The 119442-nt window shown below is 48.2% G+C and overlaps 5 protein-coding genes across 7 annotated transcripts; 3 read left to right on the top strand and 2 right to left on the bottom strand.

Annotated features, from left to right (window-relative positions):
- Positions 1-6950: 6950 nt before the first annotated feature.
- Positions 6951-7219, bottom strand: LOC128097362 (60S ribosomal protein L38-like). Its single transcript, XM_052717803.1, has one exon. It carries the CDS (start codon positions 7208-7210, stop codon positions 6998-7000), a length of 213 nt encoding a protein of 70 aa, XP_052573763.1. The 5' UTR covers positions 7211-7219; the 3' UTR covers positions 6951-6997.
- Positions 7220-9664: 2445 nt separating this feature from the next.
- Positions 9665-45363, top strand: LOC128097249 (blood group Rh(D) polypeptide-like). 3 transcript variants are annotated; one of them, XM_052717620.1, is made up of 11 exons: positions 9665-9818; positions 18953-19136; positions 21821-21832; positions 24790-24940; positions 31014-31176; positions 32302-32465; positions 35604-35741; positions 39240-39376; positions 40703-40779; positions 43154-43227; positions 45149-45363. In XM_052717620.1, exons 1-11 carry the CDS (start codon positions 9674-9676, stop codon positions 45173-45175), a joined length of 1272 nt encoding a protein of 423 aa, XP_052573580.1. In that variant the 5' UTR covers positions 9665-9673; the 3' UTR covers positions 45176-45363. The 3 variants fall into 3 exon arrangements, with proteins under 3 accessions (XP_052573580.1, XP_052573579.1, XP_052573581.1); XM_052717619.1 differs by lacking the exon at positions 21821-21832; XM_052717621.1 differs by lacking the exons at positions 21821-21832; positions 39240-39376; positions 40703-40779; positions 43154-43227.
- Positions 45364-47745: 2382 nt separating this feature from the next.
- On the bottom strand, positions 47746-63414 carry Tmem50a (transmembrane protein 50A). Its single transcript, XM_052717622.1, has 7 exons — positions 63281-63414; positions 61354-61458; positions 58208-58320; positions 54481-54548; positions 52798-52890; positions 50181-50241; positions 47746-48188 (listed from the first exon to the last, which is right to left on the bottom strand). Exons 2-7 carry the CDS (start codon positions 61444-61446, stop codon positions 48143-48145), a joined length of 474 nt encoding a protein of 157 aa, XP_052573582.1. The 5' UTR covers positions 61447-61458; positions 63281-63414; the 3' UTR covers positions 47746-48142.
- A 5959-nt stretch (positions 63415-69373) lies between these two features.
- Positions 69374-73470, top strand: Rsrp1 (arginine and serine rich protein 1). The gene is made up of 5 exons (XM_052717726.1): positions 69374-69550; positions 69662-70272; positions 71153-71298; positions 72820-72903; positions 73028-73470. Exons 2-5 carry the CDS (start codon positions 69714-69716, stop codon positions 73142-73144), a joined length of 906 nt encoding a protein of 301 aa, XP_052573686.1. The 5' UTR covers positions 69374-69550; positions 69662-69713; the 3' UTR covers positions 73145-73470.
- A 5191-nt stretch (positions 73471-78661) lies between these two features.
- Positions 78662-86055, top strand: Syf2 (SYF2 pre-mRNA splicing factor). Its single transcript, XM_052717688.1, has 7 exons — positions 78662-78793; positions 78943-79047; positions 80779-80904; positions 81640-81757; positions 82234-82324; positions 83784-83882; positions 85362-86055. Exons 1-7 carry the CDS (start codon positions 78770-78772, stop codon positions 85525-85527), a joined length of 729 nt encoding a protein of 242 aa, XP_052573648.1. The 5' UTR covers positions 78662-78769; the 3' UTR covers positions 85528-86055.
- The last annotated feature ends 33387 nt before the right edge of the window (positions 86056-119442 follow it).

The following is a 119442-nucleotide window of genomic DNA, read 5'->3' as shown; positions in this document are numbered from 1 at the left end:
ACAAGGTCTCACTATATAACCCAGGCTGGCCTCTGAACTGCTAAGTTCCTGCCTCAGCCTCCTAAGTGCTGGCATTATAGGTGGGCACCTCCGTGCCTAGCGCAAGTAACTGCACACGGGGATTACATCTCTTCACCTCAATTCCAACTTATTGACAAAGTGATGTGGGATGACCAGGATAAGAAACTCTGGGCTCAGAGTTTTGCCCAGGTTTGCCCATCATTAAGAAAGGAAAGAAGGCCAGGAGGTGGTGGCGCACGCCTTTAATCCCAGCACTCGGGAGGCAGAGCCAGACGGATCTCTGTGAGTTCGAGGCCAGCCTGGGCTACCAAGTGAGTTCCAGGACAGGCGCAAAGCTACACAGAGAAATCCTGTCTCAAAAAACCAAAAAAAAAAAAAAAAGAAAGAAAGGAAAGAAACAGAAAGTCTGGAGTAGCCAAGGCTTCAGCTGCAGACTTGGTTCACAAAGGAAGTCCAGGCACTTGGAGACTTGAATACATTGGTGAGAACAGATGCCTGCTTAGGTCCTGGCTCTAGACTCTATGGTCACTCCAAACCCGAACATCCTTCCTCCCTATAACTAAAAAGTTCTGGATTTGGGGGCCCAGAACCTGCACTCCCTCCTGCCCAGCTCATCTTTCTAGGACTGCACTGTGGTACACTGCAGAGGGGACAGGTGAGCGATTCAGAACTACGGCATGGCACAGGGGACACATGCCAGTTCCCCATCCCTCACAGTCCAGTCTGTCACAGGTTCCCAACAAGGGCTTTCTGTAAGGTGCCGGGAAAAGTGTGCTGTTGCTAGGGGAAGTAGGAGGGTATGGCAAGAGTTACTGTTGAGTTCTCCAGTCAAGCAGAAGGAGAGAAGAAAGGTCGGCGGGACTCTCAGGGTGATGGCTGAGAGGCAGCGGTCAGATGGTCTGGAGGCATGAGCAACCGGCCTGGCCTAAATGAGGGGTTTTTCAAGACAGGGTTTCTCTGTGTAGTTTTGGTGCCTGTCCTGGATCTCGCTCTGTAGACCAGGTTGGCCTCAAACTCACAGAGATCCTCCTGCCTCTGCCACTAAAGTGCTGGGATTAAAGGCACCCAGCCTGAGTGAGGATTCTGAAGGGATCTTGTGGATGCTTGTGTCTTTCCTTTATCCATCAGACTACTGGAGCAGAGGACCCCAAGAAACTGAAATCCCTTGCTGGGCAGTGGTGGCACTTGCCTTTAAACTTGGGAGGCAGAGACAGGTGGAGCTCTGTGAGTTCGAGGCCAGCCTGGTCTACAGAGCTAGTTCAGGAAAGCCAGGACTACACAGAGAAAACCTGTCTCTAAAAATTAAAAAAAAAAAAAAAAAAGCAAAAAGAAAGAAAGAAACTGGAATCCCACAGAAACATCAGGCTGAGAGAAAACTAGCCCGAGGCCTGGGCAGCCAGAGCAAGAACTTCTTTTGTCTTTTTATGTGTGTATGTGTGTGTCTCTCTATATATAATTTATTCATTTTTAGGGCACTGGTGTTTTTTGCCTACATGTATGTCTGTATGAGGGTGTTAGGTCTCCTGGAACTGGAGTTATAGACAGTTGTGAACTGCCATGTGAGTGCTGGTAATTAAACCCTGGTCCTCTGAAGTACAACCATTGCTCTTAATTTCTGAGCCATCTCTCCAGCCCCAGAGCAGGAATTGAGAGGAAGTTGTACAACTTCTCAGAGCACCTTGCAGGAGAGCCTGGGGCTAAGACAATCCTGGGTCAATGGCAGGCATGACCACATCTGTCCTACACACTCATGTCCTACACACCTCTGGCTCTTTCTGTGGATCTTGCCTTCCTGTTAGGACTGAATTGGAGCTTGTGGAGGGGTGGAGGGCCACCGGATAGCTTTGTCCCTTTCCTCAGTGTGGCCAGAAAATAAAGCTTCTTTTTTCTGATTTTCTCTATTAATGTGTCTGCCTAGTTGGTTTATCGAGGACAGGTGGGTGGCTCAACTAGCTTATTGAGGTTATGAGGGCCCAGGTTCTGAACTCCAGTGACACTTGTGATTCAGATGACAAGCCAGTGTCCTTGAGTCAGATGTCTGCCCTGTGCGGGAATCCACCCTGGAGCCACTTCTAGCCCGGTGTCTAAAGGCTGGTCGGGTTTTTTGTTTGTTATTTTGTTTTGTTTTTCAAGACAGTGTTCCTCTGTGTAGCCCTAACTGTCCTGGAACTCGCTCTGTAGACCAGGCTGACCTCAGATTCAAACATCTGCCTGCCTTTGCCTCCCAAGTGCTGGGATTAAAGGTGGGCTCCATTTTAAAGAATGAGGCGTCTGACCCTCCTAGCTTGTAGAGTAGAGCAGTTACCTGAGCCTGCCACGGCTGCTGGCAGCAGAATCGGTGCTGTGTGTCTGGGGTGAGAAGATAAGAATGGTATTTTATCTATTACATATTATTGATTGGGGAGGGAGCTGTGCACACGCATGTGTGGAAGTCAGAGAGCAACTTGGAAGTGGTTCTCTCCTTCCACCATATGAGTTACAGTCATCAAAACCAAGTTGTCGGCTCGGTGGCAAGTGCCTTTACCCACGGAGCACTCTTGTCAACCCAAGAGAATGGTGGAGCACTCTTTTCAACCCAAGAGAATGGTGGAGCACTCTTGTCAACCCAAGAGAATGGTGTTCTTGCCATGAGCCCAGGGACAGGCCAGAATAGGACTGCCTCTTCCAGGTCCTTCCTTATGCCCCTCAGACCAGCAGGCACTGAATCTCTTGGGCTCCAGCCAAGTGCCTCCTTTTCCCCCAAGCCCTGAGATAGCCCTAGAGGTCCAGAGGATACAGAAGTAAGCTGATCTAGGCAGCCTTTTTCCAGAACACACCCCAGCCCTACTCCTTTGCTTCACCACCATCTGGGAACAGGGGATCAGCAGTGGCTGATCACAGGTAACTAACAAAAGGGAGGTGATCTGCGCTCAGTTAGAAGGTTCAACAGGTAGAGGGTTTGCCTGGCACGTCCCAAGCCCTGGGTTCCATCACTGCCATCTCATTAATCAGGCATTCTGGTGTATGCTTATTATGGCAGCCGTGGGACTGGAAGTAGGAGGGTTGCAAGTTCAAGGGCATCCTGGGCTGCAAGTTCAAGGGCATCCTGGGCTACATAATGGGTGGAGTCCCAGGCAGAATAATAGGAGAAGGTGAGTGGACAGTATCCATCTCTCTCTGCCTCTTGACTGTGGATGCTATGTGATCAGCTACCTCAAACTCCTGATGCCAAGGCATCTCTACCTTGATGGACTATACCACAAACTGCCAGCCCTCCCTCCCTCCTCCCTCCTCCTCTGTCCTTCCTCCTCTCTCCTCGTCCCCTCCCCTCCTTCTTCATCCCCTCCCTTCTCCCTCTTTCCCCTCCTCCCTTCTTCCCTCCCCTCCTCCCTCTTCTCTTACCTCCTCCTCCCTCCCTCCTCTCCTCCCTCCTGCTTGCCTTCATCCTTCCTTCAGCCCGCTTTTGTTGGGTGTTTTGTTGCCACAACAACTAGAGAAGTAACTAACACACCTGTCTAAAATCAAAACAGAGGTGTCCCACGTGGTGGTGGTGCAGGCCTTTAATTCCAGCTCTTGGGAGACAGAGGCAGGCAGATCTCTGAGTTCGAGACCAGCCTAGTCTACAAAGTGAGTTCCAAAGATAGCCAGGGCTCCACAGAGGACCGCTGTCAGGAGATGGGGGTTGGGAGACACAGAAGTGCAAGGCCAGGTGGGAAGTCAGGCCTGTCCTGTCCTTCCTGGCCGTGATGACAAGATACTGGGATTTGCATTTGGGCCTCAGCTGAGCTCAGAGCAGAGCTGGAATGATCCTGTTTCACAAATTAGGAAGAGGCCTCACCACCTCCTCCTGCAGCTGCCAACCTCGCTGGGAGTGCTGGCCCAGCTGCCTTGAGCCTTGTGTCCCAAGGAAGCCTAGCTGCTGGGCTGGGATGGCTGACTTCCATGCCTCCCTTAATCCCCAGAGAACCTATGAAGGAAGGAAGCTCTCTGAGGTGTTCAGAATAGGACAGTGTGGAAGGATGGTGGCTCAAGCCTGGAATCCCAGCACTTGAGAGGTGGAGGCAGGAAGAGCAACTCAAGATCATCCTTAACGACAGAGAATCTGAGGTCAGTCTGAGTTGGATGAGATCCTGTCTGGTGGGAAGTGGGAACGGAACTGAGCCTGGAAGCGGCCCCAACGTCCACAGAGCAAGCTGGTTGAATGGACCACCACACATTCCTCCTGGGAAGTCTGTGTAGCATGGAGTATGGTCATACCCAGCACTTAGGTTTTTTGTTTTGTTTTGTTTTTTAAATTACACTTATTTACTTAGAATTGGGTGTGTGTGGACGTCAGAGGACAAGTTCAAGGAGTTGCTTCTCTCCTTCTGCCATATGGGTCCTGGAGTGTCAAACTTGGGTCATCACGCTCAGTGGCAAACAACTTAACCTGCTGAGCCGCCATCTTGTTGGCCCAAGCGCTTACTACTCAAGCGTGTATCATACACATTCTGTTCTAATTCTCACCACAGTGTGGGGGAGGGGAAATCATTACTTACACTGTGATGTAGATTAGAAGATGGCGGCACAGAGAGGTGAAGTCACTTAGCTGAGGTCACACAGTGTGTGAAAGAGTTGAGATTCAAACCCATGCAACGCTTCCACAGCCTGGACCCTTAGTCACCATGCTAAAATGCTCTAGAAAGACCTTTCTGCTTGAAACTGCTTTGACAAACTGTTGATGGAAAAAAAGCAAGGCGCCCAATTGTGTGCTGTATAATTTTGTCTTTATGGAGGGTGGGGAAGAGTGGGAATAGGAAGACATCTGAAAGGACACATACACAAAACACTTGTGTCATTTATATTTTTAATTGTGTGGTGTTGAGTCTCAAACCTTACACATGCTAGGCGAACACGAGACACACACACACACACACACACACACACACACACACACACCCCTCACCTCATTTGATCTTCACATCAATTTTATGTGATTGATACTTTACAAAGAGGAAAACAGAGGGACTTACTATCTTGCCCAAGGCCACACAGCAAATAAATTGCAGAGTCAGGATTTGAACCCAGACTTTCCAGCTCCAAAGCTCATTAGGTGTTGAATGAATGACTACACCTAGTGCCTAGAACAAGCTCACATCTTTGGTGTAGACAATCTTCCAGAGAAAGAATGGAGGCCCTACCTACCTCACAGTCACAACCTCAACTGTTACCAGTCAAGGGAAAAACTTGAAGGAAGAATTGTTACTTTGGTTCCTGGGTTTATAGGTTTTTACCCCACAGTTGTTGAATGCTGACTCTGGGTCTGTGGTGATGGTGAGCCTCACCACACCGGGAGCAGGTGGCAGGGCTGCTCACCTTGTGATAGGTAGGAAGCAGAGAAAGAAAATATAGGAAAGAACTGGGTGGCGGCAGCAGAGGCAGTGACGGACACCTTTAATCCCAGCACTTGGGAGGCAGAGGCAGGTGGATCTCAGTGAGTTCAAGGCCAGTCTGGTCTATAGAGCAAGATCCAGGACAGCCAAGGCTACATAGAGAAACCCTGTGTTATGCACAGGAAAGAGCCATTGCAAGACACAACCCCCAAGGACATACCCCCACTGGCGGGCTTTCTCCAGGAGTCTCCACTTCCTATCTCCTCCTACCTTTTACCACTTCCCTACAATGCCATTCTAGAACAGATCTGTCACAGGATGAATCACTGACTGGGTCTGTATCAGTTCTGTTCCTATTGCTGGGGCAAAACACCCAACAGAGCCACTTATGGAAAGAGGTTGGTTTTGCCTTACAGTTTGGGGTCCAACAAGGTAAGGCAGAAGGAAGTCAGGCTGCTGCTCACACTTCCAATCACGAAAGGAAAGGGCTGGGTTCCATGTTCTCCTGACTTAGGGCTTAGTTCCCAGCACCCACATGGAGGCTTACAAGCATCCCTGACTCCAGTTCCAGGGGATCCCAATACCCTCTTCTAACCTCCTTGGGCACCAGATACAGAAGTATACCTGTGGGCAAAACACTCACACACATGAGAGAAATAAACCCTGAAGAAGATGGATGCTGGTGTTCATCTCACTTTCCATTAAGTTGAGAATCTCAGCCCACAGAATGGTGAGGCTCACATTTAGGGTTGGTCTTCCCAGCTCTATTAGCCTGGTCTACAAGCTCCCTCAAACACACCGGAAGCCTGTTTCCATGGTGATTCTAAATCCTATCCAGTTGACAATCAAGAGTGACCATCACAAAGTCCCAGGCACTAGGATTCAGCCATTTCCCAAAAGGCTCATGAGCAAACATCTAAGTCCCCAGTACATGAGCCTTTTGGGGACATCTCACATTCAAGCCAGGACACCGGCCATGCTGTGGTATGGAAAATGTGTTGTGTGTTCTCACAGAACCCTGAGTTTACAGAAATACATGACTACATGTGAAGACTTGGGGCTCTTGCTTCCACATTCCCGGGGAATGCCTGGCCACTAGAACAGGATGCCATAGTCACAGTACATATGCCCATCCTCCCGTCTATAAGCAACATCAGGCATGCTTGAGTGCCTTCAGATTCCTAAGAATCGTGGCAGCAGGGCAGAGCGGACTACCTTATTTGGCTCCTAAAGGAATGGAGAGAGAGGTTTAGTAACTTAGGAGGGAGAAATTCGAAGTTCACAGCTCTTGTCTGCTGTCAGGTACCTGGAGTTGCCCAGCCCTGTTATGTATTAGCTGTGTGACTTTGGTAGTGACGTCACCTCTCTGAGCAGCAGTTTTTTCATCAGTAAAGCAGAGGGGATGATGTCTGTACTCAGAGGCTTGCAGGAAAGACTAAATGAAAATGTGTAAAATGCTCTGTCCATAGTAGCATTGCAGAAGTGGCAGCTTTAGTCATTCAACACACGTTTTATTGAGCATCTACTAGGGACGAAGCACTAAGGACTGAAGACACAACATGGCTCTTTTTTTTTTTTTTTTTAACTTTTCAGGGGTTTTAATGGTCAAAACAGAAAGGACTGGTTCATTTCAGCTCCTTCACTGCCAAACCAGGGGGCAGGGACTGTTTCAGCTTCTCAGCCTTCTCCTTGTCTGTGATGACCAGGGTGTAAAGGTACCCGCTGCAGCGAACCTTGAACTTCACATTATCCTTGTTTTTCTTGATCTTGACAGATTTGGCACCCTTCCGCCAGGCTGTGAGCAGAAAGTCCTTGATTTCCTCAATTTTCCAAGGCATGACAACGGACACTCGATGCTGGAGACCGCACCCAAAATACTCACAGCCCACAGCATGGCTCTTACTGGGCATGGTGACACACGCCTTTAATCCCAGAGGCTGAGGCAGGAGGATCTCTGTGAGTTCAAGGCTACCCTTGTTTACGTAGCCAGTTCCAGGATAGCCTCAGCTACATGTGAACCAAAACAAACCTTTCCTCCATTAGGCATTAGGTTGCTTTTTTTTTTTTTTTTTGGTCAGGAACTTGGTCACAGCCACGAGACAAGTAATTAAGATAAAAAGCCTCCCAAGTCCCGTGGGGTTCCACTGTGAATTAGGGATACTGAGGCAGGTGGACTTCCTTAGAGGTATTGGTACTCAAGTGCAGCCAGAGTCCTGTGCTTCTCTGTGAGGAGATGACCAGGGGTAGGGGCAACTCTGGGCTAGGGCTGGCTAGAAGAGGACCCTTCTAGTTTTTCCCTACAGCCAACTTCAAGCCTCCTTTCTCTTCCTCTACCTAGCACTAGAATGCTTAGAAAAATTGTTGGGCAGTGGTGGCACACACCTTTAATGCCAGCACACGAGAGGCAGAGACAGGTGGATTTCTGAGTTTGAGGCCAGCCTGGTCTACAGAGTGAGTTCCAGGACAGCCAGCGCTACACAGAGAAACCCTGTCTCAAAAAAACAAAACAAAAACAACAACAACAAAGCAAACCAATGCTCATGAAAGCAAGCGTTTAACTGCAGGTTCACTGTAATTTAGCAGGTGGAGCTGTGTGGCTCCCATCTGATTCCCCCAGCAAGGCTGAGCATCCTGCTTTGCTTTGTTCCATTCATTTAGAGTGTGCCTCACAAGAAGCTCCTGGCTGCCCCCTCTGATTTACGAGGTAAGGCTTATTTATCTGTTCATCTGTGCGTGGCATATGCATAAAATATGTGAATATGTGCAAGTACACATACCCAGTGCCCATGTGCGGAGGGCAGAGAAGAATGTCGGTTGTCCGGCTCTGTCTCCAGCTCTCTCACTCTTTGCATTCTTCCCTTGAGACAGGGTCTCTCAGTGAGCCTGGGACTGGCCGCGCTAGCAGCCAGCAAACCCCGGGGATTCTCCTGTCTCCATTCCCCTCAGCACTGCTGTTATCATGCCTGACTTTCCGTGTGGATGGTAGGGATTTGAACTCTGGTCTTCATGCCCACAGAGCCATCTCCCCAGCCCACAGTGGGGTAAATTTTAAAGATAAGTTTTTCAAATCTAAAGTCACTTCCATGCCTCAGTTTCCCATTTTTGAGAAATCAGGACGTTGATCCATTGCCTCCTGTGATGGCGTTGTCAACTTGACAAAATCTACAATTGCTTGAGTGAGCGAATCTTGCCTGCGGGGCTTATCTTCATCACGTAACTTGACGTGAGAAAACACATCTTAATTGTGGGTGGGCTGGGCTGTGTAAGTGAAGAAAGTGAGCTGAACACTAGCCAGCATTCATCACTCTCTTCTAACTGCGGACATCATGTGACCAGCTGCTTCAAGCTCCCATTGCCTTGGCTTCCCCATCATGATGGACCAAACCTTGAACTCTGAGCCGAAATTCCCTCTCTCCTCTAAGTTGCTTTTGGCAGAGGTCTTTACCACAGCAACAGTAAAAGAAACCAGGACACCTTCCCTTTTGTCGAAACAGTTCCTGGGACCTGAACCCTGGGCCTGGTTCCTGCTCTGCCACAGAACATCAACATCAGCTCTAACCCCCGACAGGCTCTGCCCAAAGGAACAAGTATAAAGAACGGGTGGACGTCAAGCGAACAGACTGCTCTCCTTCAAATTACACACAAAGACGCTGTGGTGGAGCTTACCTAGAATCCTAGCACTCAGGAGGCAGAAGCAGGAGGATTACTGCAAGTCCCAGGTCAGTCTAGTCTATGTAGTGAGTTCCAAGCCAGGGCTCCAGAGCAATACCCTGTGTCCGAAAACACCAATAACATAAAATAAATTAGGGGGCTGGAGAGATGGCTCAGCAGTTAAGAACACGGACTGCTCTTCCAGAGGTTCAATTCTCTACTCAGAGTCCAACCTCCTCCAGAGGTTCAATTGAACCCGGGTTCAATTCTCAGCACCCATATGGCAGCTCACAGCTGTCTGTAACTCCAGTTGCAGATCAGACACTCTCACACAGTCATACAAGCAGGCAAAACACCAATGTACACAAAATGAAAACAAAGAAGTCATTTTAATAAAGAAATGAAACTGAGCACAGTAGGAGCTCCCAAAGGAATCCAGCCAGGACTGTCTGAATGAACAACCCTGTTGAATAAATGCATTGCCTCTTCCTCCCGTGAAGTCCCTCTGCTGTCTTTAGGCCAGCCCAGCCAGCTTTGCCTCCTGAGATAAGACCTTTGGCGGGCGTCTCTCCTATCAGTCCTTCAAGTGGGTGTGGGGGGCACAAGCGAGCCCTGGTGCTGGCAGAAGCCGGGCACAGCGACGGGCGAAGATGGGCTCTAAGTATCCGCCGTCCCTCCGATGCTGCCTGCCCCTGTGGGCCATCATGCTGCAGGTGGCTTTCGCTCTTCTCTTCTGTTTTTTCATCTCCTATGACAATTTCCCAGTGGATCAGAAGCTCCTGGTGACCTATCAAGGTGAGGAGCCTGGGGAGATGGTCAGATGGGCCAGGGGTAGGGGATGTCTGGGGCTCCCCAATGGCACAAGTGCTCCTTTTTACCGCATTCCCCAAAAGGGGGTTCCAGCCCTTACACTGATTGCACCGAGGCCAGCCAACAGTGTGGACTGGGCTTTCGGAGTGGTCCAGGCTTTGTCTCTTCCAGGAGCCCCAACCTGGATTTGTGGGCACAGAGCAGGGGACCTGTTTGTCCACTGTCCTGAATTCCCTGTGCAAATGGTGTTTATAATGTTCTACTTTTCTGCCCCCTTCTCTCTCCTTTCCTTTGTGGCAATGACTGTCATGTTGTGTTGTGTTGTGGAGTCTCTCCCTTACTCATCTCTTAAAAATTATTTTTATTATTTTTAATTGGGCGTATGTGTCTGTGTGGGGGTATGTGCTTATGAATGTAGATGCTCATGGGAGCCAGAGGCATCGAATCCCCTGGGATCTGGAGTTACAATAGTTGTGAGTCACCCAGTATGGGGTGCTGGGATCTAAACACTGATCCTTTACCAGAAACAGCCCCAGCACCGCCTCCCCAGCGCCCCCCTTGCTGGCTCTCTTCTATACTCCATTTCCCCTTTCCCTGCCTCCTCTCCAGGGCTGGGAAGCCTGCTTTAGTGGGAATCCAGAGCCAGGAAGAATGGCTGAAGGAGGAGGATGGTTATTTTATGTTTTGCTCTAGTGAGAGCAACCAAAAACAAGGCACATGTCCACAGTGGTGTGTGTTTGCCTCTGTACAAAACATCCTGAAATGTCTGAAACCTCTCCTGGGCTGCTCCCGGTAAACAGATGGGCCTCTTGAAGGGTGTCCTAGAGACAGAGCTACAGCCCACACCTGGCAGAGTGGGGGCTTGGACCTCCCTGATGTGAAAATGACCCATTAGCTCAAAGCAGAGGAGTACACCCAAAGGCTCCAGGTACAGTTCTAATCCCTTGTCATTCGGTTCTTTTAAAGCCAACCCAATGTTAGCCAGGTGGTGCTGGCATGTGCTTTTCATCCCAGCACTCCGGAGGCAGGAGCAGGTGGATCTCTGTAAACTGGAGGCCAGCCTGGTCTACAGAGCGAGATCCAGGACAGCCAGGGCTCTACAGAGAAACCCTGTCTCAAACAAAAACAAAAAAATCCAACCTAATGTTTATTTTAATTCTGTTCATTCCTGCTTCTCCACTAAGTCAATTTCGTGTCACATCTAGCGAGGGGTCTGGACACATGGAGCACGCAGTTGGTTTTCACTGAGCACTTGCTGTCCTACCAGGCACTATTCAAGCAGCTTCCCATTGGCCCTCACAACAACCCAAATGAGGCAGGCCGCTGTGTCTTCCATTTCTCCCTAAAGAACTAGGTACTTGATGTTTAGTCATTGGCCCAGGGTCACCTGGCAGGCATTGGCACAGCAGGTTGACAGTCTGCCATGCTGGTTTTAGTTTCATGCACCTGACCATTGTATCTCACGATCCTTGTCACAGTAGGACTGGGCCACATGTCCCCAGTCAGTAGGTGTGGGAGCCACTCAAACAAACTGATGCCTTCAAGCCGACCTCTAACTTCTACATGTCCCAAATTAAAAAAAAAAAAAAATGTAATTCTTAAAAGTTCTGTAATGAAACAGAAATTTAAAAAAACAAATAAATAGGACTAGAGAGATGAGGAAGTGGTTAAAAGCCAGAGGACCCAAGTTCAGTTCCCACCAGGCATATTTGTAACTCCAGCTCTGGGGCATCCGATGCCCACTTCTGGGTTCCTTGTTAACCTATACACAGCATACATTCACACACACACACACAATCTTTAAATGAGTAAATAAAAAGGACTGAAAGCAGCACTCAGGAGGCAAAAGCAGGTGGATCTCTGTGAGTTCGAGGCCAGCCTGGTCTACATAGTGAGTTCCAGGACAGCCAGGGCTACAGAGAAATCTTGTCTCAAAGGACAATATAGAAAGAATAACATGTATAGATAGATAAATACCATCAGCTTTTCTTACTAATCAGCTTCAATTTCTTATGTTTTAGATGAAAAATAAACCCAGAAGTGCTAATGGTTTCTTCCAGAAACCTCTAAGGACTGTCTTGGGCATCTTCCAAGGCACATGCTCCTTGCTCTGATGACCATGTCTGGATGACCTGTAATGGAGCCAAATAGGCAAGAGATGAGAGAGCAGAGTCAAGGAGTCAGATTCAAGACCCATGTAGGCGATAGAAATCACTACACTTGGTGAAAAGGGGGGTGGGGCAGGAATGCTCCAGACGGGATTGGATGATAGCTGTGTGTATTAGTTTTTATTACTTTTCTATTACTGTGATGAGACACCATGATGAAGGCAACTTTTTTGTTTTGTTTTATTTTGTTTTGTTTTTCAAGACAGGGTTTCTCCGTGTAGCTTTGGTGCCTGTCCTGGAGCTCACTCTGTAGACCAGGCTGGCCTGGAACTCACAGAGATCTTCCTGGCTCTGCCTCCCAAGTGCTGGGACTAAAGGCATGCACCACCACCGCCCAGCGACGAAGGCAACTTTTAAAGGAAAGCATTTACTTAGGCGTATGGTTCAGAGGGTTAGAGTCCATATTGGGGGCATGAAGACGTGGCAGCAGGAACAGCTGAGAGCTCACCTCTCAAACCTCAAGCAGGGGGCCGAGAGTACAGTAGGGGATGGCAGGAAGCATTTGAAGCCTCAGAGCCTGACCTTGTAACACACCTTCTCCAACAAGGCCACACCTCCCAATCCTTCTCAGACAGATCCACCAATGAAGGACCAATTTTTAAACAGACAAGCACGTGGAGGCTGTTCTCCTTCAAACCGCCACACCGTGCCAGTTCTTAAGATGAGAAACGCAAACACAGACATGGTGTAAATGAACAATGATGCGTTCATTCTGGACTAGAGGTTGAGATGTCCGTGAAAAGCTTAAGGGAGGCAGAATGTATCAGTCGTCTACAGCTTTGTAACAACCATCCCTAACTTTAGTGCCTTAAAATAGCAGCCATGTCGTTTACCCACCACCATGATTCTGTGGCTCAGCGAGTGGGTATGGTTCAGCTGGCAGTCACTTAGGGTCACTCAGTTATTCAAAATCTGGAAGTTTTACTGGGGCAAGATGGCTCCACCTGGCCTCATTTCCCCACGACAGGCACTTGGTACCAGTTGGGAGCATCAGGCCAGCCCAGACTTCACATGGCCGCAGAGGAGTTCCAGAACCTAGTGAGAACAGAGTGGAGGTGTTTGTCAAATGCCTACTGAGACCCCATTGTCTAAAGCTAATTACAAGGTCAAACTCATGTGGGAGCAGCCTATATCCAGAGGCATGCTTCCCTGGGGGCCGTTACTGGAACAGTTTTCCACAGACAGCCCATCCCAGGGCTGCCAAACTGAAGCTATCTCTTGGGCCTGTTGCTTTGTAAACCACACATTGTCCGCCTGCTCTCCTCAGGGGCAGGGAAAAGGGCTGTGGGAAAGCAAGAGGGATTTCCCAGTGGTGAGTCCTCCACACCCTGCATCTCAGGGACGCTGCTCGGTTTCTCTTCCCCTCCTGCTGGGGTGGTGGTGGGGGATGGGAAGGAGCAGAGACTCTGCGGGAGGAGATGGCACAGAGGCTGTCTGTGGAGTTCCCTTAGGCTAGCAGGAGGGCCAAGAGTGGGTGGGCAGGACCAGAAAGGGAAAGGAGAGGGCTCGGGGTGGACAAATCCAAGGGCCGACCTGCAGTTATCCCAATGCATGGGCACAGAGAAGCAATTGTCATCCAAAGTAATGCATGTCATGTGTGGCAGGCATGGGTGCTCCGGTCACGGCACAAAACCTTGTAGAAGCCGGCGGCGAGCAGGTGCCGCTACCCATTTTACAGATTAGGAAGCTGTGACGCACGCACGCACGCACGCACGCACGCACGCACGGAGAGAAGCAGGCCTTAGTCCTGCCGCGCAAACTCAGACGCCACACTGCATGGGTAGGAAGAGGCAAGGGGGTGTGGATTCGAATCTCTTTGTCACCACTTCCCAGCTGTGTGACCTGTGCTAGTCACAGCCGCCCTCCGTGCCTCTCGTCGTCTTCCATCTGTAAAACAGAAAAGGCAAATGGAGATTATCACCGACTGAGGTTGAGAAGGGGGGCCGGTCGTGAGGAGGCTGGGGACTGCCTCCCAGAAGGCCTGCCTCAGGCAGTGAAATTCCTCCTGCCGCCCAGTCCTCTCAGCTCCTTATCATGCCAAACACCTTGCAATCCACTAGTTTATCAGCCCTGGTGCAGAGTTGCTCTGAGAGGCCAAGGCTGACGCCCATGGAGGGGCCCCAGCCTCTGAGTGAGACTCAGCCCTGGGGTGGGGGTGGGAAGGGGCGGGAGTGAGCCCTGAGAAGAGTGAGTGTGAGCCTGGAGCCTCAGGATGCTGGAGAGGAAGTGGGAAGAAGGGCGGGGTAGGGGGGTTGGCGGTGGGAAGTCAGATGTTCTAGCTGAAGATAAAGAGCTGAACCGCACAGGTTCCCGAAACAGGGAAACCGGAAACTGCCACACTAAGTCTCTTCCAGCCTAAGGCATTAGTTCCTTCCTCAGGGACCCTAAGAGGCCCAGGGGAGGAAGGCCACGAGCCCCTATACCTGCAATGAGTGCAGCTGGGCCAGGAAATGCCTCACCCCGCCCCATCCTCTCGTTTTCTGACCTTCAGGCTCAACTCTACCCTCTTCCTCTTTAACCGCCCCCAGCTCCTTCAGAATGCCCCAGGGCTATAAGGGCACAGAGACTATCAAGCCCAATGTTATGGTTTCTAGAGAGGGAAACTGAGGCTTAGAAAGAGCAAAACACTTGCCTGAGATCCTTTAGCACGATGAGGTGAAAACCAGAGAGACAGCCTCCCTGGCAGAAAGGCACTCTGGACCAGCTCAGAGCTGAGTCCACCACAGGTGTGCTGTGTGGCCCTGAGAAGGCTCCCTCCATCAGTCCCCTCCCAACCTGCAGCGACTCTGCCTCCTGTGCATAGGGCATGCTGCAAAGTGACAGACAGGTGCGTTTAAGAGCAGTGTGCAACAGAAGGCTGAGCTGTGACATTTCCAGGGAACGTGGTTTTCACTTGGCCACGGCTCTCATTCCCCAATGTGCACTCTACCTTCATACACATATCTCCTGCCTGGCACTGAGGAACTTGAACCATCCCAAGAGGATGTGCAAAGGATGCCATGTTCCTCCCCTCACCCTGCAGTATTGCCAAGAAGATGGACGGAGAGAAGGAAACCCACCGCTGCATCTCTCCTCCCACGGCAGGGGAGAGGCTGCAGTCTCCTGAAGGCTAACACTTCAGGCACCAGATCCTAGGGCGGTCCTTGATCCTTGGCCACCTCCTGCACCCTAGGGGTGTCATCACCCACTGAAGGCCTATGCCAGACACTGGGGGCGGGTGCTTTCCAATGGAAGTGAGTTTGTTTCACTGTCCTCTGACACCAAGAAACGTTGCAGTAATGAGAGTGTCCACCTTGTATGAGGAGCCAGGACTGAGAGCTGAGGCAGGTGATTGCCTCCTGTGGTGATTGATGGTAAATAACTCTCTCCACATGCCAGGCCCTGGACAGAAGCAGCTTCAATAGTGCCTTCCCCATCACATTGGCCCGAATCACCCCAGAGATCATTTGGAACCATCTCACTGTGCACAGAAGGTGGGAAATATGTCTCACCAGAAATCCCATTCTCTGCCACTCTGTTGGCTGGGATTTGGGAAGGAAACTGCCAAAAGTGCAATTAAGCAGGTTGTCACGTGGCCGAGTCCTCTAGGGCTCTACTCTGCCTGTGATCGTGGTCGGTCGTGCAGACAGAAGGCTGGAGTGGCCAGCACACCATTGATACGACCACGAGGTGAGGTGATTCCATAGTAGATGGTCTGTGAGGAAAACGAGAACATGACCAATCCAAGGCACAGTTGAGAAGGTTTCGACTGTAGATCTGAGGGAGGGTACCGACAGAGGCGTCAGCAGGGGTCCAGACTGAACCAGGCCATGAAAGAAGGAGGAAGAGGTGAGAGAGGAAGGGGGGGACAGTGGGGGAAGGGAAGGGAAGCTCCTGGGCTGGAGAGGTGTAGAGTATGGATGAGGGGATGGGTAGAGCAGAGAGGAGCTACAGGTACTGAGTGAGCCTGGCGGCCAGCCTATGCTTTGGTATGCTAATAGGCACCTCAGTGAGCTATTTGTCCGGGTTTCTTTGGCACCTGACAGTTTGGATCCTGGGGGGCTTGCCTCCTTAGCTCCTGCCCTCAGTGTGATTGGAGACTGGCTCCCGGCACTACCCAAGAAGATAGAGGAAGAGGTGGGAGTATTCAGATCACACAAGCTGGGGTCTGGACAGCAGATGCCACCGCCAAGTTCAAAGACACCAGGGGCCCAATATGGAGATGTCTGATGAGTTCTAGCATGCCATGAACGGGAAGCTCTCTGCAGAGCTGGCTGAGAACCATTGCCAGGCGCTGACTCCCTGTGGAACTGTGAGGGAACTACCCGGCTAGCAAGAGTCGCATCCTGCTCCCTCCCTGAAGACAGAAAGGCCTGACCCACTGCACTAGGGACGAGACAGTGTGGCAAAGAATATTCTTTAGGAAGACTCTTAGGTGTAGCCATTAGGGAGGGCCTCTCTATGATCTTTGTGACTGTCCTGGGTGACATTTTGAAGACTGTGCATGAGGTCAAAGGTAAAGGCACACATACACTGCCATCCAGGGACTTTGGAATTCTGAGCCAGCCCACCACAGAGGCTGGTGAGATATTCACATTATAAGCAGAGGGACAAATGAGCAACATCTGATGGCTTTTGTCCTCAAGGTGCCCCCCTCCTTCCTAGTATGCCAAGGCCTCAGAGTGGTTTGGAGTTGTTTTTGGTGATAATTGTGTGTGGGGGGGGTTAAATTTTTTAATTTTATGTGTGTGAGTGTTTTGCCTACTGTGTGTCTATGTACCATGTGCATGCAGTGCCTGCAGAGGCCAGAAGTAGACATCAAATCCACTGAAACTGGAGTTACAGATGCTGTGAGCCACCATGCAGATGCTGGGAACTGAACCTGGGTCTTCTGCAAGAGCCGAAAATGCTCTTAACCACTAAACCATCTTTCCAGCCCCCCAAGTGTATCCCAGGCTGGCTTTAAACTTCTGATCCTCCTGCCTCTGGCTCTTCAATCACCAGTCTGCACCACCACGGCAGGCAAACTATTTTAAAATAATAAAAGGGCGCGAGCTGTTTTATGGTGGGGAACTGAGTTGCCCCTAGAGGCCATTTCAAAGTGTTGGCATGAACTCATACTGATGAAAAGAAGAGATCAAGACAAAGAGGTATGAGTATCTGCTCATAAGCCTCACAGCTGACAAGGTGGGAAAAATCTGTGCAGGCATCATCCATGTGGAAAACAGTCAATGCCTGCTGGTAAAACAGCCTTTCTATGTATGCATCATCCCATTTCATCGCAGGGCTCTGATGAGGGGGTGGAACACTGGTGAGAACCGGAGAACCAGAAGAGGGAGGTGTGGAAGCTGGGGGGATGGCTCTGGTTGCTTGGCTCCTCCTTGTGGTAGGTTCCACTGAAAGGGCGAATGTGGGAGGACAGGAGACAGTTTATGTTTACGTAAGGCAATCCACTTTGGTTGGGTTGGACTCTTTCGTTGTTCTGCCCAATACTTAGAAGGAACAGTTTAAAGGGGGAAAGATCACTTTTGAGTTTGTGGGCAGCTGACTTCTGTTGTTTTCTAGGCTGTGGCAGGACAGAAAGAACATCATGGGGGAAGGCACAATGGAGCAGGGCTGCTCACCTCATAGCAGCTAGGAAGCTGAGAAGAGCAGAGGAGGGGAAGGGTGGGGCAGGGGGACAGGAGCCAAGACACTGTTAACTGTCCAGAGATACTTTGCTGATCTCCTGGACATCTCTCAGTCCAGTCACGTTGCTGGTCAAGATTAGCGTCCTGGCTGTTAGCGCGCCTTTAGCATAGGTTCCTCTAAAGCGCTGAGAGGCTGAATTCTAGATCAGACCAGATCCAAAAAGTGCCCAGTCTACCCAAACCCTCGGCAATACATGTTCTAATTCTTTTTTAAAACCAGAATCACATTAAAGTATCCCCCTCATCCTTCTGCAGGGGCCTCAAGAGTGACTTTTGCATTAACCTGTCTCAGCAGCTCCTGCTCAGGCCCTGAGGCAGGGAAGCCATTTTCTACTGGCCCACCAGATCCCTCACAAGAACTGGGAAAGAGCCAACTACTTCTCTCTCTTTCTTTTCCTTCCTTCCTTCCTTCCTTCCTTCCTTCCTTCCTTCCTTCCTTTCTTTCTTCCTTTCTTTTTTAACTTTCATCACGGGCAGTAGTGGTACACGCCTTTAATCCCAGCACTTGGGAGGCAGGTGGATCTCTGAGTTTGAGGCCAGCCTGGTCTACAGAGTGAGTTCCAGGACAGCCAGGGCTACACAGAGAGATCCTGTCTCAAAAAACCAAACCAAACAAACAACAACAAAAAACCTTTCATTATTTGTATGTGTGTGTATGTGCCTGTTGAATGTGTGCGCACATGTGCTGGTGTGGAGGTCAGGACCCAGCCTTCAGGAGGTCATATACCCCTTCCACCATGGATTCAGATCAAAGTCAGGTCCTCAGGCTTGTGGGACAAGTATCTTTTCCCACTGATCCATCTCACCAGCACTGCCTGCTTCTTAGGAAGATGGGCTGGTTTGTGCATCAGGAACTCTGAGGCTACCTCTGCCTTCTCTTTTTCCGGCTCACTTGGACTGCTCAGCTGCTGAGGCTATGTGTACAACCAGGGTGGAAGCCTGCCCACAACCCCAGAACAATTATCTTCATGGAAGGCCAATGATGAGCCAAGCAGGAACCCCGAAGCTGCCCTTGTCCATGTTATTGTGTCTGTTCCTCATAACCGTTGACTGTTTCCTGTGCTCTCGAATCTGCCTGAAGCGCTTTACCAGCTACCTGCTACCTTAGCCCTGTCTGTGTTCAGTAGTCATGGCCCCATTTCTCAGATGAGAAAGTTGAGCCACAAAGAAGAGAGGCAGTCTAACCAGGTTCCCGTAAATGCTCTCTGATGTCTCTTCCGGTGGCCGTTCTGTCCATCTCTCATCCTTCCCTCTTTCTTCACCATTCCTCCTTCCCTTTCAGTCATCCAGGATTTGACCCTCATGGCAGCCTTGGGCTTTGGCTTCCTTTCCTCATCTTTTCGGAGACACAGCTGGAGCAGTGTGGCCTTCAACCTCTTCATGCTGGCCCTCGGGGTGCAGGGGTCAGTCTTGCTGGACCGCTTCCTGAGCTGGACCTCCCAAAAGAATGTGCTCAATCTGCTCAGGTAACTGGGTTATTTTGGGTGCTTTGAATGCAGAGAGGGAAGGTTCTAGAAGATCAGGGCATCTCTTTTTCTAGCTCTGACATCATGAAATACTTAGGACATACTTTTTTTCTAGACGATTTTCATTGTTTATACAAAAATCTAATTTAACTGGGCTCTACTGGGCATTCCAACTCTGGTACCCCAGGCACCTGGATCTACAGCCTTCTCCAGATTCTCCCTATTGTGTTATTAATGATTCTGATTGTATAAAATCATACAATGAACACAAGTTAGTAGAAAAGGTGAGAAAAAGACCAGACATGAAACAAAAGAAAACACAGCACTGTGGTCCGGAGAGGCAGTTTCTCCAAGAGAGAGAAGGGTGGACTGACGGCATGGCTCCGAGGGGGAGCAGTGGACTAGCATGGGCAATGCCTTGGGTTCCATGCCCAGCCTGCAAGGAGAAAAAAAAAAAGGAGGAAGAGGCAGACGGGGAGAGAAGGAGGGGAGGGGGGACGAGGAAGAGGAAGAGGGAGGAGGGAAGGAGGGGAGGGGGGACGAGGAAGAGGAAGAGGGAGGAGGGAAGGAGGGAGACTCAGTCCTGAGATGCCAGTAGACAGGAAATAATCACACTTCTGTTTTCTTTAAACTAACATCGATCCAGGTAGACATATTTAAATGAGGTCATACAAACTGGCAAAGCTAACTTGAGATGCTAGACATCGAAGTGAGCAGTGGTTACCCAGGGAACAGGGGAGTATGCATTAGGAAGGATCACCGCATAACCTGTGGGCTCAGTGAACACTCTCTGTGTTAACCTGGATGATGTTTACATAGGGGAAAATCAGATTGATAACTGACAGATGATTAATAGAGACGAGATGATTAATAGATACAGATTAGTCTGGGTTCTCTAGAGGAACAGAACCAATAGGATGGATATATGTATATGTGTATGTATATATATGTATGTATATATATATATATGTATGGAACATATATAGGAATTTATTGAATTAGGTTACATTAAAATAATAGTAACAGAGCTGAGAAGTAGTGCCACACATCTTTAATTCCAGCACTAGGGAGGCAGAGGCAGACGAATCTCTGGGTTCAAGGCCAGCTGGTCTACAGAATGAGTTCCAGGACAGCCAAGGCTACCCAGAGAAACCCTGTCTTGAAAACAACAACAATAACAACAGGTCTCTCACACCTGAGGGGCAGAGAATATGGTAGTTATTTGATCCTTGAGACTGGGTGCCCCAGCAGTTAGTGGTGTAGTCCCACCACAGTGGCTGTCACACTCCAATGACAGACCACCCAGTACTTACTCAGTCCTGGACAGTGGCTGGTCCTTCGTCCACAGTGGAAGCCTGGAAATGCTGGTTCTTTTATCAGCAAAGGAATCAGCAGCAGCAGCGGGGGAGGGGGGGGGCTGGGTGAGCAAGAGGCAAATAAGCTTCCTCCTGCCTGTCTCTTGTCTCTGAGTTAATACCAGCAGGTGCCTCCCACACTCAGAGGTGGGTCTCCCCACATCAACCAGCAATTAAGAAAATGACCCTAGGCGGGTGGTGGCAATGCAAGCCTTTAATCCGAACACTTGGGAGGTATAGGCAGGCCAATCTCAGTGAGTTCGAGGCCAGCCTGGTCTACAAATCGAGTTCCAGGACTACACAGAAAAGTCCTGTCTCTAAAAACCAAAAAAAAAGAAGCAAAGAAAGAAAATGCCCCTTATGGAGATAATTCCTCAATTGAGGATCCCCTCTTACAAGATGATTCTAAACTAACCATCACGGATCGATGATGGAGTATTCATGTGGGGCTCTACACTACTTTAAAAGGGCACTAAATACTTGATAGAAAGAACCAGGTGACATTTTCCTTAACAATGTTTTGTTGGCTTGATGTGGAGGTGCACACTTTTGATCCCAGCACTCGGGGGACAGAGGCAGGCAGATATCTGTGAGTTCAAGGCCAGCCTGGTCTACATAGAGAGTTTCAGGCCTGCCAAGACTACATGGTGAGACCCTGTCTCAACTCCCCTCACTCCCCCTCAAAAAGAAAGTTTTGTTGTTGTTTTAGCCAACCCTGAATCATATGATTCAGAGTCACATCTTGGGACTTTCTCAGGCCCTGTCAAGGCCTGCTTTCCCTCTTAGGCCCTTGCTCAGCCTTCTGGGACTTGTCCTTGGACAATGAACTCTGTGACCCCAAACACTGTGCCAGACACTTCACCAATATTCTGTGTAGCACATCTAGGGTCAAGGTTCAAACTCATATACAGGTAAGGAAGTAAAGGCTCAGAGAGGATAAGACACGTGGCTGGGGTCACCGAATTTTAGCTTCCTTCTTCCAGCCTTCCCATGCACTCGAGAGCAGTCACGGTGTGAAATGGTTCATTCCCTTTTCAATATTTTAGAGGGCTGAGAGGCTGCAGCTGAGTTAGCAGGGCACCTGCCTAACATGCATAAAGCCCGAAAGCGCTGGGTTCTATTCCCAACCAACACTGCAAAAAACCGGACTTGACGGCACACTCTGTGATCCCAGCACTTCCGAGGTGGAGGCAGGAAGATCAGGAGTTCAAGGTCACCCTCAGCGACATAGTGAGTCTGAGGCCAGCTAAAGACATAGCTACTGCCTGTGGGGACTGGATACCCCCTGGGTTATGTCAAAGGACATCCTGGGGGTTCTTAGAGTGGCAGCCCTGGGCTGAGGTTTCTGCTACCTTGGTTTAAGGTCACAGGGACATTAGCCTTGGCACCAAAGCAAACTGGAACAGGGGCATTTCAGGATTGCTCCCCTGTGATGTCCACAGGGACCTGCTACCCAGATACCATCCTACCAAAAGCCGTTTGGATCCATCCTCCCCGCTGAGACTCAGCTGGCACTGGCTTTGCGGGTTTGAACAGTGGTACCCACCCGCCTGTCAGGCCAGGAGGGGCTAGTGGGCTTTGCCTGCCCTGCTCCCTGCATTAGGGACAGAGACCCCTTTCTCCCCCTGGCCTGATTCAAACATGGACTACTTGGCTTGATACCAAATGGGTTCCAAATGAGTCCTTGTAGGGCAGAGGCCTTGGGAATCTTTCACACAGTAAGAACTTGGTAAATGCTCATTGGGATAAAAATGAAAACAAAGGGCCAGTGAGTGATTTCCACAACCCCACACACCTGGTGTTGGGGATCAAACCAGGACCTTGCAAATGCTAGACAAACCTGCTACTGAGCCCCATCCCCCACCATTTTTTTTTTTTTTCTGGGACATAGGTTCACATAACACAGACAGGTCTCAAATTCACTATGTAGCTGAGGCTGGCCTTGAACTTCCAAATCCTCCTGCCTCAACCTTCTGAGTGCTAAGGTTACAGGGGTGCACTATCACACCTAATTTATATATGTAGTACTTGGGGGTCAGACTCAGGGCTTTGTGCCAACTGAGCCACACACCAGGTTCCATGGGTGTAGTTATTTTAAGCATTATTTATTACTTGTATTTTATGTACATTTGGTATTTTGCCTCCAAGTATGTCTGTGTGAGGGTGTCAGATCCCCTGGAACTGGAGTTACGGACAGGTGTGAGTCGCCATGTGGGTGCTGGAAACTGAACCCTGGTCCTCTGGAAGAACAGCTAGTGCTCTTAACCACTGAGCCATCTCTCCAGCCCCCCTGGGTATACTTTTAATATACCCTGAATAGTTCTAGAAGATTCTCCCTAGAAGGTCCTGGCAATGACCAACTTCCTTGTTGCATCTGACATGTGTTCATGAATTCTGCTCTTAGTGGAACTTCCCAGGTGTTGCCTCTACCCTACACCCGAAGTCACCGAGGCACAGAGCGAGTGCATCCCAGGTCCCACCGTCAGGACTTGGCTGAGTCAAGCCTTTTAACCGCCTTATTCAGGATCTTGCCGCCTGGTTCCTGCTGCCGCTTGTCACAGGTCTGAAATGCCATGGCTGGCCCACTAATTTTTGAATTGAGCATGTCCATGCATTGAGCACTCACCTACCAAGCATAGCCTGTCTAGACGCAACGACACACCGAGTTCCCCCATGTATCATCACTCCTGGTCCATTTCCCCATGTCCTTCTCTTTTTTTTTTTTTTTGTTTTTTTTTTGTTTTTTTTGTTTTTTTTCGAGACAGGGTTTCTCTGTGTAGCTTTGCGCACCTTTCCTGGAACTCACTTGGTAGCCCAGGCTGGCCTCGAATCACAGAGATCCGCCTGGCTCTGCCTCCCAAGTGCTGGGATTAAAGGCGTGCGCCACCACCGCCCGGCCCCATGTTCTTCTCTTAACGTTCCCTCACATCCTTCTGCCTCAGGAACAGCAACAGTGAAGACCGGGGAGGTTGTGTCCAGCTGGAGGACATGGCCTTCCATCTGGGCCAGCGAGGCTTGAACCTCATGTTTGTTACCAGGAGGTAGTAGTGGCCATCCTTCCAGCTCTCTTGTACATGATGAGGGACATTGTGGTGACCTAGCACTACCCGTTGGAGGACTGACCTTTAACCTCGGGCATCTTATCAGCATCTGGATCTCAGCTTGGTTAAATCCTAGGGAGAAGAGGCTTCAGGGGAAAGGAAAAGGCCCAACTCAGTGCCACCTCCCCCAGGAAGCCCTCCATGATAAGTCCAGTTGGCACAGCTGTCTCAGGAAACCCTGTCTCTCTCCAGCCAAACCAGAAGCACTTTGAAGAGAAATGGTTTTCTCAGCTGGGCATGATGGCGCACACCTTTGATCCCAGCACTCGGGAGGCAGAGCCAGGCGGATCTCTGTGAGTTCGAGGCCAACCTGGTCTATAGAGTGAGATCCAGGACAGGCACCAAACTACATGGAGAAACCCTGTCTTGAAAAACAAAACAAAACAAAAGGTTTTCTCTACCCAAATCCCCACACTGAGCCAGCACATTTGTCCAGGGGAGGAAGGATTTGACAGTCTTCATGACGCCAGCCTCTACTCATGAATTCCCTCTTCAAGTGCCTACCAGTCTTTGTGTTTAGCAGATACACTTACGCAGACTTCCTTCTAACCCCTCCCCGGGGAAACAAATATGGTCATCCAAATTTTACAGGTGGATGCTTTGTGGGATGAAGTAGCTGCTTGGGTGGTAGAGCTGGGACGGGAAGCCAGGCTTATTCTACTTCCAAACTTCCAAACCCAGGCTCCACCCAGAGGAGAGAAAGGAGAATCGTGGCGGGCCGGCAGGCATAGCATCTGAGGGTGCTGACAGAGGAAAAGAAGTCTAGGGTCGGGCTGGAGAGATGGCTCAGAGGTTAAGAGCACTGGCTGCTCTTCCAGGAGATCTGGGTTCAATTCCCAGCACCCCCATGGCAGCTGACAACGGCCACTCACACAGACATGCCTGCTGACAAAATACAAATGCACCTAAAATCATTAAAAAAAAAAAAGTGTGGGGTTGAGGGTGAAATATAGAAATATAGACAGCGGTGTCCCTGGGGAAGAAGCAGCCACTTTGAATCCCAGTGACATTTGTGGAAGAGACTTGGAGCCTCTGAGCCTCCCTGTACCGTGGATGTGTGCAAAGAAAACTCAGACCACAGGTGCAGCCCCGGCGCTCTGTTGCAGAAGCCCTCCTGTGGGGGAGACATGGTGAATGAGAGGGACTCTTCCTCACAGGGTCTCTCTCTCTCTCCTCCCTCCACTCCCTATCCCCCAGCATCCGGAAAGCCACCATGAGCACGATGCCTGTGCTCATCTCAGCCGGTGCTGTCCTTGGGAAGGCCAACTTGGTGCAGCTGGCCGTGATGGTGCTGATGGAGACAGCGGCCTTTGGAGCCACCAGATTTGCTGACAAGCAGGTCTTCCAGGTGAGTCCCAGGGCTGCGAGGGGGCTGCGAGGGGGCTGCGAGGGGCCTGCGAGGGGGCTGCGAGGGGGCTGCGGAGAAGGTGGGGAGGCAGGACCCTGCTCCACCGGGAGGAAGTTTTGGAGTTTTAAAAATAAAGATAGGGCCGGGCGGTGGTGGCGCACGCCTTTAATCCCAGCACTCGGGAGGCAGAGCCAGGCGGATCTCTGTGAGTTCGAGGCCAGCCTGGTCTCCAAAGCGAGTTCCAGGAAAGGTGCAAAGCTACACAGAGAAACCCTGTCTCGAAAAACCAAAAAAAAAAAAAAAATAAAGATAGGCCCCAAGTGGAGCTGAATGTGGTTAGACTCCACTGAACGTTAAACACGGCAAGTGAAGGCCTTGAGAGTCAAGATTATTATGGGATACATACATAAGATGAATTCCCGGAGTGTATTAGCCAGGGTGGCTTACAGACTGTAGTCCGACTGTTCCAACAATGACTGTCTCCTGATAGAAAGTGCAAGAATCTAATAGTTTTTCCGCCCATGAGGCTGGATGTCTCGGCTGGTCTTCATTACATGCCAGAGTCCCGAAGAAGTAGGCTGTCATGCCAGTGAAGGACCGGACTTGTCAGTGAGAGCAAACAGACCGAGAGCCAGTGCTCCTTCGTCCATGACTTTATATGGCTGCCACCAGGAGTGGCCTAGATTTAAGAGGGATTTTTCCATCTTGAAAGATTGGCGCTTAAAGTAGATCTTCCTATTTCAAATGATCCAGTCAAGAAAAATTGCTCACAGGAGTACCTAGCCTCTTGGGTTTTAGTTATTTCCAGATGTAGTCAAGTCAACACTCAAGACTAGCCATGAGTCATCGTGGCAGTGGTCAGTGTCTTATTTTATTATTTGTTTGTTTTTAGAGACAAGGTTTCTTTGTATAACAGCTCTGGCTGTCCTGGAACTTGCTCTATAGACCAGGCTGGCCTCGAACTCCCAGAGATCCATCTGTCTCTACCTCCAGAGCAATGGGATTAAAGGCATGAGCTACCATGCCCAGTCCGAGTGACTTCTTTTAAAGCAGTCATTGTGTGCTGGTATGATGTCGGCATCACCTTCTCACTAGGGGAGACTGTTGAAAGTCTAGGTTTGAAGTCCAGCTGTAGGGGTGCCAGTCCAAACGGCTCTCCTGGCTCCTCCGCCCTAACCCTGCCGTGACCCAGAGTGATGACAGGGCTGGCCTTCTCACCTCATAGAATGAAAAAGCCAATGCTCAGAGATGGGAAGGAACTACCCCAAACCACCCAGCTTTACACTAGCAGGCCACATGGGCACCAGAGTCTCAGCCAGTGTCAGGAGAAAAAGCCCTGGACTTCATGTCAGACTAGGGTGTGCATCCCAGCTCTTCCCCCAGCTGAGTCCCCATGGTACTGATCACTACAACTTCTTGGAGCCTTAGGCTCTCCAGTTGCCCCAAGAGGGTGATGCTACCGCCTCAGAGGTCTGAGGATTAAGTGTGTTAATTCACTAACAAGACACAGCTCTTCAAAATGAGAGAAGTGTGGTGGGCTGGAGAGACGGCTCCGTGGGTAAGGGGGTGCTGCACTGCATGAGGGTCTGAGTTCAATCCCTAGCACTCTTGCAAAATCTAGGTGCAGTTGAGCATGTGCTTGAAACCCCAGAGGGGAAGGGAGGGAGGGAGGGAGAGACAGAGAGAGAGAGAGAGACAGAGAGAGAGAGAGAGAGAGAGAGAGAGAGAGACAGAGACAGAGACAGAGACAGAGACAGAGACAGAGAGAGAGAGAGAGAGAGAGAATAAATGTTGGTGGCCTCTTTGAGGTGGAAGACATTTGTTCACTGTTCATGTCTCCTCAGACAAAGATCCTACAGAAGGCCTTGGCTAGAGAGAGAAGAGAAGCAGAGAAATAGAGCAGATATTGGGGTACAGTATGAGGGCAAGGGGAACTGTTTACTTAAGAGGGGTGATGCTTGCATATCACTTAGAATAATGTGGGAAAACTGATAACACAGAAAGATGAACCGGAAGCGTCACATCTCTGAGGCAGAGAGGGAAAGGGTTTGTATAGTACTTTCACGTGCGGGGAGGTGGGGGGGACGACAAGATGGTCTGCCAGCTCTGTGGTGGGGCCCACCCACAAAGGCAGTCAGTCTCCTGGAGGGAGAAAACTTGCTTGGATGTCCTCAGGACGGACACAAGGTCACGTCAGCCGCAGGGTGAGGGTGGGGAGGAGGGTGAAATGCGGCCATCCACAAGCCTGAAGAGCAGGCTGGAGAGGTGTGGTCAGATGGCAGGTCATCTTCCATGCATGGCCCTGAAGGGCCACAGTGCTGGTGCCTAGGCCCTGTGCAGCTGCTCTAGGACATATGTGGAGGAAGGAGAGGATTGGGGTACTGCCGGGGGAGAAGCCAGGGTCCAAGAGCATCGGCAGATGGGGCTGCCGGCAGAGCCAAGAATGGAACAGGGAACCAGAGCACAGAAGGAAGGGGCGCCCTCAGAGTCAGGGGAATTTAATAGAAGAATCTCCAAGTCCAGAAAGTGCAGCTAGACTCCAAAAGTGGCTAGAAAGGGACAGGAGGAAGCTCTGAGGCCCCAGAGGCCTGCATCTGTCGGGCACCTTCCTCCCAGAACAGTAGTAGCCTGCGCTCTCTTCACCGAAGAAGGGTTCCATCTGCTCCACTCTTTCCTTTGTCACGAGGTCCCAGGTCCTGTACGGGAAAACACACTTCTGCCTCAGTGTCAGTTCAGAGAGAAGGGACAGGGCATGTGCTGTGGTGGCCTCGGGTCCAGCCAGCTGCTACTGACAAAACAGTCCTCACAGTGAAACGCAGTCATCAAGACAGGGTACGGCCAGATGTGGCACACACCTGTAATCTCAGTACTGGGAAAGTGAGGACAAAAGGATCAGAAGTTCAAGGTCATCTTTGACCAGATAGTAAGTTTGAGGTTAACCTGAGCTACAAGGGCCTTGTCTCAAAAACACAGCAAATGAGAAACAAACAAAACAAAAACAAAAACAAACAAACAAACAAACAAAAAACAGGGATAGAGAGATAGCTCAGTGAATAAAAACGCTTGTTAAAAACAAAACAAAAAACAAACAAACAAAAAAACACAAGCCGATGACCTGAGTTTAATCCCTGGAACCCACATAAAAAGTAGGATGCTGGAGGGCTGGAGAGATGGCTCAGTGTTCTCAAACACTGGCTGTTCTTCCAGAGGACCCAGGTTCAATTCCCAGCACCCACATAGCAATACACAACCACCTGTAACTCCAGTTCCAGGGGATCTGACACCCTCTTCTGGCCTCTGAGAGTGCTCAGATACAAACACAGATACACACACACATAAACATAAATAAGAAAAATAATACTTTTTTTTTTTTTGAGACAGGGTCTCACTATGTAGACCAGGCTGGCTTTGAACTCACAGAGATCTGCCTGTCTTTGCCTCCCCAGTGCTGGGTTTAAAGATATGTCCCACTACACCCTAAAAGAAAAAAAAATCTTAAAAAAAAAGAAAAAAGCCAGATATGGCATCACTTACCGATAATGCCAGCACTTTTAGGAAGAAAGGAGGTGGGGAGAATTAGCTGGAAACTTCTGGGCTAGTGAACCCAGGGCACAGGGCAGAGAAAACAATGAGAGACTCTGCCTCAAACAAAGCAGGGGAGAACCTAATCCCAAAGAGCTGTCATCCTCTGACCTCCAAGAACAGGCTCTGTCTGTCTGTCTGTTGATGGAATACATTGAACTTAGAGCCTCATAATCACACACTTTCTTCTTCTTCTTCTTCTTCTTCTTCTTCTTCTTCTTCTTCTTCTTCTTCTTCTTCTTCTTCTTCTTCTCCTCCTCCTCCTCCTCCTCCTCCTCCTCCTCCTCCTCCTCCTCCTCCTCTTCCTCCTCCTTTTTTTAATTGTTTGAGACAGGGTTTCTCTATTCAGCCTTGGCTGTTCTGGAACTCACTCTGTAGACCAGGCTGGCCTCAAACTCAGAGATCCTCTTGCCTCTGCCTCCCAAGTGCTGGGATTAAAACTCCCACCACCTGGCTACCTGATTTATTCTTGTGTGATGTCTATAACCTTCTCTCTCTCTCTCTCTCTCTCTCTCTCTCTCTCTCTCTCTCTCTCTCTCTCTCTCTCTTTGGTTTTTCGAGACAGGGTTTCTCTGTGTAGCTTTAGGAGCCTGTCCTGGATCCCACTCTGTAGACCAGGCTGGCCTCGAACTCACAGAGATCCGCCTGGCTCTGCCTCCCGAGTGCTGGGATTAAAGGCGTGCGCCACCACCGCCCGGCTTCTCTTTTTGATTTTTACTTTTTTGTTTTTCTGAGACAGGGTCTCACTCTGAAAGAACGAGACTGCTGGAAAGTCTCTCCAGCCGCAATGTTTTATTTTATTTATTTCTTTGTTTTTTGAGACAGGATTTCACTATGTAGCTCTGGCTGTCCTAGAACTCATTCTGTAGACCAGACTGGCCTCAGACTCACAGAGATCAGTCTGCCTCTGCCTCTCAGGTGCTGTGATTAAAGGTGTGTACCACCAAGCCCAGCTCAATTTTTTTATATTTGACCAATTGATTGGTGTGTGTGTGTGTGTGTATCTGTATCTGACATAGGGTCTCAGGTCCCAGGCTGGTCTTGAACTCACATGTAATCAAGGCTGTTGTTGAACTTCTGCTCTGCCTGTCTCCACATTCTGAGTGCTAGGATTACAGACATGTGCCCCACACTCAGTTTATGTGGTGCTGGGGCTTGAACCCAGGGCTTTGTGCATGCTAGGCAAGCACTCAACGGAATGAACTATATATGAACTCCAGTTTTAGGTGTACCGGAGACAGGGTCTCCCTTCGTCCTGTAGCGCAGATTGGCGCTAAACTCCCAGCATCCTCTTGCTTCAGTGTGCTGGAAGTAAAGCATGTCCTCTATCTGGTCCTTAGGCGGGAGCTGTGCAGGCTTGCATCTTCATGCATGAGTGAGGGCTCTTCAGCACCATCCACCCATCTGAGAAGTACTTAACCAATTATGTACCAGGCACTCACGTGACCGTGAGAAATACAACTTCAGGGAAACTTCTGCTGAGGAAGAAATGATTACCGATAAAAAAAGAAATGGGTAAAAGATGAGTCGTGTTAGGTGGTGACAAATTCTATAGTGAAAATAAAACAAAGGAGGGTGGTACAGAGCTGTGAGGGGGTGGGTAAGAGACCAGACAGACGGGGAGGAAAGCATCACCAAGCAAATTCTGAGGCCAGACCTGGAGGGTGTCTGGCAACAGTGGGCAGCTCTGGCAGGGTGTATGGTGGGTGGCATCTGTCCAGAGGCCCATATACCGCTTGTTGCTTACCCCCCAGGGCTGACCACTTCCTCCTTCCTTCCCATCCCCCTCTGCCCCTGGGGCGGGACGGGGTGGGTGGGGAGACAGCTTTGTAAGCTGTTGAAAAGCCTGAAGTGAGAGAGGGTTGCGGGTGTGAGGAGGTGTGAGCGAGGAGGAGAGAGGGTTTAGGCCGGAGAAAGAGCAGACCTCACAGGGTCTTCCTGCAGGTCTTGGAAAGGATGCTCACTCTGAGTGAGACAGAAGCCACTGGAGGATTCTGAGCTGGGAAGTGGCAGGGTCTGCAGCTGTTTGGAGAATATTCATCAGGGACAAGGGAAGGAACAGGAAGTCCAGCTGGGAGGTTATTGCAGACATTTGGGATATCTGTGAAGGTGGCTTTGGTCAAGGCAGCATGGGGAGTGGGCAAAGAGCTGATCAATTCTGAGTGTTTTTGGAAGACCCTGAAGACAGATTTTACTCTAAACCCACTAAGAATGAAGCCTAAGACTTATTACATTTGCTATGCATGAGGCCCGATTAGCATGAACCCAGAGTCTAGCCAGCTGTAGCAAGGTGCTACAAGACAAGCTGTATCACTCCAGACTTAGCTGCCCAAGGGGAGGCCAGCTGGCTGGGCTGGAAAGACTCTGAATACGAGGTCAGAGTTCAAACCATGCCTCCCGCAGGAAGCATAGCACTTTCTCAGAGGGGCAGCAAGGCTGACCTCTTCACACAGGACTGGGGTACTCACAGAAGTACTGTGTTCTGTTGTAGGTGGAAGACCACACAGTCATGATGCACGGGCACATGTTCGGGGCCTATTTTGGGCTGCTCGTGGCCTGGTGCCTCTCCAGGTCTCTGCCCAGGGGAGTGGATGAGAAGGTCCAGACAGAGAAGGTTCAGATGGCCACAGGCTCCAGTCTGTTTGCCATGCTCGGTAAGGATAAGAGTGCTGGGGGTGGGGGGGGTGGGTCTCCTGTCTCAAGTTGTTGAGAACAAACCCAGCTGAGAGATCTCTCCTTGGCCCTGAGCATCCTGGTCCCTTCCATAAATGTTGTTGAGTTTATATAGCTTTATATATAGTTTATATATAATACATAGTTACTATATATAAACTATATATAATACAATATAGTACACATAACTATATGTATTGTATATAAACTATATAATACATGTTCTATATAAACTATATTATGTTATATATCCGAATCATTATTATATACATAAGCTATATATTATATATAAACTATAAGACATATATATTATCTATAAACATCATATAGTTTATATATAATGTTGTTGAGTTTATATAGATTTGGATTAAACATTTCCTTTTAGGGACCTCTCTTGGGTGTAGTGGTGCACACCTTTTTTTTTTTCTGGAGCTGAGGACCAAACCCAGGGCCTTGCGCTTGCTAGGCAAGTGCTCTACCTCTGAGCTAAATCCCCAAACCCAGTGGTGCACACCTTTAATCCCAGTACTTGGGAGGCAGAGGCAGGTGGCTCTCTGTGAGGTCGAGGCCAGCCTGGTCTACAGAGTGAGTTCCAGGACAGACAGGGCTACACAGAGAAACCTTGTCTTGAAAAAAATTTTTTTTTTTAGATTTGTGTATGACTGTTTCACCTGCATGCATGCATGTGTACTATGTGTGTGCCTTTTGGATCCCCTAGAACTGGGGTCACACGTGGTTGTGAGCCACCACAGGTGCTGGAAAGAAAATCCAGGTCCTCTACAAGAGCAGCCAGTGCTCCTAACCACTGAGCCATCTCTCCAGCTTCTGCCTTGCATTTTAAAAGGAAGCATTTGGCCATGGCAGAGCAGAGTGAGGCCTGGTGTCTGTAGATCTCAATGCCCTGGGCCTTACATTCCTTGTCTGGGAAATGCGTTGTCTGTTTCCCACCAACCTGGGACTTCAGAGGGCAGAGGTGCCCGCTTAGTGGCGACACTGGGATGTGAGCAGGCGCACGTGCTGGCTTCAGGCTGGTCCTCCGCTGTCCTGGAGGACAGCGATTTCAGGACAGGACTGGATTCTGGCTAATGGCCTTCTCTGCCCTCCAGGTACCCTCTTCTTGTGGATATTCTGGCCAAGTTTCAACTCCGCTCTGGTGGAATTGACAGATAAAAAGAATGCTGTGCTCAACACCTACTACGCCCTTGCCGTCAGCACAGTGACAGCCACCTCCATGTCAGCCCTGAGTCACCCCCAGGGGAAGATCAACATGGTGAGGAGGGGGCTGCCGATGGGCAGCATGTGTATCTCTGTGCCTAACACACATGGATGGCTCTCCCACAGGGCCAGGCTCTGGATGTGACATGTGTGTCTGTGCCTGTCTGGGGGCTGGTGTGTGTGTGTGTGTTTAAATCAATGTTACTATCAGGAAGACCTGACTGCAGACCCCATTTCTGCTAGTTGTTGAAACCAACACACCATGAGTAAGAGTCATCAGAACAAACTAAAATAAAATTAGCCAGTCTTTCTTCTTCCTTCAAGAAATTTTGACCAGTGGTGGTGGCACACACCTTTAATCTCAGCACTCAAGAGACAGAGGCAGGCCGGGCGGTGGTGGCGCACGCCTTTAATCCCGGCACTTGGGAGGCAGAGCCAGGCAGATCTCTGTGAGTTCAAGGCCAGCCTGGGCTACCAAGTGAGTTCCAGGACTGCACAGTGAAACCCTGTCTTAAAAAACAAAACAAAACAAAGCCCTCAAAATGAAAATGAAAGAAAGAAGTTTCAAGAATACGATGAACATAATCAGAAGTTTTCTGTTTTGTTTTGTTTTTTAAAGTCCACTAGTTAGTTGAAGCCATATCAGTACTTTGAGCCTTGATGGCTGCATCTGCCCAGTGGGAATTAAGAGACAATGCAGGAGCCGGGCGGTGGTGGCGCACGCCTTTAATCCCAGCACTCGGGAGGCAGAGCCAGGAGGATCTCTGTGAGTTCCAGGCCAGCCTGGTCTCCAAAGCGAGTTCCAGGAAAGGCGCAAAGCTACACAGAGAAACCCTGTCTCGAAAAAACCAAAAAAAAAAAAAAAACAAAAAACAAAAAAAAAAAAACAAAAAGAGACAATGCAGGAGAGCTGCAGAGATGGCCCAGCCATTAAGAGGATCCAGGTTCAGGTCCAAGAATCCACATGTCGGCTCACAACCATCCATAATTCCAATTCCAGGGAATCCAACACCCTCGTCTAACCTCCTTGGGCACCAGGCACACATGTGGAGCACATACATGCATGCAGGCAAAACACTCATACACATAAAATAAATATATCTTTTTAGAAAGAGAGAGTTCAGGGGCTAGGGACATAGCTCAGTTGGTAGAGTGCTTGCCTAGCATGCCCGAGGCCTTGAGTTCAAACCCCAGCACTGTGTCAGCCGAGCATGGTAGTGCCTCACTGTGAACTAGTACTCAGAGGGTAGAATTGGGAGGAACAGGAGTTCAAAGCTATCCTTGACTACATATTGAGTTTGAGGCCAGCCTGGGCTATATACGACTCTGCAAAAAAAAAAAAAAAAAGGAGGAAAAGATAGGTAATACTTGGACAGTACTTATGTGTGTGGATGCTGGTACCGATACACTGGGGACATTTTGTGGAGAGGAATGGGTGAGAGAGAGACAGAAGTCAGGTTCAGCCAGCCAGAAGCACTGGGAAGAGCTGAGGATGGGGTAGGAGTGGAGTCGGGTGGGTTTTGGGGGAACCTGGCCACAGATGATGGGCCCCCAGCACAACTGAATCACTAGGGGAGGTTGGTGTGCACACAGAGAACTTGGTGGCGACAGGAAGTCTAGGAGCAGACAAGGCAGGGTTGCCTAGGAGACAAAGAGGCAGGTGTCAGGTGAAAGCCCAGAGCTCTAAGGCTGGAACTGAGGGGTCAGAGAAGGCGAGGCTCCTCTGGATCTAGTGGGATGGATGGCAGAGTGGAGGTGTGACCCAGGAGCCGCCGACAGCCTATTGGAGCGGAGCGTGGTCATACAGGGGCCTACGCAGCAACATGGTGACGGTGGCTTCCGTGCCAGGCCCTGGCCTAACGTCTGACTCAGTGCCTACAAGAGCTCTGGAGGAAGGCTGGCGGCTAAGTGAGCTTGCTGTCAAGCTGACAACCGAACGTGATCTCGGGTACCATACGGTGGGAGGTGGGAGGAGGGAACAGACTCCCAAAAGTTGTCCCGGGTAAGCGCAGGCTCACACCCACACCCACACTAAATAAAATGAAAACAAAACAAGAAAACCTCCAGGGCTGGAGATGGCTCCGTGTTAAGAGCAGACACTGCTCTTGTAGAGGACCTGAGTTTGGCTCCCAGGAATCAATCACTGGGTGGCTCACAAATGCCTGATACTCCAGCTCTAGGCCATCTAGCACCCTCTGCTGGCCTCTGCAGGTACTGCACCCACAGGCACAATTCCCTCCCCCAACACATACACTTAATTAAAAAAAAAAAAAAAAAAAAAGAGCCAGATGTGGTGGCACACACTTTTAATACCAGAGGCAGAGGCAGGCGAATCTCTGAGTTTGAGCCCAGACTAGTCTACAGAGAAAGTTCCAGGACAGCCAAGGCTATACAGAGAAACCCTGTCTTGGAAAACCAAAAATCAATCAATCAATCAATCAATAAAATTTAAAAAATAAAGACAGGATCTTGGGGGCTGGAGAGATGGCTCAGAAGTTAGGAACACTGGCTCCTTTACCAGAGGATCTGGGTTTGTTTCCAAGCACCCACATGGTGGCTTACAACTGTCTATAACTCCATTACCAGAGGATCTGATGCCCTCTTCTGGCCTCCACAAGCACCAGACATGCATGGACTGCACAGACAAATATGCAGTAAAACACCTATACAAAAAACAAAAATAGGATCTCTGTGAGTTTGAGGCCAGCCTGGGCTACAGAGTGAGTTCCAGGAAAGGCACAAGGCTACACAGAGAAACCCTGTCTCAAAAAACCAAAAACAACAAAACAAAACAAAACAAAAAACAAAAACAAAAAACAAAAATAAATAAATCTTTTTTAAAGTTAAAAAAAAAAAAAGACAGGATCTTAACCTAGGCTAGCCTTGAACTCAAGATAGTCCTGTCCTGGCCTCATGAGTGTTGAGATTACAGGCGTGTACCACCACAGCTCAAACTCCGTTAAGTGCTCAAGGGTGTGTTAGTAAGGAGTGGCCAGGACGCCCAGTCAGAAGCTTGAGGGAGTCCGTGGATGAAGGTCACCTGGTGTTGATGGACAGGAAGGGATGGCTTCAGGACCTGTGAGCCAGGAAGGCCATTAGGAGGCTGCTCCTGGCCAACGTGCTGGAAGATTGTGGGCAAGAGAGTGCCCTCTCTAAGCCTGTCTTCACCTGCCCACAACCTGTTTCTTTGCAGGTTCATATCCACAATGCAGTCCTGGCAGGAGGCGTGGCTGTGGGTGCCCCATGTTCCCTGATTCCTTCTCCTTGGATTGCCATGGTGCTGGGCCTCACAGCTGGGCTGATCTCCATTGGGGGAGCCAAGTGCCTGCCGGTAAGGAACTGGACAGTTACTGTCTTAGGGTCTCTATTGCTGTGAAAAGACACCATGACCATGGCAACTCTTACAAAGAAAATATTTGATTGGGGTGGCTCACTTATAGTTTCAGAGGTTCAGTCCATTATCATCATAACGGGGAGCATGGAGGCATACAGGTAGATGTGTGCTGGAGTAGTAGCTGTGAGTCCTACATCTCGCAGGCAACAGGAAATCAACTGAGACACCTGGCGGTATCCTGAGCATAGGAAACCTCAAATCCCGCCCCCACAGTGACACACTTCCTCCAACAGGGCCATATCTACTCCAACAAAGCCACACCTCCCACTAGTGCCACTCCCCTTGGGGATCATTTTCTTTCAAACCACCACAGCTACCAACCTCTGCTTTGCCTCAGAGCAGTGGTATCTAGGTCACGGTGGGTCACGGGTGCACGAAGCAGGTAGTGACACTTTCCTAGGTCAGGTACAAAGCCGGTATGTTAACGACTAAGCTAGGTGAGCACACTCAGGGAAGACACCTCTGTCGCTGCAGCTTCCAAGCTGCCTCGGTTCTCAGATAAAACTTTATGACACAGCAGAGCATGCCCAGAGGCATTTCCATCCACCATTTTAATCTTTAAGAAAATTAAAATCGCACTTATTTGTTTGTTTGTTTATTGTGAGTACCAGTAAAAGTCAGAGGACAACTCGAGCAAGTCTGTTCTCTACTTCTGCCATGTGGGTCCTGGGAATTGAACTCAGGACATCAGGTTTGGCAGCAAGCGCCTTTCCCTCCAAGTCACCTCCCAGCCTAGGCATAGACTTGATTATCAGTTTCAACCCAAAGAAGAACTTACCAGCAGTTCGATTTGATCAAAGCTAAGGCTCTCTGCTTTTCATCTGCAGTGGGAAGAAATGTCTCTTGTGTCTTCTGACTATGAAACCCGGAGATGAAAGCAGTTGTTACACAGCAAAGAATGTGTCATAAGGCGACATGTTCCCATTGGGCTCAAGTCCTGTCTCAGTGATTGTGTCTATCGCTGTGATAAAACACTGACCCAAAGCAACCCAGGAAGAAGGGGTTTATTGCAGCTTACAGTTGGTAGTCCACCATCCAGAGAAGGCAGGGCAGGAATTCGAGGCCGAAGCTGATGGAGAGGCCATGGAGGGGTGCTGCTTACTGGCCTGCTCCCCATGGTTTGCTTATAGAACCCAGGGCTACCTAGAGGTGGCACCACCCACAGTGAGCTAGACCCTCTCACATCAATTATCAGTCACGAAACCACCCTGAAAGGCTTGCCTATGGGCCAGTCTGGGGCGGGGATGGGGAGAGCAATTTCTCAACTGAGGTTCCCTCTTCCAAAACGACTCTAGCTTGTGTCAAGTTGACATGAAGCTAGCCAGCACAGTCCCTTGATGTCTTGGTGCCTCAGTTCCCTTGACTTTTTTTTAAGATTCATTTATTTATGTGCATTGGTGTTTTGCCTGTGTGTATGTCTGTGTGAGGGCGTCGGATCCTCTGGAACTGGAGGTACAGACAGTTGTGAGCTGCCATGTGGGTGCCGGGAACTGAACCTGGATCCTCTGGAAGAGCAGCCAGTGCTCCCAAGTGTTGAACCATCTCTCCAGCCCCTCCCTTCACTCTTTCACCAGGGCAGGGTGGCTCTCTGTCACTTTGATGATAAGGCATTTGTTTATCAAATCATTCTTTCCATCATTCACCTAACATGCTTTTTGTTTTTAATTTTATTTGCATTGGTGTTTTGCCTGCATGTCTGTGTGAGGGGTCAGATCTTGGAGTTGCAGACAGTTGTGAGCTGCCATGTGGTTGCTGGGAATTGAACCCAGGACCTCTGGAAGAGCAGTCAGTGCTCTTAACCGATGAGCTTTCTCTCCAGTCATCAAACATGCTTTAACCCTTGTTCTACTTCAGATAAATACAACTTGCCAATAAACACCTAAGCTAGCCTAGGTCAGGTCAAAGTAGAAGCCAATACTTCCAGAGGGAATGACGCCTGAGGTGAGCAGTAGACTGTGAGTAGGATTAGCCAGGCAAAGAGGGAAATGCAGCCCAGGCAGGGCCAGTGAGAAGAGCATGTGACCCAGCCAAGAAACAGAAAGATATGATCATGGCAGAAGGTTTGGGTCTGCCAGGACCTTGGCAAGACCAACACCAAGAGGTGGGAAGTGCTGGGCATATCTCCTGGGATAACCTGGGATGTTCACGCTAAAGACAGTGGGGACCGTAAGGAGAGAAGGAACCTGAGGAAAATCCCTATGTATCTCCTAAGACCTACTAAGGGCAGAAATGGAGGGACAGCGTGGGCCACGTGCATGGATAGATGCCATCTTTCTGACTTCTTATTTCCTGTTGTCTTGTGGATGGCATTTACGGCAAACATTTGGCAATGACTAGAGACAGTCTTGCTTGGCATGCTGCTGGGATGTAGAAGTTAGAAGTCAGGGATGTTGCCCAACACGCTACAGTACAGAGGATGGTCCCCAGTCCCAACACAGAATTACCAGCCTCAAATGGGAATGGAATCTGTGGCAGGCCCTTCTTCTCAGAATGTGATGACCAGGAAACCGTCAGCAATGGCGACTGTGTGGCCTGCTTACCTTGGTGCTGTGACCAAAGACCACCAAGAAGCAACTTAAGGGGGAAGGACTTATTTTGGCTCACGGTTTACAGGGACACCATCCATCTCGGTGGGAAAGCATGGCGAAATGGAGCTGGCTTGTAGCCTGTAAGGCCCACCCCATCCCCCGGAACTTACTTCCACCAGCTGTCTCCCCCTAAAAGGATCTACGATCTCCTAGAACAGGGCCATCATGGGGGGTGCAGGTGTTCAACCCCATGAGCTTGTGGGGGCCATGTCACATTCCAATTGTGACAACATCACTGGGAAGTTTGGCAGAATTGCAGAATCCCAGTCTTCATTCCATAGCCACAGCCACTAAATCCCGTGTGCGTGTGTGTGTGTGTGTGTGTGTGTGTGTGTGTGTGTGTGTGTGTGTGTGTGTGTATGCTCATGTGTGCATGCCAGGGGATGGAATCCAGGCCCTTGCATCTTCTAGGCAAGCATTCTTCCATCAATATTTTAACATTCTCAACATTTTAAAATAAAGATTTTGTTTATTTTTACACATATGACTGTTTTGCCTGAATATACGTTTGTGCACCACATCAGCATGCTGAGGCCAGAGCCCCTAAAACAGGAACTACAGATGGGTGTAAGCCACTATGTGGGTCCTCAGAACTGAACCTGAAGTTCTGAAGGACCTTCTCTAGAAGAGCAGCCAGGGCTCCTGACTGCTGAGTCATCTCTCCAGGCCCCTCTTCTTGGCGTTTTAAATGTTTCCTGGGAGGGTGGTGTGAATGTACCTTTAGGGCATCTTTAAGTGAGCCTCCCTGTCCACTCCCTTTGGTGGCCCTGATGTCCAAGACCTGTGGAAGAATTGGGAGGGACTATGGGTCTTACAGATCTACTTACAGCACCATCTTTGTTCCCAGGTGTGTTTGAACCACATGCTGCAGATCCAGAACCCCGGTGGGATCCACTACACCTTCGGCTTGCCGGGTGTGCTAGGAGCAGTCACCTACATTCTGCTGAAAACTAGGAAGAACAGCTACTCCATATTCGAGTGGGTGCCTTGGCCTCTTCCCTTAACCTTCGTCCACCTTGGAAGGAAACGTACCCAGAGCCAACTAATTCAGAAAACCCTTTTTATTATTATTATTATTATTATTATTATTATTATTATTATTATTATTATTATTAAATTTAAACAGGGTAAGCCAGGTATGATGGTGCAGGCCTTTAGTCCCAGCAGAGGCAGAGGCAGGTGGAGTTCTGTGAGTCCCAGGCCAGCCTGGTCTACAGAGTGAGTTCCAGGCCAGCCAGGGGTGTTACACAGAGGAACCCTGTCTCGGAAAAAAAAAAAATCCAGACAGGGTCTTACGATGTCGCTCAGATTGGCCTGGCTCATGCCTCAGCCTCCTGGGTGCTGGGATTACAGGTGTGAGCCACCACATCCGGCTTCAGAAATGTACCTATCTTATACTTTGTAAGCAGCTACCAGCTCTCCAGGCCACATCTTCTCAAAAAGGGGGCAGCTGAAGAGCAGGGCACGGGTGTACCCGTTTTTTGAGGCAGCAGGTCGATAGGACACTTTTGACAGCCATGGCGGTTGAGGTCAAAGTGTTAAGTTCTACTATGGAGTCAAGAGTAGCACTGAAGCCATTCCTGGGGGTGGTAGTGAAGGCTTTGGGGGGCAGAGAAGTGAAGACTGTATCCAGTGCTCCCAAGTTCTGGCAATTGTCATAGAGCTCAGAGAGAATGGATGAGCAAGGAGCGCCGGTTTATTACAAGCAGAAGTACGCAGGCAGGGGCGATGCTCCAGCAGGCTGAGCCTGCCTTCTGCTTTCTTGTATCCCTACCTGTCTGTGGAGTGTTGAACCAGGAAAGAGGAGTGAGCAGTGCCCAAAGACGCTCCATTAGGAGAGGGGCGTGGCTCAGCCGGCAGAGTGTTTTCATCCTCCAGCACAAAGGCTGGCTGTGGCGCACACATCTGGAATCCCAGAACTTGGAAGGTGGAGGCAGGAGGACCAAGAGTTCCAAGTCATCTTCTGCCTGGTAGAGGTAGAGTCTACCACAGAGCCTGTTGGAGGCCATCCTGGGTTAATGAGATCTGAGGCAGGAAAAGCTGGGTTGTTCAATGCCTCCGACTGTAGGACGGCACGCAGGAGCCAGTGCTGGTTAGGCTTGGGCTGACCCATGGAGTGTGGGGACTTAACTGTGTCAAAGAGGGCTGTGGAGCCTCTCCTCCTGTCCCAACGACATCTGCGAAGCTCTACAGGGACATGGTTTCTTCACAGCCCTTCTTGGCCATGTCACCACTAATGCCACCTGTCATGTTTGTCCCCGGTGCCTGCAGCCTGATTCCTGAGTGGCCTCTCTGCTTTGTCCATTTCAGTGTAAACCAGATGATCATTGACTTCGGGGCTCTCAGCTTCGCTCTGGCGATGGGAATGGCGGCTGGACTCCTAACAGGTCGGTGCAGTACAGGCTTTCCTCCACTAGAGGGAGCTGTGACACACGTGTGCATGCTTGGCCCCTTCCTCTGGAACTCACCCTCCCAGCTCCATCTTTTCTCTGTGTAGCCCTGGCTGTCCTGGAACTCACTCTGTAGACCAGGCTGGCCTCGAACTCACAGAGATCCACCTGCCTCTGCCTCCTGAGTGCTGGGACTAAAGGCATACACTACCACTGCCCTGCTACATGATGATTTTTTTTTTTTTTTTAAGATTTATTATGTACACAGCATGTGTCCCTGCAGGCCAGAAGAGGGCACCAGATCTCATGACAGATGGTTGTGAGCCACCATGTGGTTGCTGGGAATTGAACTCAGGACCTCTGGAAGAACAGCCAGTGCTCTTAACCTCTGAGCCATCTCTCCAGCCCTCTACGTGATGATTTTTAAGAGATTTATTCTTTCATTTTATGTGTATGAGTGTTCTGCCTGCATGTATGTCTATGTAATGCTTGCATGCCTGCTGCCTGTGGCGGTCAGAAGAGGGAGATGGATCCTCTGAAACTGGAGCCACAAACAATTGTGAGCCACCATGCAGGTGCTGGGAGTTGAACTCGAGTCCTCTGGAAGAGCAAGTACTCTAAACTGAGTCATCATCCCTTCAGCCCCTCAAATGCGGCTTTTAAAAAAATCAAAGAATCAGTTCAGAGTAGTGGGGCACGATACTAGTCTCAGCATTCAGGAGGCGGCAGCAGGCAGATCTCTGAGTTCAAGGCCAGCCAAAGCTACTGCACACTGAGACCCTGTCACCACCCCCCACCACCACAAAAGACCCAACACAAAATCCAAGAAACATAATTTCAGAACTAGAAAGGCCTCCAGAGGTCACCTGCTGCCAATGAGGCCTGAGGAGGCGGGGAACTCCCTGGAGTTCTAAGTGGGGCAAGTGGCATCCTTGAACCCAGGGAGAGTGGTGGCACCCAGCTTTGCACGGAAGACCAAGGGGATTTTTATGCCCTCAAGCCTGCCTCTCCTTCCGCAAGGGCATCCTCACACTACTTCACTCAACAGATGCACATCCAGGCTCTGCTCTGAGCCGGTTACTCTGGACTACAGGGGAGAGAACAAATTCTCCAAGCTCCCAGAGTAGACACTCTCGTTAGTGAGCACACTGCCCACAGTGAGTGAGGACAGGAAGTCCCTCCCCTTGTTTCCCCTCCCTTTTTTCTTTTCTTTTTCTGAGACACTGCCCCATTCAATAGCCCGGGCTGGTCTTGAACTCGCTACCCTCTTGCCTCGGCGTCCTGACCGATGGGATTACAAGTGTCACCCTGCCCGCTTTCTGGGGAGCTTTCTTTATGTTTTGCTGGAGTCAAAAGAGCACAGAGGGGGCCGGGCGGTGGTGGCGCACGCCTTTAATCCCAGCACTCGGGAGGCAAAGCCAGGCGGATCTCTGTGAGTTCGAGGCCAGCCTGGGCTACCAAGTGAGTCCCAGGAAAGGCGCAAAGCTGCACAGAGAAACCCTGTCTTGAAAAACCAAAAAAAAAAAAAAGAGCACAGAGGGAAAGCGGTTCACGCTGTGAGAGTGGAGACCAGTTAGCTTTCCTTTATCACTTACCACACCAGAGAAGTGGTGATTCAAAACCACCTGGAGGGTCGGAGAGGCGCCTCAGCAGTCAAGAGCACTGGCTACTCCTGCAGAGGACCCAGGTTCAGTTCCCAGTGCCCACATGGTGCTCACAACCATCCCTAACTCCAGGTCCAGGGATCCAAGAGCCCTCTTCTGAACTCTGTGGGCAGCAAGGGTGTCCTCTCCATGGTAGCTCTTGTGTTTAAAATGGATCTGTCACCCCTCCTTCCCTCCCTCCCTCCCTCCTTCCCTTCCTCCCTCCCTCCCTCCCTCCCTCCCTTCCTTCCTTCTGGGTTTCACTATGAAGCTAAGGTGGCCTCTGCCTCCTGAGTGCTGGGGTTACAGGCGTGTGCCCCCTCCCTCAGCTGTGCCGGGGCCCTTCTAGTCTGTCTTGGGGAAGGGTGTCAGATCCACGTCCATTGGATAGTGCTGGGTGTGACCTCAGTCCTGCGGAAAAATCTTGCCCTCATGGTTCCTTAGGAGACATCTAGAGAATGAATGAAGCCAGGACCCACTGAGCTTCCATTTGTCTGTCTCAAGATTACGGGGAAGGGAGATTTAGTGATCTTTTTGTTTTGTTTTGTTTTTCAAGGCAGGGTTTCTCTGTGTAGCCCTGGCTGGCCTTGAACTCACCAAGATCCACCTGCTTCTGCCTCCTGAGTGCTGGGATTAAAGGCATGCATCACCACCGCCTGGCTTATTTCAGTGACCTTGAGGTAACAAATGAGCTCTGCATATTTTAACATTTCATTCTTTTGTTTAAGGTTGGCTCCTAAATATCAAAGTGTGGAGGGCTCCCCACGCAACCAAGTACTTTGATGATCAGGCTTTCTGGGAGGTAAGATTTTTAAGTTGTTAACATGATAGATTTTTATTGTGTGGGTGTGTGGGTGTGTGGGTGTGTGGGTGTGTGGGTGTGTGGGTGTGTGAGTGTGTGCAAGGAGACCAAAGGACAACTCATGGAAGTCCTCTTCAGGTGCCCCAAGCTTAATGATAAGGAAATGGAGGCCCGTTGGTGAAGAAGTTACTTGTCCGAAATGGCAGAGCCAGTCAAGGACACAGGGATACAAACGTGTGTCTGGTTCCAGATGTGTGATGGGGATCTGCTGGAGAACTGTCTCCAGAGCCCGATGCCACCATGTGGCCATCTCACTTCCTGTCACTGAGCAGAGCCAGGCTGTAATGTAGGAAAACAGACCAGGAGCTGCCTGTGGTTCTGTAAGTCACATAAGCATCATATGGAAAAATCCAAAATGGAATGAGCTATGGTAGTAGTAAGTCCCTGCCACTGGTGGTATTAAAAACAACAACAACAAAAAAAAAACCCAAAAAACAAGATCTATGTAAAGAACTACGTGAAGAGCCGGGTGATGGTGGCGCACGCCTTTAATCCCAGCACTCAGGAGGCAGAGGTAGGCAGATCTCTGTGAGTTCAAGGCCAGCCTGGTCTACAAAGCGAGTTCCAGGGCAGACTCCAAAGCTACACAGAGAAACTGTCTCGAAAAACCAAAAAAAAACAACCAACCAACCAAACAAACAAACAAAAAAAGCCGGGCAATGGTGGCACACGCCTTTAATCCCAGCACTTGGGAGGCAGAACCAGGTGGATCTCTGTGAGTTCGAGGCCAGCCTGGACTACCAAGTGAGTTCCAGGAAAAGGCGCAAAGCTACACAGAGAAACCCTGTCTCGAAAAACTAACTAACTAGCTAACTAACTAACTAACTAACTAAATAAATAAATAGAAAGAAAGAGGGAGAGAGAAAGAAAGAACTGCATGAAGCTGGGTGTGGTGGCCCATGCCTATAATCCCAGCGGTAGGGAGGCTCAGGCAGGAGGATGGCAGGTCCAGGGATAGTTCCTGCTACATAGCCAGATTCAAAATACAAAAGGAGTTGGGAAGTGGTTAAGAGTGTTTGCTGCTCTTACAGAGGATCTGGCATCTGGGTTACCATTGGTTACTGGTTCCTGGGACCCACACCCTGTAACTTCAGTTCCAGGGGTTTTGGTGCCAATTCTGACCTCTCCATACACCTCACATGTAGGGCACAGACAGACAAGCATGCATACACAAGTATACATAAGTAACAAATAGGGCCCGGAGAGATGGCTCAGTGGTTAAGAGCGCTGGTGTTCTTCCAGAGGAGCGGGTTTGATTCCCAGAACCTACACAGCAGCTCACAACTGTAACTTTGTAACTCCAGTTTTAAGGACTGGATGACCTCTTATGGCCAGGTGTGCACATGGTACACAGGCATCTATGCAAGCAAATCCTCCAAATACATAAGTTAAAAGAACGTTTTTGAGCCAGTCGGTGGTGGTACACTGCCTTTAATCGGAGTTCCAGGACAGCCAGGGCAGTTACACAGAGAAATCCTGTCTTGAAAAACAACAATAACAACAACAAAAAAGGTTTGTACTCACAGAGATCCTCCTGCCTCTGCCTCCCAAGTGCTGGGATAAAAGGTGTGTGCCACCACTGCCTGGCTAAATTAAATTTTTTTTAAAGAATTAAAAATTAAAAATAATTTGAACACACACACACACACCCCAAAAACCAAACAAATGAAAAACAGAGGAAGAGAAATACAGATCTAAGATTTCTCCTAAGATTTTCAAAGTGACAGCTGGGTGTGGTGGCATGTGCCTTTAATCCCAGCCTACTCTACAGAGTTCCAGGGCAGCCAGAGCTAACACAGAAACTGTCTCAAAAAAACAAAAACCAATGAAATAAAATCAAACCTGTGCTTTGCCTTCACAGTTCCCTCACTTGGCTGTTGGATTTTAAGCAAAAACATCTGAGAACGAGGCTGAGCGTGGAGATGTCCCTCTCCATGCGTTCCATTTGTGTTTACAACACGTGTTATGAGAAAGTCTTCAAATGGCGATTTAAGTTTAAATAGTGTGCTTGGTTTCATGACAGATGCTATCGATACTGTTGGCTGCAGACACCTCATTAAAGTTCTGGTCCCATTCTGTTGACGACTGTTTCCTTCTTTTCACACTTACTAAAACCACTACCCAGGTGGTTAACTCCCGGCTACAGCAGCACAGAAAGTGATGGGCAATAGGGAAATGAAGAGCCCTCACATCGGGTCACTGCACACAGGCTGTGGAGCCAGCAGTTTGGCAACGTCCTCAGCATCCTCCAGATTGTACTGTGGGGAGAGGGTATGGCCGGTCATGGGGTGAGGGTGCGCGCTCTCAAGTGTGTGTGTGTGTGTGTGTGTGTCCCCTCCCCGGAGCTGAGAACTGAACCCAGGGCCTTGTGCTTGCTAGGCAAGCTCTCTACCACTGAGCTAAATCCCCAACCCCGCTCTCAAGTTCTTAAGAGGTCGACTCACAGATCCATCATCTGGATTTGTGACGTTATGGAGGACAACAGCAAAGCTGTCCTTTATGTCCTGACAAGCCAATGTTATTCAAACCCACAGCCAGTGGGTGTGGAAGACTCCACAAATCCAAGCCATCTATGACAGTGATCATGGCTCCCATTGGGCAACTGCAGCAGCCTGATGAAGGCCAAGACTACAAGCTCTGCTCTGAAGAATTTGTACCATATTGTGTGAGGTGTATGTGTGTGTGTGAGGTGGGGGGTGGGGGACAGACTATCAGGGTCCCTAACAGCTGGTCTGTTCAGTGCTAACCAACCCTGGGGTGAGCTGAATTTATCTGCTGAGATGTAAAATGAAACACAGAATTCAAGTCACTATCAAAACAAATTGTCAGACAGGCATTGGTGGCGCACGCCTTTAGTCCCAGCACTTGGGAGGGAGAGAAAGGCGGATCTCTGTGAGTTCAAGGCCACACTGGAAACTGCCAGGCATAGTGACACACACCTTTAATCTCAGGAAGTGATGGCAGGGAACAAAAAGGTATATAAGGCGTGAGGACCAGGAACTAAGTTTGTTTAGCTTTTAGGCTTTTAGCAGCAGTTCAGCTGAGATCCATTTGGATGAGGACACAGAGGCTTCCAGTTTGAGGAAACAGGATCAGCTGAGCAATTGGCGAGGTGAGGCTGGCTGTAGCTTGTTCTGTTTCTCTGATCATTCAGCGTTCACCCCAATACCTGGCTCCGGGTTTGTTTTTATTAATAAGACCTTTTAAGGTTCGTGCTACTAGGGCTGGAGAGATGGCTCAGTGGTTAAGAGCACCGGCTGCTCTTCCAGAGGTCCTGGGTTCAATTCCCAGCACACACATGGCAGCTCACAGCTGTCTGTAATCCACTTGCAGGGGATCCGACACCCTCACACAAATGTACACACAAGTAAATAAATAAAATATTAAAAAAAAGGCCGGGCGGTGGTGGCGCACGCCTTTAATCCCAGCACTCGGGAGGCAGAGCCAGGCGGATCTCTGTGAGTTCGAGGCCAGCCTGGGCTACCAAGTGAGTTCCAGGAAAAGGTGCAAAGCTACACAGAGAAACCCTGTCTCGAAAAACAAAAAAAAAAAAAAAAAAAAAAAAAAAAATTAAAAAAAAAAAAAAAAGATTAGTGCTACATGGTAGCCTGGGCTTCTCTAGCGCACCCGCTCTCTCGGGGACCCTGAAGCACCGCTTCCATGGAATGGTTGCCAGTTTCTCTTTCTTTGATGTGGAATTTCTTCCTGGGCCATGGTGAGCTTTTGTTTCTTCAGGATGTCTCTGTGGAGCCTCTTCTGCTGGCTCCACAAGTTTCGTCCTTCTCAGCAAGGAGCATCTCCATTGGCTGGGGAGCTGGCGTGCAGGCTAACCATGTAAGTCCAGTGCATCTTGGGTGCTCAGTTCTCCTGGGAATCTCCAATGACTGAAAAATCTACATCCAAACTCCAGTTCTGCAGGACTGTTTTTAAGTATGTACAGCAAAGAGTCTGGGCCACTGTGTCCAGCTCCACGCTCCTGGGCACGCCTACCAATTCTTCCAGTATACTGCCAGGATGGCACACATCACTTTTTTTTTTTTTAATATTTACTTATTTGTTTATTATGTATACAGTGTTCTGGCTGCACGTATCCCTGCAGGCCAGAAGAGGGCACCAGATCTCATTACGGATGGCTGTGAGCCACCATGTGGTGCTGGGAATTGAACTCAGGACCTCTAGAAGGGCAGCCAGTGCTCTTAACCTCTGAGCCATCTCTCCAACCCCACACATCACTTCTTTAAAGTGTCATCTGTCACATAGTTAACAGTCTGGGAAGTACAGGTGTTCTTAATGTGAACACAGATTTGAAGCTCTTGACTTAATATGCTTTGAAGGGTCTCTGGGTCAAGAGTCAGGCATCATTTTCACAGGTTATCTTAGGTCATTTACATGAAAAGGAAGCTGCACAATTTCCTGGCAGAACCACACAACCATATACACAGTACATTGAGAAAGAACTCCGACCACTGGATAGTTTTTAATAACAAACAGGAAAATGTTTATACATTATTCAACATCAGACACAGAAGAGGCTGTGCTTAGGAAACACTGGATCCCAGAGCGAACCCTCACCCCCAAGACTCCACCACTTCTCCCTAATCGACTCTCTAGACCATGATAGAAGCTGACAAAGTTACTCATGTCAACAGTTTCCTCTTCCACTGCCAAGCTGATCAGGGGCACGCCACACTAGACTGTTGCAGTTCACATAGGAGTTCATGATTCCAGCATTATACAATTTTAAGCTGAGATTTAGACTCAGAAATAAGTTTAGAAAACAGCAATACAAAAGATTGGGTGAGCGGTGAAAAAAAAAATCCCATGCAGGGCGGCTGTGCTGCAGAGGTGGGTGTCTTCACTGCCATAAGTCCTCCGTGCGGCCGAACTTAAAAACCAGACCTCTGTGGACAGAGCAAGAAGCACAACATGACTGTCTGGGCTGGGAAACTTCTAGAAGGGCAGGAAACATGTGACAGAGAAACATCACGGAGCTGAAGAGAAGCATCTGAGATCCACACACTGACTGTCCTAAGAGACATGGATTCTTCCTAATGCCAGACTGCTGCTTCTGACTGTCCCCAGATCTAAGCTCTTACTGCTGAGGCTCTGAGAAGCCAGCCACTGTTCAGGAGTGACCATTACCTACTTGATCCTACAGGACTTTGTGGGGGTGAGCCAGGGATGGAACACAGGTACACCTTTATGGGCTGTGTTGGTGTGCTAGGCCCATCCAGACAAATTAGGCGTACAGTCTTTGTCCTCAACCCACTCACATCTGCCAATACGTGTCACACACTTCACACCAAACACCAAGGAGGCCTGAAATAGAACTCACTCTCCTTGAAGGAGTTCAATTTTTCGTTTTTATGAGATGGGGGTCTTACTGTGTAGCCTTGGCTGGCAAGGAACCTACAATATAAACAAGACTATCCTCGAACTTACGGCAATCCTCCTGCTTCTGCCTTCTGATGCTAAGATTATAAGCACAAATCACTGCCTTGCTGTCGGTCTCTGAATTTGTCTGAAAAACGATTCAGACAAAAGCAGGATGGCTCGGTGGGTAGTGTTTGCTGAGAAAGCCTGACGACCCGAGTTCCCTGGAACCTAGGTAGGGGAGCAAAGAGTGAAGCGACTGTTCCAGGTTGTCCTGTGACTTCATGTGTGTGGTAGCACGTTTGCACATGCACACTTACCTCCACACGAGTACACAGTAATAAAGAAGTCACTAAAATTTTTTTTTTTTTTTTTTTTTTTTTCTTCGAGACAGGGTTTCTCTGTGCAGTTTTGGTGCCTGTCCTGGATCTTGCTCTGTAGCCCAGGCTGGCCTCGAACTTACAGAGCTCTGCCTGCCTCTGCCTCCCAAGTGCTGGGATTAAAGACATGTGCCACCACCGCCTGGCCAAGAAGTAACTAAATTAAAAAAAAAAAAAAAGGCTCCAAAAGAATGGTCGTGTTGAAATGGCCTTTGGTTGACAACCAGGAGCTCAAATGAGATGGGGTGTGCGGCTGGTCTTCTGTCACTGGACACAAGCTAAAGTCAGCAGAGAGGAAGAAGCCTCAATTCGGAAAATGCCTCCAGAAAACTAGGTTGTAAGCAAGCCTGTAGGGCTTTTTCTTAATTAGTGATTGATGGGAGAGGACCAGCCCGTGGTGAGTAGTGCCATCCCTGGGCTGGTGGTCCTGGGTCCTATAAGAAAGTCCGTTGAACAAGCCATGGGAAGCAAGCCAGTAAGCAGCTCCCCTCCATGGCCTCTGCATCAGCTCCTGCCTCCAGGTTCCTGCCCTGCCTGAGTTCCTATCCCAACTTCCTTTGATGATGGACAGTGATGTGGAAGTGTAAGCCAAGCAAGGCCTTTCCTCGCCATGTTAATGGGTTCTGGTGTCTGATCACAGCACCAGCAACCCTACCTAGGACACAGTGGCAGGAACAAGAGCTGGTGGGATCATGAACAAGAACAAGGTGCTTTTGGGTGAAGACACAGTACCTCAGAATGCGAATGCCAAGAAGCCAAAGGGTAAAGGCTGAGGGGTGGAGCTCCATGGTAGAGCTAATGCCTAGAGTGCCTAGTGAGGCGGGGAAAGTCCTGCCAGGCCCAGTGGCACACACTTGTAGTTCCAGCTACTTAGGAAGTTGAAGTCCAGCCTGGGTTACAGAGAGGAATTCCTTCCTTTAAAGAATGTGCACGTGCACAGGTGTGGTGGTGCACACATAGCGGCAATCCCAGTTCAAGATGTTGAAGTGGGAGGACCATGAGTTCAAAACCAGTCTAGGTTAAACAGTGATACTCTGTCTACACACACACACACACACACACACACACACACACACACACACACACACACACACACACACACACACAGAGACGGGACAAAGAATGAGAATCAGAACTTACCCAAAAAAGATGAAGGCATTCTGGAAAAAAACAGCAATTCCAGGATACACTATGGACTTTTCTGTAAGAACAATTGCTATAGTTAGAGGTGTAGACCAGCAAACGCCACTTTCTTGCCTACCTACCATAACTGATGGCTGGCAGCGGTGCTGGGTAAATTAAATGGCATAACGCACGGCAGGCAGCACTGGTTTGGTAAATGACAGCCCCCCTGTTCAGGTAAGACTACTTCCTGAGGGCACACGACCCACGAAGGACACTGTGAAACATGCTGAGGACCCCGCGGAACAGAACTGATTAACTGTCCGGCCCTCAGGGAGCCGCACCACCTGCCCCTGGAACAACCGGGGAGGAGACAGAGCAACCCAGGAGAGGGAGTGGGGAACATGGAGACGTTAGACCCTGAGGCCAGGAAGACCCCAGGAAGAGCAGACCCCAGAGCAAGGGCAGGAGGCAAAACTCTGAGGCAGGAGAGGCAGCATGGGAGAGTAATGGCTGCCGGATACGAGAAGTGAGAACGGGGAGGAAAGAGGACAGTCCTGCAGGCCAGGCAATCATGACAGGGGAATGTGACGTGAGCCAACCTGTCCTAACAAGATCCCACTGCAGGCAAAAGGAGAGGCAGGAAACCTGCCAGCAAGTCCTTTCAGAAAGCAGGAAGAGACTGTGGTAGGCTGAAATGGGTGACAGCCATGAAGATGCTGAGAGGTGTCTGTGAGGTGCGTAGGGTCAGGATGCACTGCACCCCAGACTGGATGCTCAGGGTGAGAGAAAGGCACCTTCTTTGACAGGCCTTGGCTCAGGGCAGCAGTGACTGGCCTGCACATCTGGAAGGGCACAGTAACCTTACTGAGAGGACAAAGACACAGCAAGCAGTGCCCTGCAGGGTCCTGAGTACCGAGTGGGATCCCACCATCCCTGTCCCCGGCTGTCAGAGCACTCACTGATGGACGGCTCAGAGCCCGGAGGGACAGACAACTGTCAGTTTTCTCATCCCAAAACAACTGAGTTTTGTCGAGGCCTCTGCTACTCCACATCAACCAACGTCACCACCTCCAGGTGCAGTGGCTCACATCTTTAGTCCCAGCACTCGGGAGACAGAGGCAGGTAGATCTCTGTGAGGCCAGCCTGGTCTCCATAGTGAGTTCTAAGACAGCCAGGGCTCTATAATGAGATCATGTCTCATAACAACAATAGTAACAAAGCAAACCAACCAAATCAGACTAGGCTGGTCCAAGCTTGGCCAGGCACTGTGTTTTATAGCTACAGTCTATTTTATCTGGATTACTAAATACGTTTCCTATTTTTCTAGGGTCCCTCAGGTGAAATTTCAGCCAAGGGACCCAGGGCCTTTTCCAGCTCTGGTCTCAACAGCACATGCAACTGTTAACTATTTTTCCTATGTAAAAGGAGATAACATTGCATCACCAAGGAGGCATAACTAAATAAAGGTCAAATGTGGCAACATGGCAAATACATGTAACCTCAGCACTGGGGAGGTGGAGAAGGAGAATCGCTATTTCCAGGCCACCCTAGGCAGGAACTTATCTTAGGTGTGGTGGTGAGTAGCTATAATCCCAGAATTTGGGAGTCTGAGTGAGGCCAGAGGACTGATGGGAATCTGTGGCCAGGGCTACACACCAAGAGTCGGTTTCACCAAAACAAAACAAACAAAACCAAACAACTGAGGGCTGCTGAAGAGCTCAGTGGGAGAGTGCTCGTCTCCAAGGCTCCTCTGCACCTCAATGGGAGGTTAGCGCTCTGCAGGGATGGCGTGACGTCACTGACAACTTGACTGGAGCACAGCCACGCACACCGCCATGATGGGTCATGAGTGCTCTGACCTAATCAATGAGCGAATTCAACCAGGGATTCAGACTCTGAGACACAGGGAGTGGAGAGATGGAGCAGGTAGGCCCTCCCTGGAGGAGGTGGGTCATGGGGACATGCTGTGAAGGCCTATTTTGGTCCTGGCTCATTGCTGTTGGTCCTGTTTCCTGGCGGTGAGCATCTCTGGTGCATGGAGCCATCCCCTGACCCTCAACTGTAAGCTCTGGCCTGACAGACCCTCTCTTTAAGCTGTTCCTCTTGGGTCACAGGGCTGAAGATTGTATTCTAGAGTTGAGAGCAGGATGTGGAGTTTATCCCATTCCTTCCGAGCACCAAATTGAAAGAAAAAAAAAAAAAACTTACAAAGCTAACTACTGACGGGAGGAGAGATGTCTCCAGGTAAAAGACAATGCAATAGTTGACGCATCTATATATAAAATATTGTTCAAGGCGGGCGGTGGTGGCGTATGCCTTTAATCCCAGCACTCGGGAGGCAGAGCCAGGCGGATCTCTGAAAGGCCAGCCTGGTCTACAGAGCAAGATCCAGGATAGGCACCAAAACCACACAGAGAAACCCTGTCTTGGAAACACCAAAAAAAAAAAAAAAATATATATATATATATTACACACACACACATATATACATACATACATACATACATACATACATACATACATACATACATATATATATATATATATATATATATATATAGTTTAATCTAAAGTAGACAGTTTGGATGTAAAATCCCAGCATAGGATTAAAATGTAACCAGCATTTTCTTACCCTTAGCAACATAACCTCCAAAGAGAATCCACATGGATGCAATCAGGGATCCGAAGGCCAACATGAAACCAATGAAGAGCCAGATTCGAGCACCTGCAAAGACATCACAGTACCACAGCTGCTCAGCAGATGGCTGTCGACTTTATAAAGACATTCAAAGTCCAAGCTGAATGTGTGTGCATGCCTGTGATCCCAACAATTACAGGCAGGAGGGTCTGAAGTCCAAGGCTAGCATGTGCTACCTAAGACCCTGCCTCAAAAACAACCAAGGGGCTGACAGGGGGACCCTCAGGTAAAGGCACTTGCTGCCAAGCCTGATGCCTCAATTTGCTCCCCGGTTTCCAAATGGTAACAAGAGAGAACTGACTCCAATAAGCTGTCCTCTGACCTCCATACATATGGCATGTATGCAGCCACACTCATTCCCTCCCCACCAGATATGGGTGGTTGAGGTAGAAGGAATGCCAGCCTGTACTACACAGTGATGTGGCCAGCAAATGCTACAGAAGCCTTGTCTCAAAAACAAAAACAAAAACCCAACCAAAACCCACATATAGCATACACACACTCATAGATATGATGTGACATACATACACGCAATGGAAATATATATATATATGCCTAGTGGTGGTGGCACACACCTTTAATCCCGGCACTTGGGAGGCAGAGGCAGGTGGATCTCTGTGAGTTCAAGGCCAGCCTGGTCTACAAAGTGAGTTCCAGGACAGCCAGGGTTACACAGAGAAACCCTGTCTCGAAACAATAACAACAAAAATAAACAAATGTAAAAAAACCACAATGGGCCAGGCAAGGTGACACACACCTGTGATCACACACTTGCAGGGTTGAGGCAGGAGGATCAGAACTTCAAGGCCATCCTTGGTTATACTAGGGAGTTTAAAGCTAGCCTAGGTTACCCAATATCCTGTCTCAAAGCCAGGGACCAGTGAGATGGTTCAGTGGGTAATGTGCTGGTTACACAAGTCTGAAGACATGAATGGCATCCCTTGAACCTTCCTAAATAGCCAGATGCAGGGCTTAGAGGTAAGAACACTGCTGCTCTTCTGGAGGACCTCGGTGTGGGTCCCAGCACCCACATGGAGATCCAATACTCTCTTCTGGCCTCTGCAGTCACCAGGCACACATGCACACAGACATGCATGTAGGCAAAGCATCTGCACACATTATAAAAAAAATGGTCTAAGATTATAAACTATTTCAAGATGCTAATGCAAGCCAGGTATAGTGATGCCCACCTATAATCCTAGCCCCTGCGAAGCAGAGGCAGGTGAACCTCTCAGTTCAAGCTCAGTCTGATCTACATATTGAGTTTCAGGCCAGTCACGGCTACATAGTGAGACTCTGTCTAGATAAACAGAGAAAGAAAAAATGCTAATACAACCAAATACAGGTAGTTTAACGTGCTGCAGATTCTGCTTTGCAGACACTGCCAGCTCCTGCTCTCTGCTGCAGTCTGGAGACACTTAAGGCTACCTGTTATTGCTGAGGTCATACACTCCAGCCTGGTGGTTTTTGCACTCACAGCCTGCTGTGACCTATGCCTTGGAATCCAGCACCACCCCATCCTAGACCAGAACCCAAGCAGCCCGACAAGCCATCTTCGGAGTACTGGTCTTGCTTCAAAGAAGAAAGGTTGGTAGTAAGATGCGGGTGTCTACTTACCTGTCTGGCCCAGACAGCCTTCACTATAGCTGTCACCTCGCACTTGTCCATTCGATACTGCGTTAATCCTGTGGGAGGAAGAGAACCAAGACGTCAGGAGCTTTCCCTCCAAGGAGAAGTTGTCTATAACATCAAATTACTAAATGCAATAAGGTAGGCTTGCCCATATTCAAGGTGAGACCTCATGAGTCTTGAGTCATGGGTCCATATGACTCAAGTCACGTAAGGAAGTCCCTTCAAGTGAGACATGTCCTGGAGCCACATTTGTGGTCTAGACTGGGAGAAATGGCGTTGTTTGAAAGCTTCCAGCCTCATCCAAAACTTATTGACGCAGTATGGACAATGTGGAGCCACAAAATCTAGTTCTAACAAATTTTCTGGGTGATTCCAATGCTTGTGAAAAACTGAGTGATGGCTTAGCAGTTAAGAGCATTTACTGCACAAGCAGAGGACCCGAGTTCAGATCCTGCCTCATCAACCATCTATAACTGGAGCTCTTTGGGGATCCGAAGCCTCTGGCCTCCAAAGGCAACTGCATTCACATGCACGTACCCATATACATAATTTTAAAAAATTAACCTTAAAAACAATTGAGCAGGGGCTGGAGGGATGGCTCAGAGGTTAAGTATGGTGGTATTTTATTTGTACTGAAAAGTGATTTTAATTGTATGTTAAATAAAGTTGCCCGGGGGTCAGAGCTATTAGAGCCATAGCAAAAGCTGGGTGGTGGTGGTGCACGCCTTTAATCCCAGCACTTGGTAGGCAGAGCTAGGTAGATCTCTGTGTGGTCAAGGATACAGCCAGCATTGGAGACACACGCCTTTAATCTCAATACCAACCATAGAAGACCTGGAAGTCTCTACAGACAGGCAGTGACGAGGCAGGCATGTGTTTGGGTTTACAACCAATGAGAAGGCAGAACAGAAAGACTATATAAAGACAAACACACAGGAAGTAGCTCTCTTTCGGAGAGATCTCTTGGCTGAAGAGGCTAGCTGCAGCAGGCTGGTAAGGCTCTTAGCTCTGATTTCTTGGCTTTCTTCTTTGCATTGGTTCTGTGTTTCTTATTTAATAAGACGGTTGGTTACATCTACAGTTAAGAGCACTGGCTGCTCTTCCACAGGTCCTGAGTTCAATTCTCAGCAACCACCTGGTGGCTCACAACCATCTATAATGAGATCTGGTGCCCTCTTCTGGTGTGCAGGCATACATGCAGGCAGAACATAATACATAATAAATAAATAAATCGTGCTGAAAAGATGGCTCAGAGGTTAAGAGCACTGGCTGTTCTCCCAGAGGTTCTGAGTTCAATTCCCAGCAACCACATGGTGGCTCACAACCATCCGTAATGAGATCTGGTGCCCTCTTCTGGCCTGCAGGCAGAACACTGTATACATAATAAAAATAAATCTTAAAAAAAATAAAATAAACAAACAAACAAACAAATAAATAAATAAATCTTCAGCCTTTAATCCTAGCACTGAGAAGGGAGAGGCTGGCAGATCTCTGAGTTCAAGGCCAGCCTGGTCTACAGAGTGACTTCCAGGACAGCCAGGGCTGTTTTACAGAGAAACCCTGTCTTGAAAAACAAACAAACAAATCTCCAAAGGTTGTCTCAGAACATGGACAGAGGTGGGAGAACTGCCATGAGTTCAAGACCATCCTGGAGGGAGTGGCCCCTGCTCAGACACATCAAGCTCAGGGAACCAACTGTACTCTGTGTAGTGTACCTGTTCTCTGCGTGCTCTTCCTCCAACACGAACAGCCTTCCCACCCTGCTGAGACTTCCACATTTCTGTTCTCACTGCATAGACCTTCACCTTGTCTGGATCACCCTCCTATGGGGACCCATGTCCCCCACTGCCTCAGGCCTGCCTGTGTACCTGAGGATGCTTGCCATCTTTGACTCCACTCACTGGTGTATTTTCTATTTGGTTTTGTTTGCTTTTGTTTTTTTGAGACAGGCTCTGTGTAGCCCTGGATGTCCTAGAACTAGCTCTGTTCCAGGACAGAACTCAGAGATCTGCCAGCCTGTCTGAAGTCTGCCTGCTCTCTGTGCACGGTGGTCCCACTGTGCCTCCCTCAGGGGCTCACAAGCCTCTCAATTTGCTAGGAAAAGATATTTACACATATAAGTGGGAGAGGTGGTAAAATGTGGGGAATCTGGCAGCTGGACTAGGAGAAAGGCTGGAAGGGATGATTCTCAGTGCTAAGATTTATAGGTGTCTACCACCATGTGCAGGATATTTCCCTCGATGATTATAAAATATACTATAGCCGGGTGGTGGTGGCACAAGCCTTTGATCTCAGCACTTGGGAGGCAGAGGCAGATGAATCTCAGGGAGTTTGATGCCAGCCTGGTCTACAAAGCGAGTTCTAGGACAGCCAGAGCCAGAGAGACCCTGTCTTGAAAAACCAAAAATAAATAAATAAATATAGTACAAAATAAATTCTGCAAGGTCCTTATACCTGAGGTGGGTATATTTTCACCTCCCCCTGGCACACAGCCTGTCTGTGAGCTACAGACAAAGAAGGAACAAGAGGCACATCTGGAGAGAGCAACATCTGGAGAGATGAAAGTGTTCTGACTTATCTCGGAGACTAACACAGGTGTATATATAATAAAAATATACCCAGCACTGAGGCAGGAGGATCATAATGTTCAAGGCCAGCCTGGGCTATATATGTAGACTTCTCAAACCTCAACTCTAGTAGCCCCCTGACCCCCCTCCAGCCCCTGACTCCTCTGCAGTCCCTGATCTCCCTCCAGCCCCTGACCCCCTCCAGCCCCAATCCCCTCCAGCCCCTGACCCCCCTCCAGCCCGACCCCTTTGCAACCCGATCCCCCTCCAGCCCCTGACCCCCCTCCAGCCCGACCCCTTTGCAACCCGATCCCCCTCCAGCCCCTGACCCCCCTCCAGCCCCGACCCCTCATCAGTTCTGTTTTTCTCATCTGCACCTGAGTCATTTAACTCTATCACGGAATCTCGCTTACTGACTGTCCCCCTCACTCAGCTATGGACTGTTCCTGTTTTGGTCTCAACCATTTCTCTCACACTGAGAATAGAGGCCGGCCGTGAAACCCATACCTGTGGGAGGTGAAAAACCCGTAAGGAAAACACAGTTTCCGAGGTGACCGGGAAATTTTAAACTGTCCTCTGCTACAACAGAAGTCAGCACATCTGAGGAAAGCAGGGAGACGCTACGGCAGTGGAGAGAAGGAACTGCCACTTCTCCTCAGGACAGCGCTTGCTGGCCTTGGAACTCACAGCAATCCTCCTGTCTCAACCTACACAAGCGCTGGGGTTTTCGTCGTGTTTCTTTCTTTTAGGTTTATTTTATGCACGTGCTTTATCTGCACGTATATATGAGTGCCTGGTACCAGCAGAGGCCATAAAAGGGCACTGGATCGCCCAGACTGGAGTTGGAGGGGGTTGTGAGCCGCCATGAGGTGTTGGGAATCAAACCCAGTTCTTCTGTCAGAGAAACACATGTTCTTAACACTGAGCCATCTCTCTAGACCCTATGTCTTGTTTGCTGACATCAGTGCCTTGGCTGGCCTGAAACTTGCAGCAATCCTCCTGCCTCTGTTTCCTGAGTTCTGGGATTGCAGGTTACAAGAGTGTGCCACTGTGCCCAGCAGTCCTTACCTACCAGAATTTTAAATTGTGTCTAGGATCATTTTAGTCTGCGATACCCTAGGTGGGCAGAGTGACGCCACACTTACATGAGGAAGGCTATGGTTGCTATGACACCACAAGCATGGTATGAGTGGTTGAACACCTCCATGGTGGGATACATAACAGCTGCATCGATGATGATCCACCAGCCTGTGAAAAACTAAAGACAGACAGACAAAATAAGCGACATCAGCGAGACCCGACAGCAGCATCACAGGGGTTGCTACGGGGTATTTGAACCAAGAAACCCCTTCAGATGAATTTCTGTATTTCCTCAACCATTCCAGCAGCTTCAGGCTTGTGATCGGTAGGTGGCTCACCAGCGGATTAAATACCAGGCACCCTAAACCTGCTTCCACTAGTAGACTTGACAAATCTGTAGCTGATTTTGTGACCTGTAACTTACAACGTCTCACGGAGGAGGAGGAACGTGAAGTCGAGTGGGACTGTTTATGCCTATAAAGTGCAGTGTTCAGAGGGCTTCAGCACAATGGATCCCAACCGGCAGAGGAACGTCCTGCTGCAGTTCTATGATGGGGCTCTGGGCAGATAATGTGGGGTGTAGTGGCACACAGCCACCCCAGGGAGGCTGAGGCAGGAGGACTGAGAGTGAAGTCAGCCTGCGCTACACAGCAAGACACCTCTCCCTGCCAAAAAACAGAGGTTCGCAGAGAGAACAGTTATCACTGGATGAATCTCAGCTACATCTTGGTGTCACGAAACAACAGGTCTGCAGTTTTCTTATTCCTTTTGATGACTACAATGTGGTCATTTGGTGGCTTCTGATATGATTTTTAAATTCCATTTGAACATGGGATTATATATTGCCTAACTAAATTTTTTCTGGTTATTATTAAAGGAAAATATATAAAATAAAAACAATAAAATACTACAAAACAAAAAATCTGTTTCAACCCCAACCCCCTCCCCCCCAAAAAAAAACCCAAACAAAGAAAAAACACACTGACTGGGACTCTACAGGATGGCATTAAGCATGCTGAGACGTAGCTTGCTAGCTGAATGCTGTCTGGTGGGCACAAGCCTCTTGGCTTCTATTCCCAGTACCACACGTACAAGATGCTATTAACCAAATCCCGACCAACAGCCTAGAAGGGTTTGAAAAGAGCCTCCTTTCCCGCTCTCACTGCCAACCCAGAGGAACCTTGGGTATCATATCCTCTGCTAATTTAAAGTTATTTTAAGCTATCAAATTGCCTTTAGCAGATTAAAGACAGATCCTTATGTTTACTGATGATGCTTTTATTGGCTAGTACAAGTAGTGGTCTGTATTCTCTCCCCCACCCCCCATTTAGGGTGTTCAAGATTTAAATTTTTTTTTAATATTTATGTTATATGTCTGAATGTTTTGCCTGCATATCTGTGCATCAAGAAAGTGCCTGGAGCCGGGCAGTGGTGGCACATGCCTTTAATCCCAGCACTTGGGAGGCAGAGCCAGGTGGATCTTTGTGAGTTCGAGGCCAGCCTGGTCTCCAAAGTAAGTTCCAGGAAAGGCGCAAAGAATGTGCCTGGTATTCATGGAATTCAAGAAAGGGCATCGGAACCTGGGAAGTTGGATTACAGAGGGTTGTAAGCCACCATGTAGGTGTTGGGAACCAAATTTGGGTCCTCTGCAAGAGGGTCCTTAACCCTGGAGCCATCTCTCCAACCCTGCGTTCAAGGTAGTTTATTCATAGACTAAAATTTAATGCTTTTCAAAATACGAGAGTTTCTAAAATGGTATTAAATGTTGTCATGACTTTGGAAAATATACGATGATTTTTTAAAAAAAAATATGACAAATCTTCCAGCGGTCCTGAGTTCAATTCCCAGCAACCACATGGTGGCTCACAGCCATCTATAGTGAGATCTGATGCCCTCTTCGGGTGTGCAGGCATACATGCAGATAGAGCCCCCATAAACATTAAATAAATCTTTTTTTTTTTAAAGATTTATTTATTTAGTATGTATACAGAAGAGGGTGCAGATCTCATTACAGATGGTTGTGAGCCACCATGTGGGTGCTGGGAATTGAACTCAGGACCTCTGGAAGAGAAGTCGGTGCTCTTAACCTCTGAGCCATCTCTTCAGCCCCATTAAATAAATCTTTAAAAAATATCTAGAAGAAAAAAATGGGGGCTGGATAGATGGCTCAGCAGTTAAGAGCACTGACTGTTCTTCCAGAGGACCTGGATTCAATTCCCAGAACCCACGTAGAAAAAAAATATATATGACAAAAATAAAAAAATCAGAGACTAGGTAAAAATAAAATATTTAAAGTTGGGTTTCTAGTCATTCATTTACTTAAAATTTCTTCCTTCCAGGCTTGGGCTATAGCTCAGTGACCGAGAACTTGCCTACTCTGTGAGGTTCTGGGTCCAGTGTCTAGTAAAAGTATTTCTCTTTAGAACAGGAAGTGGGTAAGATCTTAAACCATGGTATCAGACTGCATGAGGAATTTGCCTTGTAAATAACAATTTTATTTTGTAAATTACCTCTGAGCATTATATTTTAAAGGTCAAGGTGGGGCACACCAGCACTTGGAAAACAGGAAAAGGAGGAGCTTAAGGTCATCCTTGGCTATACTAGAAAGTTTGAAGCCAACATGAGCTACATGAGACCCTGCCCAAGGGGGGAAAAAAGCTCTTGGGTTTCCTACTACTTTTCCCTACAAGATTAAGGGGAATGTGAACTCTGGATAACCTGAGAAATGGGATTACCTGTCTTCACTAGTCCAGGCCTGATTGTTTCTCTAATCCTTTCTTTTCCTCCTTTCCTTTTTTTTTTTGGTTTTTGAGATAGGGTTTCTCTGTGCAGTTTTGGTGCCTATCCTGGATCTCACTCTGTAGACCAGGCTGGCCCCGAACTCACAGAGATCCACCTGCCTCTGCCTCCTGAGTGCTGGGATTAAAGGTGTGTGCCACACTTGGCCCTCTTCAACCCTTTCTTAAACTTATTATGCTCACTGAGAGGAGGCATAACCCATACAATAAATAAATGCATAAAGTATGTTTCATTCTGCCAACTATTAACAAAACAGTACTAATACTACTACTAACAAAACTCACAAATAAAACATCACTAAGTAAATTTGGTGATCAATTTTAAGCATACATTTTAAAGCCAACACACACAATCCAAAAGGTCTATAGACACATATCAACGTAAGGAGGGCCAAAGTCTCAAGGATACTTACGAGAATGCCAGCAGCGATGGAGGCAATGGTGTTCCGCTTCTCCCCCCAGTCCATGCATTCCGAACACCTTGCGCCTTCTAGAAATCCAGACATCCTTTCAGATCACTAAAACAAAACCAACATAGCAAAATAAAGTACTTCCGTTTACTTGCTTCAAACCTGGCGGTGTTCCTGCAAAATAACAGCTCATTTCTAATCTAATACATGTTACAAACTACTTTTATTCTGGTTCTACATATATCTTCAGAATATCTGATGTAGCTTTTGGGGAGAGTGAGGGTTGAACCTAGGGCTTCATATATGTTGGGGACGCACTTTACAAATAAGTCCCCAGACTGTTCCTGCTTGTGTGTTTGTGTGTGTGTGTGTGTGTGTGTGTGTGTGTGTGTGTGTGTGTGTGTGTGTGTGTTTGTGTGTTTGAGGCAGGGTCTTTCCCAGGCTGCTCTCAAACTCTAGGTAATCTTCTGGCCTCAACCTCCCATATGTTAGGACCAAGCCAGGATTTATTTAGCTTTTGATAAAACTGCCAAATTCTATGGAAAACAAAATTTTGATTCACTCAGCATATACATAATTTAATTTAAAACATGGTTTTCAGTTGTGAATGGTGTGGTGGCTTGTGCCTGTGATCCTAGCATTTGGCAGGCTGAGGCAGGAGGATTGCACTCAGGCAGGGGCCAGCCAGTGGGTTTCAGGTCAGTCTGTCTCAAAAAACAAAACAATTATCAAAACCAAAAACCAAGAAAACAAAATAGGATGGGTTTTTTTTGTATTTACATAATATGAAAGAAGGTGATTACCCAAACCTTAACAAAAATGTACTGAGCTCCTCAAAGTTGTTATTACATTCTATTATTCCAATTCCATTATTATTTTAATTTATGCAGTCCTTTAAATAAATGCGCACAATCACACTTGGTCTTCCAGGGCTGTTTTCTATAGCTTTAGTTCCAAACTAAGGTTACTATTTGGTTTTGCTGAATGAGGACCTGATAAACTTTGGTTCTAAGTTAAAAACATGTACTTAGATAAAAAATACTTCTCCTAGGAATTAGCATTTTATCATGAATGTGTTTTTTCATGCCCAGATTAAGAAAGAAAACTATGAACTACGGGTTTTATTTCTACCTCATTTCTTTTACAATATTTCTTCAAGCCTGTCTTCGAATGTCATTTCTATGGAAAGGGCACTCATTTTAATATCTCTAACTCTGCTCCTAGTGATGTTTCAGCATCCCACACAGAAAGTGCAGACCTGGAAGTAATTCGGACTAAAAATAAAGACTGTGCTGTCAAATATCCACAGCCAGCCGAAATTGTCTTAACAAATTACATAAAAACCTCCCCTTCAAGCTCAACTGTGCAGACCCGGCCCGAGAAACATCACGTGATCTTTATTTCACAGAATAATGGGAAACCCTGAATTATATACATAGCTCGCTCACAGTGAATGAACACCCCAATTCCCACATAACTCCTAAGGAGTGCGATTTCTATTTTAGCTCCCTTTAACAAGCTAAAAACTGACACATCTTTGGGGTGAGTTCGGGTCTCAAAATACACTCGTTTTTATCTAGTGCTTGAAAAGAAAAGCAAGCCACTATGCTGTAATTGTCAGTTCACCCCAACGGCTCCACCCGAGTCCATGTTTCGCTGCACAATTACTTGACACCTCAAAGGCTGACCCGCCCTGCAGACTGGAGGAACAGGGCGCGGCCACGCGTGGGCCGGCCGCGCTGCTCGGCCGTGGGGTTTGCATGCCCAGCTCGCAGTTCTGGGGCGAGACCCGGCGACAGGAAGCGGCGCGGTACGTCGCTCGAGCTCAGCCGCGGTGGCGGCGTCCAAGAGCAAGAGCGCGGCCCGCACCACCGCGAGTTCGAGCCCGGCCCGGCCCGGCCCGCTGCTCCGCCCTCCCGTCCGCACTCACGTCCAAGTCTGGAGCCCGGAGTCGCCGCGCGTTCGGTGGCCTCACTTTACTCCAGTTCGCCAAGAAAACAAAACAGCCACAGGCAACCAGACTCCCGGATGTCAATATGCAGACCCCGCCCTCGAGCCAGTGCGCATGCGGGTCCGGAGCGGGAGGCGGGTCCCGGGGCGGGGTCTGTGGGCCACGCCCACCACGACAAGTTTGCGCATGTCCGGACGCCCTTTTCCAGTCCCTCTGGTCACCGTGGGAAATACTGGAGTTAATTAAGCCTGTCTTCTGGGACCGAGGAAGGGAGGCGACAGTTTACCCTTACTACTTGTTTTAATTTTTTATTACACTTTTATTTATTTTTGTTGTTCTTGTGTGGAGGTCAGACAGGACAACCTGCAGGAGTTGGGTCTCTCCATCCACCCTGTGGGTCCGGGGAATCAAACTCAGGTTATCCGACTTAGCAACAAGTACTTTTACCTGCTGAGCCATTTTTCCAGCCCAATGGTGACTTTAAGGAGGCTGGGGTTGGCCCTGCTCTGATCACAGGTCTATGTGGGTGGCAGGTAGAGTCAGGTCCCCGTGGCACAGAACTGGGGAGGAGCTCACTGCCCCGCAGTGCTAGACAGTGGGGACTCTCCAGGCCCGTTTTCTCCTTTGATGCTTTGAATCTGTGTGGCTTTAGTTGGGGATGGGACATCTACAGTGTCCTGATCCTCCCTGCACCCCCACAGTGCTGGGGCTGGAACCCAGGGCTCTAGTACCCAGGCCTGGTCCTAGCCCCATAACCTTTTCAATATGATGAGTATTTTGCCTGCACATACATTTGTGCCCCATTTGTGTGTCTGATGCTGGCTGCCTGGAACTGGAGTTACCGCCATTGTGAACGGCCATGTGCGTGTTGGGAATTGAACCAAGTCGTCCAAGAGAACAGCCAGTGATCTTAACCACTGAGCCATCTCTCCGTCCTCTCCATGACCTATTTTTTAAATGGACATGTTTTTCTTAACCCTTAAGATAAAGGTTTATTGTGACTGGCTAATTACTGGTTAATGTCTCAAGGCAGGGGAGTCTAGATCAGGCAGTTTCTCTCTCTCTCTCTCTCTCTCTCTCTCTCTCTCTCTGTCTATTTCTCTAATTCTATCGATGTCCCTGTTGAGGATGTTACTACTCAGGGCCTCCACATACTAAGTCGGCACTCTACCAGTGAGCCATAGCCCAGCTCCAAAAGACAGAGCTCCCTTCACCTCTGCCTTTTCTGTGTAGCCCTGGCTGGAACTCCCTCTGTAGACCAGGCTGTCCTCGAAGTCACAGAGATCTGCCTGCCTCTGCCTCCCAAATGCTGGGATTAAAGGCGTGTGCCACCACTGCTGGCCAAAGACAGATCTTAATGAACCCTTTTAAATGTCTCTTACTAAGCCAGCTCTTACTGAAACTTCTACCAAGCTAAGGACTAGAAAGAAGAGCATTAGCACCCCTTTCTCTTTGTGTTGTCTCTACTCCTTTTGACCATTACTGGCTGTATTAGCTACTTGGCTGTTGCTGTGATAAAATACCACGATCAATGCGACTTATAGAAGAAAGAGGTTATTTTTGTTTATAGAGGGACGAGTCCATCATGGGGGGGAGGTGACAGCAAGTAGCAGGCATAGTGGCTTGAGCAGGAAGTTGAGAGCTTACATCTTCAATCACAAGCATGAGCTTGAGAACTCGGAATGGGACAAGGCTTTGTAATCCCACACTCCACCCCCAGTCACATAGTTTCTCCAGCAAGGCTGCCCCGCCTAAACCTACCCAAACAGGGCCACTGACTGGGAACCAAATGTTCAGATGCCCAGGACCATGGGGGACATTTCTCATTCTGTTATGCAGACCAATACAACTGAAAGATTTCAGTCCCCATGTGTGGTATTACATGAGACTATGACGGAAGCTGTAGTCCTACACCTTGAGCAGGGAGCTCCACCCAGCCCTGAGCTCTGCTCAGCTTGGGCTCTGGAGCTCCAGCAGACCTCCACTGGGTTTCATTATCTTATTCCCACACAGATGTTCTCTGCCTCCCTATCAGCCTTCTGCTTGCCTCTTATTTGATGTCTCTCACATGCCTTGGGCTCAGCTATGACCTCTTTAACCCTCTGTGGATATTCTGTAACCAAAATGTACACATATATAGATTTACTGTATGCTGTTTGCTGTGTGACTGAGAGTGAGTGTTAGTAGTGAAGATTGGCATAAAGGAGCTGTGTTTGGGGCTGGGGAGATAGCTCAGTTGGTACTTGGCAAATTGCTGCCAATAAAACTGACACGGCTGGTGAATTTAATATTATTCAACGAGTTCTGACAGGCTGGAAAGGCATAATGTGTCCATGTTTGCTTCTGACACAGTGTATTTATAACACAATGGCAAGTGTGTTGCTGTGACTTTTGAGACCAGCCTGGACTACAAGATACCTTTCAGACCAGCCCACGCTTCAGCCTGAAATCCTGTCTCCTTCTTACTTTTTCTAATTAAAAGTGTGTAGAGTCTAAGCTTGGCATGACGATGGACTACTAGCACTTAGGAGGCAGAGGCAGCCGGATTTATGTGAGTTCAAGGCCAGCTTGGTCTACAAAGTGAGTTCCAGGACAACCAGGAATGCAGAAAAACAGTCTTCAAAAACCAAAAAATGAGATAAAAATAAAATAAAAATGTGTGTCTGGTGTCCTCAGAGGTCAGAAGAACCCTCAGATCCCCTAAGACTGGAGTGATGGGTGGTTCTGAGCCACCGTGTGGATGCTGGGACCTGAACTTGGGTCTTTTGGAAAGGCAGGGCGAGCGTGCACTCCTAACTGCTGAGCCATCTCTGCAGTACCACCTCCCTCCCCTGGAGGGTTCAACTCTCCCACCCTCACAACTGAATTTAGGCTCCAGTTCTCTGAGAAGGGCAAACAGGTGTCTTCCCATCAAAGGGCTATTTATCGACAAGGCCCTTACATTCAGGGACGAGGGAGAGAATAAACACAGAGGGTCTAAGTCAGCCGCACAGTGTCTCAAGGACAAACCCAGCAGCCCTCTTCTGAGTCACGTCCAAGTTTGTGCAGATGTGTCCAAAAAACGATAAGACTAAACCTCAGCCAATTAAAGATATACACTAATGTAACTGCTGCCTGTTTAACCAATTATGTAGCTGACCCTGAAATTCCCCTTAGCTGTGCTTAAAAGGAGCCTGCACGTCCTTTTCAGGGTCGGCACCATTTTGTACAGGTAAAGGACCCCACATGCATGTGGTATAATAAACACTCTTTGTTCTTACATACTATTTGAGTCTGGGGTCTTTCTTCAGCATTTCCCCGGACCCTACACCCCCCCTTGGCTTTGGTAAAGACAGTGTAGTTCACCATTCCTCTTGGGTGTGGCTCATCCTTTTCCTGAGTACATAGCAACCCTCACACTTAAATATATGTTAAAATCCCTTTAATAAGCTCAGCCTCCCCATCAGATTGGCGCCTCCTGAAGCTCTTTCCTGCAGGAAAGTCAAGGATCCAGCTTCCCCTGTGAAGGTCTCTGAATCATCTCATCAGCCTGCTTCGTCTCTGGCTCTGGCTCTTGATGCCCTGGGGATGGATAGCAAGAGTAACACCTGCAGCTTTAGCCCAGGGTGATTATCCTGAACACAGACACCAGCCTTGTGTGTGGGGTGTGGCAGGGATATGAGGATGTGTGTGTGGGGGGGTCTGCTTACTACTGTTTCAAGATTCTGTTGACACTCAGAATTCTAATAGTAATTATTTCTTTTGAGAAATAGTCTAATGACACCCAAGCTGGCTTTGAGTTCACTATGACCTTGAACTTCTGATTTTCCTATTTCCACCTCACAAGGGATTACAGGTGTATTACAGGTCACCATTTTTTCAGGCGAATACTTGATAGATGCTCTGAATTTCCTGCCAAGACCCCTACAGCCTCTTTCCGACTCACAAGCAGAGGCCTGGGACTGCATCCTAAAGCTGGTTCACTCCTTCCCCTACCCCAGTTCCCCATTTGGAAATGGGGTAGGTTTCTGTCTGCCACACAGCTTCCTGAGAACAGTCAGCAAAAGTCCCTGGTGGGCAGGTGTCTATGGAGCATCAAGAGAATCCTCCTGCCTCTGGCTCAGCGGGGATTAGAAGTGAGGGCCACGACCACAAGATGAGAAAAAAAAATTTCCTAAGAACTTGGGTACTGGCATTACAGGAATACATCACTACTTCACAGCCTTTGTAGGGGTTTTAATTTATGGGTTATGAGTGTCTCGTGTTGTGGGGTACCCACCAGAGAAGACTGCGCAGACATGGGCTTAAGCCAATAGAAAGTATTTATTAACCAACCAGTGACTGATTACACTGGGTGTTTGGGATCCAAGGGTACCCCAAGCCTTTCTTTCTCAGGATGAGCTTTTAAGTACAAAAAAACGTATCATTGGTTGACATACTTCAGTTAACAAGTACAGTTAGCCAGAAACAGAACTACAGAGAAAAAAAAAAAAAGCAACGTTAGTACATTTTTAGAGACTTCCCCTGAATTATGGACTTCTTTTTTTTTTTTTCTGAGACAGGATTTCTCTGTGAAACAGTCCTGGCTATCTTGGAACTCACTCTGTAGTGCTGGGATTAAAGGCGTGTGCCACCACCGCCCGGCTACCCACAATTTTCAAGGTCACTGTTATGCTTTATGACGATGAATGTTTGGAATCTGTCCTGGAAATAAGTTTAAAGGTCCTGCGCTAATCACATTTTTCTTAGGACAGACGTCTTAGGCTGCAGCAGCGGCTCATTGTTAAGAAGGCTTTTGCTGCGTTACAGAGCCCACGGGCTGAGGTTCCAGAACTCGCATGCTTGTCGCCCACAACCGCCTGTAACTCTGGTTCCAAGTGATCTGACTTCTCTTCTGACCTCTGTGGGCTCCAGCACCCAACACGTTGCACATGCACCAGGAACACACAATTATACACACACACACACACACACATATATATATAAAACAGATCTATCAATCATCATTCTTTTTTTTTTTTTTTTTTTTTTTAAAATTTTATTTATTTATCATACATACAGTGAGTGTTCAGCCTGCAGGCCAGTAGAGGGCGCCAGATCTCATTATAGACCGTTGTGAGCCACCATGTGGTTGCTGGGAATTGAACTCAGGACCTCTAGGAAGAACAGCCAGTGCTCTTAACCTCTGAGCCATCTCTCCAGCCCCCTCAATCATCATTCTTACTCCTCAAAGTAAGAATGTGGTCGTTGCCGGGCGGTGGTGGCGCACGCCTTCAATCCCAGCACTCGGGAGGCAGAGCCAGGCGGATCTCTGTGAGTTCGAGTCCAGCCTGGTCTCCAAAGCGAGTTCCAGGAAAGGCGCAAAGCTACAGAGAGAAACCCTGTCTCGAAAAACTAAAAAAAAAAAAAAGTGGTCGTCTTGGAATTTCTGTCTCGACTCCAATTACCTTTACTAGCTCAAATAAGGAAGTTAAAGCACCCTTTCCATACTAAAACTGCATTTTCCGGCCGTGTGATGTCCCCTCCCAAGCTCCCGGACAGCTAGGTCGCAGCTGCTCCGGGGAAAGGCCTTGGGCGGGTCGCCATGGTCTTCCGTGTCCTTGATCCGCCTTTTGAGCCGCTAAATTTTCTGCGACCCCGCCTTTCTCCCAATTTCAAGATCGAAAAGAGGAAGTTAAAAAAAGTAAAAAAAAGCCAAAATAACAAAGGAAAACAAAGCTGGGCGGGGCGGCACAGGCCCGTAATCCTAGTACTAGGGCAGCAGAGACAGGAGGATTGCAGCGAGTTCGAGGCCTGACTGAGCTACATAGGTAGCGCCTGTCTCAAAAAAATCAAAACCCCAAATCAACCAATTATCCACCCTACAAACAAAAATCCCCGAAAACAACAAATCCTCAAAATACCCGGATGTAGAAGGCCGGGAGGAAGTGGGGTGGGGGTGGGGTGGCGTGACGGCCTCGACGCGCATGCGCGTCTCGAGGGCGTAGCCCGAAGCAAGCGGCGGAGCGCGAATGTCGAGTGGCGATTGGACGAGAGGAGAGCCCGCCCCACCGCGCTGGTGTTTGTGCGCAGGCTCCGCGCTAGGTTCTGGTATTTTCGACGCTGACGTCGTCACTCTGTTCAGTTCGCGTCCGGACCTCGGAGGTGGAGGTTGCTGTCCTCTTAGGTCGATCGAGACGAGACTCCCGCCGCCTTGGGTCTCCGGTCTGAGAGGAAGGTGTCCGCTAGGCTTTTCTCTCGTCGCCTTTGCGAACACGTCATCGGTTTAAGGTGAGTGGGGGCGGTGCGGTGGGGGGGAGGGGGAGGGGCTCGCCCTTGTCTCTTCGCGCATGCGCGCTGCGCGCTCCCGCCTCCGGGCCTGACCCTTGCCCTCTGCCGTAGTTCCTCGACGCCGTCGCGTTTGCGGAAGGAGCCCGATCCCGAGAAGGAAGTCATGTCCTCGGCCGCCGTGTCCAAGTACGTGAACGATATGTGGCCCGGCTCTCCGCAGGAGAAGGCGTCGCCGTCCACCTCGGGCTCGGGCCGCTCCAGCCGCCTGTCGTCGCGCTCCCGCAGCCGCTCCTCGTCCCGCAGCTCCGGACCCGGCTCCCGCAGCTCCAGCCGCTCGTCGTCGCGCAGCCACAGCCGGCCGCGGCGGAGCAGGCGGTCGCGGTCGCGGTCGCGGTCCCGCCGGCGCCATCAGCGCAAGTACAGGCGCTACTCGCGGTCGTACTCACGCAGCCGCTCCCGCTCCCGCGGCCGCCGCCACCACCGCGACAGCGGTTACTACGGGCGGCCGCGGAGGTACTACCAGTCGCCGTCGCCCTACCGCTCCCGGAGCAGGTCGCGCTCCCGCGGGAGGTCGTATCACCGGAGGTCGTACTACGCGATCACGCGCGGGCGGCGCTACTACGGCTTCGGCCGCACGGTGTACCCCGAGGATCGCCCCAGGTGGAGGTCCAGAAGCAGGTCGCGCAGCAGGAGCAGGACCCCCTTTCGCTTAACTGAGAAAGGTGGGTCTTGGTGTCACTTCCTTGGGGTCCTGGGCATTGAATGCAGGTCACTATCAGCGGAGCCACCTCCCCCGCCCTCCCTGTATTTCTTTTCCATCGCCGTCTTGAGCCGGCCAGGGTGTGGTTTAGTTAGATTTGATAAGATTAAACCGGGACCTCCTAACATGCTAGGTAGACTGCACCGCTCTCGGGCGCTCTTCCAGCGTGTTTACTTTTGGTGCCAAAGGAGTCTCATTATCTTTCTTGCCGGCAGTTTTAATACAGCCTTTACGATGTAAATTACTTAGTTTAAGGTGGGGAGAGCTCGCTCTCTTTTGTTTGTTTGTTTTTTTTTTTAAATGCGATTTACTGGGGAAAAAAAGCCGTGCATTTTGCCTGCTTTTTCTGTCAGGTGACTTGATGACTTAATATTTTAAAATAATGAAGTTTGAACATGAGTGCTGACAGTGTCGATATTAGTTTAGTAGTTGAGATAATTGGGCTATATAAAGTTCAGAAAAAACAATGCTGTTAGAACAAAACTAACTGTAGCCTGTCGGTGGTGGTGCACGCCTTTAATCCCAGCACTCCAGATGCAAGGGGATCTCTGAGTTTGAGGCCAGCCTGGTCTAAAGAGTGAGTTCCAGGACAGCCAGGGCTATACAGAAAAATGGGGAGTGGTTTTAATCCCAGCACTTGGGAGGCAGAGGCAGGTGGGTTTCTGGAGTTTGAGGCCAGCCTGGTCTACAGAGTGAGTTCCAGGAGAGCCAGGACTGTTAAACAGAGAAATCCTGTCTCAAAAAACCCTGGGGGGCTGGGGGGAAGAACGACAGAAGGGAGGGGCACTTTATTTTGAGCCTTAAGGAGACTTGGAGAGTAATAAATGTCTTAATGCCCTTAGATCGAATGGAGCTGCTAGAAATAGCAAAAGCCAATGCAGCAAAGGCTCTCGGAACAGCCAACTTTGACTTGCCCGCCAGTCTCCGAACTGTAGCCAAGGAAACAAGCCAGGGGGCAGCTGTTTCTAGCAGTGGCGCAAAGATGGAGGTAAGTATCTTCAGAAGGCTACTGCCTGCAGATCTCATTATCCTCTGTCAGTTTACTATAGACAGCCCTCCTGGGACGTCTTCTATCATTTGCCCAGAACAAAACTAACCTTAATCTGACAAATACTAGACCATCCCCTAGGAAACTGGGAGATGATGAACTTGCTTTCATTCTGACACTTGGTTTGATTTTCCATAGCAAAACCACGACTATATTATTGACTATATTACTTTGTCTTTTTCTTACTCTTTCTAGTCTTTAGAGACTGGAGCACTCTATCGGTAGCTTTCATTTACAGCATTATGTTCCCAAACGTCTGCTCAGTATACAGTATAGTTTATCTGCTTTATTTCTGTCTTATAGAAATCATGAATGTGGTCTCCAGACAATGATGAAGAAAATCTGTTGGTAATTGATCATGGGTTAAAATGGCCAGAGTTTATGTTCAGACTGAAGTTTAGTTTTTGTTGAAGGTAGTCCATGTGCATGTTAGAGTTTTGGGCTAGGGCTCTTTGTGTAAGGCAGTTTGACAATTCAGTCTAGATACACTGTGTAATGGTGGGGCATCTGTGATCTAGATGTCCCGTTCATAATATATGCAATATATTCCAGATGTTTTGAGAGATTACAGAAGAAGAGGCCTGCTTCACTTGCAGATAAGTTTATTACAATTCTCCAGAATTACAAAAGATGTGCATTGGCACATTGCACTGTACTTATAATTTAATGCAAAGCCTGAATCTTAAGATTGATAATTTGGTCTGGGGATGTTGTAGTTCAGTTGCTCTAGGGTGCACAACACCTGGGGTTGTTCCCAGGTGTAAACTGGGTTTAGTGGCCCATACCTGTGATCCCAGCACTGGGAGACAGGATTGTTCAAGGTCATCCTTGGCTACATAAGGAATCAAGAGGCCAGCCAGGGATCTCAAATTTGCTTTATAGAAATTTAAGGTAAAAGTTAGTAGTACAATGAGATAGTTTGTATTGTTGTGACCTTGGGGTCTGCCTACTATTTGCTTAGGCAAGTACTTTCTCCTTGAGATGATTGGGGCACAGTTCTCATGCCTCTGTTATTTTGACAAAGCATTTTCTATTGCACTTACTCAAAAATGAGTTGTAGCCGGCGGTGGTGGCACACGCCTTTAATCCCAGCACTTGGGAGGGGCAGAGCCACTCAGACCTCTGAGTTGAGGCCAGCCTGGTCTACAGAGCAAGATCCAGGACAGGCACCAAAACTACACAGAGAAACCCTGTCTCGAAAGGACAAAAAAAAGAGAAAAAAAAAAAAATGAGTTGTATCCCAAGTAGGAATCAGGTATCCTTGGGGAGCTGTGTTGTGTCTACTTCTCTCTAAATCAATATTGTTAAGTGGAAGCAAGTTTTTTTGTTGTCTAGCTTGTTAACTGTGGCAATAGATGGAATTTGGTTTGTGTGTCTACAGCTACATTTGTGTGCAATGGGCTGCTTTTTATACAATATTCAAAAAACTAAGGCTATGTTCAAAATTCTCTGCCCCTCTAGCATTCAGCAAAGCAAACTGAAGATGGAGATAAAAATCCCAGTGAGAAATCTTCTGCACAGAGAAACATAGCCTTCAGCTCCAATGTAAGTGTGTCCAAACATCATTCTTGACAATGGATCTGGGGTGTTATTTTACTATGTAAGCTTTTTTAAAAACTTTTTTGTGTTGATAATCTGTGGGAGTTGACTTTAATTTATTGTCTTACAGAATTCCATAGCAAAGCCATTACAGAAAACAGCTAAAGCTGCTGCTGAAGAGACATCATCAGGATCACCAAAAATAGATAAGAAAAAAAGTCCTTATGGACTCTGGATACCCGTTTAAAGGAAAACTGGGGCTGGGGTTGCCTAAAACTGCACTTTACTGAGTTCCTGTCCTCCAGCATTAGCCTACCTGCTTGAGTCTCTCGGCAGTATATGTGACTAAAATCCAGAAAGATGCTTAATGGTGACATATTCACAGTTGAGGTTTCTCTTGAAGATAAGAACACAGACCGACCAGAGAATTGCATACAGATGGGAGTCTTATATATACTTGTAAGTATTGTATAGTATTGCATATATATGAGGGTGAATTTTTTGTAAGACACAGTTGAGTACTGTGTATTTTGTATATTTATTTGTTAATAAACTTTGTATTATTTGTCTTTATTTCATGGGTATTGAATGGATCTACTTCTGATAACCTTCCTAATCCCGAAACGAGTCTGAACAGACAATACAAGATTATTAATTAATGCAATGACTTTGTATGGTGGGTTGGGGGGAGGCTGTTCTTACTTAGTTTTAAATGTGTATCCCTGACTAGTTCACTCTGTAGATCTCTTGTCCTGAATCAAACTTGGATCTGCCTGCCTCCTGAGTGCTAAGGTGTCCTTAAGTATAGCCTGATGGTAGTAGGAATCAGAAATGGCTCAGTGGTTTAAGTACTGGCTGCTCTTCCAGTGGACCCAGGTTTCTGAACATCCATCAGGTGTCCCAGAACCATCTGTAACTCCAATTCCTGGGGATCCAGACATCACCTTGTTTCACTTGGAGAACTGACATAATATGCAGTCAAGCCATCCATACAGTAACCTTTTAAAAAAGAAGTGGTGTTAAAAACGTCTTAGCTGGGGATTCCCAGCACTCAGGAGGCAGGGACAGGTACAAGTAGATCTGAGTTCAAGGTGTCCTGGACTACACAGCAAGCTCCCGGGCAGAGACCTGTTAAAAACAAACCCAAGCCAGGTAGGTGGTGTTGGTGCAGGCCTTTAATCCAGTCACTCAGGAAGCAGGCCAGCCTGGTCTACAGAATTCCAGGAAAGCCAGGCATATAGAGAAACCCCTGCTGTCTTGAAAAAAAACTAAAAGTCAAGAAAATAATCCCAAACCCCTCCAGTTGTCAGTGTCAAGCATAAGAGTCTCATGTATCACAGTTAGGTTCAGCTTGGCTGCATGTTGAACCATTAATCTGAGAATTTGTCAATAAAGAGCTCAACTCTGGATAGATGGGACACAACACTTACAAAGGGTCTGAATTAGTAAGCAGATGAGGATGGTTCAGAACCAAGCTTGCCTGTGAGAGACACTCAAGAAAGCTGGAAACCCAGTAGCACTTTCATCAGAAGCATGATTAGGTCAGGTCTCCATCTCTGTCATTTTTTTTTTTCTTAATTTATTAGGTATATATACAGTGTTTTGCTTGCACTGCAGGCCAGAAGAGGCCACCAGATATAAATCATCATACATGGTTGTGAGCCACCATGTGGTTGCTGGGAATTGAACTCAGGACCTTAACCTCTGAGCCATCTCTCCAGCCCCATTTCTGTCCTCTTACAGAGGCAGAAAGTTAACCTAAGATAGGGTCAGTTCATCTTTCTTTCACTCAAGGTTGTGTTGGGAGTTTACTGTGTATAACAAATATCTTACTAATTGGGCAGAAAAGGTTTTCAAAGCAGGGGATAAATACTATGTCTCAGTCCTCAAATATGATAGATTGATGATAAAGCCATTTTTTTTTTTTTTGGGGGGGGGGTGTTTGTTTTTTGAGACAGGGTTTCTCTGTAGCTTTGGCGCCGTTCCTGGAACTCAGATCCGCCTGGCCCTGCCTCCCAAATGCTGGGATTAATGGCGTGTGCCTGGTGCCAGGTTGTATTTTTGATCTTCATTTTCTAACAAGCCAATAGCTATGTTAATTGTGGCCTAGCAGCTATCTTCAAAGTACAAGTAGTGGACTGGGGATGTAATTCAATTGGTAGAGTACTTGTCTATCATACTCTGCACTGCCCTGAGTTTCTTTGAACCCAGCACTATTTACCTAGGGCATGCTAGTGCATTCCTATAATCCTAGCACTTCTGGAGGCTGGAGGATTGTGAAGGCTGCCTGCCCCGAGTCCCTAGGAGTTTCAGACTTTTTTTTTCCCCCCATGGAATTTTATTTTTTTTTTTTGTGGCAGATCAGCCGCCACTTGTATGACCCAGGGTACTCTTGAGTAGGGAGAAGTGAGAAATATTAGCTAGAAAGAGATAACTAGACAGTGAGAGGAAAAAAAACAGGATAGCCTTGGGAGGGCCCCGAACTTTATTCCAAATCCAAAGGGCTTTTTAGTCACAATGCCAAGGGGAGGAGCAAAGACCTCCCCCTTGCTAGGTACAGCCAAGTGTAGACGCTTCCAAACACCTGATACTCAGGCCCGTGGTCCAATCATCCTCTATGCAAACCTGCTGGGCAAAGCCACCAGGAAACCCAGGTGGGTTCCAACAGCTTTTTGAGAGGGTCTACATAGCTCTGGCTGTCCTGGAATTCAGCTCCCACCTTTTGAAGGGTTCTTATGAGAGGGATAAGAAAATATTAGATAGACCTAATTGACAGAAGAAACAGGATAGCTTCAGCAGGGCCTGGATCACTACCCAATGGCCCCTTCTGTTTATTCAAAAGGGCTTTTTATAACAATGTCAAGGGATGGGGCAAAAGACACTGCACAGCCAAGTGTAGACCCTTCCAAACAACTGGTAACCTTGCCCGTGTTCAAATCATCCCCTTATGCAGCCCTGCTGGGTAAAGCAAGCTCAGATTCTGGGACCCTGAGTAAGTTCTCACTAGGAAACCTCTGTGGTCCACCACAGCTGAACTCATTATGTATACCAGGCTGACCTTGACCTTGGAGAGATCCACTTGCCTCTGCCTCCCTGGGTTGGGATTAAAGGTGTACACCACCTTGTTTGATAAAGACCACCTTTGGGAAAAAATGTACAGGTAGTAAGAATATTCCTGTCACTGCATTCAGTTGTACAGAGCATCCTTGAGAAATTTGACCCTATGAAAAATTTAAATATACAGTGACCTAGACTTGTATTCCTAGCCACAGTAGCTTGTATTGTTTGTGTGGCTTTTGGTCACATTCTTTTTCAAGGTAGCAGTGAGTAGATTGATGTAAACAAGTATTTCACATACAGGTTAAGAATGAATTATTTTCTGGGCAATGATGGCGCACGCCTTTAATCCCAGCACTTGGGAGCCAGAGGCAGATGAATCTCTTGAGTTCCAGGCCAGCCTGGTCTATAAAGTGAGTTTCAGGACAGCCAGGGCTACACAGAGAAACCCTGTCTTGAAAAGCAAAAAAAAAAAAAAAAAAAAAAATCAAGAATGATTTACTTAGTGCTGGGGACACACTCAAAAGTAGAGCACATGGATTCAGTCTCCAGTAGCACAAAATCCCCACAAAACATCAAATGATGGCCGGGCTGTGGTGGCAGCGCATCTCTTTAATCCCAGCACTCGGGAGGCAGAGCCAGGCGGATCTCTGTGAGTTTAAGGCCAGCCTACAGAGTGAGATCCAGGACAGGCACCAAAACTACACAGAGAAAACCTGTCTTGAAAAACAAAACAAAAAAGAAAAAACGCATACATCAAATGACATATTATTAGGAGGGTAATAATGAACTTATAAGGAAGTTACTGTATTTAATAATATGTATGCGTGTTTTGCCTGCATGTATATATGCTCCACCTGCATGTCTGGTGCACACAGAGGTCAGATGTGGGTGTTGGATTTCCTGGAACTAGAATTAAGGATGGTCCTAGCCACCATGTGGGTGCTGGGAATGGAACCTCCTTCCTCTCTTAGAACATGTATTTATGTGTGTACGTATAGGTGTAACTGCCAGAAGGCTTTCTATCTCCTACAACTGGAGTTCCAGGCAGTTGGCAATATGGGTGCCACAAACCAGGGTCCTATCATAAGAGCAGCTCACACTCAGCCACTGAGCCGTCTCCAATCCTGTGACTGTCTTCTCATGTCAGCATAGAGATGTCTCATTCTACAGTTGTAATTCTACAATTCCTCTAGTGTATACTGAATCTGCCTTTATTGACAAGTCTGTCATCTTCAGTGTCCACCACTGTCATTTGCTGAATCCATTTCCTTCTGGTATGTCTGTATTTATTTTGGTTTTTTTTTTTTTTTTTTTTTTTTTTTTTTTTTTTTGGTTTTTCGAGACAGGGTTTCTCTGTGTAGCTTTGCGCCTTTCCTGGAACTCACTTGGTAGCCCAGGCTGGCCTCGAACTCACAGAGATCCGCCTGGCTCTGCCTCCCGAGTGCTGGGATTAAAGGCGTGCGCCACCACCGCCCGGCTTATTTTGGTTTTTGAGGCAGGGTCTCTCTGTAGTCCTGTTTGCCCTGGAACTCATCTTCCTGTTGTGGGAATTCGCTCTGCCAATGACCTTGGGGATCTCCACGATAGAGGCGTGGTTTTTTCTGGGTACCAACTGCTTAAAACTGAGGAAGGCAGTGGGGGGTGGGGAGCCCTTGTGCTCTCTTGGGGTGGTCAGACACTGGATGTTTGTTCCAGGCAGAACAGAGGAGGAAGACGACGACGACGATGATGACGGCCGTTTACTTTATTCTGTATCCGTGAGTGTATTTCTCCCCATTTGATATCTTAATAAATCCTTGAGACCCTTTAACAGGGTCTTATGGATTAGCTTAACATCCTCCTGCTTCTGCTGGGACTAAAGACCTGTGCTATCACACCCAGATGACCTTGAACTTCTGATCCTGCCTGCCACTCCTGAGTGCTGGGGTAACACCTGTACCACCACACCTGCTCTATGTCTTGCTGGAGATTTACCAACTGAACTGCATCACCAGCTCCTTATTCTTTTCTTCCAGGACAACCAGGGATACACAGAGAAACCCTGTCTACACACACACAAAACCAAAAACCAACCAAGGAATCAACAGACAAAAACACCAATAAAAAAAAAAATCTCCCTGGAATTCAGGTGTCATACATTTACAAACACTCATTTGCGATACTACGTGGTATGTTTTCGTGACAGTTTTCCAACCAGAAAATAGGTTATCCCTCATCGTTTAGATTTAAATTTGTGCTTTTATTTTTTATTTTCATTTATTTTATTTTTTTTTTTTGAGACAGGATCTTACTGTGTAGACCAGGCTGGCCTGAAACTCACACAGCCTCTGCCTCCCAAGTGCCAGGCTGCTTTTATTTTTGAGACAGTCTCAATGTGTTTGTTACCTGGCCTAGAACTCACTAGGCCTAAAATTGGCCTAGACCAGACTGGGCTGCTGGGATGCCAGGAGTGTGCCACCACAGCTATTTGTACTCAACTATCTTTCATCTAATTAGTAGTTGTCATATTAGAAAGGAACACGTTTCACATATCCCTGTTGTATTCCCGCACTATCTTAGTAACTTTGGTAGTTCCTGTGGAACTGGGATATGAGAGTGAACAGGAGGAAGGCGGCCTTGTTCTCCTGCAGTCGGTAACATCAGAAAATTATCTGCTCCTTCCTCGCCCGGGCCAGTGCTTGCGCAATCTGCGCCTGCGCACCACCACGCTTAGCGTCAGCAGCCCGCCCTGAAAGGGGCGGGGCTTGCAGCCGCGGACTAGAGGCCGACGGAAGTGCTCCGTGTTGTTGCCGGAAGTAGAGAGAAGGCTGTAATGGCGGCTGCGACAGAAGCTGAGGTGAGTACCCCCGGCCTCGCGCAGGGTTTTATCGGGGTGACGCCGGGGTGGGACATGAGGTGAGTCCAGGCGCGGCTCCTGGGGTGTCGGGCCCAGGCCCGGGCTGTGGCAGCAGGGGACGCCGAGCCTGAAGCCGGTTGTGACCGCAGGTGCCCGCGGACGGCGCGGAAGAGCGGCCCTCGGCGGCCGAAGAGCTGGCGGCGCAGAAGCGCGAGCAGAGACTGCGCAAGTTCCGCGAGCTGCATCTGAAGCGGGTGAGTGGCGGGGACACGGGCCAGGCCGGGCGTCCCGGGACCGGAAGATGCCGGCTGGAGGGTCTGAACTCACTCGGAGAGCGCTTTGACAGGCGTCGAAGGCCACTCCCGCTCGCTCCGCCCAGGCCCCACCCCCATGACTTAATTTATCTGGGGTAGATTAATTAGTTCTGTTCCTAACAGCTCCCCTGCCCCATGATTCTAACTTTCATTTTCATCTAGGGAAAAAATTCGCTAGAAATAGGAAGAAACTTTTTAGTAAGAGTTTCCTCACCTTAAAAACAACGAGCACACACTTGCCCTCTTTTCCAAGTTCAAACTCAAAAAGTGTAACATGCTGGTCGGTGGTGGCGCACGCCCTTAATCCCAGCACTCGGGAGGTAGAGGCAGGCGGATCTCTGTGAGTTCGAGGCCAGCCTGGTCTACAGAGTGAGTTCCAGGACAGTCAGGGCTACGCAGAGAAAGACTTGTCTCGAAAAACCAAACCAAAACAAAAAAGTATAGCTTACTTTTCATCTCTTGTTTGGATACCCACCCAAATCCTAAGCATGGCTGCCCAGACACTCTGAACATTATCATTCTTTCTCTGACGACAGCTCCTGCTCACTTCCCTGTGTGGCTACTTGCCCCCTGACCCCTTTTGCTGACCTGTTTATTTTTTTTGGAATGTAACTCAAAAGGCATGGCTATATCATTCTCTTACCTCCCTTCTCTGGGCACCTGCCAAGATTTACAGCTTGCTTGACTTGTTTTTTCTCTTGAACTTTGAGAAAATGGTCCTTAGGTTGCTGAGATGACTCAGTGGTTATAGGCCCTTGTACAAGTTTGGCCATCTGAATTTGATCCCTGGAACTCAGGTAACAGTGGAGGAGAGAATGCATTTATGATTGGTGTTTGTGTATGTGTGTGTGCTCAAGTGTCATGAAGTGCATGTAGATGACAGGAGCAAGTTAGTTTTCTCCTATCGTGTGTGTTAGCATTTAGGCATCTGTACTGGCCTGCCCTTAGGGTCCTGACAGGATATGTCCTCAGCTGCAGCCACTAAGAGCACCCCCTTTGTGCATTCACTACTTATAAATGGTGGGCCTTGCCCACCTCCCATCTCTTTTTCTTCCTTTGCTCTCTTCCCCAGGACCGGTCTCTGCCCTTCCCCCAATAATCCTCCCACGTTATATGGTGTGACTCCTTCCCACCCTTTTAAAGTTCCCACAATGTGGGTTCCAGGTATTGAAGTCATCTGGCTATGTGGCAGTCACCGTTACCCACTGAGCCAACTTGCTGGTTCAGAGGAACTATTTTTTTTAAAAAATGGTCTTTGAGCCTCCAAGAATATAAAACAAAACAAATAAATGGACCAGCACACCTCTGAAAGTTTACACTGTAAACAGTGGTTCTCAACCTTCCTAATGCTGCAACCTTTCAATACAGTTCCTCATGTGCTGTGGTGTGGTGCAGCGAGGGCACTTTGCCAACTTTTATTCTGCTAATAAAGGGACCACCCAACTGAACAGGCAAGGTCGACGGTGCCCTAGGGCCCTGGAGCAGCAGAGCTTTGCAGCCCAACAGTCTCATCCAGTGGTGTGCCTTTATACGTCTATTCCTGTGCCTAAAGTCATTGGGTGGCTTTCTATTGCTTGCAGCATTAAATGGGTCACTTAGTCACTGCAAGAAGACAGGGTCTACTTGGGTCCCTCTCCTGTTTTACCTGACTGTCTTTTGTCTTCCGTACAGAATGAAGCTCGTAAGTTAAATCACCAGGAAGTTGTGGAAGAAGATAAAAGACTTAAGTTACCTGCAAACTGGGAAGCCAAGAAAGCGCGTTTGGAGTGGGAGCTTCAGGAGGAAGAAAAGAAAAAGGTCAGGAAGCCCTAGTTGCTCCTTCATTGAGACAGGAGATCCTGGTAGCCGAGTAGGTGGGCAAGTCATTTACCTCAGGGAACCTTATTTCTTTTCTTTCTTTCTTTTTTGGCTTTTCAAGACAGGTTTTCTCTGTGTAGCTCTGACTGTCCTGGAACTCACAGAGATCTGCCTGCCTCTGTTTCCCAAGTTCTGCGATCAAAGTCGTGTGCCACCACTGCCTGGCTGAACCTTACTTTTTTTGTCTGTAGGACAAAGATTATAATAATGGTTACTTAAATGAATTATGAATTCTGTGAGTTAACATCTGCAAAATATTTATAACAGGTCTGACACCTGCTCTCTTCTGTTCTTGTTGATTTTAGTTTTATTACATTTTTGTTTGTATGTATGTGGGCACAAGAGTGGAGGTCAGAGGACAAATTATAGTTCTCTCCTTCCACTATGTGAGTCCTGATATAGAACTCAGGTGGTCATGATTGGCAGCAAACACTTTTTACCAACTGGGCTGCTGTGATGGTCTTATACTTGATACTTTGATTAGATTTTTCTTAATTTAAAGTAGGTCAAATAGCTGGGCATGGTGGGTCATGCCTATAGTTCCAGCACTTGTGAAGCTGAGGCAGGAGGATTTCTTTGAATTTGAGGCAATTCTGGGCTCAAAAAACCAAAACAAACAAAAATGAAGGCGAGCGTTGTGGGGCAGGTGGGTAGCGGCGCTGCCTGTCTTTCTAGGAGTGTGCGGCAAGAGGAGAAGACTACGAGAAAGTGAAGCTGCTGGAGATCAGTGCAGAAGATGCTGAGAGATGGGAGAGAAGGAAGAAGAGGAGGAACCCTGACCTGGGGTTTTCAGGTACAGCTAACTTGTGCTGACCTCTGCTTTACTGAATGGGCCTACTGGACCAAGGCTTCTGCTTTAGTGAGAGCACATGCCCATGGAACTTCATTCTTGGAATAGTCTAGGAGGCCAAGGAGAATGCTGGTGTGTCAAGGGAGAAGCCAGGGCCACCTGTCAGTCTGCTGGCTGCTTTGGTCCTTAGTGTAAAGTTAGCCTTTGTTGTTGCCATTTTGTTCTGTAGTTTCACTATGTATTTAGCCCAGGCAGTCTACAAACTCAGGGTCCTCCTGCCTCAACCTCCTGAGTGATGGGTTTAAGAAGTGTGCTGCCACCCCTGAAGAATTAGCCAGTCTTCCTTTCAACCCGTTCAGGGTAGAGGCTGTGCTTAGTGTAGTGTCTTGTGCCTGTAGGGCAATAATGATTTTGAGTTTTCTCTTGTAAGTAGTGCCTAGATAAGGACACAGATCACCTCTGATTCTCACTTTGTTTAGATTATGCTGCTGCCCAATTACGCCAGTATCACCGGCTGACCAAGCAGATCAAGCCTGACATGGAAAGCTATGAGCGGCAGAGGGAAAAGCAGTAAGTCCTTGGAATGCGAGGCTGTTCTGGGGAGGTGGGTGCAAGTAGATGTTTACAGACACTGTAAATACAAACTAGCTAAACTAGCTGTTTACTTACTTGAGACATTCCTACGGTGTGGATTGGGCTCTCCTTGTTCTCACAGCAATCCTCTGCCTCAATCTCCTGAGTGCTGGGATTACAGGTGTTTGCCAGCTTGCCTGAGCAGACTCAATTTAATAGTGATTTGTGGATTATCAGTGGCTGTCTTTTGATAGTCTCTGTTTTGATAATACTAGTTACTGTTCCCTCCATTGCATAGTAGTTAAGCCTTGATTTCCCTCGGAGACTTTCAGGTGGCAAACTCAGGTTATCAGGGCTAGGTGCTCTTGTAGGAGCTGAATGCTTTGGGGCTGGAGCAGGTCAGCTTTGTAAAGGACCAGATGGACTAAGGGCCTCAGTGTTCTTCATTCACAGCTGCTCAGAGCTGTGGCATGAAAGCAGAGAGGTTGTATGAGTAGGCTTGGCTGTGGCAGGTGGGCCAGACTCTTGTTTGTTTTTAAGACCAGGTTTCTCTGTGTAGCCCTGGCTGTCCTGGAACTCGGAGATCATCCTGCCTTGGTCTCCCAAGTACTGGGATTAAAGGTGTGTGCGGCAGCCGGGCGGTGGTGGCGCACGCCTTTAATCCCAGCACTCGGGAGGCAGAGGCAGGCAGATCTCTGTGAGTTCGAGGCCAGCCTGGGCTACCAAGTGAGTTCCAGGAAAGGCACAAAGCTACACAGAGAAACCCTGTCTCGAAAAACCAAAAAAAAAAAAAAAAAAAAAAAAAAGGTGTGTGCGGCTATGCCCAGCCAGGCTCCTTTCCTCTCCTTTCCTCTCCTCTCCTCTCCTCTCCTCTCTTCTCCCCTCCTCTCCTCTCCCCTCCTCTCCTCTCCCCTCCTCTCCTCTCCCCTCCCCTCCCCTCCCCTTTCTTTCTTTCTTTTCTTTTTTTTTGGGTGTGGGGAGACAGAGTTTCTCTGTGTAGCTCTGACTGTTCTGGAACTCACTCTGTAGGCCAGGCTGGTCTCTGCCTGCCCCTGCCTCTGCCTCTTAGTGCTGGGATTAAAGACTTGTGCTACCATGCCCAGCCAGGCTCCTGTTTTGATGCACAGAAATAACCTTAGACTCTTTGCTCCCAGCTCTTTGTGACCTTTGACAAGTCCTTTATATGCTGGCCACTCTATGCATCTGAAGAATGAAGCTGTTACTGTGTGAGCCAGACTGGCCTGGGACCCAGAGTCCTGCCTGGGGCTGGCTTTCTAGCAGACTCACCTAGCCTGGCTCATCTTTTCTGAGCCTGCATTTTCTTTCCTTCCTTTACCTTTGCTGTGTAAATAAGTATATTTATGCATCTCTCTTGTCACCAATACATGTATATTTATTGAAATTGGAGACTGGAGCACTCATGTCTGACTGGAAATCTTTCTTGCTGTCTTCTCAGTGGAGAAGATTTTTTCCCAACATCCAACAGTCTTCTCCATGGGACACATGTGCCTTCCTCAGAGGAAATTGACAGAATGGTTTTAGATCTGGAAAAGCAGTAAGTACTCAGTAGGGCAACCTGGAATGTTCTATACTTCATGAGAAAGTGCGTGGGATGTGGATCTGAGACTGATGTGCTCAGATGACTTGAAGATCACAGTGCTGATACAGCTCACTTCTGACCCCAAGTCTGATGGTTTTGAAGCTGAACAGTGAGTACAGGTTGAGCCCATAGGATTTGGAGATGGGGATATTGATATAATTGAACTGCAGTGGTGTCTGTTAGCTTTCTGTCACTGTAGCAAAATGCCTAAGGACTTATTTTGGCCCCTGGTTTTAGAGCTCTCAGTCCATTTTCTTGGGCCTGTGGTAGCACAGTGGATCATGGTAGAAGTACATGCTAGGAGGCCTAGTCAGCCTGTGAGGACTAGGAAGCAGGCAGATTGGTAGGGAGAAGGGGAGTCCTAATGTCCTTTCAAGGGCACACCCATAGGACCACCTTCCTCTTTAAGCCCCACTTAAGGTTCCAGTACCTTCTAGTATCCCTGTCAGCTGGACCAGGCCTTCAGTACCAAGGCCTGGGTTAGGTGTCCAGTCCAAACTTAAAGCATTTAATAGTTGTGCCTGTTTAAGACGGGCCTCATGTTGTAGCCCAGCCTGGGATGGAACTCAAGTAGTGCTGAGATGAGAGAGAGAGAGAGAGAGAGAGAGAGAGAGAGAGAGAGAGAGAGAGAGAGCGCGCGCGAGCGAGCGCCTGTGTGCCTGTGTGCCTGCATGCTTCTGTCAGTCTCTACCTGGCCATATTTATTTATTATGTTTTAATTGTTCTTTTTTTAGATAGAATTTCACTATGTAGACCAGGCAGGCCTCAAACTCACAGAGATCCTTCTACCACTGCCTCCAGAGTGCCTGACCATTTTTATTTCTGATGAAGAGGACAACATTTATGCGTTAGGACCATACAGATGGTCCAGGGTGCAGTGGTGTGTACCACACACTTTGCCCAGTGCTTGGCATCACTGATAGAATTGTTAGGGTGCTTCACCCCAAAGTCACACTTTTTTGTCCCTACTTTTAGCATCTTTAGAAGCATTCTTTTTGTTTTGGATTTTTGAGACAGGTTCTGTTATATAGCCTAGGCTGGTCTCCCAACAGGTGGCTGTCCTCCAGCCTCTGTCTCCCAATTGCTCAGAGTACAGGTATGGGCTACCGTGAAGACGTTCCGAAGTGCTGTGAGCAGAGGCTCTAGTTGCTGGATCTCATCGCTCACACTAAGGGTCTGCTAATGAGATCACCGTCTGATGAAAGCTGTGCCTGCTTTTTTGTCCCCCAAGGTGTTTTAGTATGAATGCTGATTCTCTCCTGAACTTTTTGTTCATTTTTTAAGCTCAAAGAAGGCGGCAGTTAGACCAGCTGTGGTGGTCACCGCCTTCATTCCTAGGGTTTGGGAGGCAGAGGCAGGCAGATCCTTGAGTTTGAGCATGAAGAGGCCTGGGGAAGGTGATTCTGAACCTCCTAACTCCCTTCCTTCCCCCAGAATTGAAAAGAGAGACAAATACAGCCGAAGACGTCCTTACAATGATGATGCCGACATCGACTACATCAATGAAAGGAACGCCAAGTTCAACAAGAAGGCGGAGAGGTTCTACGGGAAGTACACAGCTGAGATCAAGCAGAACCTGGAGAGAGGGACAGCTGTGTGAGCCCTGGGAAACCGCACAGAAGCTGAAAAAGGAATTGGAGGCTTCTGCTGGCAGATTCAAACTTCCAGTGTGTCCGTAATGAGAGCTTACCCTGTGCCTCCCACCCGGCATTCTGAAATAAATGTCTTTTCTCACCCTCACTTACACATGCATATGTCCACGTTTTTGTGCTTGGATGTAAGATGTATTTCTTGTAGTGATGTTGTTTTGTAACAATCTAATTTGTATAAATCCTAATTATTATTTTTCTATGTATTTTAAATGTGCATAACCGTGTGTAACCTTTGAATCATTTGGGGCTTAGATGGTTTGTGTGCAGAGGGGCAGTCGCTGCTGCTTTGAATGTTATTAGGAAGTGGATAGAAGCTACAGCTGGACTTTGAGGCTGGCCAGGTGAGGACTGAGAAACAGGCCTCAAGACACATGCTCCTGGAGTTCTGGCACTGTCTGCTGGGGCTGGAGTCAGAGGTCATGACTGTCAGCCTGCACATTCCCTTTTTAAAGAACAATAAACTGCTTTGGAATAGAGTCATGAATGATGTCTAATTTAAAACAAGGCATGTGTGCATGGCGGACACTTCACAAGCACAGGAACAGTTGTTCCACATTTCAACATAAAGGGCCAAAGGTCAGCTCAGTTTCATGTCTCAGAAAGACAAAGACTTAAAAACTTCTTAGCAGCTGTCCAGTTCCTCTCTGTTGGCTGAAATGCTAAGTAATTAGGAAATTCCAATTTAAACCTAAAAAGTGGGTATGGTTGCTTACATCCTTAATCTCAGCACTCAGCAGGTAGAGGCAAGTGGATCTCTTGAGTTCTAGGCTAGCCTGCACTAGTGAGACCTGGTCTTAGAAAACAAAACCAAACCCCAAGCCAGAACTCAGCACATTCCACAAATGCTTCACTTTTAATGTTTGAAGGTAGCAGAGGCCAGCCTGGTCTACAGAGCTAGTCCAGGACAGGCTCCAAAGCTACAGAGAAACCCTGTTTCGAAAAACCAAAAAAAAAAAAAAAAAAAAAAAAAAAAAAAAGATTAAAATGGTGGATGGAAATGCCTCTGGGCATGCTCGGCATGTGCCATCAAGTTTTATCTGAGAACAGAGGCAGTTTGGAAGCTGCAGTGACAATGGTGTCTTCCCTGGATGTGCTCACCTAGCTTAGTCGTTAACATACCGGCTTTGTACCTGACCTAGGAAGGAAAGTGTCACTACCTGCTTCATGCACCCATGACTCACCCAGTGACCTAGATACCACTGCTCTGAGGCAAAGCAGAGGTTGGTAGCTGTGGTGGTTTGAAAGAAAATGGTCCCCAAAGGGAGTGGCACTATTGGGAGGTGTGGCTCTGTTGGAGTGGGTATGGCCCTGTTGGAGGAAGTGTGTCACTGTGGGGGCGGGCTTTGAGGTTTCCTATGTTCAGGATACTGCCTAGTTGACTTCCTGCTGCCTGCAAGGTGTAGCACTCAGCTACCCCAGCACCACCTCTGCCTGCTCGCCGCCATGCTCCCTGCCGTGATGATAATGGACTGAATCTCTGAAACTGTAAGTGAGCCACCCCAATTCAATGTTTTCTGTAGCAAGCTTTCTTGTTGGACTCCCTTTGCACTGCCAACCCCCAAATAATGACATGGAGACTTCTTATTAATTATGAAAGCTCGACCTTTAGTTTAGGCTTGTCCCCAAATAGGTCTTACAACTTAAATTAACCTGTTTCTATCAATTTACATTCAGCTACATGGCTTTTTACCTCCCCTCCATTCTGCATGTCTGACTTGGTCCATGTCTCACTGGCATCTCCGTGGTTCCAGGTTCATCTCTAATTTTCCTTCTCTTCCTGGAAATCCTGCCTAGCCTCTCCTGCCTACCTATTGGCCATTCAGCTCTTTATTAAGACAATCAGAAGGTGCCTTGGCAAAGACATATCTTCACAGTGCACAAAAAGATTATCCCACAACAGTTTTCTTTCTAAGAGTCGTTGTGGTCATGGTGTCTCTTCCCAGCAATGAAAATCCTAACTAACACACATGCAATAAAAACTTAAAAATTTATTTGGTCTGTGGTTTGTTTTTTCTTGTGTGTGTGTGTGTGTGTGTGTGTGTGTGTGTGTGTGTGTGTACTACTGCCTGTGTCTGGGAATGTGTGGAGGTCAGAGAACAACTTTCTGGAATTGGTTTTCTCCTGGACTCATATGTAGGTTGTTAGGCTTGGCAGCAACCACTTTTTCCCATTGAGCACACACTGACACACACATGCACACACACATTCTCTCTCTCTCTCTCTCTCTCTCTCTCTCTCTCTCTCTATATATATATATATATGTATATATATATATATATATATATATATATATATCCCTCTCTCACACACAAATGCACACACAGATACTCAGACACCCACAGACACAATAGCCCCTCTACACTAGCCAGCACATACTCATAAACACAACATCCCTAAATTAATATGCAAACCCACACATACTCAGACACTTACACACAAACATGCACTCACACATACAGAAACTTACTAACACAGTAACACACACAATCATATAAAGACACACCCACATCCACCTACATACACACAAAGACACACACACTGACACACATTCACCCATATATACTCCTACACATAAACACATATACATACAACTCACACATAGTCACAAACACTCCCACTCTCACACACTCACACAGACACACATGTTTTCATGAACACACACTCAATGTGAAGCTTGTAAAGTTTAGATTATTTGGAAATCCTGCCTTCATACTTGTCATTTAAAAAAAAATTTGTTATTTATTTTGGGTATGTGGGTTTTTTGCCCATATGTTTGTCTGTGCACCATGTGTGTGCCTGGTGTTCAAGAGGCCAGAAGAGAGTGTTGGGTCCCCTAGAACCACCAGTGCGTGTGGGAATTGAACCTGGTCCTCTTCAAGAGCAGCCTGTGCCCTTTACCACTGAGCTTCCACCCCAGTCCCACACTTGCCATTCATTTTTGTTTTTGTTTTTTGAGACAGGGTTTCTCTGTGTATCACAGGCTGTCTTGGATCTTTCTATGTAGACCAGGCTGGCCTCAAACTCAGAGATCTGCCTGCCTCTGCCTCGTGAGTGCTGGGATTAAAGGTGTGCAACACCACGGCCCAACACACACTTAATCTTACATATATGTCAGGACCTATTTGGGCCACAATGTAATTACAGCTTATAGCATTTGATAATTCAGATCTCAACCCACTGGAGGAATGGTTCTCAGATGGGGTACCCCGGCGTCAGCAAGGCTTACAGGTCACTGACTCTGAAAACTTGGATCTCAACCCACCGGAGGAATGATTCTCAGATGGGGTACCCCGTCAGCAAGGCTTACAGGTCACTGACTCTGAAAACTTGGATCTCAACCCACCGGAGGAATGATTCTCAGATGGGGTACCCCGTCAGCAAGGCTTACAGATCACTGACTCTGAAAACTTGGATCTCATCTGTAATTCCACTTGTGCAGTAACAGCTATGGTGTCTTCCCATTGCCATGCATTTTCATGTAATGTGTGCATGGAATCTCATGATTACATCTCAATGTTATAGGCACACATATTTGTGGATGGTCAGCAAGATGACTTCTCATTTAGCGGAATAATTTTGATATATAGAAAATATACTAGGATATGCTTCATAACTAGATCTATTGTCCCACGAGGACTGTAGACACTTAAAAGCCACACTGTTCCTTTTGCTCAGACTAACACAAGAAAATAATAATTTCTCCTCATCTTAAGACTAACTGCACACAATTAGCTCATTTTTTTTTTTAACCTCAGAGCAAGTTCAAACTAGACTAAAGGCCTTTGTAAATAGATCATAAGTTTAAAACTTTACAATTACGCACAAGATCAGAGTTGCAGGTGTCTAACCAAGGTTATTACACAAAGTACCTAAGAAAAGCATGCCAATTCTTCACTTGCCAAGTCTGTTGATAAAGAGCTTTGTCTCAAAGTTTGTCACACTGGGCACTGCACCCCCTCCCTCTGGTCACAGTTTTACTCCTGAAACCTTGAAACCTTGTGCTGCCCATGGCAAATGCCTCAGCTACTTATGGCTTACCCTAGGAATGTGCTTTTGACCAATGAGAGGTAACTTTTTGGTTTTTCAAGACAGGGTTTCTCTGTGTAGCTTTGTGCCTTTCCTGGAACTCACTTCATGGCCCAGTCTGGCCTCGAACTCACAGAGATCTGCCTGCCTCTGCCTCTTGAGTGCTGGGATTAAAGGCGTGTGCCACCACCACCCGGCAAATACTTCAACCCAAGTTTAGTTCCCATGTGTGGCAGCTCACAGCCACCTGTAACTCCAGCTCCCTGGGGGTCTGACACTCTCTTCTGAACTCTGTGAGCTCCTGCACTCAAATATCCACAGACCCACACATGTACACACATATATGCATAATTAAAAGTTAAATAAGTCTAAATAAATAAATAAATAAAATGCCAAAAAGAAAAGAGTGTTAAGAGGATGTAGAAGAATAGGAATCATGAACACTGTAACGGGAGTGTTCTTCAAATGGTTACATGTGGAATTATCAGAATATAACAATTCCCTTCCTAGTTAGAACACACCTAAATACATTCAATCTTATTGCTACAAAAACTTGTAAATGAATGCTCACAGCAATATTATTTATAATACCAAAAAAAATAAAGCATCCATCAATGAATGGATAGATAAAATGTGGTATATCTAGGTCAGAGGATATTATTCAGTCATGAAAAGGATCAAAGTACTGATATTCACTACGACATGGATAAATCTTGAAAATATTTTACTAACTAATAAAGGAAGTCTCACACACACAAGACTACACATGCTGCATGATTGCATTTATGTGGACTGATCAGAATACCTCCATACAGAGGTAGATTAAGGGTCACTAGGGGTTGGGTGAGGTGGGTGAGGGAGTGATGGGGAGCTGCTGCCAATAGGCTTGGGGTTTCCTTTTGGGGTGATGAAAATGCTCTAGAATTATACTGTGGTGATGGTTGCACAACCCCGTGAATACTAAAAACCACCGAACTGTGTGCTTTAAAAGGGTCAATTTTATGGCCAGTGAATTACACGTCAATAAAGTTGCTATGGTTTCTGTCTGTGACTGTTGTGGAATATTACTTTAACTGTGCAAAGATATATTACATTTGTTTATGCTGCAGAATATTACTTTAACTATGTAAAGATGTGCTGCATTTGTTTCACCTTGCCTGCCTAAGACACACCTGATTGGTCTGATAAAAAGCTGAGTGGCCAATAGTTAGGCAGAAGAGGGATAGGCGGGGCTTGTGGGCAGAGAGAATAAATCGGAGGAGGAATCTAGGCTCGAGAGGAACAAGAGGAGAAGGAGGAGAGAATGAGAGGAAAGGAGAAGGAATGAGGAACGAGGGAGAACGAGAGGGACACACCCAGGGCCAGAAGCCAGGCAGCCACAGGCCAGTCATGGAGACAGCAGGAAACTAAGACATAAAGAAAGAAAGGTGAAAAGCCCCAAGGCAAAATGTAGATAAAGAGAAACAGATTAAGTTATAAGAGCTAGCCAGAAATGAGCCTAAACCAAGGCCAAGCTTTCATAACTAATTATAAGTATCTGTGTCATGATTTGGGAGATGGTCAGTGGACCAAAAAAAAAAAAAAAAAAGCTTGCTATGGGGCTGGAGAGATGGCTCAGTGGTTAAGGGCACTGGCTGCTCTTCCAGAGGTCCTGAGTTCAATTCCCTGCAACCACCTGGTGGCTCAAAACCATCCATAATGAGATCTGGTGCCCTCTTCTGGCCTGCACGCATACTTGCAGACAGAACACTGTATATATAATAAATGAATAAATCTTTCAAAAGAAAGAAAGAAAGAGAAAGAAAGAAAGGAAGAAAGAAAACCTGCTACATGTGACTGTACAGTGAGAATCTCCCACAGTGTTTGGAAGGTCTAATTGGTATTCAGGCCATGTGGCTTTCACAAGATCCACTTGGGTGTGATGTTTAGGGGCTCCTTGAAAAGACATGGCCACCAACAGATTCCAGGGAAAAGGCAATCTATGAAGTCATTGCTTCCAAAGCATGTGAACATTCATCCCATGCTAGGAGTGTTAGAGGCGGGATCATGATAAATAATGATATACTAAATGCTCTTACAAAATGAGGTATAGAATGAGATGGGGGAATGGGAGGCTGGGAAGGAGAGAGTGTAACAAAACAAAACAAAAATCCAGTCCCCACAATGCCGAGGTCAAGATTACTATGAATGCTATCTAGCTTGCAGGAGGATGGCGTCATCCTCAGCTCGGGGGGCCTCCATCTGCGGAGAGGTTTCCGGGCTCCTTCCATCCCTCCAAACTGGAACTCGAGAGCCTGCAGGCAGGGAGACAGAAGGGAAACACGGGGGCCAGTCTGGTGGGGGACCCTCACATCTGCTGGGCAATCTAGTGCCTGCTCTGAGCATTTCCCCAGCCCTTCCCACACAGCTCAGCAGATAATACACTGCAATGGGTTTTCATCACAGCGCATGCCCAGTAGCTCTGGCTTGCCGGGGCTGGCAGTTAACAGGGGTTCTCCTCCACTGACACTCAGAGCTGGCCAACGGCCCCCTCCCCTCGCTAGCATAGACAGGATCATTGTCTCAGAACAAAATGTCACCGTGATACTTGCTCTGGGATCAAGCCTGATGGAGAAAGACTGTACCATGCAGGTCCCACGTGCCAGGGCTCCAGATCTCATGGCTTCCAAGAATATTCATTCCAGAGACTTCTCCATCAAAGCACAACCCTAGGCAGACACGTGTTCACACTGGCATGCCTGCAGCATGTGTGTGGAATGGGGGCTCTGTGGAGATCTGAGCCGTGCTAATTAGCTGTCAGCTGCTTCGCATCTGGAGATCAAATACAAACTACTGGCATCAAAAGGCCGTTCCGGTTGGTCCCTGTCATCTCTGTTCTCCTGGTACCACGCCATCCTTTGTAGAGTGGCTCTAATGCTTCTCCATGCTGACAAGACTCCAGCAGCCGCCAAGCTGGGAGTCCAAGTCATCTGCTGTGGGTGGCTGTGTGTTCCTTTATTTGGTGCCGGGTGGAGTTAGGGACCTGGATCTTGGCAGGGCAGGGCAAGAGGAAGTGGCTAATTGCATTTTGACAGGATATAGTTTTCCTGCCGTGTGTGTGTGTGTGTGTGTGTGTGTGTGTGTGTGTGTGTGTGTGCATGTAGGTGCTCTTGTGTGCGAGTGTACACGTGTGTGGAGGTCCAAGGTTGATGTTGCGAGTCTTCCTCCACTCCCCTTGCATCTTATTATTTTTTTAAATTTTTTTCTTTGTGTGGCCCTGCCTGTCCTGGAACTCACTCTGTAGACCAGGCTGTCCTTGAACTCACCACCGCCGGCCTCACCTTGTTCTTTGAGGCAGAGTCTCTCAATCAAACCCAGAGTTCACTGTTAGGGCTAGTCTCTCTACCAGCTTACTCCAGAGATGCCCTGTCTGCCTTCAGAGGCTGGAATTGCAGGCAGCCTGCTGTGCCCAGCCCAGCGCTTATGTGTATGCTGGAGGTTCAAATTGCTGTCCTCAGCTTTTGTGGCAATGTGCTCACCTGTCTCCCCAGCTCCTCCATCTTGTTGTTTGAGACAGGGTCTCCCCATTGGTCCTGGAGCTCACCAATTACAGCAGGTTGGCCTGCCAGTGAGCCCCAGGGATCCCTTTGCCTCCCCAGCCCTGCTGGGGTTATAAGCACATGCATGCTGCTGCGTCCAGCTTTTTAATATGGATTCTGGGGGATTGAACTCAGGTCCTGTGCTTGCGTGGCAATACATTACTGACTGAGCTGTCTCCCCAGGCCCTCTCCCAAGCCTTTTTGAGTGTCTTGCTATGTAGCCTGTGATCTTGCTACCTAAAGCCTCCTGAAGTATCAAAGACATAAGCCACCATGCCTAGCTCAGAATGCAATGCTCAGAGGGAAAAGTGGAAATACTCTGAAGTTTTGGATGCACAGTGGAAACCAGGCACAAAGGCAATGCAGGTGTGACTTGAAAAATGAAAATTAGAGACAGTCTGCTCTCAATTTCCTTCATTCATAGACAGGCTCTCATGTATCCCAGGCTGGTCTTAGACTCACTCTGTAGTGGAAGATGACCTTGAATTCCTGATCCCCCTGCCTCCACCTCCAGGGTGCTGAGATAACAGGAATGCACCACTGTGCCCAGTTGATGCAATGTGTGGATTTCACCTAGGGCTTCCTTCATCCTAAGCAAGCACCCTACCAATACCCTACCAATTAAGCTGCATCCCTAGGGCAAGACCTCAGTTTTTTTTTTTTTTTTTTTTTTTTGGTTTTTCGAGACAGGGTTTCTTTGTGTAACTTTGCGCCTTTCCTGGAACTCGCTTTGTAGACCAGGCTGGCCTTGAACTCACAGAGATCCGCCTGGCTCTGCCTCTCGAGTGCTGGGATTAAAGGCGTGTGCCACCGCCTCCCAGCAAGACCTCAGTTTTTAAAAGGGCCTTTTGCTTTCCTGCCCTGTGACACAGACATTTGAGGTTGATAGACAACAGGGTCCTTTGCCACCGCTGTTGTTCTGTGTGTGCCAAAGTCTGGAAGGACCCCATTTTAGCCGCCTCCTGTAGATCTCAGGGGCTGCTCCAGATCAGGGGTGGGTTGCTGGCAAGGACTGGAAGAGCAGGGTGTGGATTGGCTTTTTAGAAGAGGTATAAGCATCTGGTGATGGGAGACTAGCCAGAGAGCGATGCCAGGAGCAGTTTGCTTCTATTTAGATATTTAAGATGTTTTTTCCCCCTTGTGGAAAATAGTCTGTTTCTGGTTTAAGTTGATTTAAAATTACTGCCATATTATTGTAAATAACGTGACACCTCGTTTCTTTCAAGGGGCTTGGAGTACTGTAATGGAATCCCAAGTATACAGGCAACAGATTGGCCTTAAGAACGGATTCGTCTACAAAAAGATGTGTATTTTTTTGGATACACTTCAGAAACAAGAGATTGCGGGCAGAGGTGCTGTGGGCCTCTGTCCACTAGGTGGCAGCAGACATTTAAGTTTTCAGTTTGTGCGCAGCCCTGCAGTTTTCAGCCTGGTCCTGACCGCTATCACATCATTTGGCGGGTTTATTAGAAACAGGAGTTCTCTGGTTCCACTCTGCGAGTGGGGACCAACAATCTGGCCGTTTTGCTGCCCTCAGAGATCTCCTCAGAGCTCAAAGCCTTCCTGTGATCTGGACATGGCAGGTGTATTCGATGACAAGGTGTGGTGGGCTTTAGGATCATGTGTTGGGACTAAGAGACACTGAAAGGAGCCTGTGTCTCAAGTAGCTCTTACTCTAGATCTTTCCTTGTGTCTAAAATGACCCCAATTAATCATGACTTGGGGTTCAAGCAGAGAAAACCCTACTTGTCAAAGAAAGCGTCTCGTAATCCAACAGGTTCATGGAAGCAATAGTCTTGAGCCAAATCTGGCACATGGTTTGTTTTGTAAATAAAGTTTTTTTTTTTTTTTTTTCGAGACAGGGTTTCTCTGTGTAGCTTTGTGCCTTTCCTAGATCTCGCTCTGTAGACCAGGCTGGCCTCGAACTCACAAAGATCCGCCTGCCTCTGCCTCCTGAGTGCTGGGATTAAAGGCATGTGCCACCACCGCCTGGCGTAAATAAAGTTTTATTGGGACAGGGCCACACCCATTTGCATGTTATCTACAGCCGCTTTCATGACTCAGCTGGTAGAGCTGAGTGATGGATGGTGGCCTGTATTACTGTCTGCTTCTTTATAAAAGAATGTACAGATTTAGGGACTATAGATGCAGAACGAGCTGGACCCCAGGAGCTGTGGATCTAGCATGTGCTGGGATTCAGGAGCTGTGGATACAGAATGAACTGGGTCCCAGGAGCTGTGGATATAGCATGAACTGGGTCCCAGGAGCTGTGGATATAGTATGAACTGGGCCCCAGTAGCTGTGGACCTAGTGTAGACAAATTTCTAAATAGTCTTATTAAATAAAAAACACAGAGCCAAATATAGGGGTGAAAGCCTTAGATCAGGGAAATAGGGAAAGCCACCAGCTAACCTTAACTCACCAACTCTGCAGCTTTCAAATGCGAGTTACTTCCTGTCTACCCACGCCTTTATTGCCTTGCTGTTCTGCCCTCTCATTGGCTATCTTAGCCCAGCCACCCCACTTCCTCTTCCTACACAGCTCTGTCACTGTCTATCTGTACAGACCTCCAGGTCTCTCTGGTTGGTACTGGGATTAAAGGCTGTATCACCACGCTTGGCTCTGTTCCCTAGTATGGTAACATACAGAGATCCTGCCTGCTAAGTGATAGGATTAAGGGCGTGTGCTACCACTGCCCTACTTCTTTGTTTACTTAAAATGGCTTGCTATTTCCTCTGATCTCCAGGCAAGCTTTACTAAAGCACAAATAAAATATCACCACATTTCAGCACAAATAAAATATCACATTTCCCTTTCTTTGTCTAATAAAAATAAAAAATAAAAGTTATAACTAATATAAGAAAAACTGTATACAATAAGCACAATAACTATATACAATATATACAAGCAATAATACATCAACAATGTCTAGTCCATTTGTGTTTGACAAATTCAGAGAAAATATTCCATTATCTATCCTATTTTGGTGAGTTCAAAATGTATCTAATTCACTTTCTATCCTAACTTACATTACCAGCAGAAAACTATTTTATGATGTCTTTCAAACTTATAAACTTAACACCTCTTAGTGAGTTTTTTCTTTTCTGAATTTCTTTCTTTCTCTTTTTTTTTTTTTAAAGATGTATTTATTTATTAGGTATACAGCATGTATGACTGCAGGCCAGAAGAGGGCACCAGATCTCATTACAAATGGTTGTGAGCCACCATGTGGTTGCTGGGAATTGAACTCAGGACCTCTGGAAGAGCAGTCAGTGCTCTTAACCTCTGAGCCATCTCTCCAGCCCTCTTTTCTGAATTTCTTAACAAGGAAAACTAACTACAACTATCTAATCTTCAACTCCCTCAGAGACCCGAGAAGGAAATAATATTACCTACTAAAACAGGAAGTGCAAACAAGTGACTTCCAAAAAATGAGTTATGACAGAAACAGTTGGCTGCCTGGACAGCCACCCGAGGTTTCTCTGCACGTTGGGGCATCATCTTCGGCCTACAGGCTTAGCATATCTGACAGACTTATTTGTGAAGTAGGATGGACACAAGGCCTACACATTTGGTGCAAGTATTCCATGTACCAGATAAACTTGAATTCCTTCAGTGTCCTGTCATGATTCAGGATTTTAAATTCTGGAAATTGCTGGTGTTTTTGGAATTTGGCTGCCCATTCTTCTTGGCTCATGGGTGGCTTTATCTCCTTTATTAAATGCCAGTTTACCATTGAGAGGTTAGACTCTGTCAGCATAATTACTCCTTCAAGAATAACTGTTTCAGCTACTGTTCCACAGCACACCAGAAGCCATTGGTCCATTGCCTGTTCAGCTGCCTTCGAAGAAAGGGGCACTGTACCTTTTCCGGATTGCAAAGCCACTTCAGCGATGGTGCCATATTGTCCTGGTCTCAGAGTATGCCTGTTGCCAAAGCTGCAGCCACACTTGTCTTGGCAAGGATCAGTAGTCCTTGTTTTGTGTCCTGTTTGTCCATTTTGGATAGCATACTGTCAGCAGTCAATGAGAGGACACTTTTTTGCCCAGTGGCTAACTTTTGCCACAAAGAAAGCAAACTCCATAATGAGTTTCTTCAATGCCCATCATCCTCCTTGAAGTAATTGGTGCTGCCAGGAGCAGATTTGTCTCATTGTCCAGGAAAGTCTAAGTTTTTAAAAACATTTAAAAACATTTTAAATGCCATATTCTGTAGGTCTTTGAAGTGTTTGAAGATTACCTACCTAATTGAATTATATCTATGTATACCTAGAAAACTTAACATGACTATAAGCTTGACTATCACAGAAGACTAATTATTAATCTGTATTTCTTAATTATCCATTACAGTTCAAATGAGCTGCACCAACATAATACCTTAAACAAGAGTATAAATATACATACAATATAACAAAATTAACTTTAAATTTGTATCCATAAGCTGGGCGGTGGTGGTGCTCCCCTTTAATCCCAGCACTTGGAAAGCAGAGCCAGGCGGATCTCTGTGAGTTCGAGGCCAGCCTGGTCTACAAATTGAGATCCAGGACAGGCTCCAAAGCTACACAGAGAAATCCTGTCTTGAAAAACCAAAAAAAAAAAAAAAAAAAAAAAAAAAAATTGTATCAGTAAACTAAAATCCATAGCAATGTAAAACATTTCAAACAAGTTGCTCTTTAAAAGTACTTTCAACAATCCACCCTTTTATCCTATCATATCTATATCCTATATTTCCATATCAATGTAGCAGGAGCTGGGCCCCAGGAGCTGTGGATATAGCAGGAGCCAGGGCCCCAGCTTCCACTCCCTAACATGGAGGTGGGTGGATTGGGATGGAACTACAGATGGAGATGAAGATGTTCTCATCTGCCAATCATAACTATTTGCATATTCATGACCAACTAGGATGATGCTTACTTATTGGGATTTTAATTCATATTTACTTAAAAATTCCAGGCCTGAGGCCGGGCAGCAGTGGCGGCACACGCCTTTAATCCCAGCACTAGGGAGGCAGAGCCAGGCAGATCTCTGTGAGTTCAAGGCCAGCCTGGGCTACAGAGTGAGATCCAGGAAAGGTGCAAAGCTACACAGAGAAACCCTGTCTCGAACCCCACCCCCCCAAAAAAAAAAGAAAAGAAAAAGAAAAAAAATCCAGGCCTGAGGATATTAGTCTGTCCATAAGAAAAACAAAAACAAAAAACCAAAAACACATTCAAACTAGTCATGGTGGTACACGCTTGTAATTCCAGCACTTTGAAAGAGGCTGAGGCAGAAGGCCAGCCTGGGCTATACAGTGAAACTCTATCTCAAAAAAAAAAAAAAAGTCATCTGCTTGTTGTCAAAGGACTTGAGGTGAGGCTACAGATTTAAAGTGCAGGAAAAAGAAATCTGACAGTAGAGTGGGAGAGGCCAGGTTTGGTAAAGTTCTTTGCATTTGTTTCTAGTGTATGTGCATAATGCTTGTGTGTGTGCATAATTTTGTGTGTGTGCAAAATGCTGTGTGTGTGCAGTTGCATTCATGTGGAAACCAGAGGACAACGTTGGATACTGGTCTTCAGGTACCATCCACTTTGATTTTCATTTATTTTTGTGTGTCTGACAGGTTCTCCTATTGGTCTAGAACTTGACAAGTAGATGAGGCTGGCCATCGAGCCCCAGGGATGAACAAATATGTGCTACCATGCTGGGCCTCTCTCTCTCTCTCTCTCTCTCTCTCTCTCTCTCTCTCTTCTTTCCTTCCTCTGGGCCTCTCTCTCTCTCTCTTTCTCCTTTCCTTCCTCTTTTTCTTTTTCTTTCTTTCCTTCCTTCTTTCTTTTCTTTTTTTTTTTCCAGACTGGTCTTTTTGTTTGTTTGTTTTTTTGTTTTTTCTAGATAGTGTTTCTCTGTGTAGTCCAGGCTGTCCTGGAACTTGGAGATCCGCCTGGCTCTGCCTCCCGAGTGCTGGGATTAAAGGCGTGCACCACCGACGCCTGGCTCCTTTTAGTATTTTTGAGACAGGGTTTCTATTATGTAGTTCTGGCTGATCTGTAACCGTGTAGACCAGGCTGACCTCGAACTCACAGAGATCCTCCTGTCTCTGCCTCCTGAGTCCTGGGATTAAAGGTGTGTGCCACCATTGCCTGGCTGGCTTTCTTTTCTTCTTTGACACGGGCTCTAGAGATTGAAGGTGCAGAGCCAGCACTTCGCTAACTACAAGCTTTTCCCCTCTTTTTTTTTTTCAGTACTGAAGATTGAAGTCTGGGCCTCAAAAATACTAGGCGAGTATCCTACTATTGAGCTACATCCACGGCCCCTTAAAACCTTTTTTCTGGGGGGTGGTGCCAAGGAGCTTATCCCGTGGATAAAGCTCTTGATGTGTGTGTGTGTGTGTGTGTGTGTGTGTATCTCAGGACTGGAGTTCAGATCCCCATAAAAGTCGGGCAGGTGTGGTAGTTGCTTTAATCCCAGCACCCGAAGGAGAGGTGAGCTCTAGGTTTATCTAGAGACCATGCCCCTGCCTCAGGAAATAAAGGGGAGAGAGAGAGACGAAGGCATATGCACATATACTCACATGCATGCAGAGACTTGTAGCACACATATGCACCTAAAGTTACCTAGGCTGGTCTTGAATATGATATATAACCCATAAAGCCTTGAACGTTCTATTTACACTTGTTTACTTTGTGTGTGTGTGTGTGTGTGTGTGTGTGTGTGTGTGTGTGTGTGTGACGGAGGATGACTTGCGGGAAATGGTTCTTTCCTTCCGTCTTGTGGGGCTTGGGGATACAACTCAGGCTGATCTCTTGGCCTGAGCCTGCCACTAGTCAGAGGCTTGTCTACCCACAAGCTCCCTCCATCTTGAACGTCTAATTGTGCTATCTTGGCTTTCTTTTTATAGGCCAGCAGCTAGGCCTTGCAGTCTTATTTAAGTTCTGATATTGTTATTATTCCTAGTAGTACCCTAATTAATTAATCATATGGAATTGGTTCCCCATTTAGCCCATTAAGTTACGTTGAGGTCTTTAATGAGAGGAGCCAGAAGCCTTCATAAGGCATGGCAGTGGCCGGTTGTGGGTCGGACCAAACGTCTCTGAGACATAGGGCAGAAGGGCCAAAGGCAAGAGGTCTGTATTTAGAACTGGGGTACCTGCAGCTTCTCCTGATGGGGTATGTGACAGAAATTAGATGAAAATGAGCCTGAGGTTAAAGCCTAGCTCTTAGCCTTGGCATCTCAGCTTAGGTATAGGTTCTTGAATCTACCTGAGGATGCTTGGGCTGGGGAGAATCTCTTCTGTGAATAGAAGGTACCACGAGCAGACATGTGACTCTTACTCCCGGGTGTTTCAAGATTGTCGCCTTGGGGAGTGTAGGTGGGTGTATCCACAGAAGACCTCTTAGGAAAGAGCGCATGGGCAGCCTGGAGAGACCCACCCCCAGCCTCAGCAGAGTCCCAGGGTCCCTTTGTGTGGGTGATGCTCAGGGTGGCTCAGGGCTGCTGTTCACAGGCCAGAAGTGTGGGTAATTAGACCTCTTCAGGGGTACAGACAGTTCTTGGGTCATATTACTTTCAGGGAAGAGAATGCCTGTGCTCTGAAGATAACGCCTTGAGTAGTCACTTACTGGCTGAACTAATCTCTTGGTGGCCTCCTAAAAACCTGTCTTCAGTAAGGGGCTTCCAGTTCTCTGGAGGAAAGGGCTAGGGAGTGACCACAGTGTCTGCTGACTGGGCAGGTCCATGGGACACCAGGTGACGTGCAGGACAGCAGGGTTGCAGACACAATTTGGTTAGCAGAGGATCCTGGATGAGGTGAGAGTCTATACCAAGAGGCTAAGGACCCATTCATGAGGTCACGGGATGCACGTGGAACCCTTAAGCAATGATGATATTCTTTGCCTACAGACAAGGGGTTTATGCTTCAGGCCCCAAGTCCCACCACGGGGCACAGTGGGACCGGGATTTAGAGCTGAGACTCAAGTGTTTGTTCCCTGTGCATACATCTCCTTATTGTCCCTGAGCTGAGACTCTTATAGAGGCCTGGGTGCCACCATCTACTCCTCCTGAACTCCTGCTTGCCAGAGCTTGGGTATCTCATAGTGTTTGCGTATTCCTGAGGCTTCCCTGCGAATGCCCTGTCATGGATGGTTGGCTTTTCTCAACCTGTTTTTATCTTCTGTGTATGCTGCCCTTGGTGCCTCTCTGCAGGACTAGGGGACAGACATAAGAGAGCTGGGCAGGTCCTGGGAGGCTCAGATTCATGCTGCCTGTCAGAGCTGTTTTCAAATGCCTGCCAGGTGGCCGAGTCCAGGAGCATGCCTGACAGCTGCAGAGAACAGGCTGGGCCGGGCAGGTTCAGTTCACAGATGGAAGCAAATTACTTCTGAATGAAACAGGCAAATAACTGGTAATGACTACAGCCCGGACCTTGTCGGCTTCACCCCCAATCTGGTCCAAGTCCTGAGATGTCTTTCCAAAGTTTCCGATTTGGCCAAACCCTTCATTTAAAAAATCTACTTGTTTTTATTTTATGTGATGAATGTGTGCTTTTTCACGAATATGTGCATGTATATCATGTATGTATATGGGGCCCATGGAAGCCAGATCGGATCCCCTGGAACTGGAGTTCTGGGTGGTTGTGAACCACATGTGGATGCTGGGAACTCAGCCTGGATCCTCTGCAGGAACAAGCCCTCTTAACCACTGAATCCCCTCTGGAACCCCCGTTGCCTTCATTTTGAAGTCAGGGGGACTTTGAGGGTGATCACCTTTGCTGTCTCAGGTCTTGTAGTCAAGCAGGAGTGAGAACTGGGGATGGGAACAGGTGGAAGACGCGAGGTGGAGGCCAGAATCCTAATCCCATGGTGCACCTGGCTCTGTCTTTCCTACAGGGAGAAAGCCCTAGGGACGAGTTCTTCTGCCACTCCACGGTGACACAAAGGACTCTGTCTTCGTGTGTGTGTGTGTGTGTGTGTGTGTGTGTGTGTGTGTGTGTGTGTGCGTGTGCGTGTGTGTGTGTGTGTGTGTGTCTGTGTCTGTGTCTGTGTGTGTCTGTGTGTCTGTGTGTGCGTATGTATGGTAGGTCAGAGGTTGATGCTAGGTGTCGTCTACCACACCTTCCCTTTTAAAATTTTGTTTTGTTTTGTTTTATTTTTAGAGACAGAGTTTCTCTGTGTAACAGCCCTGGCTATCCTGGAACTCCTTATGTAGATCAGGCTGGCTGTGAACTCAGAGATCTGCCTCCCCCTGCTTCCCGAGTGCTAGGATTAAAGACATACGCCACCATACTTGGCTATCCCCCTTATTTTTTTAAAATACTTATTTCTTTTTATTTGCATGCATGTATGCATGTCTGTGTGAGTTAATGTGCACCACGGGTGCTGGACAAGACCAGAGGTCGTCAGATCCCCTAGAACTGGAGTTACAAACAGTTGCCAGCCACCCGATGTGGGTGCTGGGGCCCAACCCAGGGCCCTCTGCAAGAGCAGAAAGTGCTCTTGACTGATAATCTGTCTTTCCAGCTCTCCATCTTATTCACTTATTTATTTAGAGGCAGTGATCTGAACCTGCAGATCACTGATTCAGCTAGCCTGGTTGCCCAGCAAAACCTAGAACTCGGGTTGGGGATTCAGCTCAGTGGTAGAGCGCTTGCCTAGCTAAGTGCAAGGCCCTGGGTTCGGTCCTCAGCTCTGAAAAAAAAAAAAGAAAAAGAAAAAAGAAACTTAAAAACAAAACACCTAGAACTCCTTGTGTCTCTGCCTCCCCAGCAGTGGGATGAGAAACATACACTGCACACAGCTGTTTACGTAGGTGTTGGAGGTCTGAACTCAGGTTCTCTGGCTTTTGCAGTATTTTATCTACTGAGTCACTTCCCCCAGTGTCTCTTCTGCTTTCCTTTCCTTTCTTTCTTTTCTCAAAAAGAAAAAAAGATTTGTTTTTATTGTACATGTATGAGTGTTTATATGCATATATGTATATGCACCGTATGTATGCAGGGCCCATAGCAGCCAGAGAGGACATCAGATTCCCTGGGACTGGAGTTACAGGCAGTTGTGAGCTGCCATGTGGGTGTTGGGAACTGAACCTGCAACCTCTGCAAGAGCAGCCAGTGCTCTTAACTTCTGGGCCATCTCTCTAGCACCCTTTTTGTGTTCTGAAAAAAAAAATTTTTTTTTAGTCAGGTCGTGGCACACTTGGGAGGCAGAGCCAAGTGGATCTCTATGAGTTCGAGGCCAGCCAGGTCTACAGAGTGAGCTCCAGGACAGGTTCCAAAACTACACAGAGAAACCCTGTCTCAAAAAACAAAACAAAACAACACAAAATTCTTTTAGGCCGGGTATGGTGGCACATAGCCTTAATTCCAGGGCTCAGGAGGCAGAGGCAGGTGGATCGCCGTCAGTTCAAGGTCAACCAAATCTATACTCCGAGACCTTGTATCAGAAAACTACATTCAATTATTAATTAATTTGTGTGCATGTTGGGGGTGGGCATGCAAGTGCTATAGCACCCGTGTGAATGGAAGTCAGAGGACAACTTGCAGGAGTCTGTCCTCTTCTTCCTGTGGGTTCCAGGTCTGAGCTCAAGTTGTCAGGCTTGGAGGCAAGCATCCTCAACCACTGGCCCATCTTGCTCTTCTCTGGGACTCTCCATGTGTTCTAGACTCCAAAGCCACCGATTCCCCGAGGCCTGTGATGCTGGCGGCAGACAGCCTAGGTTCCCATTGACCGTGGGTACCCCTTCTTCTCAGCTTTCCCCAGTTTTCTTGCGCCTCTGATACTTGACGTTAGGAGGGTCTTTGTGCCGCAGTTGTGGGAGCTTCCACATCTGTAGGGAGACCCAGGGGCCTGGGTCTTTCAGTTCTAGGATGACGCAGAAACAGCTGTCCCCTGCCTTGGATCCTGATCTCAAGTCTATCTCTCCCCTGCCGCCCAAGCCTGCTCAGCGTTTGGAGCCTCTGAATCCTTGCTAGCAGAGCGACAGCATGCCTTTGGATGCTCTAGTCACCACATGGCTTGCAACTGAACTTGGGATCAATACTTCCTGCTTTGCTCTTTCACAGGAACTCAGCTCCATTCTGCCTCACGATTTCAGCCTCACGTTGGAAGGATTTGCAAGAGTTGCCTTCTGAGTCAATTCCGCTGGGGCTTTGGTGACAAACCGCTCCGGCTGTGTCGGGGCGGTTTACTGTGTGCACCAGGGCCTTTGATGGAATTACAGCTTCTGCTCTGGGCTGGCTGCCCCTCTGCCTCTCTCCACATGGAAAGAGCTGGAACCAGAAGGGAATGTGTGTCTGGGCAGCTGTGGCCCTGCGTGCCCGCATGCTGCCGTGTCTTGGCCACAGGAGGAGGCACAGCCTTGCTTGGCAGAGCTGAACCCAGGAACGGGCGATTAAACAGAGCACGCCGGTTTCCTGGGTTCCACATTTATTACCTACGTAAAGGGCATTCACGGTCTGCCAAGGAATGCTAGATTCCTTCCCGAGTCAGTGAGCCTTTCAAAGGCATCTCTGATTGCCTGTCTCCGCCTCCCTTTGTCCCAGCCTCTATCACAGGTCCATTAGGCTTTGGGTAATTTGCTGTTAATCATCGGTTAGGACCCTGATAGTCTGGCTACAGTGCAAGGCGTATGGTGTGACGGGCTTGAGGTTGGGGAGCAGGGAGGGAGGAATTAGGATCTGTGGCTCGGACCACACTGTGGCTGGCAGGGCTGGTGGGGACGTGAACCATGTCCCCTAACCTCAAGCCCATCAATCCCTATGTCATCTTCTCTCTGCCACCAACCCTGTCCCCTGACTTCCTTCTCTTTCCTGCTTTGTCTGGTCCAAGATGAGCTTGTGTGCTTTGAGACATAGCACTCTTTTTTTTTTTTTTTAAGATTTATTTATTTATTATGTATACAGTGTTCTGTTTTGCATGTATCCCTGCAGGCCAGAAGAGGGCGCCAGATCTCATTACAGATGGTTGTGAGCCACCATGTGGTTGCTGGGAATTGAACTCAGGACCTCTGGAAGAGCAGTCAGTGTTCTTAACCTCTGAGCCACCTCTCCAGCCCCAGACATAGCATTCTTTTGGGCCAGAGGGAAAAGCATTGAGACATATGGAGGCTGTCATTCTTCAGTGGCCCGAGTTAGAATTACTATTATTATTTTTTTTAAGAATTATTTGTTCATGTATTTTATGTATATGAGTGCCCTGTCTTCACGCACACTAGAAGAAGGAATCTGATTCCATTACAGATGGTTGTGAACCACCATGTGGTTGCTGGAAATTGAACTCAGGACCTCTGGAGGAGCAGTCAAGGCATCTCTCCAGTCCAATTATTATTATTATTATTATTATTATTATTATTATTATTTTGGTTTTTTGAGACAGGGTTTCTCTGTGTAGTTTTGGTGCCTGTCCTGGATCTCGCTCTGTAGACCAGGCTGGCCTTGAACTCACAGAGATCTGCCTGGCTCTGCCTCCCAAGTGCTGGGATTAAAGGCGTGCGCCACCACACATCCTCCCAACTATTATTTTTAATCAGGTATCTGTGGGTGGGTTTGTGCACATGCATGCAGTACCCATGAAAGCCAGCAGAGGGCATCAGATCCCTTGGAGCTGGAGTTGATTGACAGTGGGCACTGGAAACTGAACTTGGGTCCTCTGCAGTATGCGATCTTAACTGCTGTTGCCAGATTTTGCCTACTAAGGTGGGACAAATGGGTCAAGAGAAATCGGGAGGCTTGGGGTGTGGCTCAGTTAGCTTGCCTAGTCTTCATGAAGCCCTCGGTTGGATCTCCAGCACAGAATAAACTGGAGAGGTAGAGATGGAAGGATCAGGGTTCAAGGCCATCCTCAGAGCTACATTGTGGGTTAGAGACTGGCCTCAGCGATGTGAGGTCCTGTCTCAAAGAAAACAAGAGGGAGACCTCAGGGAGGAGGCTCAGTTGGTAAGGTGCCTCCTACACAAATGAGTTCAGACCCTCAGCATCCATGTAAAAGTGGGGCGCAATGGCCTATATCTGTAAGCCCAGTGCTGGGAGACCGGAGACAAGTGAATCTCTGAAGCACATTGGCCAGTCAGTCTGGCTGAATCACTGAGCCCCAGGTTCAGTGAGAGACCCTGCCTGAAAAAACAAGGTGGACACAGCCATCACAATCTTGAACTGACATCAGCCAGATCGTCACTGGGTCTGTCTAAGAATGGGCCCATCAACAGTCAAGCTTAGACAGAGGAGGGACTTGGGGGCCCAACCCTCACTGCTGAACTATCTGCTACCAATAGATTCAGGGAGCGTGGGGATCACCACCTCCAGTTGCGGGCCCTTTGGACTCCACCAGACTCTCATTAAATTAAATGGGCACACCACAAAACCAAAATCTGGGATTCTGGGAAGGGACTGGCAGAGATGAGGAGGTAGAGATGATGAGAAGATGGGTGAAGGTGTGGGGTGAGAGCAATTAGAATACATCCTATGCGTGGATGGAACTGTCAATAATACAATTAATTAAAAATAAAAAGATGGCAGCCAGGTCTGTTAGCTTATTCCTTTAATCCCAGCACTCAGGAGGCAGAGGCAGGTAGATCGCTGTGAGTTTGAAGTTATTGGATGTTGACTTCTGGCCTTGGTAAGCATGCACATGTACACACATACACACACACACACACACACACACACACACACACACACACACAAACACACACACACACCCCAAAGAGAAAAGGACCAAAATCTAGGACCCAAAAGAAGAGGCCCTTCCTCCCTGTCTTCCCAGCCCACCAGGAGGTAAGGCCTCATCATCAGAGCCATTAACCAGGACACAGATGACTCACCAAGGACCCTAACCCATCAGAGTGCTGTCACCAGTGTGGTTTATGGCTTCTGAGCACCAAATCCCCTGGGAGTCACATGGCCCCTTTTGCCTCTGTTCAGAGTGAATCTGGAGTGCCTGCATTCATCTAGTGATGTCTGGGAGGAGCTGGGTGGGCTCCGTGATTGACCAAAGTTCTAGGGGAGCCACAGGCATCCAAGAAGCTCAGCTGCTAAATCCAGCCAAAGATGCCCGGGACAGGGGGATACCTGTCAGCTGGTAAGAGGGTTTGGCCACTGACACCCATTTAGGTACCAAGCGAGAAACTTCCCATCACATCTGCATCCCAACCTCTGTACTTCCCGTCAAGGTCTGATGTTCTCTGCCTGGCAGATGTGGTCTGTCCTCAAATCCCTACAGGCTCTGTCCCTCTGCTTCACCACCTCTCTGTGACATCCCTTCACTGCTGAGGTGGCTCTGCTCTGGCCAGTTCTATTAGCAGAGATGGATCCTCAGGGCTGCTGAAGATCGGGGGCAGGGCATGTCTTCCACCTATACTGCACCTGCTCTGTCCAAGCTCCCCAAAGTCTCTGCTGGTCCCCAGTTCAATCTTCAGCCCTTCAAGTCTCCATTCATCTGCTGGAGCCAGATGGTGACCTAGATCCTTGCTTTATCACAGACACATGTGATTTGGGGCATATCAGTTACCCTCTCTGGGCCTTTGAAAGATGGGTTCTTAGAGAATCCTGCATCAAGGAGTGGTGGGAAGGGTTTTGGAAGATGCTGCTGTGTGCCTGGGGTCTAGCTCTCAGTACATAGTTGATGAATTTGCTTTTTTAGAAAATATTTTGTTTATTATTACTGGGCAGTGATGGTGCACACCTTTAATCCCAGCAATGGAGAGGCAGAGGCAGGTGGATCTCTGAGTACGAGGACAGCCTGGTCTACAGAATAAGTTCCAGGACAGCCAGGGCTGCACAGAGAAATCTTGCTCCCCCCGCAAACCAATATATAATATATATTATTATTATTATTTCAATTTTTTGAGACGAGGTTTCACTATGTGTCCTTGGGTGGCCTTGAACTCATAGAGATCCACCTGCCTCTTCCTCTAAAGTACTGGAATTAAAGGCTTGTCCCACTGCACCCAGATTATTTTTTTCTTATATGTGTGAATGTTTTGCCTGCATGTATGTATATGCATCATGTGTGTTCCTGGTGCCCGAGGCTAGAAGAGGGCAGTGGATTCCCTGAAACTAGAGTTAGGGGTGGTTGTGAGCCACATAGTGGGTGCTGGGAACTGAACCGGGTCCTCTGCAAGAGCAGCCAGTGCTCTTGACTCCTGAGCCGTCATCTCTCCAGCCCTTTTCTTTTTTCTTTTCTGGAAGCAGAGTCTCACGTAGTGACCTTTAACCTTCTGTGTAACTGAGGATGACACTGGCCCTCTGATCCTTCTGCCCCCCACAACACAAGTGCTGGGGTTACACGTGTGTGCATCACACTTGGTTTAGGCAGTGCTGGGCATCAAACCCAGGCCTTTGCATGTGCTCGGTGAGCATTCCACCTGCTGGGCCCCAACCTCCAGATGTAGGCTTTTTTTGACTTGATTTTCAGCATCAGATTGACCTGTCCCACACTCCCTGCCGGTCCCCACGGCCGGCAGCCTGGTATACTTTGTGTGTGCGTTCAGCTTATTCCCGGGAGCTCTTGAAGACACTGGCCCACCCTATGGTCTCCAGATGGGCTTTGCGTGCAGGAGCACAGATGGCTTCCCAGGTCATGAATCCTGGGGAGGCAGGCTAGGTCTCGGGCACTGGGTTTCTTGGGATTTGAGGCCACATAAGATATGTTTTTCCATGGATGGACGAGATGGCTCAATCCAGGAAAGATGCCTGCTGCCAGGCGTGATGACCTGAGTTCAATCCCTGGGACCCACATGGTGGAAGGAGAGAACCATTTTCCTTAGCCACATATGTCCACGAGTATGCCGTGGCATGCACATACCCATGCGTGGCCACACCCCTCCCAACACACATTCTCAATAAACGTTTGGTTTGGAAAAGACTTCTTTTTTATTTCATGTCTGTGCCTCCGTGTATGTCTGTGCAGCACATGTGTGCTGTGCGCCGGGAGGTCAAAAAGTTTTCCTGATCCCCTGGGCCTGGAGTTACAGGCAGCTGTGAGCCACTGTGTGGATACTGGGAACTGATCCTGAGTCCTCTGCAAGAGCAACGAGTGCTCTTAGCCGACTGAACCAACTCTCCAGCCCCTTGTTTTGAGGGAGAGAAAGAGTCCCACTGTGCAGCCCTGGCTGGCCTGGAACTCACTATGTAAACCCGGTTCCCTTCCAGCTCACAGAGGTCCACCTGCCTCTGCCTCCCAAGTGCTAGGATTAAAGGTGCGCGCCACCACCTCCAGCAGTAAATGTGACAATAATAATGATGGAAAGTTTTCCCAGAGACTCCCTGGGCCACTTACAAGCAGAGAGTGCAGGTCTAGCTGGCTCGTCCCTCCAGGGCACTTTGGAGTCCCCAGGCTAACCCCAAAGGCTGCTACTCCATGTATGATGTATCCTGTGTGTGTGGAGCCTGTGTGTACCTACTGTTCCCTGTCTGCTCTGTCCAGGGGAAAGACATGTCTGACAGGGCCCTGCCTGGGCATCCAGGGTTGTGCCAAGTCCTTCTGTCAGGGTGCGAGTGTTCCTTTGCTCCCATCCTCGAACGTTTTCTGGGTAGACAAAAACATGGAATTTTGGTTTCAAGGTGTGATGGAGTTCCACATCCACCAGGCCCTGCCAGGCCCCTCTTTCTTTTTCTCCCGTTCCCATTTCCGCTTTGGGGTATGGAGGGGAAATAGCAGTTTCGAAAGGGCCGCTTGTCAAGATCAAAATCACACTACGGGCTGGAGAGACGGCTCAGCGGTTAAGAACACTGGCTGTTCTTCCAGAGGCCCTGAGTTCAGTTCCCAGCAACCACATCTGTAATGAGATCTGGCGCCCTCTTCTGGCCTACAAGCATGCATGTAGGCAGAACACTGTTACATAATAAATCTTTAACAAAAAAATCACACTACCCAACAACACTGCTGCCCAGCCACCAACAGCCCTGGGGCTGTGCCAGGGGACAGTGCCAAGGACTCCACAGACTGGAGGGTAGAGATGCCCGGCTTGGCTCCCAAAACCAGCACTGCCTCTTCCAGTCTGTGCTCCCAAACTGTCTGTGCCTCAGTTTCCTCCTGTGTCACATAAGGATAATAACCTTTCATTCCTACAGAACCGCTTGGAAAGATCCAACACGTCCTTCCCTGCACTGCTCCTGGGACAGTCATTGTCTGGAGGTGTGAGCTTTCCACACCCACTTATTGCTGAAACAGAGCCAGGCAGAGAGCTGGTAAGAAAGTCCAGTGTTCCTGGGGTTTGGGTGGAGCCTCTGCAGTCTGGGATGGAGAGTTCTAACCCAGTTGTTCTTCAGAACCCTAGGGAACTTAAAAAGCAACCCATTCTACAGACTTCCTCCTTTTCCATTTCTTCTTTCTTTTGAGGCAAGATCTCATGTAGCCCAGGCTAGCCTCCAACTCATTATGTAGTGGAAGGTGATCTGAGACTTCTTAACCTCCTGCCTCTATTTTTGGATAACGTGTGTGTCCCCACACCTTTTTTTCTTTTTCAGTATTTCTTTGTTTCTGTATTATGGTATCTGTGCATGTAAGTCTGTGCACCACGTGCATGAAGTGCCCTTGGAGACCAGAAGAGAGTCTCAGACCTCCTGGAACTGGAGTTACAGACAGTTGTGGGCTGCCATGTGGATGCTGGGAATTGAACCCGGGTCCTCTGGAAGTGCAGCCAGTACTCTTAACTGCTGAGCCATCTCTCCAGCCCGGGTGACAGTGACAGTCACATCTCAACGTGAATCTTACAGCAGATGTTCAGACACAGCAAGAGTCAAAGGCAAAGAGAACAGTGTGTCAAAAGTCTGCACTCTCATGCCCTGCAGTGAATGTTCATGATAGCCTGAGAGTCACTTCAGAGCCAGAGATGCTCATTCTTACAGTGTTGGGGTGTAGGGGGAGGGTGGTTCAGTGTTTAGCAGCACCTAAGACATGCCTCCCTGATCTGGTAAACACTTTGTTGATCAGGCATGGTGAAACACACCTGTAATCCCAGCACTCAGAAAAGGGGCAGGAGGATCAGAAGTTCAAGGTCATTCTCCATTGTATGTCCTATGCCTGCCTGTGATTCAGGACCTGTATCTCAAAAAACCACCACCACAACAGATGGCATCCGTACATTAGGGACCACCAAGTCTGTTCTTTCAAGTCCCTCCTGGCTTTGGATATTTATTTCTGTATTTATTTATTGGGTGTGCATATGTATATGTTTGCCACGGTGCCAAGGTGGGAGTCAGAGGACAGTTTGTGGGAGTCAGTTTTCTCCTTCCTCCGAGTGGTTCTGGGGATTGAACTCAGGTCTCCAGGCTTGCACAGCGGATGCCCTTCCCGTCTGAACCGTCTTGCAGGCCTGGTTTTGGGTTCTGAGTCCGGTGGCCCAGCTCTTCAGGGACAGCCCACCAGCTCCTTGTTGCTGTAAAGCCAGAGACTGCCGCCTTATTATTACCCTTGTCCTGCTTCATCTTTGGGACATTGAGAGGCTTTGACTCAGTTGTGGGCCTGTGGGAACTGGTCAGTACAGGGTTGCTGGACCCAACTGCTACATCTTCAATAGCTTTGTGAGTGGACATCATTAAGAATCAAATCACAGGCTTACAATTAGATCAGACTTAAAAAGACCACAAGCATTCTGCGCTCACCACTTCCCAGTGACTTTCCTGTGCTTCGCTTTGACGGATGCGCTGAGACCATTTGCTGTGTCTTGGGGTGGAAACTGCCAAGTGACTTCATGTGAGCAGTTTGGAATTGGCTGTGGAAGGAAGTAGTGACACCACAGAAATCAGCAAATGCCACAAGCTGGGACTCACACCACCACCTCCGCCTGCGTTTGGAAATCATCCTGACGGTGGATGTACACTGTCCTTTCTAGGCCAGTGAAATCCAGCTAGGCTGGAACATGTCGCTTTTCTGAACACTGAATCATGTTAAAGTTTGTTTATTTATTTTTCTAGTTTTTCAAAAGTTTCTCTGTGTAGTAGTCCTGGCTGTCCCGGAACTCACTCTGTAGACCAGGCTGGCCTCAAACTCAAGAGATCCGCCTGGCTCTGTCTCCTGAGTGCTGGGATCAAAGGTGTGCACCACCACACCTGGCTTATTTATTTATTTATTTACATACCATACTATGTAACCCTGGCTGGCCTGGAACTCGCTATGTAGACCAGAATGCTCCTTACTTTTTTATGTTTAAAAACGTATACAGCTTTGGTGAGGTATAATTGGCTTGTAACAAGCTGTATATCCAAATCTGAAGACACAGGTCTGAGATTCCAGTTACTTGGGCAGTTAAGGGAGCAGAAGGGCTCGTTAAGGGTAGGAGGCTAGCTTGAACAACTTAGTTACACCCTGTCTCAAAAAAAAAAAAAAAAAAAAAGGGTTGTTGAGAGGGCTCAGCGGGTAAAGGCACTTGGTACCAAGCCTGAGGACCTGAGTTCTATCCCTGGGACCCACACGGTAGAACGAGAGAAGCACCTTCTTTCTCAAAGCTGTCCTTTGCCCTCCACAGGTGTCCATGAGATGCATGTGATCCCCAAATAAAGGTAAAAGTATTAAAACTGACTGTGCATATTTAAAAAATATGATTTGATGAGTGTCACCGCATGGACTCACCTGCTGAACCACCACCGTGGTCTAAGATGGCGTGCAAAACAAAAACAAAAACAAAAAACAAAAAACAAAACAAAACCAAAAACCAAAAACCAAACCAAAATAAAACACCACCCCTAAAAGACTCTTCACACAGCCGGGCGGTGGTGGCGCACGCCTTTAATCCCAGCACTCGGGAGGCAGAGCCAGGCGGATCTCTGTGAGTTCGAGGCCAGCCTGGTCTCCAAAGCAAGTTCCAGGAAAGGCGCAAAGCTACACAGAGAAACCCTGTCTCGAAAAACCAAAAAAAAAAAAAAAAAAAAAAAAAGACTCTTCACGCCCTTTGTAATCCCTCCCTCCCACCTGTAGGCTGCCACTGAACTTGTCTTCTAGCAGCCCTGATTAGGGTGTGTTCTGGAACTCTGTGTGAATGGTGTCTGTAGTTTGTCAGCCCTGCCTCCCCCCGCCAACCCCCTCCAATCTGCCTTCCTTCACTTAGCGTAATGTTTTTGAGGTTCCCTTGTATTGTTCATAGATTGTGGTTTATTTCTTTTCATTCCTGAATAATATTCCCTGCAGGGAAAACCACACTGTTTTCCATTCACTCGTTGAAGTTCATTTGAGTTACTTCAAGGTTTTGGTTGTTGTGAATAAAACAGTTACACATATTTGGGCACAAGTCTTTTTCATATAAAGATTTTACTTTATCTTGAGATAGAACTAGCCCTGAACTCACAGAGATATGCTGGCCCTTGTCTCTCGGGTGCCGGGATTAAAGGTGTGCGCCACCTTGCCTGGCCCTCAAGATTTTATTTTTAATTAAGTATATTTGAATCTGGATAGGTACATGTGCATGTAGGTGCCTTTGAAGGCCAAAAGGGGGCAGCAGATCCCCTGGAGCTATGACATGCCTGACTTGGGATGCCTGGCTGGAAATGGAACTCAGTTCCTCTGGAAGGGTATACACTCTGAACCATCTCTCTGTCCCTGACAAATGTGGATGGAGGGCCTAGGACAGGGGGTGGGGACCTGCTTTGGGAGGATTCAGGGGCCTTCTCTCCTGGTGCTTTTGAGCTTTCTGGCCATGAGTGACTATGGAGCTGTCTTCCAAGAGTCTCTGTGGGTGGAAGGGGGAAGGCACGCTTAGAATGTACTCCGTGAGGGAGGCAGGGAGAGTAACAGTAGAGTGGGGAGGATTCAGTGGGCAGGTAGTGTGCTGTGTCAGGAGGCTTCTGTGGTACTGTGCAGAACCGTGCAAACAGGAGCCTGCAGAATGCCTCGCTGAGTGCCCAGCTAAGAGCAGTGGAACAGGGAGGGAGGTCTCTGGGGACCTTGGCACACAACACAGCTGGGAGCTTCCGGTTACACCTTCAGCGGGACAGCTCTTCATCTCTGAGCTTGAGGACCGAGGTAGAGGGTAGGGGAGGAGGCCACTGGTGGCCCAGAATGAGGAATAACAGAAATGATTTGTGTCAGCAAAATGAAAGAGCCAAGCTTTTCATGTGTTCCCGGGGACGTTGGGAGAGCGTTCACCCAGCTCTCCTGGGCTGTACATCAAGTTTGGCTGCTGGCTCAGCATTTGTGTGGAGCTGGGACCTGGGCAGGACTCAGAGCCCGGTAGGGTAGCATCCTGGCGCAGAACACCCGTGAATGCCATCCCAGGTAGAGGACCTAAGGGCAAACAGGAGCTGGCTAATAAAATGTCCCCAGAGGTGGAGGTGCGGGGTGGGACTATGTGAGAATTCTTTTCTCATCAGGTCCAAATTCAAGATCAAGTTCTTTGCTGTGATAATGAATTACTTAAAGTTTTTTTTTTTTTTTTTTTTTTTTTTTTGGCCAGGTGATGTATGTGGGGGAGACCTGGGGGCTGGATGGAGGAAAAGCAGGAGCAGTTCCAGAGAGTGTGGGTGGGGCTAGGGTTGGGGATGCTGGCCAGAAGAGGCTGGGAGAGTTCTTTCTGCTGAACCCAGCTGGGCAGCCTGGGATCCTGGGGTTGGAGGGGACATTTTAGTTTGAGGGCTGGGTGAGCTTATTCGGAGGACTGGGAGGCAGTGGATCAGACTTTCTGGAAGCCTATCCCGTGGGTGAGGGAGTCCCTTGCTCCTTCCTTTCCCAGTGGGAAGGAGGTTGGGGTCTTCTTCCACCACGTCGGTCCTTGGCTCTGTCAGGCTGTTAAGCTTAGCAGCAAGCTCCTTTTCCTGTTGAGCCATCTCGCTGGCCCTGAGCTTGAGCCTCTGGTTAGACTTACTCACCCATTGGTATGGGTTTCTTTTTAGGGCTCCTTGCCTGTTGGATGAGCTCCACAGAACTCATTTGTCACATGTGGACCTGAGGGCACAGGTCCACACCTCTTCCCCACGGTGTGTGCAGGTGTGTGTGGGATGTGTAGCCTGTTTGCCAGCTGGGAAACCCAGGTCACCTGGCAAACCCCTTAGAACCTTCAGGCCTTGGCCACATCAAGGGAGGGACTGTGGAGTAACTTGGGAGTAGGGTCAGGCCCCTGGTCTGGATGGTGCAATTGAAATTTTCCTTTCATTTTAAATTTTTAGATTTATTTATTTATTTATTTATTTATTTATTTATTTATTTATTTTGGTTTTTCGAGACAGGGTTTCTCTGTGTAGCTTTGCGCCTCTCCTGGAACTCACTTGGTAGCCCAGGCTGGCCTCGAACTCACAGAGATCCTCCTGGCTCTGCCTCCCGAGTGCTGGGATTAAAGGCGTGCGCCACCACCGCCCGGCTTTATTTATATTATTTTATATGTATGAGTGTTGTGTGTACGCCATATGCATGCCTGGCCCCGAAGAGGGTGTTAGAGCCCCTGGAACTGGAGTTACAGAAGGTTGTGAGCCATCATGTGGGGGCTGGGAATCAAACCCTGGTCCTCTGCGAGGGCAACAAGTGTTCTTCGATGCTGAGCCATCTCTCCAGCCTTGTGACTAAAATTTTCAAATGGCTAAACTGGCTGGAAAGGGCGCAAAGGGGTAATTACTTCTGGAAGGTGGCTGGTGAGACATGTCCAAGTGTGGGGTCCCTGAATCCCTCATACAGAGCCATGCCATGGCGTGTGGCAAGAGCTCTCAAAAAATCCCAAACTTAGATATTTGATTTTTTTTTTTTATAGCTCAGAATGGCCTTTCACTTCTGCTCTCCTTGCCTACATCCCTCAAGTGTTGGGATTAAAGGTGTGTGTCACCTTCTCAGGTGTGGCACTGGAGCTCAAGCCCTGGGTTTTGTGCATGCTTTGCACGCACTCCACCAATTGAGTTACAACCCCAGGTTTCCAAACTTGGGTATTTGAATAAACTCATTGCACCAGCCAAGGGAGGAAGGTGGGATGAGCATCAGGGGGAAACTGAGGCACAGACAATCTGTAAATGGTCATCTAGGCCAGGCCTGACCGCCTACCCAGAGAACTACATCAGCTGCTCCAGCCCCTTGGAGGCGGCTGTGGTGAGGGGTAGGTGATCAGCCAAGACTGCTCTTTGGCTTGGGTAGGAGCCCATTTATCTTCCTTGTCTCCTTCTCCTGAGATGGCTACTCTTCCGCTTTCCAGAAATGTGTGGAAGGCTTAAGGGCCTGTTCCTCCTGCCAGCGAGCTCGGTTTGCAGAGGGAGAGGCAACAGCAGACAGCTTCTCCTCACCATGGCTGGCACCATCCCACAGTTCACTCTTCATCAAGCTTCCTAACGTGCACAGTTAGCCACTGAGCCCAGTGACAAGCCACATTTTCCTCAGACGCATGGCTACTTCATGAAACCGTTCCCTTCTCCCGAGGGAAATTATCTTGGTTGCTTCCCCAGGGGCAATGACCTGACTCTCAGCTCCCCGCCCTCCTTGTCCACCACAGCCTGGTTGAGTGGTTTTCATCTCTGCTCAGAAGGCTAGGATGACAGAAGGAAGAAGAGGTATATTGCTCCATCACACATGGCTGTTTCTCTCCAAGCTATCAGGTCACAGTCCCGTGCTGGCCCCACACATCTGTGTTCTGCGGACTCTAGCCCAGCCTGGGTTACGTGAGAACTTTTCTCAAATCAATCAATCAATCAATCAATCAACAAGCAAATCAGAATTCCCAGAGTGGATAGTTCATCTATTTCTCTTATTGACTGTCCTGTTCCCTTGAGGGAGCCTGTGTTTTCTGTTCCCCTAAACCAGCCAGGGCCTGCCTCAAATTGACTATGATAAATACTTGTGAAGCTCCTGCTCTGGGCCAGGCTGTGTTCCAAGCACCCCATCTCAGGAAGGGCGCTGTGTGGTGGCTGTTTAGGTGGTTGTACAGGTGAAGAAATTGAGGCACAGGGGTCAGGTGCTCTGGGAACCAGCATCCCTTGTTAGGGATGGCCCCTTTCCTTTTTGGCTTCTGGTGAGGGCTTCTTTCCAGCACCAGACACAGCAGAAGTATCACATGACAGGCCATAGAGGACTTGATTTTACAACAAGCTCACTCTACAGCCCGGCAATTCACAAGTCCAAGGCCAGGCACTCACCGCTCAACTACTTCCTAAGGTCCTTCCTCTAAATGATAGTGATCTGGGAACTAATGCTTCTAATCCATGAACCTCAGGGACACCTCCAAACCAGGCACTTCCTGTTGGTCAGACTCTCTTCCATAGGCTTTGTCCTCATTTCTCTGTGAGCATGGGGGAACCACACCTGTTTAGTAGATGGGGGACCAGAACACAGACATGTTGGCCAGACAGAAGCCTGAGTGTGTGGGGGCACAGAGGAGCAAGAAGTGGTCCGAGAGAGAACACTGGGCCTGACCTGAGGCCTGGGGTCAGGAAGAGATCAGAAAGGAAGGCTGGACAATGTTCTCTGTGCAGCAGTTAGGAGGTCACACAGTGGAGATGAGCGTGACATGGACTGACCATCAACCGACACACAAGACTGAGCTAGGAAGCCCCAGCTCCCCGAAGTTCTGATAGAAGAATCCCTCAGTGTCCCTGGGCTTGGGGAGGACCACCGAGTCAGTGTCCAAAGAATCCTGTTCTTGCTGAGGACACTTTCTCCTCATGTTCTTGCTCTTCACCTTCAGCGGTCAATCCTGAGAGTTGAGGAGGCGTGTTCTGTGCACAGCCCAGCCCAGTGGCAGGTGGCGGCTGCCAGGGCTGCAGAGCCTGCACTCAATCACCCTGCACCGAGGCGGGCTTCGTACTGGCTCGCAATTACAATCCTTCAGGCCCGACACAAAATCATTGGGCTGGTAAGAGGAGAGTACCTGGGTAATGTGTTTAACAAAAATTAACCTGGTTAAGCCCTGACTCCATTGAAAATGAGAAAGTGCGGATGAGCCTAATCGATTCCTCCCTGGTCCAATTTACCCCAGAGTCGGCTTTGGGTTTCAGTTAAATGGGCCAACCCCCAAAACAGGGATGCCGGCTTTATCAAATTACCTCTTAGGTCACTGAGTTCCGATTAAGGTAGAGTCTGCTTGTGTCATCCATGGGGCCTGGTTGACGGGGACATGCTGCCTTGGTTCACACACATTTTGGCTCATGCTCGCCACCTCGTATACGCTCTCTTGCCCACACAGGCATGCACACAAACCTCGCCAGGGTGAGAAGGGTTAGTAAATATTTACTCCTTTCCCCGGGGAGCGGAAAGTATGGATTTGATCAAATACTCATTTATTCTTTGCCCACCGCTGTCCTCCCCGCCTGCCCCCCGCTGGCCTCTTGGCAGATAAATGATGTTATTTGAAGGTATTCTGGAAATTTCTGACGGAGGCTGTGCCTTAAGTGCTTTTAGAGCAGGCCTATACTTTGTAATACTTGTCATGTTCTGGCTAGTAGACTCCTAGCCTCTAAAAGCCGGAACCTCACTCTGTTTCCTGCACGCGAGGGCTAGGTCATTAGCTGTGCATTTCAAATGAAGCAGATTTACAATACAGATCGCAGAAAAATACATTGACAAGAGACAGCACGTCCCAAGGAATTCATGGAGCAGAAAAGACAAGTACCCAGAGACGGATCGGCCTGTCTGGGGAGCGGGGCTTTCTTTTCAAGGGCTTGGGGGTTCACTTGGGTGAATCCAGGTCTCTTTTCAGGTTCCTGAGAGTCACTCCTTCTGAGGTTGGCAAAGGTGGTACAGGCCTGTAATCCCAGCTACTTGGGAGGCTGAGGCAGGAGGATGACAAGTTCAAGGCCAGCCTGGGAAACTTAGTGAGACCTTGGGTCAAAATGCAGAGTGGAAAGAAGGCAGAGCAGCTCAGTGGTAGAGCGTTTGCTCAGCACAGACCCTAAGACGGGGTCCGTCTTCAGCTCTACTGCTTTGTTCTACCCCCTCTCCGACGTGGACCCTGCCAGGGATGCCACCTGGCTAGTCCTGGATAAGGATGGGAGAGTGGGAAGTGGGAGAGATCTCAAAGGATGCCTGCTGAGGAGGATGTGGGGTGGGCGTGTGTGTGTGTGTGTGTGTGTGTGTGTGTGTGTGTGTGTGTGTGTGTGTGTGAAGCCGTGGGGGCCACTGTTCAATATCACAATTGAGGTGCCACCGGGACATTGCCAATGTCCTTCAGATCTGCAACCAGCTGACTTTAAGAAGGGGAGTTCCCCTCTGTAAGGTGGGTGGGCCTCGTTTGGTCGTTGAAGCCATCAAGAGCGACACCCAGGTTTCTGCCTCAGGCTATAGTGTCAGCTCCTGCCTGGACTTCCAGCCTGCTGGCTGGCCCTGGAGAGTTTAGCCTGTCAGTCTTCACAGTCATGTGAGCTAAGTCCTGAAAATAACCCATTTGTCTGTCTGCCTG

Source organism: Peromyscus californicus, unplaced genomic scaffold (genome assembly GCF_007827085.1).
Source record: "Peromyscus californicus insignis strain IS unplaced genomic scaffold, ASM782708v3 Scaffold_5__1_contigs__length_169319896, whole genome shotgun sequence".
Classification (NCBI taxonomy): Eukaryota; Metazoa; Chordata; class Mammalia; order Rodentia; family Cricetidae; genus Peromyscus; species Peromyscus californicus.
This window is presented reverse-complemented; position numbering and strand designations above follow the sequence as displayed.

Excerpts from the sequence above, each read along its gene's own strand:
- LOC128097362 (XM_052717803.1), bottom strand. The coding sequence starts at position 7,210 with ATGCCTTGGAAAATTGAGGAAATCAAGGACTTTCTGCTCACAGCCTGG.
- LOC128097249 (XM_052717620.1), top strand. The coding sequence starts at position 9,674 with ATGGGCTCTAAGTATCCGCCGTCCCTCCGATGCTGCCTGCCCCTGTGG. Across the intron at positions 32,466-35,603 it reads CCCAGGGGAAGATCAACATG|GTTCATATCCACAATGCAGT; the intron begins GTGAGGAGGGGG and ends GTTTCTTTGCAG. Across the intron at positions 43,228-45,148 it reads ATGATCAGGCTTTCTGGGAG|TTCCCTCACTTGGCTGTTGG; the intron begins GTAAGATTTTTA and ends TTGCCTTCACAG.
- Tmem50a (XM_052717622.1), bottom strand. The coding sequence starts at position 61,446 with ATGTCTGGATTTCTAGAAGGCGCAAGGTGTTCGGAATGCATGGACTGG. Across the intron at positions 50,242-52,797 it reads TGGAGGTTATGTTGCTAAGG|AAAAGTCCATAGTGTATCCT; the intron begins GTAAGAAAATGC and ends TTGTTCTTACAG. Across the intron at positions 48,189-50,180 it reads AATGCCTTCATCTTTTTTGG|AGGTCTGGTTTTTAAGTTCG; the intron begins GTAAGTTCTGAT and ends CTCTGTCCACAG.
- Rsrp1 (XM_052717726.1), top strand. The coding sequence starts at position 69,714 with ATGTCCTCGGCCGCCGTGTCCAAGTACGTGAACGATATGTGGCCCGGC. Across the intron at positions 70,273-71,152 it reads CTTTCGCTTAACTGAGAAAG|ATCGAATGGAGCTGCTAGAA; the intron begins GTGGGTCTTGGT and ends TAATGCCCTTAG. Across the intron at positions 71,299-72,819 it reads GCAGTGGCGCAAAGATGGAG|CATTCAGCAAAGCAAACTGA; the intron begins GTAAGTATCTTC and ends CTGCCCCTCTAG.
- Syf2 (XM_052717688.1), top strand. The coding sequence starts at position 78,770 with ATGGCGGCTGCGACAGAAGCTGAG. Across the intron at positions 78,794-78,942 it reads CGGCTGCGACAGAAGCTGAG|GTGCCCGCGGACGGCGCGGA; the intron begins GTGAGTACCCCC and ends TTGTGACCGCAG. Across the intron at positions 82,325-83,783 it reads GAGCGGCAGAGGGAAAAGCA|TGGAGAAGATTTTTTCCCAA; the intron begins GTAAGTCCTTGG and ends CTGTCTTCTCAG.